Source organism: Eleutherodactylus coqui, chromosome 6, assembly GCF_035609145.1.
Source record: "Eleutherodactylus coqui strain aEleCoq1 chromosome 6, aEleCoq1.hap1, whole genome shotgun sequence".
In the NCBI taxonomy this organism is placed as follows: Eukaryota; Metazoa; Chordata; class Amphibia; order Anura; family Eleutherodactylidae; genus Eleutherodactylus; species Eleutherodactylus coqui.
Genome location: NC_089842.1, coordinates 20,952,023 through 21,096,201, shown reverse-complemented (window position 1 = coordinate 21,096,201; position 144,179 = coordinate 20,952,023). Strand labels below are relative to the sequence as shown.

The 144,179-nt window shown below is 43.4% G+C and overlaps 1 protein-coding gene across 1 annotated transcript; it reads right to left on the bottom strand.

The window, feature by feature from the left end:
- Positions 1–30,577: 30,577 nt before the first annotated feature.
- Positions 30,578–102,639, bottom strand: LOC136631929 (IgGFc-binding protein-like). The gene is made up of 20 exons (XM_066606422.1): positions 102,570–102,639; positions 75,014–75,067; positions 61,865–63,094; positions 61,436–61,776; positions 60,761–61,334; positions 58,735–59,333; positions 58,060–58,627; positions 57,351–57,946; positions 53,443–54,022; positions 52,060–52,259; positions 51,594–51,735; positions 51,012–51,340; positions 49,398–49,974; positions 47,741–48,342; positions 46,940–47,507; positions 46,237–46,835; positions 45,573–46,146; positions 45,268–45,467; positions 31,303–31,409; positions 30,578–30,920 (listed from the first exon to the last, which is right to left on the bottom strand). Exons 2-20 carry the CDS (start codon positions 75,063–75,065, stop codon positions 30,911–30,913), a joined length of 8,448 nt encoding a protein of 2,815 aa, XP_066462519.1. The 5' UTR covers positions 75,066–75,067; positions 102,570–102,639; the 3' UTR covers positions 30,578–30,910.
- Between the last annotated feature and the right edge of the window lie 41,540 nt (positions 102,640–144,179).

Here is a 144,179-nt window from a genome sequence, read left to right as displayed (position 1 = left end):
GTGCCTGCTGCTGACAGATTAATAGAGCGCCGCGTATCTCCCCTCCCTAGCTTCATTTCACATTTTGCAGGTCCGCGTGGTAGACCATTATTAAAGGCAAAAGAGTGGATGTGGATAGCAGATAATGACTCCTGTACTTTATCCAACAGCTAGTCTTCCACACAGTCCACTCACGCCAGCCAAGGCACTGCACCTCTGAATCTTCACGCTGCTCCTCCTTCCTCGCAGCCTGGTCATTCCAGGAAAAGGAGAGATTATGAACAGGCATACACCCAACAACTCTTCTCGGGTCCCTGCCCTGAGTCGGGAAAAACAGTTCCACAGCCACGTGAGGAGTTCGTCGTCACCGATGCCCAAAATTTGGAACTTTCACAGACTCAGGGTGATGAGGGTGTGGACTTCCAATTACTGTCTCAAGAGCTATTTGTGGATGATGAGGATGAGACACAGTTGTCTGTCAGTGAGGTTGTTGTTAGGGCTGTAAATCTGAGGGATGAGCAGACAGAGGATTCAGAGAAAGAGCTGGTGGACAATGAGGTGACTGACCCCACCTGGGTTGATAAGCCTACTGAAGACAAGGCTTTAAAGGAGGAGGCAAGACCAGCAGCAGAACAGGTTGGAAGATGCAGTGGGTTGGCCAGGGGGAGAAGCAGGGCCAGAGCAAATAATACACCAACTGTTCTCCACAGCACCCCCTCGCGGCAAGCCTCCGTGCAGAGGGCTAGGTGTTCGAAGGTCTGGAGAGCGTGGACAACCGAAGAACAGTGGTGTGCAACGTGTGCCGCACCAAGATCAGCAGGGGAGCCACCACTACCAGCCTCACCACCACCAGCATGCGCAGGCATATGATGGCTAAGCACCCCACGAGGTGGAAAGAAGGCCATTCATCGCCTGCTGGTCACACCACTGCCTCTTCACCAGTGTCACAACCTGGCACAGAGATGCAATCCCCCTCCCGGGACGCAGGCACAAGCGCCTCCCCGCCTGCACCCTTACCTCCATCAATGTGTTCCAGCACAGCGTTCAGCTGTCGCTAAACCAAGTGTTGGAATGAAAGCGGAAATACACGACCACGCACCTGCATGCACAATCTTTAAATGTGCACATTGCAAAACTACTCAACCTGGAGTTGCTGCCATACAGGATAGTAGAAATGGAGGCTTTCCACAACCTAATGGTGGCGGCGGTCCCTCGGTACTTGGTCCCCAGTCACCACTATTTTTCCTGGTGAGCCGTCCACGCCCTACACCACCACGTGTCACAGAACATAAACCGTGCCCTCACTAACACGGTTACTGGGAAGGTCCACCTAGCCACGGACACGTGGACAAGTGTGGGCGGGCAGGGACACAGCATCTCCCTGACGGCACATTGGTAGAATTTGGTGGAGGCTGGGACCGAGTCTGACCCTGGGTCAGCTCACATGCTACCCACATCACCCCTCCTCCACCATCTCCACCACTCAATTACCATATGTGAGCACGTCGCCTGCAGTCGGTAGCTCGAGGCACTACAGCACAGAGGTAGGGAAGAGTCAGAAGGCCATGCTGAAACTACTCAGCTTGGGAGACAAGAGGCACACAGCCGAGGAGTTGCTACAGGGTTTGACGGAGCAGACCGATCTGTGGCTTTTGCCGCTGAACCTCCAACCAGTCATGGTCGTGTGTGACAATGGGCGTAACCTGGTAGTGGCTCTGCAGCTTGGCAGACTAACACACACATGCCATGCCTGGCCCACGTGTTCAATCTGGTGGTTCAGCACTTTCTAAAAAACTACACCCATTTATCGGACCTGCTCAGCCAGGTGCGCCACTTGTGCGCACATTTCAGGAAGTCCACCACAGATGCTGCCACCCTCAGGACACTGCAACATTGCTTCCAGCTGCCAGTGCACTGACTGTTGTGCGATGTGCCCACACGCTGGAATTCAATGTTGCACATGTTGGCCAGGCTGTACGTGCAGCATAGAGCCATTGTAGAATACCAGCTGCAACATGGCCGGCGGAGTGGTAGTCAGCCTCCACAGTTGTTCACAGAGGAGTGGGCATGGATGGCAGACATCTGTCAGGTCCTAGGAAACTTCACAGAGTCTACGCAAATGGTGATCGGCGATGTGGCTATTATTAGCGTAACCATTCCACTGCTGTGCCTGCTGAGAAGTTCACTGCTAAGCATAAAGGCCGACGCTTTGCAGTTAGAACAGGAGATGGGGGATGACAATATGTTGTTTGATAGCCAGACCACCCTCTTTCCTGTTTCTCAGCACGTATTGGAGGAGGAGGAGGAAGACACTGCTGCCCACACTGCAGAGGGTACCCATGCTACTTCCCCCACATCTGTTCAGCATGTATGGGCTCAAGAGGAGGATCATAAAAGTGATCCTCCTAGTGAGGACAGCGATGTGTTGCGTACTGGGACTCTGGCACATATGGCTAACTTCATGTTAAGCTGCCTTTCCCGTGACCCTCACGTTAGATGCATTCTGGCCAACATGAATTACTGGGGTTTCACCCATCTTGACCCAAGATATAAGGAGAACCTTTCCACTCTCGCTCCCAAAGAGGAAAGGAGTATGAGAGTTATGCAATACCACCAGGCCCTGGTGGAAAAGCTGATGCTAAAGTTTCCATCTGACAACACTAGCGGTAGAGGATGTAGTTCAGTGGGCCAAGTAGCAGGGGAGGCGCAGGCATCAGGCAGCATGTCCAGCACAGGCAGAGGAACACTCTCCAAGGCCTTTGCCAGTTTTCTGGCTCCCCAGCCAGACTGTGTCACCACTCCCCAGTCTACACTGAGTCGGAGGGAACACTGTAAAAAGATGGTCAGGGAGTTCATTGCTGACCGTACCAACATCCTCTGTGATCCCTCTGCTCCATACAACTATTGGGTGTCAAAGCTGGACACGTGGCATGAACTTGCGCTGTACGCCTTGGAGGTGCTGGCCTGCCCTGCCGCTAGAGTCTTATCAGAGACTGTATTGTCGCCCTCATACCTCACGCCAGCAAATTCTTTTAAAGATCATACAATAATTCATTGCGACAATCGTTGAACAGGAACTGCCCGACGCTTAAGCTGGCTTACACAAAGGATGTGGCACCAGAGACCAAATCACGAACTTGCACTGGATCATGGAGAAGACCCAGGAGTGGCAAAAGGACATGTACATGTGTTTCATCGACTATAGCAAAGGTTTTGACTCCGTCGAACATGACAAGCTTTGGAAGTGTCTAAAGCAAATGGACATCCCAGAACATATTGAACAGCTTATAAGGTTGCTGTACAACAAGCAAGAAGAAACAGTCAGGCCAGCTTATGCAAACACGGATTAGTTTGGAATCGAGAAGGGCGTACGGCAAGCCTGTATTCTATCACCAGTCCTTTTCAATCTGTATGCAGAAACCACCATGAGGTGATGCAATTTGGTTAAATTAGAAATCAGAGTCAAAATCTGTGGCAGAAATGTCAACAACCTTCGATATGCAGATGACACCATCCTGCTTGTGGAAAGTGAAAGGGACCTGGAATACCTTTTCCAATGAATGCAAAAGGAAAGCGAATACATGGGACTGTACCTCAACAGCAAGAAAACGAAAGTCATGACCGCGGTAGGCAACAGTACAGTGAACATAAAAATTAACAACAGAGAAGTCGAGACGGTCCAAGATTTCATCCAAAATCGATTGCAACAGGTAATCTAGATCTGAGATCAAGAGATGGATTACACTTGGTAGAATTGCAGTGCAAGGAATGGAAAGGATCTGGAAAAGCAAGGACATTAGCATTGCAACAAAAACCAGACTGGTCAATGCAATCGTCTTTCACATAACGGCGTATGGTTGCGAAAGCTGGACGCTCAGAAAAACAAACAGAAGGAAAATGGATAGGTTTGAACTCTGGTGCTGGAGGAAATTGCTATGGATACCTTGGAATGCCATGACAATGAACAAGATAGTGTTAGATCGTGTCAAGCTAAAAATATCACTAGAGGACAAATTTAGCAAACAGTGGCTCTCTTATTTTGGACACATGATGCACGCTAACTCAGTGGAAACAGTATTGATGCTTGGTAAGGTCAGTGGAAAGAGATGATCAGGACGACAAAGAACAATATGACTAGATACAATCAAGGCCACCATAAGCGAGCCAATGCTGGAATTGAAAGAAGCCGTGAAAGACAGGAATGCATGGAGAACATTTATTCATGGAGTGACCGAAGGTCGGATGCGACTGAATGGATAATCATCATCTATACTATACATCCACAGGCGGAATGTGTATTTTGAAGACGGACATCTCTGATGAGGATCCTGTAACAGGAATTGAGTTGAATGGTGATTCATGTACCCCCAAGTTTTCTGATATTCTACACAAATTGCGCTCACCAGTTAAAACTGATGCACTGTGTTATACAGAGTACAGAACCCAAGGGGGCAGAGAGGGATGCAAAGAGCAACAAATATAGTACCTCTGTGTCGTGATCCGCACCTCACACCCTGTGCAAGACATTATATTGTTTTTTTATGAATTTGTGTAAGGCCTCAAAACTATTGCATAATCCAGCTGTGTATGTTGGACCTGTAGGCACTCTAAGTTGTATGGTGCCTCCGTCATACGGAATATGGCACGGATATTTTTCAGAGACATAAGGAGGTTCAGTGTGGGTCCATATATTTCTTTTGGTTCTATATAATACAGCAATAAATATGTAGTACGTATAAATAAGCTGTCGGGGTGTTACTCTATTAATGTAGCGCATCGGGCTAATACTAAATGTAAGAACGCTGTACAACAATAATATATACATTTATACACTGGCTGAATTCTTGGTCTAATGTATTGAGTGGCAGTCGACAACCATGTCATCGAGCAGTCATTTACTTTAATTACTTCAAGACAAAGCCTTACTGACCAGGCCAAACATTGGAAAACTGGTGTGTCACTTGTACAGAGAATAAATCTGTAAAGGCTTTACATATCCAAGTAATCTTGATTTTTTTTTCGTACATATTGTACTTTATTTAGGTGGTAAAAGCAGACTGGTATGATTTGTGTATATTTATTAAAAATGCCAAAATTGAGGACATTTTTTAAAGTATAATTTTTTAGTTTTTTTGAACCAGCATCACCGGCCTCCACTTTGTTTCAACTGGTTTTCAATTGCATATATGTCCTGGTGAAATCTTTCACCATACTCATCTGATAAGTCACTGTATCTTTCCGGGAAGTACTGTTAGACCGTTCAGATAAATGAGGCCCTTGGTTATAATGGTCAATATGCTATAACAAATGGTACAATATTGAATATCCTACTTTCTAATGGTGTCTGTAACTTTGTTATCTTGCCTGACAGAGAAATCTGCTTGTGATTCTGCACCCTGACTGCAGGTAAGAATACTGATTTTTCAACAGGAAAATATATCCCTGTAACAATGTGTTATTTATCAGATATAGATCTCCACCTATTTATTGTGGAAGCACATTTTAAAAATGTTGCATGTTTCTGATCAATTTAGGATAATGACTAGAGATGAGCGAGCACCAAAATGCTCGGGTGCTCGTTACTCGAGACAAATTTTTTGCGATGCTCGAGGGTTCGTTTTGAGTAACGAACCCCATTGAAGTCAATGGGCGACCCGAGCATTTTTGTATTTCGCCGATGCTCGCTAAGGTTTTCATGTGTGAAAATCTGGGCAATTCAAGAAAGTGATGGGAACGACACAGCAACGGATAGGGCAGGCGAGGGGCTACATGTTGGGCTGCATCTCAAGTTCACAGGTCCCACTATTAAGCCACAATACCGGCAAGAGTGGGCCCCCCCCCCTCCCAACAACTTTTACTTCTTAAAAGCCCTCATTAGCATGGCATACCTTAGCTAAGCACCAAACTACCTCCAACAAAGCACAATCACTGCATGCATGACACTCCGCTGCCACTTCTCCTGGGTTACATGCTGCCCAACTCCCCCCCCCCCCCCCCGCACGACAGTGTCCACAGCGTACACCAAATTGTCCCTGCCCAGCCTTCAGCTGCACTCATGCCACGCCACCCTCATGTCTATTTATAAGTGCGTCTGCCAGAGGAAAAGCAGGCACACACTGCAGAGGGTTGGCATGGCTAGGCAGCGACCCCCCCATAAAAGGGGCGGGCCGATAGTCCACAATGCTGTACAGAAGCAATGAGAAATCCAATCCTGTGCCACCTCTATCTGGAGCTGCACACGTGGGCATAGCAATGGGGAACCTATGTGCCACACACTATTCATTCTGTCAAGGTGTCTGCATGGCCCAGTCAGACCGCGGTTTTTTGTAAATAGTCACAGGCAGGTAGAACTCCGCAATGGCAATTCCGTGTGCACCCACAGCATGGGTGGCTCCCTGGAACCCACCGGTGGTACATAAAAAAATCCCATTGCATTGCCCATCACAGATGAGGTAATGTCGTGGTTAACGCAGGTGGGCTTCGGCTCACACTGCATGCCCCAGTCAGACTGGGGTTCTTTACAAGTGGACAGATGTAGTAACAACTCCCTGTGGACCCACAGCATGGGTGGGTGCCAGGAAGCCACCGGCGGTACATAAATAAATCCCATTGCATTGCCCATCACAGATGAGGTAATGTCGTGGTTAATGCAGGTGGGCTTCGGCCCACACTGCATGCCCCAGTCAGACTGGGGTTCTTTAGAAGTGGAAACAGATGCATTTACAACTCCCTGTGGACCGACAGCATGGGTGGGTGCCAGGAAGCCACCGGCGGTACATAAATAAATCCCATTGCATTGCCCATCACAGCTGAGGTAATGTCGTGGTTAATGCAGGTGGGCTTCGGGCCACGCTGCATGCCCCAGTCTGACTGGGGTTCTTTACAAGTGGACAGATGTAGGTTAAACTCCGTGTGCACCTACAGCATGGGTGGCTCCCTGGAACCCACCGGTGGTACATAAAAAAATCCCATTGCATTGCCCATCACAGCTGAGGTAATGTCGTGGTTAATGCAGGTGGGCTTCGGCCCACACTGCATGCCCCAGTCTGACTGGGGTTCTTTACAAGTGGACAGATGTAGGTTAAACTCCGTGTGCACCCACAGCATGGGTGGCTCCCTGGAACCCACCGGTGGTACATAAATAAATCCCATTGCATTGCCCATCACAGCTGAGGTAATGTCGTGGTTAATGCAGGTGGGCTTCGGCCCACACTGCATGCCCCAGTCAGACTGGGGTTCTTTACAAGTGGAAACAGATGCATTTACAACTCCCTGTGGACCGACAGCATGGGTGGGTGCCAGGAAGCCACCGGCGGTACATAAATAAATCCCATTGCATTTCCCATCACAGCTGAGGTAATGTCGTGGTTAATGCAGGTGGGCTTCGGCCCACACTGCATGCCCCTGTCAGACTGGGGTTCTTTACAAGTGGACAGATGTAGGTTAAACTCCGTGTGCACCTACAGCATGGGTGGCTCCCTGGAACCCACCGGCGGTACATAAATATATCCCATTGCAGTGCCCTACTCAGCAGAGCTAACGTCAGATACAATACAGGTGGGCTTCGGCCCACACTGCATGCCCCAGTCAGACTGGTAATATGTACCTTAACAGTAACCTCGTTGGTGGTAATGTGGTGACTGCGGACCTAGTAGCGCGGTTTTATGTAGTTGGTTTTCGGAATGTGGCCTGGATTAAGTGGGCCGTGGCGGGGGGATGGTGGTGGTGCTCTCTTGTTGTGTCGTTAAAGGTGAAATTCTTGGACTGCCACCAGACGGACCAATGCAAAGGTATTTGCCAAGAATGTTTTCATTGTTGGAGGAGGAGGGGGATGTTTTGGAGGCACTACGTGTCCTCTACACGTGTCCGTGGTTATATGCACCTTAACAGTAACAGCGTTGGTGGGAAATGGCCTCGCCGCCATCATGTCTTTGTGAAGCCTCTATTTCCACACCCCAGTGACATACCATTAGCAGCGGTATAGGCAGAGCCCAGAATTATTAACATTTCAGCGGTAGCATTGGGGACAGGCCCCACTAACATATCACTAGCAGCAGTATAGGGGGAGCGCAGTCTTAGTTCCATTTCAGTAATAGTAGCACTCAAGACAGGCCCCAGTAACATTCCCATTGCAGCAGTTTAGGGAGATAACAGTCTCTTTCACATTTCAGTAGCTGCAGTATAGACAAGGCCCCAGTTACATTTATGTAGCTAAAGTGTAGGCCAACCCCACACACCTTTCTGTACCATGAGTGCAGGCGAAGAACATAGAAATTACTATGATTACACTGTAGGTGAGGGCCCAAAAAAATTGGTGTACCAACAGTACTAATGTACCTCAGAAAAAATTGGCCATGCCCAACCAAGATGGAAGGTGAAACCCATTAATCGCTTTGGTTAATGTGGCTTAAGTGGTAACTAGGCCTGGAGGCAGCCCAGTTTAACGAAAAATTGGTTCAATTTAAAGTTTCAACGCTTTTAAGAGTATTGAAACATATAAAAATTGTTTAGAAAAATTATATGAGTGAGCCGTGTGGCCCTAAGAAAAATTGCCAGTTCAGCGTGATTACGTGAGGTTTCAGGAGGAGGAGCAGGAGGAGGAGGAGGAGGAATATTAGACACAGATTGATGAAGCAGAAATGTCCCCGTTTTGGATGGTGAGAGAGAACGTAGCTTCCATCCGCGGGTGCAGCCTACGTATTGCTTACGTATCGCTGCTGTCCGCTGGTGGAGAAGAGAAGTCTGGGGAAATCCAGGCTTTGTTCATCTTGATGAGTGTAAGCCTGTCGGCACTGACGGTTGACAGGTGGGTACGCTTATCCGTGATGATTCCCCCAGCCACACTAAACACACACTCTGACAAGACGCTAGCCGCAGGACAAGCAAGCACCTCCAGGGCATACAGCGCGAGTTCAGGCCACGTGTCCAGCTTCGACACCCAGTAGTTGTAGGGGGCAGAGGCGTCACGGAGGACGGTCGTGCGATCGGCTACGTACTCCCTCACCATCCTTTTACAGTGCTCCCGCCGACTCAGCCTTGACTTGGGAGCGGTGACACAGTCTTGCTGGGGAGCCATAAAGCTGGCAAAGGCCTTGGAGAATGTTCCCCTGCCTGCGCTGTACATGCTGCCTGATCTCTGCGCCTCCCCTGCTACCTGGCCCTCGGAACTGCGCCTTCTGCCACTAGCGCTGTCGGATGGGAAGTTTACCATCAGTTTGTCCACCAGCGCCCTGTGGTATAGCATCATTCTCGAACCCCTTTCCTCTTCGGGAATGAGAGTGCAAAGGCTCTCCTTATACCGTGGGTCGAGCAGTGTGTACACCCAGTAATCCGTAGTGGCCAGAATAGGTGCAACGCGAGGGTCACGAGAAAGGCATCCTAACATGAAGTCAGCCATGTGTGCCAGGGTACCTGTACGCAACACATGGCTGTCTTCACTAGGAAGATCACTTTCAGGATCCTCCTCCTCCTCCTCAGGCCATACACGCTGAAAGGATGACAGGCAAGCAGCATGGGTACCGTCAGCAGTGGGCTAAGCTGTCTCTTCCCCATCCTCCTCATCCTCCTCCCCCTCCTCCTCCTCCTCCTCAACGCGCTGAGATATAGACAGGAGGGTGCTCTGACTATCCAGCGACATACTGTCTTCCCCCGCCTCCGTTTCCGAGCGCAAAGCATCTGCCTTTATGCTTTGCAGGGAGCTTCTCAAGAGGCATAGCAGAGGAATGGTGACGCTAATGACTGCAGCATCGCCGCTCACCACCTGGGTAGACTCCTCAAACTTTCCAAGGACCTGGCAGATGTCTGCCAACCAGGCCCACTCTTCTGAAAATAATTGAGGAGGCTGACTCCCACTGTGCCGCCCATGTTGGAGTTGGTATTCCACTATAGCTCTACGCTGCTCATAGAGCCTGGCCAACATGTGGAGCGTAGAGTTCCACCGTGTGGGCACGTCGCACAGCAGTCGGTGCACTGGCAGATTAAACCGATGTTGCAGGGTGCGCAGGGTGGCAGCGTCCGTGTGGGACTTGCGGAAATGTGCGCAGAGGCGGCGCACCTTTACGAGCAGGTCTGACAAGCGTGGGTAGCTTTTCAGAAAGCGCTGAACCACCAAATTAAAGACGTGGGCCAGGCATGGCACGTGCGTGAGGCTGCCGAGCTGCAGAGCCGCCACCAGGTTACGCCCGTTGTCACACACGACCATGCCCGGTTGGAGGCTCAGCGGCGCAAGCCAACGGTCGGTCTGCTCTGTTAGACCCCGCAGCAGTTCGTGGGCCGTGTGCCTCGAATCTCCTAAGCTGAGTAGTTTCAGCACGGCCTGCTGACGCTTGCCCACCGCTGTGCTGCCACGCCGCGCGACACCGACTGCTGGCGATGTCCTGCTGCTGCTGACACATCTAGATTGCGAGACAGAGGTTGCGGAGGAGGAGGAGGGTGCTTTAGTGGAGGAAGCATACACCGCCGAAGATACCACCACCGAGCTGGGGCCCGCAATTCTGGGGGTGGGTAGGACGTGAGTGGTCCCAGGCTCTGACTCTGTCCCAGCCTCCACTAAATTCACCCAATGTGCCGTCAGGGAGATGTAGTGGCCCTGCCCGCCTGTGCATGTCCACGTGTCCGTTGTTAAGTGGACCTTGGCAGTAACCGCGTTGGTGAGGGCGCGTACAATGTTGCCGGAGACGTGGTCGTGCAGGGCTGGGATGGCACATCGGGAAAAGTAGTGGCGACTGGGAACTGAGTAGCGCAGGGCCGCCGCCGCAATCATACTTTTGAAGGACTCCGTTTCCACAACCCTATACGGCAGCATCTCAAGGCTGATAAATTTCGCTATGTGGACGGTTAACGCTTGAGCGTGCGGGTGCGTGGCGGCGTACTTGCGCTTGCGCTCAAAGACTTGCGCTAGCGACGGCTGGACGGTGCGGTGCGAGACATTGCTGGATGGGGCCGAGGACAGCGGAGGTGAGGGTGTGGGTGCAGGCCAGGAGACGTAAGTGCCTGTGTCCTCAGAGGGGGGTTGGATCTCAGTGGCAGGTTGGGGCAAAGGGGGAGAGGCAGCGGTGCAAACCGGAGGCGGTGAACGGCCTTCGTCCCACCTTGTGGGGTGCTTGGCCATCATATGTCTGCGCATGCTGGTGGTGGTGAGGCTGTTGGTGGTGGCTCCCCGGCTGATCTTGGCGCGACAAAGGTTGCACACCACTATTCGTCGGTCGTCAGGCGTCTCTGTGAAAAACTGCCAGACCTTAGAGCACCTCGGCCTCTGCAGGGTGGCATGGCGCGAGGGTGCGCTTTGGGAAACAGTTGGTGGATTATTTGGTCTGGCCCTGCCTCTACTCCTGGACACCACACTGCCTCTTGGAACCTGCCCTGCTGCTGCCCTTGCCTCCCCCTCTGAAGACCTGTCCTGAGTAGGCGTTGCAAACTAGGTGGGGTCAGTCACCTCATCGTCCTGCTGCTCTTCCTCCGAATCCTCTGTGCGCTCCTCCCTCGGACTTACTGCCCTTACTACTACCTCACTCCAAGACAACTGTGTCTCATCATCATCGTCCTCCTCACCCACTGAAAGGTCTTGAGACAGTTGTCGGAAGTCCCCAGCCTCATCCCCCGGACCCCGGGAACTTTCCAATGGTTGGGCATCAGTGACGATAAACTCCTCTGGTGGGAGAGGAACCACTGCTGCCCAATCTGAGCAGGGACCCGAGAATAGTTCCTGGGAGTCTTCCCGCTCCTGAGCATGTGTCATTGTAGTGGAGTGAGGAGGCTGGGAGGAAGGAGGAGCAGCAGCCAGAGGATTCGGATTTGCAGCACTGGACGGCGCAGAACTGTGGATGGACGATAGGTTGCTCGAAGCACTTTCTGCCATCCACGACAGGACCTGCTCACACTGCTCATTTTCTAATAAAGGTCTCCCACGTGGACCCATTAATTGTGCGATGAATGTGGGGACGCCAGAAACGTGCCTCTCTCCTAATCGCGCAGCAGTCGGCTGCGATACACCTGGATCAGGAGCTCGGCCTGTGCCCACACCCTCACTTGGGCCTACGCGTCCTCGGCCGCGTCCACGTCCTCTAGGCCTTCCCCACCCCTCAGTATGCTGTATTACAAGTGATTTGATTTCCCAGCCAGGAAAGAAATTGGCGCAAGCCTGCAGGCCAAATAGAATTTTTGCCCTTTTTTTTAAAAGGAAAGGCCCACTGACTATATTCAATCAATAATGTGTTGTGGCCCTGCTGTGTGTCACAGAACTGCAGTGTTATTAACTGCAGCAGAGCGGTGATTTCCCAGCCAGGAAATAAATTGGCGCAAGCCTGCTGTTAAACTTAGCTGGCTGCGTATGATTTATTTTACCTTCTCCAACCAGCACACACGTACCCAGAACGCTGAGGACTGTCAGAGGCAGGCCAAATAGAATTTTTTTGCCCTTTTTTTTTAATAGGAAAGGCCCACTGACTATATTCAATCAATTAATAAATGTGTTGTGGCCCTGCTGTGTGTCACAGAACTTCAGTGCTATTAACTGCAGCAGAGCGGTGATTTCCCAGCCAGGAAATAAATTGGCGCAAGCCTGCAGGCCAAATAGAATTTTTGCCCTTTTTTTTTAAAGGAAAGGCCCACAGCGTATATTCAATCAATAAAATATGTCTTCTGGCCCTGCCTACACAATTCTGTCCCTGGAGTATTACTGCAGGGCGCAATGCTCTGCACGGCCGATTTGGAAAAAAAAAAAATGTGCAACACTGCTAACAGCAGCCTCCACACTACTGAACACTGTTAGATGTGGCCCTAAGAAGGACCGTTGGGGTTCTTGAAGCCTACACTAACTCCTAACGCTCTCCCTACAGCAGCTGCAACACTATAGCACTGTCCCTCAGCTATCTCACAACGCATCTGAGGCGAGCCGCGGGATGGGCCGACTTTTATACTCGGGTGACATCTGATCTCCCCAGCCACTCACAGCAGGGGGGTGGTATAGGGCTGGAACATCACAGGGGGAAGTTGTAATGCCTTCCCTGTCTTTCAATTGGCCAGAAAAGCGCGCTAACGTCTTAGAGATGAAAGTGAAAGTAACCCGAACATCACGTGGTACTCGTTACGAGTAACGAGCATCTCGAACACGCTAATACTCGAACGAGTATCAAGCTCGGACGAGTACGTTCGCTCATCTCTATTTAGGATTTCTCTTCAGAGAGGAATCATCTAGTAATTCTTCTCTCATACGATCTTTTACTTTATTGCAAGCTCTTTTCAATTGGCCAGAAAAGCGCGCTAACGTCTTAGAGAGGAAAGTGAAAGTAACCCGAACATCGCGTGGTGCTCGTTACGAGTAACGAGCATCCAGAACACCCTAATATTCGCCCGAGCATCAAGCTCGGACGAGTACGTTCGCTCATCTCTAATAATGACTAATTTAACATTAATTTTTAAAATTCTGATGTAGTTTTTAATTTTCATTTATGTTTAATGTACAATTTGTAATGTGTATACATTGTATGGTTGATGTCGATGAGATCAAATTAATTGATGTAATGATTAATTGATGTGATAAAATAATGCAAGAGAACATTCACGCTTGGAAGAATTGATGCAGATTTTCCATTGGAGTAAACCAACATCAAAATCCGTTGTGCAGACTTTGACGTGGATCCACAACAGACTTCATTCCTATATTTAAAAGAGTGATATCTGCTGCTCCTCCCCACCTGTGTTTGACCCAATACATTTCCACCTCATTTTTAAACTTCCTACTGTGCTCATCCCAGCCTTCACTCAGCTCTTTATCCTATCACTAACCTCAGTTGTCTTCCTATCTTCATTTAAACATTTAACCATCACATTTATCCTAAAGAATCCGTCCCTCGATCCGTCCTCTGTGTCCAGCTATCGCCCCATCTTACTGTGTGGGATTAACTCAAAACGCTGAGCAACTTATTATTCAGCCATCTACAATTTGGCCTCCAACCCCACAACTCCACTAAATGGCTTTAACCAAAGTCACTAATGGTCTTTTAGCTGTAAAAGCCACATGACATTATACTATACACTGCTCCTTCTATATCTGTCCTCTTCCGTCTACATTATCCTATACTCATTTCTCCTAGAACTGTCCTCTGATTTCTACATTACTCTATATTTCTCCTTGTAGACCTCTCCTTCTCCTACTACATTTCTCTGTGCTTCTCCTTTTAGACCTCCCCTTTGCCTTCTCCAACCCTCTGTGCTGCACCTTCTAGGCCTCTTCTTCTCCTTCTACATTACCCTATGCTTCTCCTTTTAGACCTGTATTCCACCTTCCACTTCACTGTGTGCTCCACTTTCTACACCTCTATTCCTCCTTCTATATTACTCTATGCTTCTACTTGTAGACCTTTCTTCTGCTTTCGAAAAACAGTTGTCCACTCTCTCTCTCTTATAAAACAACTGCCTTGTCCCTTGGCATTACATGCTTGGCTTCTTCTAGATCACTAGATCATTACTTAATGAATAAACATTTAGTGTTTCCTAATCGCACACCAACTCAATGCCTTTCCCAGTCTCTGTTAGAGCCCTCTGGCCTTTGTCCTAGGACTCTATCTACACTTATGACCTAGACCAGCATACAAAACACCATGGCTTTTAGTATCACATTTATGCTGATGACACTCAGATCTACATTTATGTCCCAGATGTCACTGCTCAGCTGTCTGTCCCAGATTGTCCATCAGTTATTTCCTCCTTCTCCTTCCGCTTTTTAAAACTCAGCATTGAGAAAACACAATTTTTCATCTTTCTCCCAATTCACTCCACAGTCCCACTAGATTTATCAATCACAGTTAATGGCGCCACACTTTTCCCAGTCTCACTAGACTGCTGCCTCAGGATAACTTTGATTCTGCCCTGTCTTTCAAACTAGCTGATCGTTGGGGATCCAACTTCCGATCCCCACCAATCCTGAGAAGAGGGGTCCAATCAGTCCCTGGATAAACGGAGCACAGGTTGAGCAGGCATACTGCTGATCCATTGATTTCAATGAGAACTCAGGAGATTGCCGAACGCTTGAGCTATTTTGTCAATAGGAAATAATTTGTAATTCATCTATCTGTAGTCACAGAGTCCTTCAGCTTGGTTGTTTTAATATTGAGATCCCGTCTTTCGTCACCTACATAAATATAACATAGATCGCTATCTCTGTACTGCAGGTTCTGTGTTGCGGCTTCCAAACTACAAGAACTACAACGACTCTGAGAAGTGTTCCTGGTCTAATCCGAGAGATCGGAGGAACATTAGCATCGGAAATCAACAGCACAATCACAAATTGGGTGGAGGGTACATATATATTCACTATAATAATGTAATAAATGAGCTACACTTTCCTGATTATGACAGATTTAGTGAGAAGAATAAACACAATGATATAATCAGATCTGTATTGAGAGTTTATTCTTCAGGGTAAAAATACAGTTAGTCCCCTACTTGCAAACAGATTCTGTTCCAGGAACCTGTTCGCAAGTCGATTTGTTCGCAAGTCCGAACAAATGCTTGTATGGAGCGGGATCGTGGGTGGATCCCGCTCCATACAACATTGGGTGCAGGCTGTTTCTTACAGTGGGCACCTGGCCGCAGAAGTTCCGACGAGCCGCGCCGCTTGTCGGAACTGTTAACACTTTAAATACCACTCTGACTGCTGCCACCGGGTGTCCGCTGTAAGAAACAGCCTGCACCTGGCATTCAGGGGGCCCGTACAGCGTCCCACGATGAGATCGCGGGACGCTGTGTGGTTGCTAGGCAGCCGGGAACCTCCTGAATGGCCCCAGGGCTGCCTATGCAGAGTGCCCATCAAGCCATTTTCAGCCCTAGGGCCTTTCAGAAGGCCCCCAGCTGCCTAGCAACCGCGATCTGACCGGACAGGCTTCTATCAGGCTTGATAGAAGCCTGCCCGGTCCCTGCACCGTATGATGTAATGCCATAGCATTACATCATACTGTGCAGTACAGATAGTTCGTATCTTGCGAAATTCGTAAGTCGAATGTTCGCAAGTAGGGGACTATCTGTTAGTATAATGTGCTGGATCTGATGTGGTAACAATATACATGGCCACGCAATAAATACTTCTTCCACTGTGTACTTACAAGGAACCAATGTACATGTAGTGGCCCAGCAGGTACTACAGAACACTAGCAGTGCACTTGTTCTGTCTCACCTGTCTGTATGCCATTCCTGGATAAGTGGGAGAGACCCTGTGTCTCCCCTTCTGCTCTACGTTAGAGCTCATCACAGACGTCAGGTGGCCTCTCATTGGCTGACAGTCAGGTTTAATCTCACTGGTGCAAAGTCCCAAGAGCAGGAAACAAACATACAGGTTCCTATACAAGTGGGTGGGTAGAGAGAGAATTGATGAAAGGAAGTGACGCAGAGCAGTTAGCAGACCCAGCCAGGAGAGTGTAAGGAGAAGGTTGCAGTTTCTGTAGTTGGCGAGGAGGAGTATTCAGCGAGTTATTCCTAGTCAAGGTAGAGCGTGGTGTTCAACCCGCTCCCTTGCTATTCCACAGCAGAGTTCCAGAAGACCCTTTCCGAGGTGCTTCTTTATCAAACATTGAATTACAGCTACCCGGTGAAAACAAAGCCAGGATTGCTTCACAAATATACCTTCAGTTAAAGCAAACTTAAATCTGTTCATCTAATTTCACTAGGTGGGAAAATTGTTTAGTAAATCAGTCTTCAGCTAAATAATAGAGAGAGCATTGAAAACCCAACAAATCATCAAATCAATCTTACTCTAGATTGTCTGTCTTATATTGCATCCTTGTTTACCTTAGATAAAGCCCTCTACGGAAAGTTGTAAAGTTAACCTGTTGTTTACCATTACCAAAGTTAGTAAAACTGCTCACTCTTAGTTTAGTCAACTATACTGGACTCGTCTCTGTTATTTTTGCGACTTACCATCCGGAGTGTTCACATAGAGTGTGGCATCACCGTGACAACAGAAGGCCTCCTTACAATCTGTTTTTTGCTCTCTAAATTCCACAAAAACCGCTCTTACTAACTTGTCAGTCTCATGATGGCTAAATCAAACAGCAACTATTCTCTAATGATTCTTCTAGATCTCTCTGCTGTGTTCAACACTGTAGATCACCAACGTCTCTTAAGTATGCTCTACTCTGTTGGCCTTCAGTATACTGCTCTCGCCTGGCTTTCCTCCTACCTGACTGCTTGGTTGGTGTATAATCTGCGGGCTCTACTTTTTCACCTCTTCCTCTTGCTGTTAGGCTTTCTCAAATGGCTAAATTGAAGCCTCCGCTCTGTGATAGTCACTGCACTGATTTTTCTTCACTGAGCCAGTCACTGCACTGATGTCGCCACCCTGTGCCAGTTTCTGCACCGATGCCTCCACCCTATGCCAGTTTCTGCACCGATGCCTCCACCCTGTGCCAGTTTCTGCACCGATACCTCCACCCTGTGCCAGTTTCTGCACCGATACCTCCACCCTGTGCCAGTTTCTCCACCGATGCCTCCACCTTGTGCCAGTTTCTACATAACATAAATAACAACTTACAGCTAACAAGGACACAATGGTCTCCTGACAATAAGAGATGATTTATCATTATACCTCGATGTGAGAGTGTTAGTACGCTTCAATATATATGCTAAAAGTGATAGATGTTTGACACTTCCAGCTGGATATGGGCTTGGGCAGACGAAATTAATCTCGGCTATATTTAGTAGTTTTTAATTAATTTGAAGACTGAAATATATTCCTAGTAAGCCTATTAATGGGGCCACAGTTCAGTGGGTGAAGCATAGTAGTGTGGTATACCTGGAACACCAGTAGTACTGTGACATAGTGTTATTACATTTGGCAGTTAGGCCTGAATGGTCAGCCCAGGAGATATTGTGAAGAACTAGACCCTGATAGTGATCTGACACAACAAAAATGCGGAGGGTCATTTATTTACATTGGTGGGGGATTATCAAGTGGATGATTTCAGTCCTGTAGATTTGGCGCAGGGTGTTGTGGTGCCATATTGAGTTCTATTACCATTACAACTTGTATGAGAGTCATATGCTCCTCTTTTGTTCAGCTTCATTTAAGGCCTGGCTCACATGAACATTTTGTGGTTTTTTTGTGCAGAATACGCTGTACGAATCTCCCACAGCTGGCCATGTTACTGCTAACATGAATTGCGTGCTATACGCATGCAAGAAAAATCGTGGCATGTTCTATCTGGCACGTATTATGCACGCATAGACCCTCAGATAGTACATGGGGATTTGCGGCACACAGCCAATATGCAATGTCATTGCATACTGACTGCGTGCAACGAGCATATTTTTCAGGGCCTGCACATTGCGAGATACGGTCGTTTGAGCCCGGCTTATTTACTTTTGTTTAGTATTTTATCTATTTATTATTAATAAAAGTTGAGCTTTAGTTTTGCATTTTTTCAGTGATTTGCTAAAAGTGAATAGGTAACATTTGCATGTATCTGTAAGGTGGCTCCCCAATCAGTCCTACCGGTGGCTGTAGCTACCCAATCTGACATTGTATCAAGCAGAGGGATAACCCAATTGTTGCAGCGAAAGTGCTTTCATTTGGGGTGGCTTTACTTCCTTACCAGAACCTGTTGAAAACATCTAAGAAAAGGCATTAATTATAAATATATACTTACAAGGAACAAATTTGCATACAATAACTGGCTTCACAGATGTACAAAAACCTTTGGAATGCTCCAGCATATGTAAGCACACAACAAAGAACAGGTCGCACTCAGAGGCAGAGCAGTATTATGTCCAAAAATAAAAATAAAATATAAAAATGAAATGTAAAAAATTTACATACAATAACTGGCTTCTCAGTTGTACAAATACCTTAAGAGTGCTTCAGGATATGTAAGTACACAACAAAGAACAGGTCACACTACAAGGTAGAGCTGTATTATTTATATCTTGAACAAACTTATTTAAAGGGTATCACATTTCTAATGTAGGTAGATTTATAATGTCAGATATTTGCCCAGTAAACCTATTAGAGCAGGCATACTTCCAGTGATGCTAGCAGAAATTGAATATACCTCAACCAGTATTATGGGAATTAGGCCTTTTATGAACCAGCAGTTAACCACCATTTGTGCAGTATGGTTACAGATGGTAAATTATTCCCCTATCTGCAACAAGTTTTTGCGCAGGTCCCAGAAGTGTTATAGGTGCCTCACAGTGATGGTCGCTTCTGCAGGCATGGAAATTCTGCATTAAGCACATATTAAAAATCCTTCAGCTACAAAATCTATGAAGTATGATACCACCCTAATAGCACCCTCACATCACAATCATAATAGTTCTAAATTCAGAGGTCCACCATAGTGTGGGGACTACACTCCTGATATGTGTTTCTGATACACCTTCTTCAGGTATTTGTGCATCAGGTGTCTAGTCCCCCTACTATGATGCACCTCTGGGGAGCCTTATAGCATTAACACCTTGAGTGGCGGGTTTCCTACCACCCTGTCGTGCCCACCAGGGCAGGTTTTTTAAAATGGTCTAATCATTGAATTTCAACTAATTTTGCAGTTGCGTCTCAAGAGCCATAACTTTTTCATTTTTCCATTGACATGGCCATATAAGGGCTTGTTTTTTGCGGGACAAGTTGTGATTTTTCAAACAGGGGGGAGGAAAAAAAGAAAAAAAGGGGCCATGTTATTAAGGGGTTAAATAATGCATTAACTTCCTTCTCTGGGTCATTACGACGCATGGATACCACATGTGTGATTGTATTTTTGATTTTTTTACAAAGTAAAGGGAGACAAGTGTTTTTATAATTTTTTTTATAATTTTTTAACTTTTTTTTTTTTTAATTTTTTTTTGTCCCTTTAGGGGACTTCCACAGGGACCCATCAGGACCCCTGATCACATTCCGGGGGTCCGATGGTGACAGCCCTTTACATGCTGCAGTGACAGCCCTTTACATGCTGCAGTCACATAGACTGCAGCATGTAAAGGGTTAACACAGCAGAGATCAGAGATTTTCTCTGATCTCTGCTGTAAGAGCAGGTACCTAGCTGTCCTCTGACAGCTAACAACCAGCTCTCCCTGCCACAGAGACCATCCCTTGCTTCTGACAAGCCGATGGTCTCTATGGCAACCTGTAAACAAAGCAGGAGATTGCCGGCAGATCGGCAATATCTTCTGCTGGTTTTTCAAAGCCCTTGCTTTGTTCTCTCTGGGTCTGTGCAGGCAGAGTACACTGACACAGCTTGTGGCATTGTGCTCTGCAGCTCCCATAGTGATACATAGCCAGGAAATCTTCCGGGCTATGTTGCTATGAGCAGTGGAGCTCGTCCCGGAAAATTTCCGTGCGTGCCACTCAAGGGGTTAATAGGTATTTAAATAGCTTTGCATTATCTGTGATATGCACTTTACTCTTTCCTCCTGAATGGGGGCTATACTGGATATGCATTGATTGCTACTACCCTGGACATATTAAGTGCAATACATCCATTTGAATTTGAATTTGTATTACGCTCTCAAGGATTCATATCATTATGTGGGGATTTTTTTGATTTAATGTTTTTTTATACTTATGTGTGTTCTTCTGTGTTTTTCTTTTTTGTATGACTTTTCTGTTTCATAAATATATATATATATATATATATATATATATATATATATATATATATATTTATAAGTTCTGTACTACAGTTTGCTTTTCTTCTGTTTCATACCTATAAATTTGGGCAGATGTGCTATAGGCCTTGCAAGCCACAATCCACTTCTTCCCCGACGGTACTGTTACTCTTGGCTCTGAGGCTGATGAACAGTTAAGTTGCTTGTTAAAAGTTTTTGTCTTCTTGGAAGAAACTAACAAGTTCATGCCACCTGCAGATATAGCCTAGCTATGGGTGACTAGCAAGACAGAAATTGGGCAGCTTCTGGTCCGACCTGTCATAGTCAAGCTGAAAGAAGTGGCTGTACTTCCTTGCATGAATCAGTACCTTCTGAGCCCCGAACAATTCATGCCTCACTGTAGGCCGGGGTGATAAAAGAAACTACGTTGAATCCTGCTATGTTACTTTTGCTTGTATTCAAAGGGGTAGAAATGGACAAAGTAACTGCTGAGCAGCCTGAAGATACTCTGCATTGTAAATCACTAGAGCCTACAGAACAACAAGATGTCCTATGTCAACATGATTGCATTTGAGCATGTTAAAGATGAACCAATTGCTAATGCAGATTTTGAGGTTTTTGTAGATTGCTCCAGATATCATGAAGCTGGACGAACAGAATAAGTTATGTATTGATAACCAATATTAGTAATTGTAGGGAAAAAAAACACTGCTTTCCTGGAATTATGCTCAGGAAGCCGAAGATGATGGGGCTTGCTACAATGTTGAGACTGGCTTGAAGGTAAGACTTAAGGCCCATTTACACCAGCCGATGGTCGCTAAAAAAAAAATCGCTAATCGGCGATCATTTTAGCAATAATCGGTGCGTGTAAATGTGCGCCCATCATCCGCTTTTCGGGCACTGCTGGCTGATCGTTAAATTCAGTCCAACCTAAAAATCGTCCTTCAGTTTTATCAGTAGTTCTCCACGGGGGAGTGCTGATAACATTGTTTCCCCATAGAGAACAAAGGATCTGAGCACAGATCATAGCCTCGGACTATTAACTGCGTTCAGGGAAGGCTTCATTTGCACACCTAATAGGTATTTAAGTAGCTGAGTAGCTACTTAAATACCAATGATCACATACCAATGATTTATGCAAAATGATCACTGTCACTCAAACTATCTTTTGAGCGATCTTTGAGCGATCATCTTCCCATGTAAACCAGTCTTTAGTTTCGACACTAAAAAATGCAAGTGATGACTTAGTGTCAGTACTGACCTGAGGTACGCTTTTGGAATTGCATTCGATTTTGCACCCTTGTGGCACAGTGGAAATTTTGTTGAATCATCGGGTAAACCAATCCAGAACGCAGAAGCAGCGCCTTTGTTGTACAAGGCTTTAGCTCTTCCCAAACAGGTAGTTCCAGGCTCACACCAAGGAAGTAACTACTGAGGCTCTAAAGAACCATAAAGTAGACGCAGCAGCCTGACACTCCTTAACTGAGGTAGCAGCTGTTAACTTGGTTGCACCCAATCTGTTGCTTAAATTGCAGGAACAGGCCTCAAAGGGAGACAAGGAAGATTGGAAAATAGAAGAAACGAACAGAACACTGATGGAGTTTGAAGAAAGGCTCATCTCCTTTGTTTACCCCTCACACTCTATTCCATGGTGTCACACGTGAGCCATAAGCTAACCCATCAATACAAGGAGGTAATGTATGGTATAGTGTCTTCTGTTTGACTTGCCTCATGGTTCAACACTGCTGCACCTCTGTCTGTACAGGGCTGCATGGAATGTGCCCATCACAACCCAGGTCAATTGGTAAAAGTACCTCCTTGCTGTTACTTCAAGGCCAGACTATCTGTTTCAAGTACTGCAGATTGACTGCATAAAGCTACAAAAGGTGGGTATTTTGGAGTTTGCTGGTTTGGATAGACCTCTTCTCATGTTAGCTAGAGCCGTGCCTTGTAAAATAAAATAAATAATAATGCCAATGGCAAAACTACGGCTAAGAGATTGTCAAATTAAGTAATATGTATATGCTGTACCAGACATCACAGAAAATAATAGAGGTATACATTTTATTAGCCCTCTACTCATTCACAACTGTACCTAATCGTAAAACTGAGTTTTGATACTTTTTCTAGTCCCAGCATGAGGATCTCACTGCCTACATGAGTGCTCTATATCAGGAGTTTAATCCCTTAGTGATGAAGCCTATGTGCGCCTTAGTGACAAAGCCAACTTTTAGAAACCTGACGTGTCACTTTAAGATGGAAGAACTCCATAAAGGTTTTGCGTATCCAAGTGACTCTGACATTATTTTTTCGTGATATATTTTACTCCATTTAGGTGGTAAAAATCAACCAATAGGATTTGTGTATATTTATTAAAAGTGCCAAAATTGGAAAAGAAATTGTCATTTTTTCACATTTTTAACTGTATTATCTCAAATATGTGCAAACATACTGCACAAAGTTTTGATAAGATATATATTTCCAATAGCATAATACTGTGCAGCACTCTGGAACTCATTGCAAAGTCCAAGTAGATTAATAAGGTGTAGACTTTTATTTCACTCCATTATATAAAACATGCAACATTTTGACCATATGCTGATCTTATGTACATGACTTCATGCTTGACAAAGGCCAGCATATGGTCAAAACATAAAAAATCCTGAGAAGAGAGGCATGGAGGCTGCATAGGTGGAGAGGAATACTTACCAGACTGATTCTTGAAGGCTCTGGTGGCTGACTGGGACCAGTGAAGCGCCAGTATAGGCTCCTAGAGGTACCCAGGCTGATAACACTGACACCTGAGGTGTGCCGCTGGTGGACAGACTTGCGCTGTATTTGCTTTTTCAACTGGCAGGCAGAACTCCGTGACAGGACCGGGAGGCACAGCGGGACCAGAGTGATGGAGCGGAGAAGATTCCCGGTGAGAAAGCGGTGAGGGAGAGAGGTGGAGAGTGGAGGGGGAGGTGCCCGCTGTAGCTCGCACTCTTGCTGTGCTGCTGCCTGATATAACCCAGGTGGTGGAGGATTGCAGGCTGACTGTGTGATCCTGGGACCCCCTGCCCTGATGGTGTTGCGCTAAAATACACTGTGGGGTGGAAAGAGAAGCAGCAGCCATTACCGCATGTGTGCCAACACCACGTAGAACCGCCGAGCACATACTGTACTGAGCAGCCCTGATTCCAGCTGCAGGGGACTGTACAAAGCGGTGTGTAGGGTCACTGGCAGCGAACAGAAGGCAATAGCCCTCAAAGCTAAATTAAGTGAGAGACTTACAGGAGACTGTGATAATCCCTACATGTATAGTAGCACGCTGCCTGCCACTACCAAATCTTCTTGGGTGTGGTGACACTATTTGGCCTGCCGACCTTCTTATTAACATTTTAAAGCTAGGACCAGAAGTGCATTATTCTCACTGATATAGACATTGCTAATATAGTGCTTGCAAAATGAGCAATCATACAAAAAATCCTGCTGCAGCTGACAAGCTAAAAGATTTTGCTCGGGTAGATAATTCTGAATTAACACCACGATCGGCAAGACTTATGCCTAACAGATCTAAAGATGCTGATGCAGAGTCAGAACAAGAACCCGAACCAGCATTATGTATAAGAGCACGTTTAACAGTTTAACTGCTAATCTTTTACTAAGAGAGCAGATGTAACAGTATATAAGCTGATATAAGAAACACAAGACAAGATAATAAATGATAAAAAGCATACTAAATATCTCCCAATATGTGTATCCCTAGGGCGACCCAATATCGGACATCCTGTAATATTTGTAATGAGGGTAAAGTGGGCTTATTCCACAGGGGAGTATCAGTCATTGTATCCATAAATTGTTGGACATTTGTGGCTGCACACCATGTGAATAGGGCCATTTTAAGTATAGGAATAAGTTTAACTGAATTAGTATATTCCGGGTGCTCCAGAAAGCCAATTAAATTTCTCCCTTTCACCTCGCTAGCTAGGTAATGTTCAGTTGTTGGCATCTCCTCTCTCAAAAACCAACACCGCAGGTTACGCAAGTTATATCGGGACAGGCCCCATGTAAATCTGATAAGAGAGTTCAACGTTTGAAAGAAACTCTCTGGGATCTTAACTGGCGTATGCTGTAGGAAATACAAACATTTCGGCTGAATCACCATCTTGACCAAATTTATACGACCTGCCACAGAGAGAGGTAATCTTGACCAAATCTTTAATTTATCTCTTATTAGGATTGGCAATGGGTCTATATTTTCAGCTATAGTATATACATGATCTTTCACTATGTTAATTCCCAGGTATTTGAATTTGGATACCTCTAGCATCGTAAGGGGGATTGTGATGGGGTTTGGGGCTATGTACATTATCACAGATTTGGACCAGTTTATATATAATCCGGAGTGCTGTGAAAATAGTCTATTTCCTTAAGGGCTTGTGGAAATTAGTGTTCCGGATTACGACAGAAAAGGACCATATCATCCGCATACAAGCCCACCGTACTCTCTCTACCCTCCCATCGCACACCCGTTATAGTGGGGGTATTACGCAGGCAAATGGCTAGTGCCTCAATTGCTATTGCAAACAAAGCCGGAGACATTATTATTTGTTTCTTTTTTTTCCCCTTTGCTGCTAGGTTTGCCCATTTCTTCGATTGCCTTTTGTATTTTTAATTTTAGGGTACCGTTCATCCTTTTTACTTTCCCACTTCTCTGTGGATGGTAGGGTGTGTGAAAGGCCTGGGATATACCCAGAGCAGACATGATGTGTTGCATTATTCCACCTGCTTATTGCGTACCTCAGTCTGACTCTATCACTTTCTGTACCCCGTATCTGCAGATTACCTCATTTATGAGCTTCTTTGCGGTTACCTGCTCATTTACCTTGGTAACAGGGAAGGCCTCCAACCTGCAAAGACATCAACAAGCACATATTCATACTTCCCAACATGTGGGAGCTGAATGTAGTCAATTTGCAATCTCCGAAATTGGTAGAGTGGTCTAGGCAAGTGTTTTTGTGGCACGTTTACCTTCTGTCCTGAGTTGCCTATGGCAGACATCATGCAAGACTGGACAATTGATGCAGCAGCTACAGAAAACCCAGGAGCCACCTGTCCTCGTTCAAGCATCGACATCATTGCTGCTTTTGATAAGTGTGTCTTTCCGTGCATCAGCTGGGCCATCATGGGGTACAGGGACTGTAATAGGCAAGTTCTGTTGATTGTTCGCAATACGCTGTCCTATCCTGCTGCTCCCATTTTCAGTCCATTTTACCTTTTCTTCCTTGCTGGCTTGTAACGGTAAGGTCCTTAGCATGTCAGTGTCCAAGTTTTTGTCCATGTCCAAGTTTGTGTCAATGTTCAAGCTTTTGTCAGTATCTTCTTTTCTTCTTTCTTGCACGGCTTGAGGGCTACTGCCTTTGCTGTGCTTTCTGCGAGGGCATTGCCGCTTGCTTCTCCAGTGTAGGAATCGGCGTGAGCTTTCTCCTTGAGGACTGCCACTTTGTCAGGTAGAAGTAGGGCCTCCATGAGACTCTGCATCACTGCACCATTCTTAATTGGCCGTCCTGCTGAGGTGAGCCACTATCTGGCCAGGACATAATGCAGTAGGTTGCACAGCAGGACATACAGATATGCCTGAACACAGGCACAACACAGGGAAGGCTGAGTGTGATGAACAAACATCAATTGAAAGGCAATAGAGTGCATCAGTTCAGCTTAAATATGGGTGTAATGACTAATGAACCCTCTCAGATGAGCTCAGAAGGAGAGAGCTGGGTAACCTTCTCAGTGCTGGACAAAAGCAAACAGGGACAGCAGAGGGACGCTAGCAAATGGCCGGGTGTGATAAACAAAGAAAAAGTTACAGAAGTTATACAACTCTCCTGATCTTGCATGCAAATGCATTCAATCGCAACCACCTTTCTCTGGAATTCATGTTTTCAGGGAGAGCAGCAAAGACAAGAAGAACATTCAAACTTTAACTGTTTGTAATACTTGAGATGTACAACAGATTCCACAGCAACCACTTTGTCACTAATATTTTCCCATAATAGGAACACCTATTTAGCAATTATACACACCTCCAAGCAATCACAGAAGTAACATTTACACAAAGCACAGGAAGAATATACCTTAAAATTCCTATCTTTCCTATTTTTAAGACAGTATAATTCACTAGATACATTACAGGTTTCTATTCAAATCACGCAAAGTAATAAGATTTACAGAGTCAGTCTCTCACACTATGCCTTTCTGTTTCTTATCTTATGAGAAGCTGGGAGGCAAGGAGAAGGGGGCTGTGCCCAAAGCTGCTCACTAGCGCACACTCTCACTGAAAGTCAAAGCTTCAATCTCACTAAACTTTGAAGAGGGGGCTTGATGAGGGGGAACAGAGACAGAGGGGGAACAGAGACAGGGGGGGGGGGCTGGAAACTGTGGCTTTTCACAGATCAAGCATTAACCCCTTATCTATTCATATATATATATATATATATATATATATATATATATATATATATATATATATATATATATAATCATACATCTTTTCCTATATATCTATACGTGACACAATAAAACTCTTGCACTGTACATATATCTATTATCATGTATTGATCCTTTCTCTCTCTCTGAAAGCTTTTCTACTGCTATCTATGATACTGGCACCTATAGTGACCTATTCTCGCAGTGCTATCTGACACTTACGGGAAGGACACCGTGTTATGACATTAAAAGATACAGGACAAATGGTACGATGGTTAATTGTCACATACTTGTCCACATGCTTGCTTCATGTCCTAAGGGGGACACAGACTATGAAAGGATTCATTTTCTCCCTCATTTTCCCCCTTGCAAAGTGGAAAAGATTTTTCCAGCAACATCTACATTTGTGGGCAATTTTAAGCACAAACCTACTTGAGGGGGATGCTAAACACAAACTGCAGGGCAGATAATTAGGGAAAAGCTGTTTGGAGGCAGGATGGAGGGGATTTGAATATTCCTATGCAAAATTCAGAAAAGGCACTCATCATTGCAGTGCAAAAAATTGGGATGCCAGGTAGTATTGATGGGACATGAGAAGCTAGCTCATTTCTGCTGCAGAGGTGGGATGGTGCCTTGGTGGCGGCCGAAGGTATTGTTACAGCAGATGCTAAAATGGCCACTGGGCCATGGCTGGCATTGAGATGACCACCGAATGCATGGCCTGACTGGGCAATGGTAAAGGGCGGGTCCAGGAATACTACATACTAGACACATATTAAGGTATGCAGACTGTTATTGGCCACAATAACAACAGAGCCATCTAGGGGCAGTGCAAAAGGAAAAAAAACATCATTCGCGACATGGCCAGGATGGTGCCCTCAGATGCTGAAAAAGGGCTGGCCTTACTTTTTCTTCAACTCAAAGCATATGAACAATTGCCACCTTGTAACTGAAACTATCTTCCTTCAACTTTACGTCACTTACTGAAACATTCTTCTCAGCAAACTTGCGCAATCGTCTATCAACCAAAATTCCTTCATATCACCTAACACACTTTCCCAAAAGTTCTCATCTAAATGTCCACTTTTGCCATCAAGCATTTTCTTTGCAACAGATTGTACTATTTTTTCAGCTGTGAACATTCTAGCATCATCATCTTATCTATATCATCATCAATCTTACCATTAGCGTTAGCCATTATGTACGACAAACAAATTTGCCCTCTATGGCCCGGCTTTTGACTAGACATACACTATCTAACAATCTAGTGCCCGAAGTAGTTAAAATAACACTGAAAATGGATGTCTGTATGGCAGAAAAGCAATAAACCATCTCTTATCTCAAGTGTTCCCCTTTAAATCCTCATCAGGATTTAGAACCAATGAATAACTCTAGATGATGAGAATTATCTGATGTCTAACGCCAACTTTTATCTAGCAATGCCACACCGCAAATGGTTTCTTTTAGATTCTACTGCCCCCATTAGGTTTTGAAATTTTCATAGGTTAGTTAAAGTATAAGGGTCATGATATACGATCCCCCACTATTACTCCCCAATATAATAGGGAGAGAAGAAAAAGGATTTATTCTAGGATTCACAGCTCTTTAAACCGTAGTTCATCTTTCTTGTACTTGATTTTACCTATCGTTTTTAGTTCATATTATTCATCATTCAATGCATCATTCAATTCATCATTCCTTGTACTTGATTTTAACTATTCTTAATAATTCATAGTATTCCAATTTATCATTCAGTTCATCATTCGACCAGTTTCTTCACCCATTTGGTGGTTCATCAGGAATGTGAAAAAAATGAGTCAAGGAAGAGAAAATATTGCCTCTCTTTGTCCTATTAGACACCAACTGTGTGTGTGTGTGTGTGTGTGTGTGTGGTGTGTGTGTGTGTGCGGTGTCGGGATATGGTACTCCCCAGAAGTCTGCAATATAGATAGGGGAAATTGTTCCAACTGATATAGATTTTTAGTGAGCTCTAGTTCTAATGGTTTCCATTGAAGGAGTCTCATGTCATTTGGGAGCATTTAGCTGCATTACTGACCTCTTAGAGCCTAAATTAGTGAACCTGAGTTGCACTTATTTTGACTTTAAAAGAAATCAGATCAAGTCATCCCGATTCACAATTATTTGTGAAAAGTTGGGTCCATCTTTCCCAACCCAATTATTCCAACAATCGCTCATCACTAATGTTGAGCACAGATCTTCATATCATGAAGATTCCTGCTTACCCTGCACAAATGGAGAGTGAAAATGTGTATTTTTAAAACAGGCAACACAGAATGTCTGGTTGGACCACTTCTAACATCCATCTGTAGCTGCCTGGAGTCACTGGGAGGTATGGCTTCTTAAAGCAAGCAGAACCTCTTCAACTTAGTTCTTTATAGTTACAAGCTGTATATTTGAGAATACTAGTAATTATTAGGAAATTATAGTACCAGTGTTTCTGGTGGTGCAATGCACCGCACAGCTCTGCTTCATGCTACATTATACATCCCTCCTGATTCCCAGACATCACACACATAGCTCTACTACATCCATCCTGATTTCCAGATATCACACACACAGCTCTACTACATCTATCCTGATTTCCACACATTACATACACAGCTCTACTACATCCATCCTGATGCCCAGACATTGCACACACAGCTTTACTACATCCATACTGATTCCTACACATCCCACACATAGCTTTACTACAACATGTTGATTCCCAAACATAACACACAGCTCTGCTACATCCATCCTGATTCCCACATATCACATAGCTGTGCTACATCCTGATTCCTTCAGCCCATCCAGCTGAGATGACAACCAGCCCTGTAGAATCCTGGATACAGTGATCAGCCACTGGTCATGTGATCCCTAACTTCACCCACACAGGTGATCACATGACGGTGACATCACAGGTCCTGGTAGGGAATGTCTGGCTCTGTAGGTGGCTCTTTGGGTTGGTGTTTATCCCGTCTACAGTACTTTCTACCAAACTCTAGAATGGCTGCTCCCACAGCAGCGCTGGTCATGTAGAAGTGACGTCACCGCAGGTCCTTCAGCCCGCCGGTTCTCTGTGGGGTCAGTAGCTTGGTGTCTCCTGTCAGGATCGCTAAGCTGTGTCTGAGATATTTTTGTCCTCCCCTTCCAAGAGCCCTAACTTTGCTCTTCTTCTGTTGGTCAGGCTCTGTGTTTTATATATGCTGTAGGACCTGCAATGACGTCACCGTTATGTAATCATGGGCGGAGCATGTGAAGCACCCACACAAATACTCATGGACAAGTGGTCATTAGTAGTTTGATAGTTGTAACATTGGCAGAATCTCCTACCAACACTTCAAATGTGGAGCAGAAGTTGCAGAGAAACTAAAATGGATGTGACCTTTATATCCTTAACTATGCCTAAAATACATCACTTCTAGAATGAGATTGATTGCTAAAACAGGAACTGGTCCACTTTTTGTTTCCCTTGGTTCTATAACAGACTCCTTTCCATACAACTGCAATGAGAAACGTGGAATCAGTACAACAGTAGAGTATCCAATAGAACTTTATTGACCTTCATTAGCTATTGCAAATGGGGTTAGAGCAGACAATACTTAAAAAGCAGGATATCCCACCTACGTAAAGCTCTCCAGTATATACATATGTATCTTATGGTCCCAATGTATGGATGACGTTCTGCATTTTTCTGTTTTCTTCATTGTCCAGTAATTCTGGTTTAACCCTTCTAAGCAGCAATGTATATACTGTAGCCTGCAGCTCTGTATTCCATGCATTAAAGATTGTGAAGGTCATTATGTGCATTATTATCCTTTATAAAATTTGCATCTGTTTCGGGGACTTTCTAGGTTTCTCCATTAGGTTATGTATTACTAAAATAGAAAAGATAATTAAAGTGAATATAAGATCAATAGGTAGTACAGATGTACAAACTAGCCTATTAAAGAACAGGGACTGCAGCAGCTGAATGACAACCCCCCTGGGACATCAAAAAGCAGCCATATTAGTTGTCATCTGTCCTTCTCAGAAAGATGTAACAGGAGGAAATGAACAAATAGATTTTCTTAAAATGTGACAGCATTGGACAACTAAAAGTGTTACTTAGTGTTTTGTCTTTTTTCCTATTCTAGGTTACAATTTTACCTCTAAGGGTTCAGATATAATACAGGGGGTAGGAAAGACTAAAAGGCTGCATTAGTGGTGTTGCTTACAGGGCCAATGGCCTGAAGTCCTGTTTCCAGTGTCTTAGGTTACCTGGCATCCCGCTCCTTGTCACTGCAGCTTACTTGGGTACAGGTTACACCTGCGGCCTGGCATGAACACTTTCTGGTACAATCCACTGTAGTGAAGGAATCACCTACCTAAATTGCAAAAAGAATTTTAAAATGTGACTAACATGTTGCATGACAAATTGTACTAATTTTAGCACTGAAAGTGATACTGTTAGTAGTCACATGTCCAAGTCTGGTACTTAAAGCAACCCTCCAATTTTTAGGCATGTTTTTGGAAGTTTTATATGGCTGCAGCTATTCCCTAATGCACACCACACTGCTTTGATTAACCAGTGCTGATCAAATGAGAAGCTTTGACCAATGAAAGAGTAGGTGTGGTGCACTGGTAGTCCTAAAACTACCAATGTATTGGGGGAGCAGGTAATCTGAAGATTGCACCAGCCATCTTCTATGGCCAAAATAGGACTCAGAACTGCTAAATTGGAGACATGTTAGAGAATAACTATAGTTAATATATCCCCCTCCTTCTCTAGCCCCAGGACAGAATTTCTGAAATGGGAGTGTTTTTTTAAGGTAAAAAGCTTATTAGAGTAGAAATTAGAAATTAAAAATTTGTGTAAAAGTTTGCAAAATTCTTTGTTTTTGAAATATGCCTGGTGTCATGGAGACAGTACATTTTAGAAAGAAATCATCCTGGGTTGAACTTCTCTAACTCCTAGTGGGCAATTTTCTGGGTAAGTCAAATCACATAAAAGTCACATTACATTAAATGAACGGCCATCCATGCAGTACATGGACACACCTGCTTGGCCAAGCTGCGTGCAGCTCTCAAGACCCTTTCAAACTGACGCAAATGTTCCTTTGAAGGTAGGTTTGCCCGATTATCAGCCCAGGTGAAGCTGCACATGATCAGCCAAAGAACAAGCCAATCCTTATTTGTTTGCCAATTGGGTCATTCATGTTACCAAAAAATTATTTGTTGTCAGTAGCCGATCTTCCTTTGTAAATCAGGGATGTGCTGCTGAGAATGATTAAAAGGCACTCAAGCAGGAGGTAAGCTTCCATTCACTGTCATTCTATTGAAGAAATGCTCCAATGCCGTCCACTGTTTCATCATGTGGACACCAGGCTGAACACTAATGCTAATGCTAGAAATTTTGGACAGCACAACTTTGTGTTCAGTGTAGTAGTCATATGATTGACTATCAGATGGGACTGGAGCTTTTCTTCAAAGTACTGGATAAGTTCCTGGCACTACTCAAAAGATCCACTGCCAAAAGAGTCCAAGTATGAAAGATAAAATAATTAATCTCTTATGTTGGCCTATGTTATAGGCCAGTTAAATGACCACCAATGTCTGTTCATTTAATGACGGCAATTGCTAGTGCAAAAGTGTGCTTAACTGCTTCGTAACCACCTATATGTGTTTTCACATCCTGGGTGTCTGGGCTGTAATCTACAGGGCCGTAAAAACACTCTGGCCCTGTAGACTGAAGCCTCGGGGTCTCTGTATGTGACAGCTCCCTGCTATCAGCTTCCGGAGGTAGCCCATAGCAGGAGCTGTCACTGGTGGCCATGATTGCATAAATGTAAAAAAAAAAGTTGTTCCCATATCAGACCAGCCAGCTTCTGAAGAATTTATAAAAAAAACGTGATTTTAGCACTGAGGGGATCATTACAATGTAATATCAGTAACACGTCCACAACATTTCATTCCTTCTTGCAATCTCTGAGTGAACGTACTGACCATATAGAGAATAAGATGGAGGAAATAAATACTTCTCACAATAGCGTAATAGACGCACACTCCGCCTTAGAGGTAGAAGTTGTGTCTATCAAACCCATAATAGCAGACCAAGAAGATAGAAGCAGACGTAATAACGTAAAATTAAGAGGAGTCTCAGAGAGCATAAGCCAAACTTAATTAAAGGAATTCTTATCAAAATTCATGTCTATACTATTACCAAGTACCCCACCCCAAGAGCTTCCTGTAAATAGACTTTCTCCCTGCACCATACTCCACTATCCACCATTATGCAGATCTATCCCCTTCCACCATGCAAGCCAGAAGGGCCTTTTCCCCAATTACGTTGGCACTGACATCCGCCAAAATGCCCTATAAATGGGGATTTCCTACTAAGCTTTTCATTCACAGGGACCATACCATGCATGTAGAAACGCCCCCGAGGAAGGAGAGAAGCTCCTATCATCATGGGAAATACCAATTGAAAAAGCTCAAGGGGCCGCACACATACCAAGATCTAAGAAGATCCCAAATGACTGGACCCCTGCCTCTTCCACATGAAGAGAAACGTCTGGTCATTCCATTTCACCCTGAATTCTAGTATGCTACATACCGCTGGGCATACTAATAAGAGCGCTTAACAATTAAGGCTGATGTCATCAAGTTGACTATTGTTGCTGCCCCCCAAGATATGCACGCAACAACTCCTGCTCTAATACTTGTTTTGTTTACTGGTTTCCCTTTTCGGGACTTCGTCATCTTTGATCAAGAATCCCTAAATACAGGTCTTAGCTCGGACATTCTCATTAATGCTTTTGTTACGAAGTTAACCAGTTTATTTACATGCACAGTAAGGTACCAGATTCCCACAGTACTATGCTATTACTCTAGGTGTTATGTCGCTTAACATTTTGTCACAAAATGTTGGAGAGTTAAACTCTGTCTTTAAAAGGTTGCAAATCACAAAAGATGCTAATCAGTATAAAGCTGATGTGCTATGCATACAGGAGATACATTTTCTACATAATGCATGCCCCAAATTCTCCAACAAACAATACCCCCAGATATGCATGGCAAATGCTCCAGAAAAAAACATGCTGGGGGTTTTGATTGCTTTTAGAGCAAACATCAGCTTAAAACCCTAGCAAATACTTATGCCCCCCCCCCCCCCCCAACAAAGGTCAGATCTTCTTCAATAAAATCATTAAAAAAGTAAAAAGAGTACAAAAGGGCAATCAGGTCATTTGTGGACACTTTAACTTAATTTCAGATAGAACAATTGATTCTACAACCAAGCATAGAACAGCTCCCATCTTATTTCTGTTGGTATATAAGGGGTCATTATATGCCTCCTTTACATGTCTTAACTCCTCTTCTAGAGAATACACCTTTTTCTCCCCTCATCTAGAGAATACACCTTTTTGTCCCCTCATCTAGAGAATACACCTTTTTCTCCCCTCATCATAATTCATTTTTGCGAATAGATATGTTCCTGGTTGACAGATGGACACCCCGCTAAGATTATTACCTCAAAGATAGGACGGACCACCTGGTCAGATCACTCCCCGATCTACCTAAAAATTAAATTGGGTAAAAGTCGGGGGGAATGCAAGGATTTCGCGAAATAATGTAGCTCTGCTGAAATCTCCAACATATAAGTCTTTAATTACCAATTCTTTGAGGGAATACTTTAAACTAAATCTAAATCCAGAAACCAATATCTTCTCAACATGGAAGCCCACAAGGCCTACATAAGAGGAATCTTGATTAAAATGAGCGCCCAACATAAGAAAATCAAACAAGCACAAGTAAACGATCTCTTAACCCAAATGCAATTACAAGAGAAAACCTTACAAAGTCACCCCACAGTTGATGGCCGAACAACACTAATGTCATTAAGAAGAGAACTAAAAACAATTTTATTAGAAGAATACAATAAAAGCACAAGTTTTATGCAGGCAAATTATTACTCTTCTTTCAACGAGCCCTAAAAATTGATGGCTAGTATAGCAAAGAAAAGACACAGTCAAACTAAAATACCGTATATTCTAACATCGGCTAGCCGCAAAATAAAACTTTCCCACTCACAAGATATAGCAGAGGAATTTGGAAAATTCTATGCCAAGCTCTATAATTTAAAAAATGATCCATCTGTATACCAACCAAATTTGGCCATACTTAGTGAATTTCTGCTAAAAATGAAGCTCCACACAGTAGAAGACAAAATGCAAGAATTTAATAGACCTATCTCTGAGGCAGAAGTAATCAACACAACAACATATTTTCAAATATACTATCCCCATGACCTTCAATGAAGCTATGTCCATAGGCAATCCTCTGCAGGAAATATTACAAGCTATCATAGTAGCTATTCCTAAACCTGGTAAAATAACAGATTCCCCAGCAAATTTCAGACCAATTTCGCTCCTTAACACAGGCACCAAAATATACTCAAAAATTCTTGCCACTAGACTATTGGAGATCTTACCTACTATTATACACAGTGACTAGGTAGGGTTCGTCAGGGAAAGACTGGCTGCAGATGTTACTAGACAAGCATTAAATTTGATTGCTGCCTTAGGAGACTGCCTATCAAGCCATCCCCGTGGGGTGGCTTGATAGGCTGCCTGTCAAATTGCAGTATGACGTTATGCTGTAGCATTACATCATACTGCAGGAGCGATCAAAGCATTGAATGTTGTAGTCCCCCAAAGGGACTTAAAAGTTAAGTAAAAAAACGATCAATAAAGGTTTTTTTAATTGTAAAAAAAAAATAATAAAAGTTTAAACCCCCCCCCCTTTTGCCATATCTATAATTAAAAAATCTAAATAATAAAATATGGTACCGCCACATCCGTAAAAGTCTGATCTATTAAAGTAGCCCATTATTTACCCCACAAGGTGAACGTCGTTCGAAAAAAAAAAAAATAAAGAACGCCAGAAATGCACTTTTTCAGTCACCCTGTCTCCCAGAAAAAACGCAATAAAAAGCGAGCAAAAAGTCGTATGCATTCGAAATTGGAAACTAGAGGACATCCTGCAAAAAATGAGCCCTCGCTCAACCACATCGATGGAAAAATAAAAAAGTTATTGCACGCACTTGATGACCGCAGAAAAAAATTGAATAATTGAACAAAGGAGTTACGATTTTTTTTTAAAGTGGGGAGGAAAAAACGAAAAAGGAAAAAAAGGGCCGCGTCATTAAGGGGTTAAAGTAATCTTTTATTAGTTTACTATTTCTATTACTATTTGTTGCAAAGAGTGCGATACACAAGTGTATGGCTCAACAGTTTATGCATAGAAAATGCAACAACTGTTTGTTGTATATGCACTCAACAGCGAAACAATTGCCAAAATAACAAGATCATGCTTTGTGTATGTTTCTCAAAACTCTATGTGCAGACTGTACTATATATGTAATGAAAAAAATTTCCAATAAAAAATATTTAAAAAGAGGGGGGCGTGGCCTGGAGCAGCCGATGGCAGACATGTACTGAACGGCTCTCCCAGCAACTACAGCCTACAAGCTACATTAAGCAAGCGAGGATCGTGCAAAACACATTTAAAGACGTGGGATACCTTCCTCCACCCGATGTCGGCCCGCAGAAGAACAGGGAAGCCCACTCCAAAGAGGCTGACTGACTTTTACACAGCGCGCGGCCGGGAGGAGAAAAACAAGATGGAGCCGACCATGCACAGTTCGGGAAGGAGAGGAGTGTCAGCTGCTGCAGCTACGGGGACCGCAGGAGGAAAGAGAAGCGGTAAGGAAACAGAACCCCACACACTGCAGTTAACTCCTGAACAGCCTCTCACTCAGTCTCCCTCACGTTCCCAACCCCCCACAAGTGAGCAGGGAAGGGAGAACTCACCCTCAGAGAGCCGACAAGGAGAGGGGGGGGGGAGAGGGGGAAGCTGGAGGAGATCTGACAGTCTCTCCTCACATGCACTTTACAATGGGAGCAGAAAAAAGGATTATAACTTCCCTTAGAGAAAGCCCTGAAAAGAGGCGCCCAAGAAAAGATCCCCATTCACAAAATGCTGACATAGCAGGGATAACAGGCTCAGAGGAGGAGGAATTAGACGATCCCATCCTCAGCATAGAATGTTCTAACCAAGCAGCATCAGAGTGCTTCATCCGTGACATGGTGCTTGCATTAAAAGGATCTATCAAAAAAGACCTGTCTAAGCTAAATACCAAGCTTAATAAGAATATAGATGAGCTGGGAGACAGGGTGAACCACCTTGAAAATAAATCCGGCGAAATAACTAATTCACACAATGAGCTGATAGACGCTCACTATAGATTAGAAGAGGAGGTCCAATATCTAAAAAACAAAATGGCGGACATAGAAGACCGCAACCGCCGCAATAACATTAAGTTCAGAGGCATTGCGGAAACAGTCAAACCAGAGGAACTAAATACATATATCCAGGACCTGATCAAAATTCTCCTACCAGACTCCAAAAAAGAGGAAAGGCTTTTGGATAGAACACACAGACTCCCAAAGCCTAAAGGGGTCCCAGACAATGCGCCTCGAGACGTCATCACGAGAGTGCATTTCTTTCATATAAAAGAAAAAATAATGTACGCTGCCAGAAACATTTGAGATCTCCCTCCTCCCTACGGGAACATCAAATTATTTGCCGACTTTTCTCAAGCCACTATGTCCGCAAGGAAAAAATTCGTACAAATAACATCGGCTTTAAGAAGCAATAAAATCGCATACAGATGGGGCTTCCCTACCAAATTGTATGTAAACAGAGATGGCGTCACAACCACTATCCTTAATCAAGAAGAAGGATTAAACCTTCTAAAAAGGTGGAACATCCCTGCTCCCGACCCACAAAGACCAAACCCGATCCTTAAAGATTGGTCCCACAAACAATCTAGCAAACACGGAAGCAGCAGAACACCGGACCACTGAACCAGTTCGGTGACTTATAACTACAAGGCGTTCCTCGCAATTCAGAGCAAGGAGTCAAATGTAGGCTGTATACCAACCCCCAGTTAAGACCTTATCGCAGACCCAAATTTGAAGTTTGAAAAGGTCCTACTTTAGTTAACAAAGTTGATTGCACATAGTGCACCAAGTTGAAACATCATTAAATCACAAGAAAGAAACTATGACACCAACCCCCTTTCCCACCCACATTTTACCAACAATCCTGAGAGGACGTTCACACAAAAATGACAACCAACAAAACAAAAGTGTCAGACAAAGAGAAAAAAAACAGAGCAAACAGTTCCCGCCACCTACGAGGAATAAAACAAACCACAACCCAACTACCTGCGTAAAATTCACTTATATCCATGGACATTAACATAATATCCTTAAACGTCAAAGGACTCAACTCCCCCTATAAAAGATCGGCATTATGGAAAGAGGCGATATCATCTAAAGCGGACATTTTCTGCGCGCAGGAAACTCACCTGGACCGTCTTAACCCTCCCAGACTAACACATCCGAGGTACTCTAAAATATACACAGCAAATGCTCCCAAAAAAAAATCTGGAGTATTGATAGCGATACACGACGCAGTAGATTTCCACCTGATGGAAGAAATCGGGGATGAAGAGGGTAGATACCTGATCCTAATCTGTAAAATAAACGGACTGCTAACAACATTAGTCAACTTATACACACCAAATTCGAGACAAATAAGATTCTTGAAAAAAGTAACAAAGAAAATAAAGAGAGTCCAGAGGGGCGCTCTAGTGATATGCGGTGACTTTAACGCGATAGTAGATGAAGACCTAGACTCAACCAACACTAATAGAAGCAGAGGTTTCACATTATTCCCCTGGATACAAGATTCCCAACTCTTTGACCCCTTCAGAGCCTTTAATGCCAACTCCAAGGAATACACCTTTTATTCATTTAGGCACAAATCGTTTTCAAGAATAGATCTGTTTCTAGTGGACTTCCACACCCTCAACAGAATTTCAGAAGCGAAAATAGGTGTGACTTCCTGGTCAGATCACGCCCCGATCTCACTAAAAATAAAATCAGGAACACAAATCCCCTCGTACAATGGATGGAGAAATAATACTTTCTTAATGAAGTTGCCAAAATACCAGAAAGAAATAAAAGAAGCAATTACGGAATACTTCCAACTGAATGACACACCAGAGACCTGCCGCTTTACACTATGGAACGCCCACAAATCTGTAATCAGAGGCGCAATGATTAAGCAAGGAGCCATCTATAAAAGAGAGAAATTCCAACTACTCCAAGACAACTTGAAAGTACTATCGGCCCTAGAGCAATCCCTTCAAACAAATCCCTCCCCAAGCCTTTCAAACAAACTCAGAATAGCCAGACTAAATGTCCGCAACATCTTAATAGACGAGCATGAAAAACAACTAAAAGCCCTAAAAACTTCATACTATACAGACCATAACAAAAACACCAAATGGATGGCTAATAAAGTAAAACAAAAAAGAGTTAAAACAAATATCCCATTCGTACTTGACCCAACTAACAAAACTAAGATCTCAAACCCCACGGACATTGCGGAGGAATTTAGAAAATTCTATCGCAAGTTGTATAATCTTAGAGAAAACCCAGAAACCCACCAACCTTCGAAAGAAGACATAAACAAGTTCCTCTCCTCAATTGACCTCCCACAGCTTTCAAACTCTAACTTAGAAAAACTAAACTCACCCATAACAATTCAGGAAATAAATAAAGTAATAGAGAAAGCGAAAAACGATAAAGCACCCGGCCCCGATGGGTTTTCTTACGAATATTTTAAGTTATACAAAGACCTCCTGAATACTCACATGCAAAACTTCTTCAACAAAGCAATTACCAACGGATCACTACCACCTGAAATGCTTCGTGCCAATATAGTGACCATACCGAAACCAGGAAAGGACACAACAAACCCAGCAAACTTTAGGCCAATCTCTTTGCTCAATAATGACACAAAGATATATGCTAAAATTATCTCCCTTAGACTAATAGAAATTGTCCCAGACCTGGTACATAGTGACCAGGTCGGTTTTGTGAAAGGTAGACAGGCTTCGGATGCTACTAGACGCCTCCTCGACATTTTGCATGAGGCGGAGAGATCCGGAATGCCTTCTCTGCTCCTAACTCTGGACGCAGAGAAGGCATTCGACAGGATACACTGGGGATTTGCCTTTTCCGTCCTTGAAAAGATGGGATTTAAAGACAACATTCTAAGAGCCATACAAGCCCTATACGGAGAACCCTCAGCACAAGTATTAATTAACGGCATAATGTCTAGACCCTTTGAAATAACAAACGGTACTAGACAGGGCTGCCCCCTGTCACCCACAATATTCATACTAACCATAGAACCTCTCGCAGAAGCGTTCCGGATGCAGCTGAACATCAAAGGTATTCCCATAGCAAAAAGGCAACACAAAATAGGCTTATTTGCGGACGATATAGTCCTAGCACTCACCGCCCCCCTAGAATCGCTTAGAGCATCCACAAACCTCCTAAACCTATTTGGTTCAGTGTCATACTATAAAGTTAACCCATCTAAATCCAATATCTTACCAATAAATCTCAAAAAAGATGTTCAAGACATCCTGAAAAAAGAATTTCCATACGAATGGGAGCCATCGGGCATCCAGTACTTGGGAACTAAAATATCCCTACCAATAGAGAGAATAATGGAACAAAACATATCCATACTTGTAGATAACATACAAAAAGACTTATCTAATTTCGAAAAAAATGAACTTTCCTGGCTCGGAAGGATCGTCGTTTATAAAATGATGGTCCTTCCAAAAATATTATATATATTCAGGACAATAGCCCTAAAATGCAACAACAACCTGATCAAAAAACTACAAAAACAATTAATGTCCTTCATTTGGAAGAACAAAAAACCAAGAGTGGCCGCTTCAATTCTCTACAGCCCCAGGAACAGAGGGGGCCTGGGAGTCCCTAACTTGACAGCCTATCACAAGGCAATAACTATATCACACTTAAAACCATGGGGGACCCCTCAGGGAAAAATCAGTTGGCCAACGATTGAACAAGAAACTCTGGGGAATAAAACTCTAGGGAACCTACTTATAGCTACAGCATCCAATCCGAAAACAATTCCTACGCTAAACCCGATTGTCAACAACACTGTGGAGACTTGGATAGACCTACTCAACAACACAATTTACTTTAAACTCAGATTGGAGATCCCCATCCCAGTAGACATTATCGAATTTTGGATAAAAGAAATCAACATTAAAAGATGGAAAATGAAAGGAATCAAGCTTATCTCGGACTTAGCGATGAACTCAAAAATAAAACCTTTCCTCCAGCTCCAAAAGGAGTTCAACCTACATGAAGGAGATTTCCTTCTTTATTCCCAAATCAAGAGCTATTGGCCAAACATCGGACCAAACTCTATCTCATTACCAACCTTCATATACAACTTCGTATTCAAACCAAACTCTAATAAACTCCCATTGAGGGAGATATATGAGATAATGTGTGGAGAGAAACCTACCAATGGGGATCAAAGGAAAAGAACTCACCTTCTAAACTGGGAGAAAGATTTGGGCAAATCCTTCACAAGCCACTCCTGGACAGCAGCACATAAATCAGCAAACAAAGCAACTCTTTGTGCTTCGCTCCTAGAAGTTCATATCAAAACACTTACACGATGGTACAGATCGCCGGTCAGGCTTGCAGATTTCTTTCCAGACGTCTCGGACAGATGTTGGAGAGGTTGTGGTCAGAAAGGATCTTTGATACATATTTTCTGGAGCTGCCCTATAATCAACCATGTATGGAAAGATTTCATCACACTCATAAACAACATGACAGGACTAAAAATATTCCCTTCACCGGAACTGGCCATACTGCTTGTAGGAATAGACAACATTCCACAAAAATACAGGAAACTAATCTCACATGGTCTTTTGACTATCAAGCTATTACTAGCTAGGCGTTGGAAAACAAACACGGATCTTACTCTAGACACCATCATTCAAACAATATCAGACCACATAGAAATGGAAAAAATTTTCGCCCTAAGACAAAATAGGACCAACAAATTCAAGACAGACTGGAATCCCTGGATGAGACACTTTGACCCAAACCAAAACCAAATCAGTTTAATCCTCTAAGCAATCAAGATATGGAACTCCCTCCACGAACTCCATAGAAGAAAAGACTTCACATCTCCACTTACCTCTTGCTTAAGTGAACACCATCGTTCTCCCAAAATCCTTTCCCCAAACCTCCCCCCCCCTCCGCTCCTTACCCCACTTCCCCACAACCCTCCTTTCCCCCTTCCCCAACCCTTCCTACTAACAAATTATATGTTCTACAATTAAGAAGTATAAAAGATAAGACTTTAGTTTTGGAAGACTGCGTCGTAACACGTGACTAACATAACTTGTTATTGAGCCAATTGCGTTCCTGTTTATAATTGCATTTTTGTCTTCCGCTGTTTCTGAAGTAAATAAAAAAATGATTGTACATTAAAAATATTTAAAAAGAGGAAGAAATTAGAGATGAGCGAACGTGCTCGACCACGCCCCTTTTTCACCCGAATACCGCGATTTTCGAGTACTTCAGTACTCGAGTGAAAAGTACTCGGGGTCGCCGGGGGGCGGGGGGTGCCGTGGGTGAGTGGGGGGTAGCAGCAGGGAACAGGGGGGAGCCCTCTCTCTCTCCCCCCCCCCACTCCCCGCTGCAACCCCCCACTCACCCACGGCGCCCCCCGAATTTTTTCACCCGAGTACGGAAGTACTCGAAAATCGCAGTATTCGGGTGAAAAAGGGGCGTGGCCGAGCACGTTTGCTCATCTCTAGAAGAAATACATTCCAACAGTGATGACTCTGCTTCAACAGCTAGCCTTATGGTTGTTAAAGCAGTTGTTGGCCATCAGGGCCAAGCACTTTGATGCCTCCCGCAATGTGGTATTCTGCAGATTCATTTTTACCTCAAATACACCAATTTGCAGCGACTTTGAGTGTAAATGTGGATGTTGCCAATTTTGCCCCCTTTAATTTTTAAAAATGTATTTATTAGCAATAACGTCATGGATTTAATTGTCCAGCAGACCAACATCTATGCTAGACAATTGATTACAGAGCAACCAACCTCTGTCTCTTCCAAACTTTGGAACCCCCCGTGTCCCAGAGATAAAAAAAAATTGAGAATCGTGCTATTAATGGGATTAGTAAAAAAAAAATCCTCCATCCGCTCATATTGATCTACCAGTGCTGTGCACACATCCCCTATATTTGCATCCGTTATGCTCAACACTGCTTTGAAAAGCTAATGAGTTTCCTCCATTTCTCTGATAATTCCAAAGTTCCCCATAAAGATGACTCTCCCTGATGACAGATTATATAAAGTGTGAATATATTAAGGAGTGTATTTTTAAAAATGGGGGTCATTTGTGGGGGTATCTATCATTCTGACACCTATGGGCCTTTGTAATCTTGGCTTGGTGCAGGAAAACAAAATGATCCTCAAAATGTAAACAATTAATGTTAAATTTGTATATCTCCTAAATGGTTAATAAAACTAAAGTTTATCAAATGTGCTTCTAAAATAAACAAATGGAAATATACATTTTATCAAAACATTTGTACAATATTTGCATGAATATAACATATTGCAGTTGAAAATGTGAAAAAAATGATAATTTTCTTCAAAACTTTCCTAATTATTGCGCTTTTAATAAATATACACAAATTCTAGCAGTTTGTTTTTACCATGTAAATAAAGCACAATATGTGGTGAAAAACAATGTCAAAATTAGTTGGATATGCAAAACCTTTACAGAGTTATTCTGTGTTAAAGTGACACATGCCAGTTTTCAAAACTTTGACCTGGTCATTAAAGGGGTTGTCCCACGGCAGCAAGTGGGGTTATACACTTCTGTATGGCCATATTAATGCACTTTGTAATATACATCGTGCATTAAATATCAGACATACAGAAGTTATTCACTTACCTTCCCTGCGCTGGCGTCCCCGTCGCCATGGTGCCGTCTAATTTCAGCGTCTAATCTTCCGATTAGACGCGCTTGCGCAGAAGGGTCTTCTCCCTTCTCTTGGGTCTCGGCACGAGCGGGTTTCTGGCTCCGCCCCCTTCTACGCGTCATCGAGTAGCTCCGCCCCGTCACGTGTGCCGATTCCAGCCAATTAGGAGGCTGGAATCGGCAATGGACCGCACAGAGCCCACGGTGCACCATGGGAAAGGACCCACGGTCCATCGTGGGTGAAGATCCCGGCGGCCATCTTGGCTGCAAAGAAGAAAGAAGCTGCAGAGACGGGATTCGGGTAAGTAAATTATAATTTTTTTTTTTATCACGTCCCTTGGGTTTGTCCAGCGCTGAACGAGGGGTCTATGAAAAAAAAAAAAAAAGCCGTTTCGGCGCGGGACAACCCCTTTAAAGTGCAAACAGACTTGGTCGCTTAGTGGTTAAAAAGGGTCCACAACAGGAATTCTCTACGATGTCTATATCCCCTGTAACAGGGTAAGAGGAATGGTCTGGAGTGGAAGGTATGTGTCACAGAGGTTATTAGCCTCTGTGAGGTACTCCGGTCCTCTTTCACTCCAGGCCAGATCTTACCACCTGTCCAGACTGCCATTTAAGGAGACACGTGGAAGGTAGAGGGGTGTGTGTGCGCCTGGGAGATACAGGCTGCAAGTACTCTGTGACTTCCACTGTGAACAGAGAGAGGTGCTGTGGACGAGGCGCTACCTGGTGGCAGCAGGACCCCTGGTGGCAGCAGGACCCCTGCCCTTGGACTAGAGCCTGAGAGACTGAAGGCAAAAGGACCAGCTGCGCTCTGGACATCCACAGGTCTGTGCACCTCTATGGACTTGTATGGTCTCCTCAGCTGAGGAGTTACCTGTGTTACCTCCGGACTAAGGAGGGTTAAACCTAAACAGAGACTTTTTGTTGCTATCATTTACCATTTATCTGGAGACCCAGTTATTTATGTTCCTGTTAAAGACTGTGTAAATAAACCTAAAGAAAAGAAGTGACGGCTTGGAGTGCTTTTTAACCCCTGCTGTGCTACACCCCGAATACGACATATGGACAGGCAATAGTATTGTAAGTCAATCCTTTGAGAGCTAAACTGTGGCTCAGAGATCAGTTGATCTGTTATAAAAAATAGCCTAAAAGTACTCTTTTTCTAAGTAAAATGTGTCAAACAATGTCTGATCTAGGAGTGTTGCTGGTTATCATGTGCAATTATATAAAAGGATTACCTCTCTCTATGATAATACTCACACTCATGTATTTTCCATTGTATACACATCCACATTTGTCCATTGTGACACATTTCTCTCCATCCAGCATGTATCCAGTGTCACATGCACAGCCTTCAAAGCATTGCTTTGTACATCTCAATGGTGCTGTGAGTCCTGCGCAAGTTTGTTCACAAGTTCTGGTACAAAGTTCATAGTGACTATTTGCTGGGCAGGACATGGCTAGGAGCAAAAATTATGGGATTTAGGCAAACAATAATAGAAAAATTAGCAAATGATAAAAATCAAGGCGCAACAAAATTCCAATATCTTTTATTTTATACTTACGACAGAATCTTGAAGTTCTCCAAGAGCCAATAGTAACCCCGAGAGTTTGACAAGCAGCTGCATAGGCCTGGAGGCTATTGCAGAGAGTATCAACTTGTCCATTAACAGCACAGGCATCATAGATGCAGAAGTTGAAATAACTAACTGGGTCGATCGTTGAATGACATGATCCAAATGGTCCAGATGGGTTTGTGATCATATCACAAGATGATCTGGCCTTAAACGGCTGAAGCTTTTCATCTGTACATACTGGGCATTCTCCCTCATTACAACCATCACTGCACTTAGCTCCAGGTACGTTAACCTTCCAGGACAAGCCAAAATCATTCACTTGCTGCACAACCTGTCTGTTGGGAAGCTGGAAGTCATCCTTTGTATCACTGTTGAAGTTGCCACAGAGGCCACCCATCTTGCCACTATAACTACTTGGAATTCTAAGTTCTACGTAGTAAATGGTGTCATAAAGAAGTTTTAGTCCAAAGCCTGTCTGCAAGACGACATTGTTTCCTTCTTGATTCACTACAATATTGTTATAGCCTAACACCAGTGGAAGCTTGAAAAGCTCTTCGTCAACCTAAGACACAGAGAAAAGCTGATGAAGAGGATGCTCAAAAATGAGGCCAAGAAGGCAACAGGCTACTTTGCCATGAATGAGGATACTGACCTTGACTGTAGCTCTCATGTTTCTTTCAAAGGCTATCTTGTAACCATATACATATATCAATACGAGTCGTGTCACAGCAACGTTACCATTTCCGTAGCTTTCATTCTCAACGACAACAGTGAACATCTCCAGATCAGGATCATCTACAACAACCTTGGCAAAAGTGTACCTACAAGTACCTTGGAAATCGAAGCGGAGGCCGTCAAAAGAAATGTAATGTGGATCTCCAGAAGCCACACACCAGCCACTTCCTTTTGCTTGACATCCCCAAACCCCATTGACTAATTTGCATTCTTCCTCAGGTCTACAGGCATACGATTTACAACTGACAATGCCATTAGCACCACACTGGCACTTCTCATTGCACTGACCCCCGTTGGGGTAGAAGGTTTCATTCTTCTGATAATATTTCTCTTGATATACGCAACCACAGTTGGCAATCGGAACACACGTGTCGCCGCTCATTACATATCCATCGTCACAGTAACAAGCTTCACTACACAGCATGCCACAACCAGTTGGTGAGGACAACCCATAACAGGTGATGGGACAAGAGTTTCCACACAATTCATAATGACTGTTGGGTGGGCAGGATGGACCTAGAAGGAAAATCAATGGAAGTCATTATCATTATCAAGAATGCTGTGTTAGAAACAGACAAGTCTATGGCAAGGAGAATTCATGACATGAGCAAAGAACTTACTGCAAAAAGAAGGTGATCTCCATTCTTGTACATTGACACCAGCTTCCTGGCAAGCAGCCACATAGATACCAATGATATCACAGACGGATGCTGAATATCCTTGGTATTGGCAGGCATCAAAAGTACAATCATTAAAGTATGGGGTTGGGTCCACAACTTTGTAACATTGACTAAATGGCCCATTGGGTTTTTTGATCAGCCCACAGTATTTTTCAGATGCATAAGCTTGTTTTTGAGCATCCGAACACACAGGACAGTTTCCAGTACACTCTGCAGCACAGCCAGGAACATCACCAACTTTCCAACTGTTACCAAACTGAACAGAATTGGGTGCCAGATTTCCATCCTTCATGGTAAAGTCATCATTGGCATTTTTGTTATAATTGCCACACAAACCACCAACAGCATTTTGATAGGTACTGGGTATTTTAACTGCCACATACGTTATCCAGTCAAAAGTGACAGTGACATCAAAATCAGTCTTTAGGATTCCACGCTTGCCACTGATGTAAGCTACAACTTTGTTAGTTTGGTAGTAGAAAGGAAGAAAAAAAAGCTCTCCGTTGACCTGAAAAATGAGACCAATGCAAAATTTAGTCCTAATCTGGAATATCACAAGTGTAACATCTTTAACGACCTAAAGCTTGTATGACTAGCCTCTTAGGAAGGAGGGTCCTACCCGCATTATACCTAATTCCAACTAATCTTGTCTATCTTAAATGCCAAATACTAAATCAGCAAATTCTATATTAAGAGGCAACCCAATAGTATTTATACGAGAAACTTTTCCCCCCTACTTACCAAAATACGATGAGGGTAGTCCATGCTAAGAGTCAAAATTAGATTGTAAACCTCCATGGTGACCACTTTGGTATATGATACAGCTTTATTGCCACCACGGTTGTAATTTTGGACTGTGACAATAAAAAAAGGAAGTAATGAGTTGATAGAGGTCACGCCAACAAGTTGATATATGCAGGTACCCATGAAGTCAAATTTTTTGCCATCAAAAGTTATGTAGTGAGGATCTCCAGAGCCTTCACATATGTCAAAGCTGATGGGTTGGCATCTTCTCACTCCATTAACTATCATGCACCTTTCACTGGATTTACAGCTGTTTGCTTTGCAGACCACCATGCCAACACTTGGGTCACATTTACAAAGCATCTGACAGTTGGCATCAGCCCAAAATTGTTGATTAGGTTGGTAGTAGGCACCATTGTAAGTGCAGCCACATTCTGATATAGTAACACATTTGTCACCACTAAGGACATAACCATCATTACACTGGCAGGTCTCCACACAGTCATCCATGCATCGTACTGCAGCAGAGCGATCGGTACAAGTATTTGGAGAGGGATTCCCATAGAACTCATAGTGACTGTTGGCTCGACATAACAGAACTGTAGAGACAATAACATTGGGAAATAAATATATGATTGTTACGTCTACATAATAGCAAAGTCAGATCTGCAAAATTGTGCCACTGCTGTATCTATAGAATTCAGTGGAGAGGTGGCAATGTGCCACTTATTTAACTCTTTCCTTAACTCATGAAGACATAATTGGGAGGCACCTCTTTATTGGATTCTATGGAAGTAGTTTCTGTATAGAATTGCCAATCAGAGGTCACAGAACCCACATACTCCTGATAGGCAAGGGTCCCAGAGGCATCCTTCCCAATGCCTCCTTACTCAAGTTGAGATTTGTACAATATATGGAACTGCATGACATGTCTGCAAACATCAGATTTTATGTATTTTTTCATCCCTCTGCAGACTCCTGTAAATCACTTTTCTTTGCATAATTTAGGTGGAGAGCTAGTATAGTTTAATGTTTGCCCAGTTAGACCCTAGACCATAGTGATATGTATACTTTTTAGAGTCAAACAGATGCCTTTCAACTTTTGCTTTTCCTCACAAAATGTAGTCTTCTTCCTTTTGTAGCATGTTGACTTGCAAGCAGACAGAAAAACTACCCCTGCATGCCTCTCTATCCTATCTCATTTCTGTCTGAGAGACTACAATCTCTGAGAAATAGAAATTGCAGTTAAAACCCTGCATTTATCCCCACTTCTTCTCTCCTCCTCCTTTCTTAAAGTGTGTAGTCTCACAAACTCAGAAACTGCAGCTGCATCCCCCTCCTCTATCCCCACTTCTCCTCCACTCACTCTCACAGCATGTAGTGAGAAAAAGAGACACAGAAACAGACAGAGATAGAAAGAAAGACAGACAAAGAGAGAGAGACAGATGAAAAGAAACAGAAAGAAAGAGCAAAGAGAGACAGACAAACAAAGACAGAGAGAGAGAGACAAGCAGACAGAAAGAGAGACTGCAGCTGCCTCTCTTCTACTACTTTCACTTTTGCTTTCCCTCCTCCTCTCTCACAGCATACACTCTTGCAGAACAGAGAAGTCCTAGCATCTATGTCATGTCTTTCTATTGTTTGCCTCACTTACCGCATCCTGATGGTGTTCTCCAATCATAAATGTTAGCTCCTTGTTTCCGGCAGATGTTGGCATAGGCATTAAGAGCTTGGCACAGGAACTGCTTAGCACCGCCATTCATGCAAACATCATACAAGCAATTATCGAAGAAAGCGTCTGGGCTAACTATTGAGTGACACTCCCTGAAGGGTCCATCTGCTGCATTGCTAATAAGCCCACATAGCTTGTCTCCTCCATACAGGATCTTCTTAGCATCACTACAGGTTGGACAATTAAGTCCAGGACAGCTGTCGAAGCAGAAGGGATCTCTATCATAGATTTTCCAGCTCTTCGCCCACTCTAGAATGGAGGTGACCACGTTGTTGTCTGGAGTTATCAGCTCATCTTTGATATTTTGGTTGAAGTTTCCACAGAGGCCTTGTGTAAGGCCATAGTAGCTGCTGGAGAGTGTAACCACCACATATCCCGTATAATCATAGGTCACTTGGAGGCCAAAGTTTGTTTGGACCACCGCATTAAGACCACTAATACTTGCTGAGATCTTTCCATTTAACAGTGTCAAGGGCAGATTGGTGATGATATCATTTACCTGTTTTGGATGTGAATTGAGAATTTACATTTACAATGCAGGATAACATACAGTTAGTCTCTATTATTCTTCAGAGCTAAATTCATGCTTCTGCTGGCTTCAGTTTCCCAATCTCTTATCACTTCCTGCTTATACAGTGTGGTCTTTAACCCAACCTCAGTGCAATAAATGATGCAGGAAAAAGAACGTGCCCCATGCATTAGTGGAGAACAGCTAAGTTATTAGGGGTTTGTCAGTCTGCAAGGTTTTTGTCTGTTTCATGTGATAACCAGCAGAAGAGGGAGTGCAGCTCTGGAGTATAAGATGCAACTCCAGATCAGTACAGTGACTAAAGCAAGGGGGGGTGCAGTGAAGTATGGATAAGGAGAAGTGCATCAGATACAGTGGTCCAGATATCCTCCAAGTTACAACAGCTGGAGATTCTTAGCAGCTATTGTACATTGATCCTGATAGCAGCTCTGTCAGAAGGAACAGAAGAGGGAAGGAAAGTGAGTGCAGAGAGTAGTTCTTGCAGGAACCAGACTCTGCTCTGTGCCGTTCCACTCCATTGTTCACATGTGACAACCCTGGCAGAAATATTAATATATGTGATGTATCTGTGTGTAACAGTCTTCAATGTGTGTGCACATGACATGTGTTTATAGATGTAATGTATATATACTGTATATAATAGATATATACATGTGTGCTGTGTAGCAGCACTATGTACTGTATATGCTTGATATAGAGGTGATATTTGTTTGTGCTGGACCAATTCTATGAATGTATTGTCAAAATCAATTATAACTGTTTTCCTTCTTCATTGATGAGCGAGCATGCTCGGATGAGGCAGTTACTCGAGCGATCATCGATCTTCTCAAGTAACTACATTATCGTCCGAGCAGGCTCGGGGAGACGGCGGGGGTGAGTAGGACGACAATGCAGTTACTCGAGAAGATCGATGCTCGCTCGAGTAACTGCCTTATCTGAGCGTGCTCACTCATCTCTAGTGAGAACCCTTCAATTATCATACAATTCTAAACAATTTCCAAACTCACCCGAACTTTGCCGAATTCATCCTTCAAAATGCTAATCTTCTGCCCATACGTGTAGATATCCACAGATCTGACATATGAGAAAGCCTGGCTTCCTCGATTCTCATTCTTCTCATGAATTGTAAATGGAACCAGTCCGCTATCTCCGCCACCATACTGAGCCAATACATATGTGCAGGTTCCCTGGAAGTCATAGTTGTACCCATCAAAAGTGTGCCAATGGGGGTCACCCCATGCCCAGCAGGTGCCTGAGAAATTCGGAACACAGACTGGATTGCCACCTTGTATTTTGCAAGTTTCCTTGATCCTACAGTTTATGGTCTTGCACGGATCTGTAAGGAGATAAGGAAATGCAACAGTTGATGCTTTCCCGTAACAAAACTAAATCTAGTATCTACAACTGTAGAACAATTCTAGAAGGGACAATTTCCAAGAATTCCAAAATGCTTAGGGCACTTGACCTAAAGCACTATGAACATTTAGCATAGCAACTGTAAGGAGTCTTAGCTGAATGGAACACAGATTTGGGAGGATTTCCACTTTTACTGAAATATATTCCTATTCAACCTATCCAGTAAATCTTACCTTTAGGAACACAAGCTATAACACCATTTGTATTTTGGCAAGTCTCATCCGCTGCACACGTGTTGTCCTCACAAATAAGTCCACCTACTGGGCTACAGATGCAAGCTTGTTTACAGTCACTGGATAAAACCTTTACATTGGGCTGTTGAAACAGAAGAAAAGGACATCAAAGTGAGCATGGCCTCAATCAGTAACTACATTTTTAACATTTTAGAAATTAGACCAAATATGTGACTGGAGCCATTGGACACCATCCAATTGTTCCACTTTCCCTCTATTTATTCCTAAAGTCCTTATTTTCTTTTTAACTAGGACATTTTGATATTAGGTTGTCCATTTTGATAAAGCTTTTGCCATAACTGCACCACAAATCCACTATAGTTTTCCTACATCAATCTTAGGTTGCCAATTGGTTTGCCATCTATAGAAAGGTTTGAGAACTGATACCCAAATAGACCCAACACACCGGGTAGTATATTCCATCTTCAAAGCAACCACAGTTATCCATGGATACACAGCCTTGTCCATCAAAGAAAAATCCATCAATGCACTCGCAGCCCTCAGAACAAGTTTCAGGACACTCGTCAGGATCGGTGATACCGGCACACACCACAGAGCAGACATCGGCGCACACTTTGTATTCACTGTTTTCTGGACAATCCATGGCTAATTATAGGTAAGAGACAAAGTAGAGATCAATTATTGTACAGTCACACAACATTTATCATCTACTGGAGAAAGTGAAATGCAATTGGCATTATGAGCTTTTGATGTTTTGAAAAGCATTTTCAGTTGTTTTCTTGTAGAGCCTTGCTTCCAATTTTCTTTTTGAAACAGTTCATATTTTAATTTAAAGGCACAACACCTTTGAAACTGTAGGGCTCTTGTTGATCAGCAACTCGGGCTGACTCCCCTTTAAAAACCTCCAGCAAAGGGCTAGGGGTCTCGTGTGATGCAGAGTGTTAAGGTCTCGCTCGCAACCTGAAGGTTGGTTTAGGTAGCCGGCTCTAGATTGACTCAGCCTTCCAACCTTCTGAGGTCAGTAAAATGAGTCCCCAGCTTGCTGGGGGGGTAATAAATAAATTACCTGAAAGTGCTGCAGAATAAGTTGGCGCTATACAAATAACAAGTCCCTATCCCTGATGTTGCCGGTAGAAGCTGTGGCCATCCTGACATTGGAAATGTAGTATTATGGAATGACAAAAGGTCTGCCAGGATAGTAGCTACTCTTATTAAGTGGCCATCCCTTCTGACACATTGAAGGGGAGTGTCCTGAGAAGGATCTCACTTTATAATGTTCATATGCCTTAACAGAGTATATCAGAAGATACCATCCTGGCACAACCCATTTAAACGTATCTTATCGTACAGTAGCGCTTAGCTCTTTCCTTCAATGCTCTTTTTGTGGGCAGGTTTCAGTGGGCTTAGAGTAACCCATGGCAAAGAAAGCAAACTTATAATAAAAAGTGTAGGGTAGATAGATAGTCCATTATCCCACACCTGGAGCCAGTCTTGAACTAGGATGACAGGCATGGAGAGAAGGGAGGTTTTGGGTGACCAAAATATTAAGATGTCCGACTAGAATTGTAAGATATAGTGGGAACAGCAGTTGTGGAGCACAAATTGATATTGATGTATGAGCACTTCTACACTTTCTTGACACTTTTTGTATGAACTGTCAGCATATATGCATGTCTATTGTCAACATAAAAATGTTATGTGAATTTTTGGACAAGCCCTTTCCAATGCCTGGAATAGATTTCCCAATTTCCCTAAGTTTGCACATAAAAAAAAGTTTTCATATGTAGCATTGAAGGGTTTTACTAATTCTACAAGTAAGTAGACTTACGGCAGAAGGTGTCAGTCCTCCATGATTCCACAGTAACCCCAGATGCCTGGCAAGCGGCCACATAGCTCTGAATGTTTTGGCACAGAATGTCTCCATCACCACCTCCAGCACACAAGTCAAAGATACAGTTGTTGATGTATTGAGTAGGGTCAATCGTGGCATAACAAGCACTCAGTGGACCATTAGACTTGCCAAGGAATCCACAATAATCTTCAGACATGAAGATTGTTTTCCTCCTGTCATCGCATACTGGGCAAGGATTTCCTTTGCCACCGCAACCACCATCACAATATACACCAGGAATTTGGACCACCCAGGAGTTTCCGAATATGGTGGCATCTGTGGTCACTGTCCTGTCAGGTAGCAGGAAGTCATCTTTTTTATCACCATTATAGTTACCGCATAGGCCACCCAACTGGCCCTTGTAGTTTCCTGGAACGGTGACCAGGACGCTATAGACAAGATCGTAACTGACCCGAACACCAAAGTCAGTGTCTATAAGGACTCTTACTCCATGCTGATAAGCGCGGATCTTTCCGTTTTCCAAGTTTACTGGGAGGTTGAAGTAAACACCGTTAACCTGTGTGGAAAATCCAACAAGCATTTGAGAACCGACTTTAAGAGGCCTTTATTTTCACCACACAGAGCATGGAACAATCTATAATACCTTCTGAATACAATGATGCAGATCGTCCCATGGATAATTATTCCTGTGCTTTTACACAGGAACGAACATCGCTGACTGAATGACGGTGGAGCGGGCCGGGGATCATGTCGGCCCATCTGCCTCCAATCGCAGTAAGCAGGCAGTCACTCATAAGTGAATGACTGCCTGATTGCACTGAATGATCTATCATTGAGTTTTCTGCGTGCAGAAACTGAATAACGAATAAGAAGTGAAACAGTCAAAACTCAGGAATGCACGGGCCGTCAGAAATCATGGCTGCTCGCGCCTAACATATGCATCCTGATGACACGGCCGCAATAGGACTGAAGAAACGCGTTGATGCTGTTAGAAGAAACTAAGATTAGACAGTCAGGTATTCTCCCTCACTAGGCAGAGAGATGAGAAAGAGACGGCTGTCTGGTATCTTTAACAGACAGCTATAACGGGGCCAGGAGCACAGGCAGTGCTAATCACCATGGCTGCAGCTAGATGGAAGTACCTTTACAGGTGCCATCCAGATACTATCTAACTACTACTCAGCTAATCTCTCCACAGGTCTATCTAGTCTATCTGATATAATTGAGACATATTAGGCATATAAGCAGGAAATGTAGTAATTATGAATTCAGTTGTACCCCTTGCAGCATTTTTCCAGCTAACGTGACGGCACACTGACTGTCTCAGCATTTGGACTACTACTACCAGCATTGTAGCTGGAGTCCATACAGCCAAAACAGCTGACTTTCGAGTATCCAGTGGGGGAATCAAAAGCCATAGGTTAAAGTTGTGCTGTTCCTTATTGACTATCTGCGGTGTAAGACTGTGGGGGTAGGAAGTATTAAACAGGTCCGCAGCCATTGTCCAGAGGACGTTTGTGAGAACTGTTATTAATAAAATAAAAACTGACAGTTCTCACCCTCTGCTTGAATTAGTTCTACCTATTAGGGAGGCTTCACACTTGCGATTGTGATATTGCTGCTTTTTTTTCCCAATGCAACTGTCAATGGGACTTTTTAATGTTAAAAACGCATCGAACAAAAATTGCAAGTTTGTGCATTTTTAGCATTAGAATGTCCCATTGACAGTCGCGTTAAAAAAAGGCAGTGATATCACAATTGCAAGTGTGAAGGCCCCCCTTACCTTGACACTTGCAAAATCTGTGGTCACAGACTGAGCGTCTTTCAGGGCTTATTCACATGGGCGTATATCAGCTGGGTTTTCACGCCTTGCTGATATACGCTGCCCTTCTGATGCATTGGTTTACAATGCATCAGTGAACAGGGGCATATTTCCTTGGCGTAAAAGTGCCCAGCCTGGCGCTTTTACACCAGAGGCTGCATAGACTCTTACAGGAGCCTATGACAGCTACAGGAAAAGGGAGGGAGTTTAGCAGTGTGACTGCTAAACTCCCTCCCCCTTCTCTTCTCCTTTCTGCCCCTTGCCGCTGTTTTCAATGGGAGGGGGTAGGATGGGGCAGAGCTTAGCTCTGCCCCTTCCCACCCCCTCTCATTGCAAATAGTGGCAAAGGGCAGGGCTCAGCACAGTATCTTCCACCCTATCCCACCTGCTCCACTTGCAGATAGCTGACGAGGGGGAGGGAAGGGGGAGTCAGTTTAGCAGAGCTAACCTGTCTCCCCTCGCCTGAAGGCATGTGTCATATATATATGACAAGCACATCGGGGCATCATACTATTTGTGCTGTCTTCACCCCTATAGTATCCAATTTGGGTGTGCATCAGGTTTTGGGATACTATTTTCCACTGGTAACATCCATAAACCAGATGAAGGTCCCATTTACCTGCTCTTTTTTGGTTCTGTAGTCTGTCAAATATTTTACCAAATGCAAGTAAAAGTTAGTTTAATATTCTTTTTTTTTTGTGAATGACAGAAGTGATCAGTCGTTCATTCACTGTATGCATTTATACTAAATGATTATCGTTCAGATTCTCGCTGGATCGCGGGACCCTGAACATTATTCCTTTTAAAAGGACCTTATAGACTTGGAAGATGATGGAAAGGCTCAGTGCATTCTTCTGGCAGTGGTGCAGAACTAGCAGTCAAACCCTGGTCCTGGTGTCTGAGGCTGGATATACGGCGGTAAGTGCAATATTGGTCCGGGAAACTTACACCGATATCACACTCTAAAATCTGCGATGTCATAGTGAATATAAAGCATCCTTTGACTAAAGATATATCGCATCACTGTAACGAAAAGTCACAGGGGTTTTCTATAGTTAAAATACAAAAAACGCATCACAATCGCATGTAAATCGCATAACTTGAGAGCGTGATGTTTTTTTGTTTTTTTTTAAGTTTCCACAGAAAATAATGGGCAATTCTTTGCAAAAATAGAACATGGAGCATATACTATTCTATTTCCCAGCATTGCTGAGAGAGAAAAACAGCTCATGTGAATAAACACATTAAAATCAATGTGTTATTTTCCCGTGTGATCTCCACGCATATCGCAACTGGACAGAACTCACAAGATATAAGGAAGATATAAGGATTTAAGGAAGCCCAAAGGCCTCTCTACCCCATAAGATGACGCTTGCATTATAAATGACATACGGTAGGCTGGGTGGCTTTGTTTCAGATTTTGCATTGGGGCTCAGGAGCTTCTAATTATACCTTGGCATCTGGGTTGAAGGTAAATTTTGCCGAAGGCTTTGGCATGCTATGTCAGAGCAGCCAAATCCTCATAGTCAATCTGTTCTAGGTGGAGCAGGGGAAGACTTCAAGAAACTCATTATATAGGTATTCTCTTGATCTTTATTCCTAGGAGGGGGGTGTCCACCTTGAAATGATTGATGGCTTGTCAGCAGGTTAGCAGATTACTGAAGAAAGCAGATGCCTCAATTTCCACCGCAATGGCCTGGCTTGGTAGTGCAGGCCAAGTCCCATTGAAGTGAATGTAATACTAAGCTGGGTCACTGCAGTAGGGAAAAGTATTGTCTATTACTGGCTCTATGCAGCAAAACTGATCATCATGGGTCCCAAGTCGCAGACTCCTACTGGTCTACTGTTGTTGGCCTATCAATAGTTTAAAGCAGACAACCCCTGTAAAAATATATTTCAAGTACCTAAGGGCTTTCTGGAAATTAAGGAGGACATTCTAATAATCTGGCAGAGTTTTTGTAATCCTCCAATTTAGTAACCTTCTGAAATATTCATAGAATGCATTTTTGCCCTGCAAACTTGTCCTCTGTTTTCTCAGGGAACCTGAAAGAGGATTACTTACCAAGATTTTACCTTCAACTCCATATTGTAGAATCAAGTTGTTTCCATAAGCTTCAAAAGAGACCATTTTAGTGACCGTAACCTTTCCACTCCCCCACTTCTCATTTTTGACGTTGACAACAAAAGGTACCAAATTGTCCATCTGTGTAATGGTCTTGGTCAGGGTGTAGGTGCAGTTACCTTGGAAATCAAAGTACACAACATCGAATGATATATAGTGCGGATCACCTGAAGCAGAACAATTAGCAGAACCGACTGGTTGGCATTTCTGGACGCCATTTACGACTTTGCACTCTTCGTTGGGTCCACATCTGAAAGCTACACAGTGGACTACTCCACCGGCTGTGCATACACATTTCTGGTTGCAGAAACTGTTGGGAAAAAATATTTCTCCTGCCTTGTAATATTTATTATTAAAGCTGCAGCCACATTGGGAGAAGGGAACACAGTCTCCACCACTCAGGATGAAGCCGCCATCGCATACGCATCCCTCTGAATATCCAGGTGCGCATCCCAATGGAGAAGACAGTGAAAGGCAGGTTGGAGCACAGCCAGGGGCAGATATTTCATAGTGGCTGTTCCTTGGGCAAACTGGACCTGTAGTTGAAGATATCAGGAAGGTTATATTTCTATTGGAAATATACAACCATATGATAAACAGACTGTATCAAGTTAGTGCAGTATATGTGAATAGTCTCAAGCAAACTTACTGCAGAATGTTTTGGTTCTCCATGGATATATGGTAACTCCAGCCTCTTGACATAAGGCGACATAGCCAGCTATTAGCTCACAAATTACAACTTGTCTACCTTCATAAAAGCAAGCATCATATACACAGTTCTGAAATTGCCCCTCTGGGTTGATCTTGGCAAAGCACTCACGGAACGGTCCATTGTTATCTCTAAGGATTCCACAACCATCTTTGGTCTTGCTGTAAAGCTGCTGCATCTGTGCTAATTTTGGACAACTTGGTGTGTCTTTTTCATGACAACCAGGAACATTTCGTACCCTCCAGCTCTTTCCAAAAATGGTTGCTTGCGTGGTCAACTGGTTGTTGCTCATGAGGAAATCATTAATCTTGTCATTATCAAAATTACCACAAAGACCACAGACAGCTCCAGCATAGCTGCTTGGAAGGCTGACGGCTACCCGACTTTCCCAGTCATAAGTGACAGTTAGTCCAAAGCTTGTATGGACAACGGCAAAGTTGCCTTGTTTGTAGATCGAGAGTTTGCCATTGTCAAAAACAAAAGGGAGGTTGGTTAGGAGTCCATTAAGCTAGAAAAGAGGACCATTAATTACTATTTGAAAAGACTCCTCAATAAACATACACGAAATAGACGGTAGAGTGTCTATTATAGAAATCTATGATAATGCAAACTTACCAAAATTCTGTTCCTGTACTTCCTGTCGATGACAATATCAAAGTCACTGACCTTGACTTGGACTGCTGAGACATATGCCACAACTTTGCTGCCTCTATTTTCGTTTTGTACATTGACCTGGAAGTCCACTAAGTTATCTGACTTCTTGCAAAGTCCTACAAATTGGTAGATGCATGTACCCTGGAAATCGTAGCTGACGCCATCAAAGGTGATGAAATGGGGATCTCCTGATGCTGAGCAATTGCCATAAGATATGGGGTAACAATTCTGGATTCCATTTACAATGGAGCATTGCTCTGAGGACTTACAATTGGTGGCTTTGCATTCAACTTGCCTGGTGGAAGGGTTGCAAATGCACTGTGTCTGACACTTGTTATCACCCCAGAACTTTTCATTGGGAGCAAATAATTGGCCTTTGTAGACACATCCACAACCGGACTTGGGTATGCAATTTCCTCCATCAAGGACATAGCCAGCCTTACATTGACATGACTCCACGCATGATTCAGAGCATATGGAAGGAATGGCGTTATCATTGCAGGTGGCTGGGCATGCTTTAGCACATAGTATGTACTCGCTGTTGTCAGGACACTGCATTGCTGAGGAGACATAGCGAATAAAATGTGTAAAATATACATGATAGCAACATAAGACTTGAAAAAAGTCCTGTATTGTTTTTCTAGATATTACCAGGCACATACAACAGATAAGAGTGGTGCTAAGATTAACCCCTTCCCGCAACAGGATGTAGTTACATCCTGAGAATAGCGCAAGATCAGAAGAGATCCCATGCTATCTGGCAGCGGGAGATGGCTATCACTGATAGTTCGTGTTCCACTGCAGCAGCAGAGGCACACCGGGGTAGCGACTCCCGCTGTTAACTTCTTACACGCTTCAATCTATGTAGATCGCAGCATGTAAAGGGTTCACAGTGGGAGCGCGCTCCCTCTGTGATGTCATCGGACGTTAGCGACGAGTTGCCATGGCAACAGGACACCAGATACCGGCATCCTGGTTTACCATTGCCTATAATCGCTAATACAAGCTATACAGTATTGCAGGATAGAAGTCTTGCAATGCTTTATTATAGCGATCATAGGTGCCATTGTGCAAGTTCACCAAAGGGACACAAATAGTATAAAAATAGTGTAAAAAAAATCAAAACCATGTCAAAATTAAAAAATGTGCTTTTTCCCCTATTAGTATAAAAAATGAAAAATTTAAATCCCACATATTTGGTATCATTATATCCGTAATGACCTGCACGACAAATTGAACACACTTTTTAATGTTCATGGCAAAAAGCATAAAACAAAACCCATAAGCGCTGCGGAATATGATGGCGCTATACAAATAAAGTTTATTATTATTATTATTATTATTATTAAAAACGGAGGCAAAATGCTTATTTTTTTCATTTTGCCTTAAAAAAAAAAGCAATAAAAGCTATCAAAAAAGTCATATGTATTCCAAAAAGGTACCCATAAAAACTACATCTGGTTACGCAAAAAACAAGCCCTCATAGAGTTCCAGCTATGGTAAAAAGATATAGGACTTTGAATGCAGCGATTTAGAAAAAAAAAATATTTTCAAAAAAAGGGTTTTTATTATGGAAAAGTGGAAAAACCTAAAAAAAAAATAAAAAAATAAGATGCTTGATATCACTGTAAAAATAACCCACAAAAAGCAATGTCAGAATTAATGTGTTTTCTCTGTGTAACCATAAAAAAAATAGTAGTTTTACAATACAGTCTATGAACCCAAAAATGGTACCAATAAAAACTACAGTCGCCATGCAAAACAAGCCCTCATATAGCCATGTTGACCTCAAAAAATTAAAAAAAAGTTATGGCTTTTGAAATGTGGAGATGAAAATCCCCCAAAAATCGTTTGGTCCTCAATGGCAAAATAGGCCGTGTCCTTAAGGGGTTAATGAGCAGACCTATTTTTCAAGTCTCATGCTACCTCTTTAGTTTCACTTAATCATATACATTAAAGACAAAGAAACACTGAGTTATCAACTTACGACATCCAGAAAGTTGCCTCCAGTCTCCAATCGCGATGTTGTTTCTTTGACAAACATCAACATAGGTTTTTATGCTCTGGCACAGGATCTGCTTGAAGCCTCCATACATGCACAGATCATATACACAGTCATCTAGGTACGGTTTGGGATTTATCACAGAGTTACAACGACTGAATGGTCCATTAAGAGCCTTAGAGATCAAGCCACAACTTTGTTCACTTGAGTAGATTTGTTGAGTTGCAAGAGGACACGTCGGGCATACTCCATTACAGTCATTCCAGCAGAATCTATCTCCATCATCAACCTTCCAACTCTCACCAAAATCTAATACATTAGATGCTTGGGTACCAGCTGGTGTCATCAGATCATCCGAAGGGTTTCCATTATAGTTGCCACACAATCCACAAACACTTCCATAGAAGCTACTGGAGATGTATATTTTTAGGAATGAGATCCAGTCGTAGTATACCTTTAAGGAAAATTCAGTTTCAATGACGACAGAGCCACCGGATTGATACAAGCGGACCTGACCACCGTTCAGACTAATAGGAAGACGTTGGCGTTGGTTGTTTACCTGAAGAAAATGAAGGTAAGTTATTGCATATCACATCTTTTCATTCTAAGAGGCAATTTTAAAGGAAACAGCATTCATAATAACACTCAAAAGAGTCTTACCCTCACAAATCCATACTCAAATCTCATTAAGGAGATAGACTGATCATACACTTGGATGGTCACATAGCTGACATAGGCCACATGAGTATTTCCCCTGTTTTCATTCTTTGCTTGGATGTTAAAAACTGGGAGGCTGCTATCACTACCACAAGTTTTGGCGATGGTGTATGTGCAGGTTCCTTGGAAGTCATACAAGCGACCATCAAAGGTGCAGAAGTGGGGGTCACCAGATGCATAGCAGTAGACTGCAGAGTTTGGCACACATTTTGGGCTCCCATTGATCATCTGGCATGTCTCTTTAGCTCTGCATTTTACTGTGGCACAAGATGGACCTGTATTGACTGAAGAGCAAAACATATTAATTAATTTTGAAAAAATGATAAAGCAAATAGCTACCCCCTTCCCCATCCAAACAACTGAGAAACTCACCAGTGATGCATGTGGCTGGGGATCCGTAATTGTCCAGTTTTGCAAGTCCATAGGACAACAACATGAAGGGTGAATATGAGTTCTCCAGGGATTGCATATTAAATCCTTTCTCAAGTGTCTGAGTTGCCCAGGAATACTCTGTGCTTGGAATCTGACTCCAAGTCAGGGCTGTATCTGGACTTTTATTGAAGGTGACTTTTGAGATATCTGTGGTTCTGGCTACTATGGTGCCATAGTTGTCAAAATTTGCTTGGCTGTAGATGTAGTAAGAGGAACAGTAGCTGCTGATTGGAGGAATTGTGATGAGAGTAGTGTCATATTGTATAGAAGAGTCTTGCCAACCAGTACAAAAGTATATAACTTGGATACTAGCACTGGCGGTGAGAAAAATGGGAGTTTTCACAGGAATCACTAATTGAGTTACTTGACCAGACTTTAATGTCTGACTTGACTTCTGAGCTCCAAATTGATAATCAATTTTCGTATTTTCAGTAGCAGCTATCACAAACGCAGTATCAGGTTTAAGTTGGAAGTATATTGGAGGTATGATAAAACTGGTGCCCCAGCTGGGGACAGGCAGGAGCTGCTCATAGACATGGTTGCACTTGGTATTCTTCCATGCACATGTGTGACCACTGAACACTGCCACAGGAGTCCGAGATAATATATGAGTTCCAGACAAGTCATCTTTACTGAGGAGCTGAAGAGCACTGTACGGTTGTAGGAGGACAGAGAGCTTACTACCAGCTGCATAGGTTTTTTCTTGGTAGGAAACTGCTCCCGTCAAATAGACATCAACATTAACATTAATGTCATTACTGACCACAGCAAACTCTTTATATGCATCGGTAGGACCACCTAAAGGTGTCACCACATAGTAGTCCGTACCAAGGTCTTTAACGGGATACACAATGCTGGTATCACTACTTTGCAACTTGGAATTTAGAGCTAGGACTGAGACAGGCTTATCGGCTTTGATGACAATCACATTGGACGACATGGCAGTACCAGGTAACTCTGCAGATGCAGGAACCTGGACAGTGATGGTTGACCGATCATCTACTGTCAAGACTAGTTTAAAGTTGGACTTGTTCATCCATACTGTTACAGTAGTAGAAGGACTGTACCCAGTGATGAAGAGCTTGAAGTCTGCTTTGCTGAAAGTTAATAGATAGTTCTGCATAAAGACAGTCATTAATTCTGTGCCTTGTGTATCAGCTAGAGAGGTTCCTATAAAGAGAGCACAAAACATGGCGGAATATTATAAGCTGATGTAACACCTTACAACATTTATTGAACAAAGGATCTGAGAAGACCCATTGCTCTAGACAAGCTTCTCATAGAAATTTCAGAGGTCCATAATCTTTTGTAGTTTGCGGGCTCTATGCAAATACAATGGAAAAGCCTACCACAATTATGCCCACCATGAGGCTCCAACTCTGGTTTTTATTGTCGGTGATTTGGCTTTATACCTGGTATCAAGTTCTCATAATGCTAAAATCTCCCTGGTGCTAGCACAGCACAAGAATTTCAGGGGCTTCCAACAGCAGCCCCATTGTACATACTCTGATTGGGTCACTGTTGCTACTTGTGTACCATGGGTCAGGATTGGAGGGATCATCTTTACTAGTGGTGCACGACAAAGTGAGTATTTAAAGTATCACAGCTAGTAGTGGGGTCCCACAGAGGGCCATATTGGAGAGAATCAGCATTATTAATGTTGCCTAGCATTCTGGGTCACGTTCGTGTCGGCCCCGTTCTCATTTGCCCATACGAAGGTAACATTAGCATTACTAATGCGGTGCTACAAGAGTCAGTATTGGAGGAGCCACACAGTTACTAGTGGGGTAAGGTCAGGGTAGTACTTCAAGAGTCATCACTGCTAGTGAGCTACTACAGGGGGGAGTACCAGGCCCTATTACTTTTAATATATTTAATAATGAGCTCAAAGAAAGATTGTACAGCAAAATCAATTCTTGCAGAAGATCAACAGTAAAGTGATGATACGAAAGAGGATAGTACACTGTTATATATGGATCTGTACACTTATACACGCATTTGGATAATTTGGACGCTTGGGAAGAAAAGTGGTAGATGAGATTCAACACTGATAAATATGCATATAGGCAGGGAAAATACATGCCAAGGTTAAATTCTATATGGGAGACTGCTAGGGAAAAAAAAAAAGAACATGGAAAATTGTTTGTGCATTTTAGCTGATAATAAACTTAACTGGATCAACCAGTGTCAGGCAGCTGCTGCCAAGGTGAATAGGATCATGGGGGGCATCAAAAGAGGTCTTTGTGCACATGATAAGATTGTTCTTCTATTTTAAAAAGTGGATACACTGAGTGCCGTCAAAGTTCCAATGTTAAAGTATAGCAGCGCTTCACGATTCAAGCGTTGCCAAGCAACCTTCATAGTCTTGCGATGTACAGTGGCAGTTCAGGCAAATTACACTCACCGGAGGAAGATTAAGGTGATGCCCAAAAGGAGGGAGATTCAGGCAACATCCACAGGAAGGAGACTCAAGCGATGCACACAAAAGGGAGGTTCAGGCAACGCTCTCATACACAGATACCTACATATACACACACACATATAATCACACACATACACATATGCATGCATGTACATACACACACATGCATACATACCCACATATACATACCCACAAACATACACACACATACTTGCATATACTCACACACAGACACATGCACAAACATACACATGTTTGAAGGCTGAGAGGAAACTTAATAGCTGTCTACAAATATCTGAAGGGCTGTCACAGTGCAGAGGGATCATCCCTATTCTCATCTGCACAAGGAAAGACTAGAAGTAATGGGATGAAACTGAAAGGGAGGAGACACCTTAGATATTAGAAAAAACTTTCTGACAGTGAGGGTGATTAATGAGAGAGGACAGGTTACCACGGGAGGTGGTGAATTCTACTTCAATGGAAGTGTTCAAACAAAGGCTGGACAGACATCTATCTGGGATGATTTAGTGAATCCTGCACTGAACAGGGGGTCGGACCCGATGACCCCGGAGGTCCCTTCCAACTCTACCATTCTATGATTCTATATACAAACAAAAACATACACCCATAAACGCACACATAAACATACACACTCACACACATATGCACACATACATACACACATACTCACACATATGCACACACATACATATACATATATAGACATTCACACACATATATAAAACATACACACATATACAAAAATACATTCACACAAACAAACACACACATATGCAAATGCACACACATAAACATACTCATACACATACTTGACAAAGATCACTGTGTTGATCGAAACGTCGTATGTGTATGGAGTAATAAAGGAAGAAGTTTTTACTGCATCGCTGCTTGCTGCCACAAATTCTTCTCTTCTGCATACACATACGTATTCATACGCACACATACACAAACATACACACAAATACACTCACACACAAATAACATATACACACATACATACATACACATACACACACATAAACGTACACACATACACACATTCACACACATACACTTTAAGGCGTATGCTCAGATGGAAACGAGTACGCTAAAGTGTAGTTTATCCTGAAGTCTTGGCCAATTAAAATAATCAGTTCTTAAAACATTTACAACCATTTTTCCAAACATTTTTTGTTCGCGTAGTGAACATTGGGTCAATATTGTTAATTTAAAGAGTTACCTAACTTTAATTCGTTTTCAATAAATATTTATATAAATAAATCACTAACATATAAAGCATGTCCAGGGATACAGACTTACCTCTATTTATAAAATGTGTGGGAAAGCGCCAGATGGATCTTCACAAACAGATATGTCAATAAGACAAGTATGTTGACCCACCTGGCACCGAGCGGGCGCTGCTATGACAAGAGTTTAACCCGCTCAGCACCTGTGATCCAGGTGCACTTATAATGTAACTGAAGTCACTCCCGGTCCCCTGATGGTCCAATGGCTCAAGTGGAAGCAGAAGGTAACCCCAATACAGATGAGTGGATGGGTATTAATTAGAGATGAGCGAACGTACTCGGTAAGGCCGATTTTGCAATTGAGCACCGCGATTCTCGAGTACTTCACTACTCGGGTGAAAAGATTCGGGGGGCGCCAGGGGGCGGGGCGTGGCGTTGTGGAGCGGGGGGTAGCAGCGCGGAAAAGGTGGGAGCTCTCTCTCTCTCTCCCTCTCCCCCCCACTCTCCTCTGCAACCCCCCGCTCACCCACGGCGCCCCCCGAATCTTTTCACCAGAGTAGTGAAGTACTCGAAAATCGCGGTGCTCGATTGCGAAATCAGCCTTACCGAGTACGTTCGCTCATCTCTAGTATTAATTCAACAGGCAAAAAGAAATCCAAACTGCTTTTGCAGTAAAAAAAAACATCAGCGCTCTCGACTTCTTGTTACTTTTACTACTTTTAATATCCCATCAGGGAAAACAATGAACAAACAAAAAAGAAATAACAGAATGTGGACAGAAAAATTGTCACCCACTAACCGTCGGGAGCAGGGGCAACGCGTTTCTGTGCTCTAATGGCGCCTTTCTCAAGCAAGACATAATTTCCAACACATAGATGTATTTTTAAAAAAGCAAATTGAAATTCCCTGGAAAACTTTTTTTCCATTTGGAAGAAGCTGTATGGCCACCGTCAGGACGCCAAGAGTGGGATGATGACATCACAAGCTGGTTACCACGCTGACGGCTGTCACAGGGATCAGGTGGAACGCAACGTGCACTCCACAGTGCGCATTTTGCATCTCACAGACGTACCCTTGTATCTGATGGAACACATATTGTGCTCCAAAGCCTTCCATACATATATACTTTGTGCATGCACAAGGCTTTGGCGCGCAATATGCGTTCCATTAGATACAAGGAGCCAAATTTTGGAAATCTGACATGTGTCACTTAACATAGCATAACTCTGTAAAGGTTTTGCATATCCAAGTGATTCTGACCATGTTTTTTCATCACATGTTGTACTTCATTTCGGTGGTAAAAATAGACCGATTTAACTTGTGTATATTTATCAAAAGTGCCAATATTGCGAACATTTTGAAAAAATTATCTTTTTACATTTTCAACTGTAATATCTCAAATACATGCAAACATACCGTACAAATCTTTGCTAAGATATATATGTCCATCTGTTTACTTTATTCTGAATGCACATTTGAAAAACTTTTAGGTTTTTTTAACCATTTAGGAGATGTACAAATTTAACATTACTTTTCAGCATTCTGTGCATGCGCATGATGTAATATGTCTGGTGTGCATGCGCAGAAGAACGGTGATAGGTCCCGGAGGACCAGTTCACCGCAGGACACCACGGACAAGGGGGGTGAGTATACTCAGCAGCCCTGATTTTTATGCATTTTATTGCAATTGGCGCTAGCCATTGGCTAATTAACACGCTTAATAAATTCAATGACTTTGCCGAAGGCCTAATAGTAATTGGTGGAGATTTCAACACAATTCTTGACCCACTTCTTGACACTACTTTAAAAGCTCCCTCGACTTCATTAAAGTGCCTAACAAAGCTCAGGAACATAATTTCGGACCTAAACCATAGAGACTTATGGAGGACCCTCCATCCCAACACAAAAGATTTTACTTTCCACTCCCAAGTCCACACCACGCTACACTGAATTGACTATTTCCTGGTCTTGGAAAAATACATTCAGGCCCTTGTAGATGCAAAGATAGGCGCAATTACAGTGTCAGATCATGCACCAATTACCCTGACAATATCTATTTCTAGCCTGCCGGTCAGAGAGTGGACATTGCGCTTGAGCAATAGACTTCTAGAAGACAACAGACATACTCCCCTTCTGTCTTACCAATTGAAATAATTTAATGAACTTAATGAATCTCCAGATTCCCCTTCCACACTCTGCGAAACCCATAAGGCATTTATAAGAGGAGAATTAATTGCACTTGGGCGACGATTAATAAATTGAGAGAGAAGGAACCAGACTCGCTACCAGCCCAAATATCCAGCCTTGAAAAACTGTATAAATTATCGATGCAAGAGGAAACGCTAGCAGACTTAAAAACCTCAGAAATAAATTAAAAGACTTACTAAACACAAAATCAGCAAAAACGCTCTTTTCTTCTAAGTTTAAAATTAATGCACATGGCACAAATGGACCAAAGCAATGTCTAGACTAATTAAAAAACAAAGAGAAAATGCATTTATCCTTAAAATCAAAACAGCAATGGGACATACACTGACTTCAATATCTGATATTGCCACTGAATTTAAAGACTATTATGAAAACCTATATAACTTAGGCAAAGCAGACAAAACCAATCTTACCACATCAGACTCCTCCCCCACCACCTAATTTCTTAATGCCCTACACCTCCCCACACTCTGACCAGAGGAAAGCACAAGCACAGCTATTAAAATCACAATTCAGGAAGTGACTCAAATACTCACATCTATACCTAATGGCAAGAGCCCGGGGCCAGATGGATTCCCTGTGAATTACTACAAAAAGTTCCCAGAAATCCTACTTCCACACTTTGTTAATCTCTGCAATTTACTAATGGAAGGAGGCCAATTGCCCAAGCAAGCTCTAGAAGCATATATAACGCTGATACCGAAAGAAGGGAAGAATCACGGCCAGTACCACCCCATATCCTTACTAAATACAGATCTCAAGTTTTGGGCAAAACTCATTTCTCACCATATCCCCCCCCCCCCCCCCCCCTCCTGCTCAAACTGATACACTCTGACCAAGTTGGATTTGTCCCTGGCAACTCCTCCCGCTTGATCCATGCAACTCACTACGCAAAGACTAAAAAAAACTACCACTCATTCGGGGCACTAATGCCGAAAAGGCTTTTGATAGGGTCAACTGGGATTTTATGGTAGCGGTACTATGCAAATTTGACTTCCCACCACAGATCATAGTAGCCATCCTCACGCTTTACTCCACTCCCACAGCACTCCCTCCATCTATCTATCTATCTATCTATCTATCTATCTATCTATCTATCTATCTATCTATCTATCTATCTATCAATCTATCTATCCATTTATCCATCTATCTCATATCTATCTACCTCCTATCTATCTATCTATCTATCTATCTATCTATCTATCTATCTATCTATCTATCTATCTAATATCTAAGATGGATGAACACAGAACCTGCACACATGTTAAAAACAAAACAAAATATGTTTATCAAATGGAAAGAGGGGGGGGGGCATCTAAAGAAGAATATAATGTGGTCTGTAGAAACTGTATGGCAAGTGTCAGAAAACCTAAAGCTAATAATGAATTGAGGCTTGCAACAGAGGTTAAAAGCAATAAAAAAGGATTTGAGGGGTATGTCAATAGCAAAAGAAAAGTCAAAGATGCTGGTGGATGCTTACAAGATGAAAGTGGTGAATTGGTTAAGAATGATATTGAGAAGGCCGAACTTTTAAATTCCTATTTTGCATCTGTTTTCTCTCAGAAAGTAGATGGAGCATCATCTGATCTTCCCTGTGCTATTGGGGGAATAAAAGAATGCAGGCTATCTAGAGCAGAGAAATGGTAAGGGAACACTTAGCTAACTTAAATGAATTCAAGTCTCAAGGTCCAGATGAATTACATCTTAGGATACTAAAGGAAGCAGTAGAGGTAACTGCTGAACCACTTGCCATAATCTTTGAAAATTCCTGGAGAACAGGAGAAGTCCCAGAAGACTGAAAAATGGCAAATGTTGTCCCTATCTTCAAAAAAGGGAAGAAGTTGAATCCAGGAAATTACAGGCCTGTGAGCCTAACTTCTATACCTGGAAAGATCTTTGAACAAATTATTAAACAGCATGTATGCAGGTACTTGGATGAGAATTGAGTAATTTACCAGAGCCAGCATGGGTAGGTAGCAACCTAGTCATGCCAGACAAATCTAATTTCCTTCTACGACAGTATCACCGACTAGGCTGATCAGGAAAATGTGGTGGATATAGTTTATTTTTACCTTAATAAAGCATTTGACAAAGTTCTGAGTGATTGTACTCAAAGAGTGGTCATAAATGGCTGCACATCCAAGTGGAAGAATGTATCAAGTGAGGTACCACAAGGCTCTGTCCTAGGCCCAGTGTTGTTCAACATTTTTATTAATGATCTGGAGGAGGGAATTGATGGGAAACTGAAGAAATTTGCCGATGACACAAAGCTATCACATAGCTAACACTACAGAAGAGAGCGAGAGTATTCAAAAAGATCTAGAAAAGCTTGTACAGTGGGCAGGGACTAACAGAATGGTATTTTCACAAGGAGAAATGCAAAGTCCTACATCTGGGCAAGAAAAATTAAGAAAGCACATACAGGATGGGAGGAATTGGGCTCAGCAGCAGCACATGTGAAAAAGATTTGGGTTTAGTAATAGATCATAGACTGAACATGAGTCAACAATGTGATGTAACAGCACACAATTCTGGGATGTATTAAGAGAGGCATAGAGTCTAGATCACATGAGGTAATTATTCCCCTCTACTCTTCCTTAGTCAGACCTCATCTGGAATACTGTGTTTAAAAAAGGCAAAGACAAACTGGAGCAAGTTCAGAGAAGAGTTACCAAGATGGTGAGCAGTCTGCAAATCATGTCCTATGAGGAACGGTTAAAGGATCTGGGAATGTTTAGCTTGCAGAAGAGAAGGCTGAGAGGAGACTTAATAGTGGTCTACAAATATCTGAAGGGCTGTCACACTGCAGAGGGAGCAAACCTATTCTCATCTGCACAAGGAAAGACTAGAAGCAATGGGATAAAACTGAAAGGGAGGAGACACAAATTAGATATTAGAAAAAACTTTCTGATAGTGAGAGTGATCAAAGAGTGGAACGGGTTACCACGGGAGGTGGTGAGTTCTACTTCAATGGAAGTGTTCAAACAAAGCTATGACAAATACCTGTCTGGGATGATTTAGTAAATCCTGCCCTGAGCAGGGGGTTGGACCCGATGACCCTGGAGGTTCCTTTCAACTTTACCATTCTATGATATGTCATCTATCTCATAGCTATATATCTTCTATCTATCTATCTATCTATCTATCTATCTATCTATCTATCTATCTATCTATCTATCTATCTATCTATCTCATATATATCTATCTCATATCTATCTATCTCATATATATCTATCTCATATCCATCTATCTCATATCCATCTCATATCTATCAAATATCTATCTATTTCATATCTATTATCTAATATTAATCTATATCTATCTATCTATCTATCTATCTCTCTCTCTCTCTAACTATCTTTCTTTCTCATATCACATTTGTGTTTAGTGACTTCTTTTCAAAAGGGAGATCATTTAAAAGGGCTATTAAGACCCTTCACATTTAGTGAGGAAAATTTTTGATCACCATAATCTACAACAAAGTATTTTTTTTATGCTGAAAGTCTTTTGAACACCCACAAAATCTTACCATCCAAACTTGAATCCCCAGTATATAATATGATTCTGAAGGGGAAAACAACCCCTACAAACATCTATTAGTACCAATTTATGAGAAATGTAGCAAGACCCTAATAGAAAGCCATATACCATGAAAAAGCAACCATAAAGTACATAACAAGAAAAAAAAGTTCAACATTAGTCCAGACTGATCGCCAAAGAGAGCAAAAATATATAAAATATGATATATAAAATGAGGCAGCTCTGACTGGGCGAAAACGTGTGTATCTGGGTAAAGAAATGGCTCAGAGATAGAAAGCAGAGGGTGGTAACAAATGGTTCATACTCTGATTGGGCCACTTTTGCTAGTGGGGTGCCACAGGGTTCAGTATTAGGCCCCATTCTGTTTAATATATTTATCAGTGACCTGATAGAGGGGCTGCACAGTAAAATATCAATATTTGCAGATTGTATTAATTATCTTGCATAATTTTGTATAACAGAGTACAATGTACGACTACAAAAGGACCTAGAAAAGATGGGCGCTTGGGTAGAAAAATGGCAAATGAAGTTCAATATTGATATATGTAAGGTTATGTACGAGTAAGGATGTCACCAATATACACTAAATGGTGTACTGCTAGGAAAAGTGATATGGAAAAAAAAGACCTGGGGGTACTAGTGGATTGTAGATTTAACTGGAGCACTCAATACCAGTCAGCTGCTGCAAAAGCAAATAAAATCTTGGCGTGCATTAAAAAAGGTATAGGGACGAGGGACAAGAATATCATTCTGCCACTATATAAGGCCCCACATGGAACACTATGTACAATTCCGGACACCGGTGGTCAGGAGAGATGTTGCAGTGCTTGAGGGGGTTCAAAGAAGGGCAACTAAATTAATAAACGGAATGAGAGGACTAGAATACCCAGAGGCTAACAAAATTAGGATTATTTACCCTGGAAAAAATGTATAAATACATTAAGGGACAATACAAGGATCTCTCCCATGATCTGTTTATACCCAGGACTGCGACAGTAACAAGAGGGCATCCTCTACATCTGAAAGACAGCAGTTTTTAGCACCAACATAGGAGGGTGTTGTTCACCGTAAGAGCAATGAGACTGAGGAACTCTCTGCCTGAGGACATGGTGATGGCAAAATCCACAGAGGGGTTTAAAAGGGGACTAGATGTCTTTCTAGAGTTCTATGATATTACAGTATATCGACATTAGGTGACCAGCGGGTTGTTGATCTGGGTCTTACAGTCAGGTAGGAACTATCAAAAGGTTGATCCAGGGATTATTCTGACTGCCATTATGGAGTCGGGAAGGGATGTTTTCCCTGAATGGGCTAATTGGCTTCTGCCTTATTGGGGTTTTTTGCCTTCCTCTGGATCAACAAGGAGAGGGGAGGGTTGAAACAGACTGAACTAGATGGACATTGTCTTCAATCAGCCTAACATACTATGCTATTATGTTCTTGTAAGAGAAGATTTAGATAACATATCTGCCGCTTCTTTGGGAGAGGAGAAGATGTGATGTTGTTTTTGAAAACCATGAGTTTCACTGGGAAGACCCATTTATAGGGAATTTTTAGATCCCTTAAGATCTTTGTATATTTTGCAGTTTCTCTTCTCCTAGCTAGGGTTGTGTGTGAAAGATCTGTAAAAGGAGAAATATGTTGGAAACGGTCTGGGAGATCTTTAATTTTTGAGGAAGCTTTGAGGAGAGCATCTTTAAAGTGGAAGAACTGTAATCTTGTTAGCATGTCTCTAGGCACTCCAGGTGGTAGATTTTTGGGTTTAGGAACCCTGTGTGCTCTGCCAATCAATAGGTCAGGTTGTCGTGCATTAGGGATGAGAGCGACAAAAAGGTCAGTGAGGAATTCTACAAGTTGTGAGTCACTGATGTTTTCTGCTATATTTCTTAATCTTATATTATTCCTCCTTGATCCTCCAGATCTGCCAGCTTTAGTTTTGTTGCCAGGATATTGTTCTCTGCCTCATTCTGAGCATCCACTAATATGTTGTATTACGAAGTCCTCCATTTTTTCCTCAAGGTGCGAGGTACATTCCCCTATAGCTTTGATGTCATTGTGAGTAGATGAGACAGCGTCTTTAATGTCCTTCTGGATTGTTTCTTTAAGGTCCTGAAACATAGCTTTTAGCGCTACAGGTGAAATATGTTCTGGACCTATATTGGAAGTTAGAGGCGGTTTAGCCTCATAAGAACCTTGCGGGTCTTCGTTACGAGAGGGTGGAGGCTGGGTCACTTGGATTGTGGATAATGGTGCAGGGGAAGTGGCATTTCTTGTTTTTTAGTGCCCTTCTTCTTGGCTTTTGTTGTTATCACAATTTCTGTGATTAATGCTACAGTGCCGATATTAGCAGAAGATTAGGTTGGCAGACTCAGAGGAAAGCGTAACTCTGCTTGAGATGATTAAATCATGATTTCTAATTCACGTGCTTTAGGCCATTGAACGTTTATCTTCAATTATGCATTACCTCATGAGTTGGTGGGGATTTAAACCCCAAACTAGTAGATTTTTATATGCACCACTAGGCAGCGATGTCCAACCATTGGAACAGAAGTAAGAGAAGAATACTGGTTATACGGAAGAGTTTCAGATTTTGCAATGGGGCCCAAAAGCTTTAAGCTGCACCTCTGCTAGACCATAAGAAGTAATTCTGTAATGCATTGCGAGTGCTGGACTATTCAATCCTATTTTTGCTGTAGGGTTTGGGTCTAGACCAGAGGGAAACAATTGACAGCAGGACAGAATGCACATCATTAGTGATAAGTGACGTGTCTCGTAAACATCCTTGGATATAGATTACAAGACTCCATAATTGACAACCTCATACATAAACCTCATTAACCCAACAGAATTGGCCTTTCTTACTTGTGTGTTTAGTGGAGATTCTCTCAACACGTAACTCTTCTACTCTACCAGGGAAGCTCTGCAGTGCCAGAAAAGTAAAAAATGGTCGAAATAGGGGCTTAGGCAAGAAATTTGAACTTATTGTTTTGGAAGGCATGGTTCAAGATAAGGGTAAATCTGCTAGGCAGTAGAACAATATAGTGGCCTATTCTTTTTTACTATATGGAGCGTCCAAGGAGCGGGCCCACAGCTGAAGAGATAGCGGGGTAGCTAAAGGCCTTTTCATGGGGCTCCACCATTTCCTCCTCTGGGGATAGCTCTGGACCCATCCCAGTTACTGCTGGGGGAGATCACAGGGAAAGGCAACTGAAAATTACCTTGAGTCTCTTTTGTCACTAGTGATGCTTGCCCTGTGTGCTAAGGCAGGGACAGACCAATTCCATAGGAGTAAAGGCAGGCTGAACTGAGCATGTACTAAATAACTACTGGAGGACGTGTCCAGGAGCAACCAAAAGTAAACAGAGTCAGGATGGAATGTATAAGGCAGGTGAGAAGAAAGAACTGGTACATTAAAAAAAAAGGTGTATTTGCAGAGCCGCTGAGCAACCAATGTGATCTTGTGAATACCCCTTTAATGGTTTATTGATCACCTAGGATCAGCTTTCATCTGTAAATACAGTTATACAACAGGTATTTTTTCTTTAATGTGGGTTGGGGGGGTGGGGTGGACAGAAAGAGGTCTATGGCACAGACTAATATCTAAAACGGAGAGGTGAGACTGATTTTTTTTATCTGCGGACGGAAATCATATAATCAGTGGTCTGTACTCACCACATAGGAAAGCCAGGAGAGTCCAAAACTGCAGGATGGTCACCCTACCCATAGCTGTAGAGAGGAAGACAAGGTGCTTGTTAATACCTCTGCTGTCAGAGAAACATGGCAGCACATTGCTGAGGAGAAAGTAAGGTAAAACCCATTTACATGGGACAATAATTACCAAAAAGGTCATTTGTTCAAACATTTACTCCTGATTATTTCCCGGTGTACAACAGCCCAGCGATCGAACAACTGATGCAAAGATACTTGCATTTGTTGTTGATTGCATTTTTTATGTGCTCTATGCTCTCTGCTCTATGTGGTGGACATTTGCGCACCAAAGAGGTCTGTGGGAGCTACGCAAATGCGCTCATATGTACGTGCAGGTATATGAAAAATGCCAACCGGCACCTTGTTTGACTTTATAGCCATTTAAATTAGGGTGGGGTGGTTCATGCTAGCAACGTACACTTATTCTCTGCACAAAAAAGTTTGTGCTGGAGCGATTGTATTACGAAAGGCCGGTTTGAGCCGAGCATATTCGCAAATACTTTCGCCGCAACGGATTTGCACATGAATGAGGTTGAGAAATGGCAAGAAACAGGCTTAGACAAAGGTGCCAGCATCTAGTACTGTTATTTCTGCGCTTGGAATGCCACTTCACACGCTTGCGTGTTACACCCTTCTTGTGGAATAAAATGGAAAATTAAGCTGTCTTATTTTCCTTGCGTTGTACACAAGGTAATTCCCTGCCCCGCCTTTTTTTAACTGCCTCAGACGTCTATGGCAACTTTTCTCCGTAGTATGGACAAAGAAAGACAAGTCCAATCGTTGCCCGTATGTAGGATCTATATGCCAATTATTCGTTTGTGTAAATGAAACCATTGAAATCAATGTTTCTCTTCATCGCGTTAGATGAACACGTATGGAAATGCCTCTGCAAAATTGTTCATCTGTTTAAGCCGAAAGGCTAACTTCACAAGGGCGAGTGTGATATCGGGCCATGAAACACAGCCCAATATCGCATTTGGCAAGATGCGATTACCTCGCGGATGCGAGGTGTTTTTATATCATAATCGCCTCACATTACACCAGGGAAATAACGATCTTCTGCCACGGCTGTGTCGTGTATTGCAGCTCAGTTGCACTTACCACAGTAGAGCAGATCATCCCATTTGTCCCATATTTAATGCCCTCCCAGAAATTCATAAAGAGTATTTTCCTCCCAAATTCAGACCTATTAGTGCCAGGAGGGGGTCCCTCTTTGAAAAATTATCTCAGTGCTTAGATGCCCTGCTTCAGCCATTGGTTACTCGGGTCCCGGGTTTCCTCAAGGATACCAAATTTGTTCTGCAGGTTTTGGATAAATTACAATGGAAATAACATTACAGGTCAATCTCTTGTGACGTTCAGTCTCTATATTCTTCCATGCCACACAATAAGGCCCTTCTTGTAATCAAGTGTCACTTGGACACTTTCAGTAATTATTCTTGGGATCTGAAGGAACATTATTTCGATGACTTCTTTTTTGCTAACACACAATTTATTTTGGTTTGACAATAGATTTTATTCACAAGTATGCGGATGCCCCATGGGCTCGGCTTTTTCCCCTTCTTTGGCGAATTTATACATGACACGTGTGAAGGATCATTTTTGTACAATTCTCGTAATACTTTTTTGGACAACGTTGTGTGGTATGGAAGATATGTAGATGATATTATCATAATTTGGGATTCTCTGTAATCCTCTCCACAGAATTTCTTCCATTATTTGAATCAGTGTTTCCCAACTCTAGCAAGGGAGAGCCGTGATTCCAGCACTGGAGTCACCCCTGGGCGAGAAGGAGTAGAAGGAGGGGCTGCAGAGCCAGATCAGCCGCCATTGAAATTTGAGGCCTAGTCTGCCTGGTAAAGCCACAGGCTAAAGTAGCGGGTGACCCACAAGACTGACTCCCGACCTCACAGCAGGACTCTAAAGCCCCATGACCACCAGAAGAGGTGAGCAGCACCAGCAGAAATAAAAGCCCCAAAGGGCAGTGAGACCCAGACAACAGCCCCCAGTGCAGGGGAGCCCCCTGTTGGACACTCTGAGCCCCCATAGCACCAGGGGACAACCATTAGGAAAACCCCATAAGCCCTGCAGACTGACGTACAGCCACAGAAAAAGAAAAAGCCCATAGGACTAAACTTACAGCAGTGTCCGGCAGGGCTGTAGACGCAGAGCACTGGAGGCCATCACTCCACATATTGTCAGATCCCTGCATTAGGCTCTAGAAGTCTGCACCTGCCTAAAAACAAAGCTTTTTCTTGCATAGTGGTGAAAAATGGAATTACATACAAATACAAAGCAAAGCTAAAAAAAAGGGAGCCTTTTGAAAGAATTGCTCCCAGACCACCAATTTCTTGAATTAGAGAGCTACATTTATAGGAGGCACAGCAGTCTCAACACTCCTTAAATAGCAACTTCAGCTGACGCAAAAAAGGTCCCTGAAACAGACTGGCTGCTGACCCCCACAGGGGTGCACTTACATAGCTCAGTTACATGGAAATGTAGTCACCGAGCTGCATAACTCCTCATCACCCCACACAGTAAGCGGATATTTTCCTCCTTTTCTTTTGCAACACCGACCATCTTTAAGCAACCTCTGAAGATCCTGTTGTAGCGCTAACAGATAGAGCTAAATGACCAAGGTAGGTCGCAACAAATCTAAAGTGCCCCTGGGTGGGAAGGGATCATTCCCTTAAGGACTTGTTTGACATGCCACTCACTCGCTCAGAGACAGCTGACCAACAGCTTACAGCGACGGATACAGCAAATGCATCTCCGCAAAACCGTACACCTCCCTTGAAAAAATTGTCCCTGGACATGTCTCCTATACCTTTGGACTGCCCGGGTGCTGAATCTCCCTTTCAAAGCTCACGATCCCCAGGGAGCTCACAAACCCTAACAGAGGGATAGCCTAGTCAAGATCTTTTTCTGTTCACTCCGGCACCAGTGGGATCGAACCGAACCGGTTATTCACCGGATGCTGTACTTCTCGATAGATTCAAATAATTGCTTGCAAGTGAACTTTCTAAAACAACCAGTACTATAACCAGGACCATTCAGAAACATCTCTTGGACATAGGCAGATGCCTGGACTCCCTTGAGTCAAAGGTGGACAATGCTGCATCCAGAGTTAATCAAAACACTAAGATGATATCGGATCTACAAGAGAGACTCGAGCTAACATGAAGATTTGAAAACAGGGCCAGGAGAGAGAACTTCAGAATCCAGGAATTACCCGAAAACATTCTATAATAGTATTAGAGCTCCTGCGGACATTTATCCCAGATATTGACCCCGTTCACATGGAGATCGGCAGAGCACATAGAGCCTTAACAGCACCCCGCAGGGATGGCAACCCCCGCAACATAGTGGTGAAACTTCACTATTATTGTATCAAAGAAGGTGATGAATGCATCCAGAGCTCTCCAATCAATTTCCCTCGCAGGGCATGAGATCCAGATATTTTCATATATATCACCAGGAAAGATACAGAGACGCGGATCTCTGAAACCCTTATTGCAGTGTTTATCCTCCAGGGACATTCGTTACTGTTGGGCTTTCCCATTTAGGCCGTACTTCAAGTATAATAACAAGGTACAGAATTTTAGTACCTTTACAGAGGGGGTGAAGCCCTATTGAAACAATTAAGCCTCCCATCTAGAGATCCTCCCTCTGCATCATCATCAAGATGAGATCCTGCGCTGCTGTCCCCGCTGTGGAAAACTGTATCTAAGAGTAAAGCTGTCCCAACCACCTGATAGACACCTCGTTCCTATCGCCACTCGTCAAGGGAAAAGTCTCTCTGTGGCATTTTACTAATGGGTCGGTACTAGAGATGAGCGAGCACCCAAATGCTCGGGTCCACGTTATTCGAGTCGAGCTTTTTGTAAAATTCGAGAGCTTTACTCAAGTAACGAACCTCATTGAGTACAATGGGAGACTCAAGCATTTTTGTATGTGGGACGCTGGGTTCCGAGCTTTTTTTTTTATCTTGGTCTCTCTCCCCCTCTCCCCTCTCCACCCCCCCTCTCCCCCTCACCCTTTCTCCCTCTCTCCCTCTCTCTCTCCCCCTTCCTTCCAGACAAAAAAATTTCCAATGACGCGCGCTGCATCGCGGCAGGGAGGGGCCAAAACAGGCACGTCACAGCGGGGAGGAGACAAAAGCTGGGGCGGGGTCGAACACGATTCGATGCTAGTTCGAGTAACGAGCACCATCGAGTATGCTAATACTCGAACGAGCATCAAGCTCGACAGAGTACGTTCGCTCAACTTTAGTCGATACCCAGTGGACCACCTACTGTGTGGAGGTCATGGTCCTGTTTCATTAGTTTGCCATACTCACCTATTTCTTTTTTTTTTTTTGAAACATTAGTTTTTTATTGTATTTTTATCAGACTTAATGACAATGACAATAGAAAAAAAAATACTCACCTTTTTTTAACGGAGCTCTAAATGAGTATCAATCTATGTTATAGGGTTTAGTTAATTCACCGTTTTTTTTTTTACAAATAAGTATGGTTAGTGTTTAAGATTCTGTGTGGGGTGGATAATTGAGGAGCTACTGCTCCCCACCCCAATGGATTGGCAGTTGGGCAATTTCTCTTCCGTTACTCTATCATTGGTCACTTTTGTGACATATTTGGAACATAGGGTCCCAGTCTTACTAGTTTATTAGTTATTTATGTTTCCCTATGTTTGTGGTCCTGCCTCTGCCCTCATATTTCTCCCTTTCCCCCTTCTGGGTTTGGACTTCCAGATATCCTTCCTCATGGAAAGAACACAAGAGTAACCCCTGTCGGGATTAGGTCAAGATAGTACATTACCTCGATCCCGAGACACGCAAATATGCTTGTTCATGTATGATGGATTTTAAACCAAACTCTCTTATCTCACATAATGCACAGGGTCTTAACTCACCTGTTAAAAGATGGAAATCATTTGTTTATTATCATAAATTACTTGCCGATGTGGTTTTCCTCCAGGAGACGCACTTCTCAGTTACTTCTGTACCGGCCTTCTTCCATCGCAGTTACCCAAAATATTTTTTGGCTTCAGCACTTTAGAGGAAAAGGCGCGTTGGCATATGAATTTCTAGGTGAGTATCCTTCTCCATGCAGGAGATCAACCGGGACCCTGAGGGGAGGTTTATAGTTGTTTCGAGCATACTTAATGGGTCTCCAATTACATTTGTTAATTTTTACGCCCCCGACGCCAGACAAATTCCCTTTTTGAAAAATCTATTATCTACCTGGCTCTCGCGATTTAGGGGTGTGGTAATTATGGGAGGAGATTCCAACTTGACACGTGATACTTCAATTGATAATTCAGACCAGGGTAAAGCAAGACTTATTCCCCCATCAGAGACGGGACTCAGATTCGCAAAATTGATACACTTATTTGACCTAGTAGATATATAGCAAAATTGTTACCCTACGGTGAGAGATTACACATATTATTCTGCTGCACATAACACTTACACTAGGATAGATCACGTCTTTACCCACACGGGTATGATCCTGAATGTGAGCCAGGTTAAGATATGATCTTGCTCATGGTTCAATCATTCTCCAACCCCTTATCATTTATAGACCTTGTTAACCTTCCTACATGAAGACACTGGAGGTTGCACAAATCCCTCCTTAACAATGAACCAATGCAAATAGAAATCCTCCATACTATAGAAGAATTCTTCTTATGTCATCATCCGGAGGATACCTTGTATGCAATTAATTGGGAGGAACACAAGGCGGTTGTGAGGAGAAAGATTATTCAATTAGCTTCAAAGGCAAAAGCCAAGCAGACGAGGGAATTACAGGAAAAGGAAGCAGCCTACTCCTCTTTAATGCAGCATCATAAGTCTAACCCCTCCTTGGACCATTCATCTGAAATCGCAAAAGCACACACAGATCTAAATTTATATTTAACAACCTAGGCTGAAAAATAATTGCGATGGTCTAGATATTGTTTTTTCTCACAGGGGGACAGGCAGGGCAGATTGTGAGCACGTAGGCTTACTCTCAGAGCCTTTCTCTGTGCCCTTCCCAAACTGTACCTTCCTAATGGATTCTTGAGCCAAGACCCACAAAAGGTTGGGGAAACATTTGGACAATTTTATAGTAAATTATATGCCAAGGGGGCGGAGCCTGACCGCAGAGCCTGATGGAAGCCTGAGTACAGAGCTCTGTCAGCGTGGCACCTTTAGAGGACCTTTCAGCAGCAAGTAGCAGCTAGAAATGAGGAAGAGTGGAAGGGAGAAAGGACCAGAGCACCTGGGGACCCCTCGGGCAAACAAGAGACAGTCAGATATGCAGCACTACCTGAAGGAATGGAGTTTCAAATCGCCGAGGCAGGAGTCTGCCGCTGCTTAAACAAGGAGAGGGAGGAGGGGGCCTCTACAGAGGGAGAGGACAGAGGTTATATTTCAAAGGGATTCATGAAAGATCTCATCATGATAACCCTCCACCCTGTTATGACTGATCTTGCTGAGATAAAAGAGGACATTAAACACATGGGGCGCCGGATGGAGGACCTGGAGTCCACCTCAGCCACCATTACCTCTCACTCCTTGGAGATGATGCAGGTCCAGAGAGAATAGCATAACCACTTGAACAGAGGCCTGTTAATGCAAGAGGACTTAGAAAATAGAAACAACACTGCAACGTTTACTTCAAGGGGCTACCAGAGTCCTGGGCTGTGAACTGCCTTTCTAAAGTGGCTAACAAAATTTTTGCTAACCTTTTAGGTATGGACAGAGCGGTGACCATTACAATTGAGTGCATTCATAGGGCGCTCAGGCCTCTTCCTGCGGCCTCGGAGCCCCCAAGGGACGTTATCTGTAATTCCTCTCCTTTCAAGATACATTTGCCATCCTAAGGGCTGCCAGAAACCAAAGGGACTTGAAATACGCTGACGCGCCTCTCCAAATTTTTCAGGACTTGGCTCCCTCTACCCTGGCTAAACGGCGGCTGCTGTGCCCTCTCTTGGACGCGCTGAGGGGGAAAAAAATTAAATACGCCTGGCTATTTCCCTTCAGCTTGGGAATCACACATAGGGGCCAGAGAATAAATATCCGTGCTCCAGAAGATTTGCAGTCATGTTGGCAGCTCCTTGACCTGGAGCCGATTGATCTTCCCTGTTGGTCACAAATTCCAAAGCTTCCCAATTTCCCCAGCCTTGCTACCCCGGAAGCTTGGCACCTGGCGAACAGCTCAAAGTCACCCAAAGGCAAAAAGAAAAACAGAGAGGCGGCCCTCGGTGGTTACACTTGATTTACGGGACTGCTCCTGCTGATCGCCCACCTCATTGCTCACTGGGGTCTACCCCTTTTTGTTTTGCCAGCTCTATTTCTCTAATTTCTTTGTAGTCCACTTACTCGGGGCGGTGGTTCTCCTCCTGGGAAGGGCTGTCATGTTTAGTACCCAGCTGGAGTCCACCCCACCTCTGAAAGATTGTTTCTTGGACTTTTCTTCTTCTTTTAGGTTTAACTGTGGTTTGCTATCTTTTAGCAATGACCTTTCCCCCCCCTAGTAAGAATTTTAATGATAATAATTTCTCATATTATTTTGGTCCTAAATCGGGCCTGTCTGATCAGGCTGTGTGTGTGTAGTTTCATCTGTCCTTCTTTCCTGCAGCACAATTACCTGTTTCACTCCCTTGGGAGGCTTAATTTACCAAAACGTCCCTCACGTTTATCTTAAGACACTTTTCTTATCTTACATTTGTCCTAATTTCGCTTTTTTATTGTGAGTCATTCTTCCCATTCCTTGCTCTCTTTGGGTTTTTCCCCTACGGTGTCCTCTCCCCTTCCCGTTCCTTCCTTAAGGAGTGGTCTATGGTATTCCGATGGTGTACTGTAAATCTCTTGCTCTATAACACTTAGGGTGCCTACCCACTTGCGATTTTTTTTTCCTGTGATGTTTTGCGTTTTTTCTCAAGAGCAATTAGTGTAGAATGTGTTCTTGTCCATCTGGGGTATTTTTTCCGTTTCGTGGGGTTTTTTTCTCATAGGAACTGTCAGTTGCATATGTCTCCTTATTTTTCTCTTAATGCACCCATGATTGTCAATGGAGGGCTGCAAAAAACGTGCGAAAACGCCGCGTTTTTCATGCGCGAAAATCGGCAACGCAAGTGGATAGGCGCCCTTATTCTTTCATTCCCACGCCTGATAGCGGTCTGACCATCTCGTTATGGTTCCTGTCATGGATGGCCATCTCTGTCTTACTTCATTCAACGTTAGAGGTCTGAACTACCCTTTCAAGAGGCATAATGTTTCCCTTCTCTTAAAAAAGTATGGAACCAAAATCGTTTTTCTACAAGAGACGCATTTCAAGAGTGGTAAGTGCTTGTCCCTACTGGGGAAACAATTCTCGCAGGGGTTCCACAATTCACATCCCACGTCAGCATCAAAGGGGGTCTCAATCCTATTTCACAACTTCATTACATTTCTCTGCGATGCACAATATTCAGATGAGGAGGGTAGAGCGCTTTTCTTGAGGGGGGTTGATCAACAACGTCAAATTCACTTTACCTAATATTTACTCCCCTAATTCCAACCAGGTCAATTGGTTAGTTGGACAATTGGGGGCCAGTTGCCGAGGGTCATATTCTACTGGGCGGCGACCTGAATGTCACTCTTAACCCTCTGCTTGATTCTTCTACGGGCTGCTCTGAGATCTTCCAGCTGAAGCTGAGGAAACTCAACCGCTATTTAATGGTGCTAAAGGTAGTGGATGCTTGGCGCCACCTCTCCCACTCTGTTAGGGACTATACTTTTTCCTCACAAGTCCACTCCTCATTTCAGAGGCTGGACTATATGTTTATCTCTGATGACTTAACATCTCTATTCAAATCCAATACAGATCCCAGGACGATTTCTGACCATGCCCATCTACACGTAGACTTACCGTCCCCCCAGGCTACCTCACGGGAGTGGAGATGGTGACTGAACTTCTCCCTTTTTGATTCCATGGAGGATAGAGCTTGCATAAAAAAAATAATAAATAGAGGAATTCTTTCTTCTAAACATGTCCAAAGAGCAGTCGGTACCGGTAGTGTGGGAAACCCACAAGGCTTTCGTAAAGGGGTCTTCTGATTGCCTTGGGCTCCAGAATTTTAAAAAAGCAACAAAAAGACATTGACGAGAAATTTAATCAAATAGCCAAGCTAGAACATGTTGCTAAACTTTCTCAGAGTAAAGACAACCTAGACAAGCTTATTAAGTTGAGGAAAGAACTAAAGCTTTGCCTGGAATCCAAATTTAATTAAAAAAACACCTCTACTTTAAGCAAGTTGTCTATGCCCAAGGCAACAGGGGAAGTAAATTTACGTCAGCACTTATTAAGAAAGCTCAAACTAAAAATGTGATTAAATCAATCAAAACACACGCAGGACTGTCGGTAACCTCTACTTCCGTTTGTCTTCACTCGCAGCACCCCTCTGGATTTTTAAACCAAACGACCCAAGACCGTCAGGTCCATGGAATGCACGCTGCAAAAAGGGGGTCAGAGCCAACAGAAACCCCAAATAATGGATCCAATTTACCGCAAGAAGAGAAGCAGCATCCCAGGCGTCTTTTAGTAGAAAAGTGACAATTTATTCCTCCATATGAACGCTACGTTAAGACCCTCTTGGGGTCTTTTTCTACTAAAAGACGCCTGGGATGCTGCTTCTCTTCTTGCGGTAAATTGGTAACCTACTTCAGACATTGCTGCTGAATTCCAAAAATTCTACTCCCAGCTCTATAACCTCCATGATCAACTGTCTCCCGAAGGGGTAATGGAGGCTAGAATGTGGGTTGTCACCTTTCTGAAAGATTTGACTCTCCCCAAATTAGACGAGAGTGAGGCCTCCTCTCTCACTGCTCCTGTTTCAGAGTCAGAGTTGGAGAAGCTTCTGGATTCTTCTCCCTGCGTAAAAATCGCGGGCCCTGATGGCCTCTTATTAATCTATTACAAATCTTTCCGCTCCACATTAGTGCACCGCTTAACTGAGCTTTTTAATTCCCTACTCCAGGGCAAGGCACTTCCGAAACAAGCCCAGGAAGCCCACATTACGCTGATACCTAAAGAAAATAAAGACCCCGAGCTGTGTAGCAGCTATAGACCCATTTCTTTTAATCAACTTTGATGTTAAGTTGTGGGCCAAACTTCTTGCCAAAAGGCTGGAAGGCTTTGTCCCCGACCTGATAAATAGTGAGTAGGCGGGCTTCGTAAGAGGTAGGGAAGGTAGAGATAACTGCCTTCATATTTTACATGCAATTTATTATGCCCAATCACATGGAGTACCCCTGGCCTTAGTAAGCACAGATGCTGAAAAGGCATTTTAGGGGGTGGACTAGCTCTATATTCAAACAGTTCTACTTCATTTTAACCTCCCCCGCCTTTCGTTTCTGCAATCTTTTCACTATACGTTGAGCTTATGCCAGACTTAAAATCAATGACACCCTGTCCCCGCCCTTTGACATCAGAAAGGCACGAGTCAGGGTTGCCCGCTCTCACCCACCCTTTTCATCCTGGCGCTGGAACCCCCTCCTTCAGAAGGTAAGATTAGATCCCATCATCCAGGGCCTGTCCTTGGGTAAACAGGAGCTTACCACTGCTGCATTCGCAGACGATATCGTCTTTATGTTAAAAGCCCCCGAGGTAGGCCTGCCTAGACTCATATCCCTTTTGGACCAATTTGGAAATCTTTCCAATTTCAAAATAAATTATTTCAAATCAACGGTGCTTAATATATCCATTCCCCTAAATAGATGCAATGCTCTGCGAACCAACTCACCATTTTTTTGGTCCGAAACAGCAATTGACTACTTGGCATCAAACTGACCACGAAAGTGGAGGACAGTTAATTTTACTCCGCTCATCACAAAAGTGAAGAACCTCTTACGCGCATATGACCTCCCCTTTATCTCATCGTTCGGCAGAAAAAACATCCTGAAATCCTACGTTCTCCCCTTAATCATTTATAAAATGTGTATGCTCCCCATCCATCTCCCTGCTAGCTTTTTAAAAATGTTTTGCTCAGTATTTGCTGGATACGTATGGAGACAGAAGAGGCCGAGACTGGCATATAATTTAATGATAAAGAGAGGCTCGGAGGTTGGCATTGGTTTACCTTGCGTCCATGATTTCTACACAGCCTTCCAGCTCAGCTATTGGAAGGAGTTGGCCAAGCCCTTAGGGATCGCCTTCTCTCCGGTTTGGTAGAGATTTCAAACGGTAGCTCTCTCCTTGACGATGTTTGGTTCCCCAGGAAGAGTATTTACAGATCCTCAAGCTTTAACCCCCTCTTGCGGGGCCCATGCGAGATCTGGGACGGCCTGAGGGAAGTATTGGCCCCTAAACAATCTCCGGTTCCCCCCCTCCGTATTTTGCATAGTTTCATGGGCTCCCCTCAGATACATGCCTAGCGAGTCTATGGGCCAAATTCACAGACAAAACCTTCCGGGACCTACAAACATTAACCCACCTGCAGCCTCGGGATGCACTTCAGTTTCTTCTACCCAATCAAACCCTTTCCTTTTTGCAATCAGCACATGTGATGGCGGTGTTTGGGGACTTCCTTAGGTCGCATACTTCCACTCGACCCCTCTCCACTTTTGAGGGAGTCCTAAGTGATAGCAAATCCTCAACCAGGAAGATTGCCTCCCTCTGTAGGATTTTCATTTCCCCGACTCCAACCTCCAAACCCGCGTTTCTCTTTTCGTGAGAGAGGGATCTGCGTATCACTCTTTCATCAGGAGACATTAGGCTAATTCTGAAAACAGCCTACGACTTATTCCCCTGTATTCTGTCGCAAGAGGCCCACTATAAGCTCTTGGTTAGATGGTACAGGATTCCACAGTGGCTCTTTGGCTATAAATTGGCAGCACATAACAGATGCTGGAGATACGACTTGGGAATATGATCATATTTACATATTAGTTGGGAATGCCCAATACTGACCCCCTTTTGGCATGGGGTGGAGGTGGCTTTGCGGAAACCCTCCCCGGATCTTACACTCACCCCTGACATTCTCTTCCTGTGGAGGCCCTCATCTGCCTTTTATCCTCTGAAACACAGGTTGGTCGCACTCTTAATTGATGCTGAAAGACGCTTATCCCTCTGGTGGGGTTATACACATTACCATTCCACCACCATGCTATGTGTGTTGCCTGGCAACCTGGGGTAAAACCGGATGTGACATCACATGGGTGGGGTTATACACATTACTATTCCACCACCATGCTATGTGTGTTGCCTGGCAACCTGGGATAAAACCGGAAGTGACATCAAATGGGTGGGGTCATACACATTACCATTCCAACACCATGCTATCTGTGTTGCCTGGCAACCTGGGGTAAAACCGGAAGTTACATCACATGGGTGGGGTTATACACATTACTACTCCACCACCATGCTATGTGTGTTGCCTGGCAACCTGGGGTAAAACCGGATGTGACATTACATGGGTGGGGTTATACACATTACCATTCCACCACCATGCCATGTGTGTTGCTTGGCAACCTGGGGTAAAACCGGAAGTGACATCACATGGGTGGGGTTATACACATTACCATTCCACCACCATGCTATTTAAGAGCAGACTGCTGCACCAAGTGGGCATACGGAACATGGAGTCTGAACTGTGTTTTCACTAGTTTGTTGGTACGTATCATCACAGTTTTTAACCTTTATATTGTGATTTCCATGATTTTACATTTGTTTGTACATACATTTGTATGTGTATATATTTATACCCAGTGGCTATACATGTTTGTTATTGTTTTTGTAGGCTTGAAAAAGACCTTGTTTGTAGGTCGAAACGTCGCCTCTTTTAAAACTGTGAAACAATAAAATATGCTCCTTTAATCAAGAAGCCTTTTTTTTGCATCATTATATGCTGCCACAGCTTTGCTATAGTATTGGGATCGTGGAAGGGGCTTAGGTCCATAGCCCCGTTGCTGGCTTTGCATGAACATTTTTTTGCTACAGAGAAGGAAACTTTTTTTGAATTTCTCTCTGTCCCTTCCTCCCCCCCCCAAGTTTTTTTTCTGGCGGGGTCGAGTGAGTGCCGTGGTTCTTTTTTTGCTAATTACTGCAGACGCTTATCCCTCCACTTTGGCTTCAAAAGGTGCCCCCTTCTCTTGCTCAATGGAAGGAGAGGGCAGACCTAACGTACAATTTGGAGGAGCTTACCAGTTGGTCAAAGGGTATCCATGATAAATTTCTACTGATATGGAGCCCCTGGCGTAGTTTGAGAACTGAGTTCTAGGGAAACTGGGCGTATTATTGTCGTCCTGGCTGGCGAGCCAGATAATCCTCCTCCGCCATGGTCATTCTGCTTCAGGTACCACAAGAATCTGGTGTTGAGTGATTGTGTCAAGACTGCTTCGGCTGACCCTCGGACGCTACTCGCTATTTTTCCCATGTAGTCGACATGTAATTGTATCTAGGAGCACTCCCATCCTACCCCCTCCCACCCTTCCTCCCCTACCCTCTCTTTTCCAGATGGTCTATTTCTGCTTCCCCTTCCCCTGTTTAGTTATTCTATGGTGTGACTAACGCGTTCACTGCTCGTATTTTCAATAGGCTACAACCCATCTTTAAGGTGACATATTTACCCTAACTTCCCCATCTGGGGTGTTTTTCATGACGTCTTATTTTTTATGCAGTGACTCCGTCACTTTTTCTTATGCCAAGCACTTGTTGAATATGTCATGCTGGAAAATTTCAATAAAGCTTGATTAAAAAAAAAAAATAAAATTACCGTATGTACTCAAGTATAAGCAGAGTTTTCCAGCACAAAAAAATGTGCTGAAAAAGCCCCCTCGGCTTATACTCGAGTGAGGTAAAAAAAAAAAAAAAACCTCAATACTCACCTAGCAGACTGTGTCCTCGGCGCGATGCTCCCCGGCAATGCGGCCAGTTGCTGTATTCTTCTGCCGCACTGCCGGGGAGAGCATCACGCTGGGAACATAGACGCCAGCTGATAAGTGAGTATTGCTTTTTTTTCTTTGCCTGTCAGCCGGCGTCTGTGTCCCTGGCACGATGCTCTCCCCGGTGGTGCGGCCAGCTGCTACATTCTTCTCCCCGCTGTCTTTTCCCTGACTTACTTTTAAAATCCCTGCCGTCAGCGCTGTGATTGGATCGAGTGCCAGCCTATCACAGGCGGTGCTCAAAAAACCAATCACAGCCAGTGATATCATTCTGAATGACTGTGATTGGTTTATCGAGCGCCGGCTGTGATTGGCCAACGCTCGATCCAATCACAGGGCTGACAGCGGTGATTTTAAAAGCAAGCCAGGGAGAAGACAGCGGGGAGAAGAATGCAGCAGCTGGCTGCACGGCCGGGGGGAGCATTGCACCGGGGACACAGACGCCGGCTGATAGGTGAGTATTGCTTTTTTTTTTTTAACCTACTATATACTCGAGTATAGCTCGGCTTATTTATTCATGAATAGCTAAGCACTAGCTGTTATCGGTTGAGCGTTCAGCCAATCAGCACAGCCCTTTCGAGAGGCAGAGATTTTTAAATCTCCGCCTGCTGAATGTGCAGGACAGCAGTGTCGGGGAGCCATCCAGAGGATGCGTGTGAGTGGCGGAGAGGTGAGTACTTTACCCACTTAATGATGATTTCATCTGAAAATCATACTGCAGCCCTTCACAGATATAGATAAAAATTAATAACGTTTATTAAATTATTTAAAAGACATTGGTTTACACTGACAAAAAACAACACACAAATCAAGACGGAACAGGGAAAAAAAAACAAAAGAGAGTACCCTGGTTCGGAGTTAGATGGGGAATTCGACACCTCAATAGTACATAGAGGTAAGTATATTCATCCCTTATAGTCTATATAGGAATAGTCCATAGGTATTAGCACAGACAAGTTTTGTCCAAGGGTAGATGGTGTAGAGCACGTCAAGTCTAGATATATGAATCGTGCTGGGATGTATTCAGACAGAGTGTGTATAAACCCTTAGATAATTGCTGCCAGGACACCTATATAATCATATAATGAATCCCCAATGATACCACAATAATTGTTCGTAAATAGAGTTATTGTTTTCTGGGTCTGGTTATAGTGTTTTTAGATGTTAACCAAAACCCGCGGAAACAAGCTCTTTGTACCTTGGTAGTATTAAATCTACCAGTATGAGGCCAAAATTGGCCCGGCATGCGGCAAGTAGGAGTCTACAAGCTCACAGCTTGCTGTCATGCCATGTAATACTGTTAAGAGAATATGTTCATGCTCAAAAGTAGGCTCGACGCGTTTCCCTATCCGATTTTTTGGATAGTTCCTCAGGAGCGAAAGGTACGTATACCGTCAATTCATATATAGTCCTTTCTGCTGTGGACCAGTCAGCACCAAGGTAGGTGAAGAACTGTAGACCAATCAACACCAGGGTAGGTGAAGAAACCAGTATCTAAGTAGAAAGTTTTTTTGGTGGATTTATAGTTTAACCACCCGTTCCTTAATTGAAAAATACCATGAAATACGGTTGTAGATTGTTTCTCGTGCTCTTACTAGGCGCTAAATCGCGTATGCACATTGACTGTCAGACCGACTGGTGTTAGAATATAGCTGTCGGTACTATTGAAAGATCAGTCATTAGTGAGATAGGTTGGAGCCAAGTAGCCCTTAATATGTGGCAGTTACTACACAAGAGATTGTGTCCGTGTAAACAATCTCTATTGTGAGTCTGCTTTAAGAGGGTATATTTTGGCTAAGTGCTCAAATCTGCCATTAAGCCTGTACGAGGTTGCGTAAGCAAATCCCCTACAGGTTAATTCTTAGCGCCTAAGATATCAGTGATAAGGCTGTATGTCAATCCTTGGACAGCCGGAGCAGATGCTCCATTTATCACTCTATAGTAGCTCTGTAATGTTTAGAAAAAAGGGGGGGTAATACCCCAATTACACTGATCTAGTAGTGATATGGCTGTATGTCAGTCTCTAAACAGCCGGAGTAAGTACTCCATATATCACTCAGTGGTTGCTCTGTAAGGCTTAAAAGGATGGAAAGGATATACCCAAATGGCAACTTCCAGGGTTAAATCCCGACAGAGCATATACAGAGAAAACCTGAATAAGGAGACAACAACACCCCTAGAGGTAGTCCCATCCACAGTCAGATGGGGCTCGGGTGTGTGGTCAGAGTGAGGAGAGCAAGAGATAGTGCCTGCGGCTCTGATGGTGAGCGGCCGGCTATGAAGTGTTGAGGCTAATGACAGGGGTTTTAAAGGAGTAACTCCTCCTCTAGGTGGGAGGGGTAAAGATTAAATGGCCTATCCGGGTCATCGGGAGGCGGTCCCTTACACATTGATATACCTTGCCCAGTTTGCTACCAGTATCGCCCCCCCTATACAGCATCCCTATACCCAAGGCTGGCTTCCAGTGTGCGGAGCTACAAAATCGCCACAGCTGATCGCTACCAGCGCTCGTCGATCGATAACGGCGCCGTTGGTACTGTTACTTCCGCGTTCCACGCTGGAACGCTCGGCGCGATGTATCACTGCGTCATCACGTTAGTGAAGCGCCCCAAGGCACAGTGTGGTGACGTGTATAGTGTGCCGCGTCATCGTGGGCGTGGTCAGACGTGGTTGATGTGGTTTCAGCGTTCCAAAATGGAACGCATCGCACGCTACGTGACTACGTTATGTCAGCTGGAGTCCTGTATGCGGATGGTGCTGTGGTGTAAACACTTCCGCGCTCCAAGCTGAAACGCATCACGTGCTGTGTGACCACGTCATTGCCGCTGACCCTAGCAATTGGGTAGCGCTGTATGACTGTGACGTGCCTCATAGCCATGGGAGGAGCGATAGATGTAAGTGAACGATTGATAGACAATCGCTAGTTCCATCACCGCTCAGAGTAAGTTTATACATATAGTAGATGTGTAAAAATAATTAACATAGGATATTGATACGAGGAGACGTGTATGCAGGGGCGAAGTTAGTAGTGTTATTGATAAGGTAACTAAAACGTGTGGAAGTAAGGGACAGTGATGCTTCATAGTTATATAAGTGTTAACCCTGTCTTAGTCCTCACTACAGTCACTCAACAGATAGTTCAGTCAGGTGTAAATCCAATTGAATTACATGGATACAGAATTTTTAAAAAAAAAAAATTTGTCAGAAGTCGCAGATATAGGTGCCTGGTAAATAAATAACTATGGATAATACCATTGGACAATGCCAAAATGTCAATTTATAAGTCCTCGGTGGACCGTCATATTTTTGGAGAATAAGGTAATCAGAGCTTATAGAAAACAGTTGAAATTCAGAACTGCATTTAGACCATCTGGTCTAACCGTATTTAATCTGAAGATCCAGCTGGCCTCTTTTTGAAGGAGTTTTTTATCAATATTCCCCCGTCTAGCATTGGTTCGCAACAGCTCAATGCCTTGAAATTTTAGATCTTTTACTTCGCCATTATGAACGTCACGAAAGTGATCTGCAAGCGGGGTCGATTCGCCACGGCAAATGTTGCCCACGTGCCCCAGGATACGACGCCGGAATTCTTGGATAGTTTTTCCGACGTAGTACCTGGGGCACGGGCAGGAAGCCATATAGATGATGTTCCGTGTTCTACAGTTTATAAAACCTCGATTTTGATAGGTCTTGCCAGTGCTTGCACTCGTGAAAGTGTTACTTTTAAGGATAAATGTGCAAGCTACACAGTTATGACAGGGGAACGTCCCAGCCGGTTTTTGGCTGCTCAGCCAATTCTCATTCGATTCCGCTGTCAGATGGCTCTTCACTAAGTGATCCCTGATATTATGTCCTCTCCGGAATGTGATCAGAGGATCAGATGGCAGGGTTTCTGTGAGATCTGGATTGTTTTTAATTATACTCCAATAATGTTGGAGTATTTGTCTCACTTCATACGTACCAGTATCAAAGGTTCCAATTATCCTTGATACTGGGATATCTTCTCTTTTTTTATGAACAAGGAGATCCCTTCTCGTTTGTTGTTTAGCATGTTCATATGCACTTTCAACGATATTACATGGGTAGTCTCTATCATAGAATCGTTTTCTTAGACCCAGACTTTTCTGTTCGAACTCGTGGTCATCAGAACAGTTACGTCTGACCCTCAGGAACTGTCCTTTTGGGATACCGCGTTTCAGGGCAAATGGATGATGGCTATCCCATTTTAAGAGGCTATTTGTCGCTGTTTGCTTCCGGTGGAGGGTAGAGGAGATAGTTCCATCCTCTTTTTTAGATAGCCATAAGTCTAAAAAGGCTACCGATTTCGTGTTGATCTCAGCTGTCAGTTTCAAGTTTAAGTCGTTGGTATTCAGTGTGTTTATGAAACTTTGGAGAGATGTTTCGGTGCCCCCCCCACAGGATCAAGATATCATCTATAAAGCGTAGCCATAATATGATCTTATCCGACCACTCGCTGTTGGTATAAACAAACTTTTCCTCCCACCAGCCCAGGTAGAGATTGGCGTATGATGGGGCACACGAAGTCCCCATCGCCGTCCCCCTGAGCTGGTGGAAGTACTTCGTATCGAACAGAAAATAATTGTGGGTCAAAACAAATGATAGAAATTCCAGGACATGGTGACTGTGTTGCGAGAATTGGAAACCCCGTTGTTCAAGGAAAAATTGAGTCGCTTGAATACCTCCTGTGTGGGGGATGGAACTATAGAGGGATTCCACGTCAAGAGTAACGAGAAGAGTCTCTGGGTCAACGGTAATTCCCTCCAGCATTTTTAGAACATCAGTGGTATCTTGTACATGGGATCTTAGTGAAGTGACAAATGGCCTCAGGATTTTGTCTATATAGACACTTAAATTTTGTGTAAGATTATTGACCCCAGATACTATCGGTCTTCCACGCAGGGGGTCAAGCCCCTTGTGTATCTTAGGAAGGGCGTAAAATGTAGCAACCGTCGGATGTACTGGGTATATAAATTCCCATTCTTTTTGGTTGATGCATTTCGCTTCAAGGGCCTTTTGTAGAAGGTTTCTGAGTTCCATCTGATACCGTAAGGTGGGGTCAGAGGGTAGTATCTTGTATGTCGATGTATCTTTTAATATTTGATGACACATTGATACATAATTTTCCCTGTTCATAATTACCACATTGCCTCCCTTATCCGCTGATTTTATGACTAGGCGGGTATTAGTTTTTAGTTTTTGTAGTGCCACACTCTCCTTTTGTGATAAGTTCGATTGTACTTTACGAGCTTTAATTGATTTTAGATCTTCTGTCACTAATCTTTCAAAAATGTCCAGTTCTGGACAGGAAAAAGATGGAGGATTCTTAGTACTGGATGGCTTCAGATCAGTAAATGGTCCATCTCCCATCGGTCTCATGTTTTCATCCTCAAGTTGCTGCAATAGGTCTAGTCCTGGAAGATCGGATACTTCCAGTCCAAGTTCCCTTGCACGTTCGCGGTTTTTAGTCTTAAAGAATTTGCGCCATCTTAGTTTACGTGTGAAGAGGGAGATGTCCTTCGCCCACACGAACGCATCAAATTTGGTCGTGGGGACGAAGGACAGCCCCCTCTCCAACACTTGTTTCTCCTCGCCTGATAGGTTATAATCAGACAAATTTATTACTTGTAGTTTATCTGTAGATGTGTGTACAGTTGGTTTCGGATGTGCAGAGGCCCTGTCTGCGTTTGAATTAGAATAGCCCCTTACATATGCACACATGTTTGAATTTAGTATTCCCTTCTTCCCCGTAGGAAGTATTGTGTGATGGGCTGCTCTAAAAAACCTTCAGCTTGTGTTCTTCTACCGCGACCCCTTTGTTGCGGAGGATTACGTGGCCGTCTGGGAGGTTTAGGGGCTCTCCTCGGTCTATTTCTCTCACTATCAGAATGTTCAATTTCAGAGGAGCTGACGTCTGTCTCAGAACGTGTATCTCTCTCCAAGTAGACTTTATTGGTCTTAAAGTCTTGGAGATCCCTGTTAAATTGTATATGTTTACATTCCTTTATTTGTGATGTCAATTTTTCAATATTGTTCTGTAAAGCCTTTTCCTTTGCTGCAAAATCTGCATCAGAGGCAAAGGTTTTGGCTTTTTCTAACAGATCATTGAGTTTCCAATTCTCGCAACACAGTCACCATGTCCTGGAATTTCTATCATTTGTTTTGACCCACAATTATTTTCTGTTCGATACGAAGTACTTCCACCAGCTCAGGGGGACGGCGATGGGGACTTCGTGTGCCCCATCATACGCCAATCTCTACCTGGGCTGGTGGGAGGAAAAGTTTGTTTATACCAACAGCGAGTGGTCGGATAAGATCATATTATGGCTACGCTTTATAGATGATATCTTGATCCTGTGGGGGGGCACCGAAACATCTCTCCAAAGTTTCATAAACACACTGAATACCAACGACTTAAACTTGAAACTGACAGCTGAGATCAACACGAAATCGGTAGCCTTTTTAGACTTATGGCTATCTAAAAAAGAGGATGGAACTATCTCCTCTACCCTCCACCGGAAGCAAACAGCGACAAATAGCCTCTTAAAATGGGATAGCCATCATCCATTTGCCCTGAAACGCGGTATCCCAAAAGGACAGTTCCTGAGGGTCAGACGTAACTGTTCTGATGACCACGAGTTCGAACAGAAAAGTCTGGGTCTAAGAAAACGATTCTATGATAGAGACTACCCATGTAATATCGTTGAAAGTGCATATGAACATGCTAAACAACAAACGAGAAGGGATCTCCTTGTTCATAAAAAAAGAGAAGATATCCCAGTATCAAGGATAATTGGAACCTTTGATACTGGTACGTATGAAGTGAGACAAATACTCCAACATTATTGGAGTATAATTAAAAACGATCCAGATCTCACAGAAACCCTGCCATCTGATCCTCTGATCACATTCCGGAGAGGACATAATATCAGGGATCACTTAGTGAAGAGCCATCTGACAGCGGAATCGAATGAGAATTGGCTGAGCAGCCAAAAACCGACTGGGACGTTCCCCTGTCATAACTGTGTAGCTTGCACATTTATCCTTAAAAGTAACACTTTCACGAGTGCAAGCACTGGCAAGACCTATCAAAATCGAGGTTTTATAAACTGTAGAACACGGAACATCATCTATATGGCTTCCTGCCCGTGCCCCAGGAACTACGTCGGAAAAACTATCCAAGAATTCCGGCGTCGTATCCTGGGGCACGTGGGCAACATTTGCCGTGGCGAATCGACCCCGCTTGCAGATCACTTTCGTGACGTTCATAATGGCGAAGTAAAAGATCTAAAATTTCAAGGCATTGAGCTGTTGCGAACCAATGCTAGACGGGGGAATATTGATAAAAAACTCCTTCAAAAAGAGGCCAGCTGGATCTTCAGATTAAATACGGTTAGACCAGATGGTCTAAATGCAGTTCTAAATTTCAACTGTTTTCTATAAGCTCTGATTACCTTATTCTCCAAAAATATGACGGTCCACCGAGGACTTATAAATTGACATTTTGGCATTGTCCAATGGTATTATCCATAGTTATTTATTTACCAGGCACCTATATCTGCGACTTCTGACACATTTTTTTTTTTAAAAATTCTGTATCCATGTAATTCAATTGGATTTACACCTGACTGAACTATCTGTTGAGTGACTGTAGTGAGGACTAAGACAGGGTTAACACTTATATAACTATGAAGCATCACTGTCCCTTACTTCCACACGTTTTAGTTACCTTATCAATAACACTACTAACTTCGCCCCTGCATACACGTCTCCTCGTATCAATATCCTATGTTAATTATTTTTACACATCTACTATATGTATAAACTTACTCTGAGCGGTGATGGAACTAGCGATTGTCTATCAATCGTTCACTTACATCTATCGCTCCTCCCATGGCTATGAGGCACGTCACAGTCATACAGCGCTACCCAATTGCTAGGGTCAGCGGCAATGACGTGGTCACACAGCACGTGATGCGTTTCAGCTTGGAGCGCGGAAGTGTTTACACCACAGCACCATCCGCATACAGGACTCCAGCTGACATAACGTAGTCACGTAGCGTGCGATGCGTTCCATTTTGGAACGCTGAAACCACATCAACCACGTCTGACCACGCCCACGATGACGCGGCACACTATACACGTCACCACGCTGTGCCTTGGGGCGCTTCACTAACGTGATGACGCAGTGATACATCGCGCCGAGCGTTCCAGCGTGGAACGCGGAAGTAACAGTACCAACGGCGCCGTTATCGATCGACGAGCGCTGGTAGCGATCAGCTGTGGCGATTTTGTAGCTCCGCACAATGGAAGCCAGCCTTGGGTATAGGGATGCTGTATAGGGGGGGCGATACTGGTAGCAAACTGGGCAAGGTATATCAATGTGTAAGGGACCGCCTCCCGATGACCCGGATAGGCCATTTAATCTTTACCCCTCCCACCTAGAGGAGGAGTTACTCCTTTAAAACCCCTGTCATTAGCCTCAACACTTCATAGCCGGCCGCTCACCATCAGAGCCGCAGGCACTATCTCTTGCTCTCCTCACTCTGACCACACACCCGAGCCCCATCTGACTGTGGATGGGACTACCTCTAGGGGTGTTGTTGTCTCCTTATTCAGGTTTTCTCTGTATATGCTCTGTCGGGATTTAACCCTGGAAGTTGCCATTTGGGTATATCCTTTCCATCCTTTTAAGCCTTACAGAGCAACCACTGAGTGATATATGGAGTACTTACTCCGGCTGTTTAGAGACTGACATACAGCCATATCACTACTAGATCAGTGTAATTGGGGTATTACCCCCCCTTTTTTCTAAACATTACAGAGCTACTATAGAGTGATAAATGGAGCATCTGCTCCGGCTGTCCAAGGATTGACATACAGCCTTATCACTGATATCTTAGGCGCTAAGAATTAACCTGTAGGGGATTTGCTTACGCAACCTCGTACAGGCTTAATGGCAGATTTGAGCACTTAGCCAAAATATACCCTCTTAAAGCAGACTCACAATAGAGATTGTTTACACGGACACAATCTCTTGTGTAGTAACTGCCACATATTAAGGGCTACTTGGCTCCAACCTATCTCACTAATGACTGATCTTTCAATAGTACCGACAGCTATATTCTAACACCAGTCGGTCTGACAGTCAATGTGGATACGCGATTTAGCGCCTAGTGAGAGCACGAGAAACAATCTACAACCGTATTTCACGGTATTTTTCAATTAAGGAACGGGTGGTTAAACTATAAATCCACCAAAAAAACTTTCTACTTAGATACTGGTTTCTTCACCTACCCTGGTGTTGATTGGTCTACAGTTCTTCACCTACCTTGGCGCTGACTGGTCCACAGCAAAAAGGACTATATATGAATTGACGGTATACGTACCTTTCGCTCCTGAGGAACTATCCAAAAAATCGGATAGGGAAACACGTCGAGCCTACTTTTGAGCATGAACATATTCTCTTAACAGTATTACATGGCATGACAGCAAGCTGTGAGCTTGTAGACTCCTACTTGCCGCATGCCGGGCCAATTTTGGCCTCATACTGGTAGATTTAATACTACCAAGGTACAAAGAGCTTGTTTCCGCGGGTTTTGGTTAACATCTAAAAACACTATAACCAGACCCAGAAAACAATAACTCTATTTACGAACAATTATTGTGGTATCATTGGGGATTCATTATATGATTATATAGGTGTCCTGGCAGCAATTATCTAAGGGTTTATACACACTCTGTCTGAATACATCCCAGCACGATTCATATATCTAGACTTGACGTGCTCTACACCATCTACCCTTGGACAAAACTTGTCTGTGCTAATACCTATGGACTATTCCTATATAGACTATAAGGGATGAATATACTTACCTCTATGTACTATTGAGGTGTCGAATTCCCCATCTAACTCCGAACCAGGGTACTCTCTTTTGTTTTTTTTTCCCTGTTCCGTCTTGATTTGTGTGTTGTTTTTTGTCAGTGTAAACCAATGTCTTTTAAATAATTTAATAAACGTTATTAATTTTTATCTATATCTGTGAAGGGTTTCAAAAATTACATATAGATTCTCATACCACTGTGACTTCTTGGAAAATCATACTGCAGTGTTTGCCAAAAACTACTGCTTTCAATGGAACTGGCAGCAGCGCCCATCCCATTGAAAGCAATGGGATAGCATGCTGTGGCAGAGGATTCCTTCTTCCTCGCGGTCCCCGAGGTATTCTCCATATCGTTTCTATGGGGCTAGCACTGCTGCCGCTGGCCCCATTGAGAAGACTGGTGATATCCCGGCGTCATCCCGTTTTTTTTCTCACACTGCGAGGCGAGTGTTTCACATGTTCTCGCAGCGCAATGGAGAAAAAAACGCCAGTGGGTGTTCGCCCTTAGTCTGTCCTGCTAGTGGTGGGGGCAGTTCTCCTAGCACTCTGTGATTATCCTGCTGCTGTTAGGTGCTCCGCCCCAATCAGCTGCTGGGGCGGGAGCTCTGACAGCATTTAACTTCCTCAGTTGCTTCCTGACACTGCCAGTGTTTGACTAGGCTTCCTGTCACTCACCAGCATTACTCTGCATTCCTGTTTGACAGTGTATTTGACCTTGGCTTTTCCCCTGACCTGACTCCGTCTCCCCCTGCCTGTTCTGCGTGTTTCGGACTGACTTTTAGTGCTTGACCTTTGGCTTGCTCCTGGACTGCTTTGCTGTTTTCCCTTTCTGCTGCGCTCTGGTTGTTTTGTTTGTCTGTCTATTCTTTCTCTGTTTCCAGGGATTGTGGTTTTCCCCATCATTTTCCCTAGCCAGTGTAGGGACCATCGTCCAGTTGCCGTACTGAGGCTTAGCCCAGGGGGACAAGTAGGCAGGGAAAGGGGTTTTGGGCTACGTTGCAGGGACCCCCAACTTCTGCTTTCCCTGGTATCCTGACAATTTGCTGATGATATGTTACCATTTATATCCTGCCCCTTGGTCTCCCTTCCAAACATCTATAGCATATTAGATAAGTTCAGTGCAGTCTCTGGTCTCAGAGTCAACGATGCTAAATCCCTGGCTCTAAATTAAAAAAATTCCCCCTCAAACTCTTAAAACTAAATTATGATTTCAGCTGGGTAGACAAACACCTTTCGTATTTAGGGATTTACCTTACCGATTTCTTTGAGACACTTTTTCAAGCTGATTATCCCCCATTGATAAAGCAGTTAGAACAAGACCTCATGTAATCGTTCACACAAAATTTCTCATGGCTACGTAGAATCCATTCAATTAAAATGACTTGGTTACCTAAGATATTATACTTATTCTGAGCCCTACCAGTCCCGATTCCCTCTGTAACTTTGAAACACCTTCAAACCAAGATGCTTTTTTTATCTGGATGAACAAAACTAGACGCATCCAACAAGCCTTCCTATATGCGCCCCGAAATGAGAGTGGCTTGGGAGTTCCCAATCTCCAAAAATATTTTCACATGGCCCACTTGGCACAGTTATCGTTTCTATTTTCCAGAGTCCATAAACCCTCCTGGGTTGATATTGAATCCCTGGCAGTGTCCCCCATTCCCCCATGCCGATTGAATAAACCCTTTGGTGTGACGCAAAGAAAAGGCCTGCAGTAATGTGCCCGGCTCTCTCCGTCTCACTCGAAATGTGGGATAGAATGGCCAAAAGATTTGAATTAATATCAAAACACCTCCCGATGACAAACCTATTCAGTAACCCCACATTCCCCCCAAGCCAGGATATTACTAACTTTAAGTGGTGGATTGCAAAAGGTATTACACGGATCGCAGACGTAGTTCAAAAAATTTTGGAACAATTTAGTAAAGTCTCCAATCTCAAAGACACCGAAAATGCAAATTTTCCTGCACTGCTTAAATCGAACCATGGGGAAATCGACCATTTATCTAAACTTAGTCTGTCATGCTACGGTAGAATTATGTCATATAAGATGAAAATTCTTCCAAGATACTGTATTATTTCAGAGCTCTACCAATTCAAATCTCTAACTGTTCTTTACATAGCTTCCAGAAACAATTTTACATGGAATGGGAAAAGACCACGTTTGGCCCTGCCAATTTGAGCATTGCACCGCAGATGTGGGGGGAGCTGATGTCCCTAATTTAAAAATGTACTATAGGGCGACCATTTTGAATCAAACCAAGAGTTTGACAAATAATGAGAATATCCTGGACTGGATAGGTATAGAAGGGCTCCCTATCTCATATATTCTGGTTCTGTCCCAAATTAAAACTATTCTGGGGAGAAATCCTTAAAGTTCTTCAGGGTGTTCTAGGATGTGGTGTCCCAAAAAGATGCCAAGTCAATATTACTTTTATTAGGCTCGGAGAGTTTCCCTCTGTGTACTAGGTACTTGCTTTGCCACTCCTTAATGACAGCAAAGACGATAATTGCTAAGCAATGGAGGGAAATTCTCCCACCTGATATAGGGGAGTTTCTGTATCGTATGGCAGAATAATGTATGTCTGAAAGGCGGTTGGCAATTCGCAATAATTCTGTGAAACAATATGGTGAAGTATGGGACAAATGGAAAAAGAGTACATTAATACCTACTAGATGGAAGTACAATGCCTCGTTGGTTTTAGTTTATGTTTTATTAAAATGCAAATAATATGAGAAAGTGTCTAAATAATAGAATGTTTTTTTTATGTATGGATATAATAAGGGAAAGAATTGTTTTGTGGGTGACATTTTCTATGGATATGTTATGGTAAAACTGATGAATATCTGTGTTTATATGCGATGTCATTCCCTCTTCACAAATCTGTCTGAATACTTTGATATTGTAATGTATATTCATGTCTACAAAAAACTTTAATAAAAATCTAATGTGGAAAAAAATGGCCTAAAACCGGCCTGAAATTCAGCATCAAAATCCACAGTTGGACCTGCAGATTTTGATATGGAATTCCTCAGCCGTGGATCTGGCTGCATCCTGCGGTGTAATTCTGTCCCCTATGAAAGGTCCCTTAAGGAACACAAAAAAAAAGTAAAAACATCACATATATCAGTAATAAATTAGGTTCTCTGCATGTGCAGAACACAGTAATCTTCAAACTACATTATAGTTAAACTGATAACAGAAAGCAAAAACATTAATTTAGTGCAGTCCCATGTAAAAAACGCCTATTATATCACTGTGAACTAGTCAGCTCTTTCTGCTACTTTTTCTGACCATAGCAAGAAAGCAATCACCTGATCGCAGGCTCCGAATGGTGGGTCCCCAATGGTCACCTATCAGTCAGTCATCAATAGCTATAATAGGTCTACTGCTAACAGAAAGCAAAGACATTAAGCCTTCCAAATTCAGACTTAGCAGAGAGAAATATGTCACTGAACAGTTCCTCTTATGCATGACATATGCAGTCCCATGTAAAGCTGTGGATTATATCATCATAAATTGGGCTATATAACAATCAGGGTTCAGCTCTGCTGCATCAGTCAATCTCATCTCTGCTTCATCTGTACAATGAAGCCCAGCAATGTACGTCCAGCACACACATACACACAGCACATGTGATAACATACCTGCAGGCTGCTCTGGATATGGTGGCTGCACACGGCCAGCCCCTTATATACTGACCTGGGAGGGCAGAACCCAATAGTTGAGAAGCTGCATTTTTGAAGAACAGGTGTAGCCGGGCACTTCGACCTTACAGTACCTCACTGAGAATGGTACACAAGGGCGGGGTGGGGTGTCAAAGAGATTTATGTAGAAGAAATAGATGAAAAAAAAAGCAAAATATTAGGAAAGAACATACTAAAGAAATATTTAAAAATAAGATTTGATTGGCGGATGACGCCAGTGCTGAAAACAACTTTTAGGAGGAAACAAAGTTCTCTCATTATAGGTGAGTAAGGCGGAGGCACGAGGCACAGGGGCATAAATAGCTCCTAAAAATAAAAAAAGGAGGTGGAAATAAGAGCCACTGGCAACCTGTGGGGCTGACGACCACTGATAGTCTCCATTTAAGTGCCTACTATAGAGTGGCATCTCATTTCAATCATTCTGTGTCTCTAAATTGTATATACATCGGATCAACCCATTGAAACACTGTGTAGAGATAAAAGGTGTATACCATACTTGCCAACTCTCCCGGAACGTGTAGAAGGACCTCAGAAAAAAGGGAGACCTCCAACACTCCTGGGAGAGTAGTAGTGAATGGAAGTGGAGGGGCCGGGGATCATTCCAGCCCGCCTGCCTCCATTTACAATAAACAGGCAGTTGTCCATAAGTGATGCTGCCTGTTTACTTGGGCCGTTCAGTTTTATGCACGCAGAAACTGAACGATGAAGGAGAAGCCAACAAATTCTCATTCATTGCTTAGTCGGGGCGTGCATTTACACTGAAAGCGATAGTCCAGATTTCCACTGGATGCAGGATTGGAAATGATTTACCAGCCTGTGTGAAAAGCCCTAAGTCTCCCAGGCAGATGGTAAGTAGAGGGATGCAAAGAGGACAGTCATCATCCAGCAGATTTAAATATTTTACAAAGTGCCTGAATGCTGTAAAATAATAAAACCTAAACTTTTACTGATCTCTTTCACTCCCCCTGTCACTCTACTCACCTTCCCCCAGTCTCCGCTCACTTCTGGGAAAGGTAGTCACATGGCCTCTAAGCACATGACGGCTGTGGCCAATCTCTGGTCTTAGTTTACAAATTTTAAAATTTTGATCGCAGGGGTCCCGCTGCTAAGACCCCAAGCAATTGCTAGAACAAAGCATAGGAAGTGCTCAGTTGAGTGCTAGCTCTACTCTGCAAGGCTCCAAAATGACAGTAAGGGCTTAAACAGACAAACAAAGATGCACTGATTGAAATGGCTAATTAGTTTCAGATGTGTTCTTTTCCCAGCGCAATTATGCAGTTTTCTACGCATCTCCTTGCATATTGCGCTTGCATTTGCGCACCCTCCATTGACTTCTAGGGGAGCATTTGGTGCGCAAATAGGCAGAAAAATAAAGAATGTTCTATATTTTTGGGGGGTGGGGGGCAGCCGAAATGCATGTGCAAAATACGAAAATGTTAACGAACTCATCCCAAGATTGATTAACAAGGAGCAATCGGGATGGTTAGAGGTAGAGAGGGCAACGATAACTCAACACGCATCTTTCATGCAATAAGATTTTCTAAAAACCAAAATATTCCATTAATTTTGCTAGGAATTGTAGTGGAAACAACATTTGATGGAGTGGATATGACTTTCCTCCATGCAGTACTTAACAAATTTAATTTGCCTACTAATTCAAGCAATATTCTCCTTATATTCTAACCCACATGCGAAAATCAAAGTCAATGACACACTCTCGCCTCCATTCTCTATCACAATCGGCACACGCCAAGGGTGCCCGCTATCTCCCACACTTTTTATTCTCTCCCTGGAAATATTACTCCAATTAGTGAAACAGGACAGTGACATTCAGTGGGCTTATACTCAATGACTATATGGATCTCTGTCTAACTTCAAGGTGAGTTCACACAAATCAACCATGCCTAATATATCACTGCCCCTAGAGGCCACTAAAAATATTCAACCATGGACTAGTTATCAATGGGCTGACTCTCACATTGAATACTTAGGGGTGAAGATAACAAAAAATGTAGACAATCTATATGACAAAAATGTTGCACCCCTACTAAAAGAAATAACTTCTGCTGATACACATATGACTTGCCAGTACTTTCCTGGTTTGGGCGAAAAAATCTACTACAAATATATATTGTACCAAAGATTTTCCACAAGTTACAAATGTTCCTAATATATCTACCAAACTCGTTCTTCAACTATATAAATTTAACTTTTTCTAGATTCATTTGGAAGCGACCCCACATAGCTTATGGTCAGCAAAGGGAACTTGGTGGGATAAATCTACCAGATGTGTTTCAATATTATAAGACAATCCAACTTGGTAGATGGCTGGAACTAGCAAAACCCTCTAAAAATCACATTATGAGAAGTCTAGCTGAAGCCTGCTATGGAATAAACCTCGAGAGACTTGTGGTGTTCAACACAAAAAAAATCTATAAAAACGCATCCTTTAACCCCCTGTTAAGAGGGACATGCGAGATCTGGGACTTTCTCCGAGGTGAGAAAGCTCCCCACCCATCACCTACAACCCCCTTAAATTTAATACCTGATATACTGGAAATATCTCCCTATGTGGTTCAGAGTGTTAAGGCAGCCGTAATGCAGTTTTAAGCTCTCGATCATGAGCTGAAGCAACCTGAAGCATGGTTCAGGTAGCCAGCTTAAGGTTGACTCAGCCTTCCATCCTTCTGAGGTCGGTAAAATGACTACTCAGTTTGCTGGGGGGTAAAGATTACTAGGAAAAAGCAATGGCAAACCACCCCGCAAAAAACAGTCTGCCAAGAAAACATTGCGATGTGACGTCACACTAAGAGTCAGTCATGACTCAGTGCTTGCACCAGGGGACTTTAGCTTTTACCTATACTGGGAATAAATCTGGATATTCCCAAAACAAACGTGGCAACTATTTAAAGCAGATCTATGGAGCCACCGCACATCTAAGCCTACTCAATTAATAGAAGGTCTGCTGACTCAAGCAGCATGCCCTCCCCTACATTCTTTACAGTTGACCAACTTATCTAAAACCTTAAATAAGTTATACAAAACCTTTCCCTCAACTTGCCTATTAACTGAACTGAAACATATTACTCTAGCTCATTACCATACCAACAGGAAAATCTAATTTCTTAAATGGAAACTTTTTACCTCTCAGTACATCTCAAAACCAGCTTATATACTACCGTATCTTGGGAAAGAGAACTGAAATCTACCCTTGCCAACTCACAAGATCATTCAAGATGCGTTAGACTACCAGAAAACCACTACAAATGAATGACCAGATCGTACAGATTACCCGAATTACTCTTTGCATACAAGCTTTCTAACTCCAACCAATGCTGGCATTGTTACAATCATGTAAGCTCCTTAGCACATATCTGGTGGTCCTGTCCAGTTATTCAGCCTTTCTGGGAGATTCCATCTGGCAGCATTCCAACAAGATGGAAAAAAATTATACACAACATAACTAACAGTTCCTTTAGACTCTCTTCAGGATGTGTGATCTTGCCCAAATTCTCTACAGATTATAAACCTTCTGAGTACAACCTCATCAAACATATGAACTCTGCAGCTAAATCCCTGATTCCTTTCATGTGACTACAACCCTCAGCACCAACACTTACTCTATGGGAGGCAAAAGTAAATGAGATGCACAGACTTGAGGAACTCACAAGTTGGGCTGATAGATCCCATAATAGATTTAGGGATATTTGGAATCCCTGGATTGGAATGTCTTGAAGCTGCTAGCAAACACTGCATTTACAGCTAGTTGCATGTAAGTGACCTAATTTGAGTCATACTGAAAAATATTACCAAGCTCTTAAGGTGATACACCTTTGAAGACCTACACCCAATGTGCCTTATTGATTAGAGAGACAATCATTTTACCCCTTCTACATACTCTTTCCCTTCTAAACTTCTTCGACCACCACCCCCACCCCTATCTCCCCCCATTATTAATTAAAACCCAAGATCTACAACTAAAAGATGACATTGCTTAATTTTCACATAATGGGACTACAACTACTGGTACCACAAACTGGGTCAATATTAGTACTGCGGCCACTAACAGGGTTACCATTACTACTGGGGCCACTAATGGGGTCACTTTATTCACTGGGACCAATAACAGGATCAATATTACTACTGCAGTCACTATTGGGATCACTATTACTACTTGAGCCACTAACTGGAGCCACTAACACAGAAGGAAGTGTAAAGCGGTCAATATAACTACTGGGACCACTAACATTGTCAATATTACTACTGCAGCCACCATTGGGATCACTATTACTACTGGGGCCACAACAGGGTCACAATTACTACTAGGTCCATAAACAGGAGTCACTAATATTACTGGAATCATTAAGGGGGTCACTATTACTATTGGGCCACTAACGGGGTCACTGCGACTACTTGTACCACTAACAGGGTCAATAGTAGTTCTGCGGCCACTTACAGGGTCACTATAACTACTAGGTGCCACTAATGGGGTCACTTTATCTACTGGGACCAGTAACAGGGTCAATATTATTACTGCAGCTACTAATGGGATCACTATTACTACTAGGGCCACTAATGGGGTCACAATTACTCCTAGGCTATTAGCAGAAGTGACTGATAATACTGAAGTCATTAAAGGGGTCACAATTACTACTGGGCCACTAACAGGGTCACTAAACCTACTGTGACCACTAACAGAGTCAATATTACTACTGCAGGCACTAACAGGGTCACTATTACTGCTGGGGCCACTAATGGGGTTATTATTATTACTGGGGCCATTAACAAAAGTTACTAATACTACTGGAGTCATTAAGGGGGTCACTATTACTGCTGGGCCACTAACAGGGTCACTATAACTACTGTGACCACTAACAGGGTCAATATTACTACTGCGACCACTAACAGGGTCACTATTACTGCTGGGGCCACTAATGGGGTCACTTTTATTACTGGGGCCATTAACAGGGTCACTAATACTACTGGAGTCATTAAGGGGATCACAATTACTATTTGGACCACTAAAGGGGAAACTTACCATTGGCACCACCAAGGGCACTTATACTTTGCAACTTCTGACAAGTTTCAATATTTCAAATATGTGTTGGGTATCTTGTGTATTGGCGCTTTTAATGCCTGTAAAGTGAGGGGTTTTTTTACATTACACCTGAGGCAGCATATAGGCTTAGGGCACTTCTGCTTCCAAGCACGTTTTATATAATATTCTAGAAATGTCTGATAAATCAGTAGGATTGAAAGTTCAGCAAGTGACAGATCCTGGTAATCCTGGAAAACAGAGAAATAGCACAGTTCAGATTGTATCCATGAGGGGAGATGAACTTATGTACCTTTGGCTCCAGATTTATTCATTGACCTTACCCCGACTTCTGCGCGTGCACAAGTTGACATAATGGCGAAAGCATGCACAAAAGCTAAGGATTACCAGGGAGTTTTAAAATTTCCCTGCTCCTGGCTGCTTAAGGTGGCCGAGAGCCTGGAGATTTCATGGGGGGCCGCGGTATGCGGTCCCTGGTCACATGATCACCATTGTCCAATTCATAACAGTGAACATAAAAAAGTTAAAGTTTCACCTCCCGTCATGAGTCCGATCCATGAGGGTGGTGAAATTACTTACCTAAGCCCTACGGTGACGTCCCCCAACGGGATCTTTATCCGTAGACCTTTGCTTCTGCACATGTGCCTGTCAGCAAAATGGCCAACGCAAGCGCAGAGGCTGGGGAGTACCCAGGAAATTTAAAATCTCCTTGCTCCTGACTACTAAAGGTAGCCGAGAGCCTGGAGCAGTGACCGAAGGCTATGGTGAGTGGTCCCTGATCATGTGATTAAAAGGTAGGGATCTACCTTTGGCCGGTCTCACTCTATCCGGTAGGAATTGCGGACTACACATGCGTTTGATCCATGATACTACGCGGATTAATCAAATGCATGGGGTTAAGCAATTCCACTTACATTAGTGGGTCAGAATTACGCAATCTACTTGCAGAAAACAGAAGGCAGCTCCATGGTTGCAGATATACCTGCAGTCCATATGCAACTACATGGTGTACGGACTGCGGGTACCCGTGTCATCGCTAAGTGACAGCATGGGAAATATAAACTAACAAAAAAGGTGTACGGCGCATGACTGCCTGTGTGAGTATGCAGTTATGTGCAGTACATTACGTGGTCATACACAGGGCCACGTCCGGGCTCACAGCTGGGATCTGCTGCAGGCCTCTGCAAACGGATTCCACATACGGCCGCGTGAGCCTGGCGTTCTTCAGATCGCTACATGTAATGCCTACGTAATTTACAATAAGTCCCAGGGAACGCTTTCCTTCCTGCAGTTCCAAGAGCAGCTTGTAGACCGCCTTCTGTGTGAGACCACTGCACTTCAGCAAGGTTACGAAGCCTCACAGAGCACCACTTTTTACACCCCAAGCCTGCCACTTTGGTTAAGAAATACTCTCCAAAATGTGTTGGGTTTTCAGCAAGTATGGGAGGAAGAGGGATACCCAGTTTTATTGCCCCATGTGCCCATCCAACCAGGCCTCTGTAATGACCTCTCTTTTGAGACATACCACACAGTTTTACAATATTACTTTTATCTACGATTTAGGGAATGCCAAAAAGGGCGGAGGTATGCGGGGTGATCATTTTTAGGGATTCAATTTTTTTTTCTGCACAAGTGAGCAATGGGGCCTGGTATTTATTCAGTTGTGCCCTGAAATCCAACGGGTGTTCCCTCCATTATAGGCCTAGCCATGTGACCTATAAGTAGCTTGGGGCTACAATGCTGAACTCAGAAGAACAAGTGCTATAAAGGTTTGGGGTGCATCTCCCCAGTTTTCCTTGCTTGAAACAAAGAAAACTGTCATAAAAGGGACATTTATGAACAAAACTAAAATTGTATTTATTTTTCCCCTGCTTTATAATAATTTTTGCAAAAAACTGTGGGGTCAGAATGCTCAGTACACACCTAGGTAAAGGAACCAAGGGATCTAGATTTCAAAATGGTGTCACTTGTGGGGGTGTTTTATCATTTTGGCACCTTAATGACTCTACAAGTGGGCAATGGGGCCTGGAATTTATTCAGTTGTGCCCTGAAAGCCAAAGGGTGTTGCCTGCATTATAGGCCTACACTTCCAACAATATATAGATACCTGCAGCACTACAGCAAACCCTTATCCAAGGGGAGGCTCTCCCTGCACAGCCGTTAATTAGGAGACGGATCCAGATCATCCAAAATCTCAGAATATATCCAAAAGAAAGCAGCAGGAGCATCCAGGTGCAGTAAAATAGGTATTATTCCTTTATTCCATCCTCAGTAACCACGCAACGTTTCGGCCATTACAAACAGCCTTTGTCAAGCATGTTATACAAAATCTCCACCCCCATTAAATAGTTTAAAACAAGGAGAGTGCAAACATCATATTGGATAATAAATTGTTCCTCCTACCGCTTAATCAGCTGTCAGCTGCACCATGAACGTTCCTGTGTCCAATCAAGGACACCCAGGGCTTCAGAGTCCTCCTCTCTGTCTGGGCACACCACCATCAGAGCTTCTGTCGCCATTACCAGCGTCTCCATGGAAGCAGCGTGCCCGCACCGACTTCCTGATGACGTCATCACGTTCCTTACGTCTCATCACGAGTTCCACATCCAATCACAACACTAGCATATGGTTACCTAGTGACCGCTGCACCTATCACGGTGCAGCCCTATGTATCCAGGGCATTTTACCAGCTCGGACCCTAGGATCATGTTCCAGCGTCCATAGCAGCAATCTTAGCGTTAAGAGGCATAGCATGAACTCCTTCTTACTGCCACAATGCTACGTTATTCTCTCCATTATCGCAACCTCTGCATTATGTCCTATATGTTATAATGGGCACTCAATATATCTATATGTATATATTGTGAATCACAAGTTGATTTTAAAGCTATTTTGATGTTAACACTGCACAACATAACAAGAACAGCAGCAACCTCAGCGTTAAGCGGCATAACTATAACTCCTTCTCATTGCCACAACGCTATGTCATTCTTTTCATTATCCTAACCTCTGCATTAGGTCCTGCAAAATATGACGTACACTCAGTATATTTATGTGTGCATTGCGAATCACAGGTTTATTTTAAAGCTACTCTGATGTAAACAATGCACACCATAACAGGGGTCATTATTAGAGATGAGCGAGCACCAAAATGCTCGGGTGCTCGTTACTCGGAACAAACTTTTCGCGATGCTCGAGGGTTCGTTTCGAGTAACGAACCCCATTGAAGTCAATGGGCGACCCGAGCATTTTTGTATATCGCCGATGCTCGCTAAGGTTTCCTTGTGTGAAAATCTGGGCAATTCAAAAAAAAGAGATGGGAACGACACAGCAACGGATAGGGCAGGTGAGGGGCTACATGTTGGGCTGCATCTCAAGTTCACAGGTCCCACTATTAAGCCACAATAGGGGCAAGAGTGCCCCCCCCCCCTCCCAAAAACTTTTACTTCTGAAAAGCCCTCATTAGCAATGCATACCTTAGCTAAGCACCACACTACCTCCAACAAAGCACAATCACTGCCTGCATGACACTCCGCTGCCACTTCTCCTGGGTTACATGCTGCCCAACCGCCCCCCCTCCCCCCCACAGCGCACACCAAAGTGTCCCTGCGCAGCCTTCAGCTGCCCTCATGCCACACCACCCTCATGTCTATTTAGAAGTGCGTTTGCCATGAGGAGGAACCGCAGGCACACACTGCAGAGGGTTGGCACGGCTAGGCAGCGACCCTCTTTAAAAGGGTCGGGGCGATAGCCCACAATGCTGTACAGAAGCAATGAGAAATATAATCCTGTGCCACCGCCATCAGGAGCTGCACACGTGGGCATAGCAATGGGGAACCTATGTGCCACACACTATTCATTCTGTCAAGGTGTCTGCATGCCCCAGTCAGACCGGGCTTTTTAATTCATAGACACAGGCAGGTACAACTCCCTATTGTGAAGTCCCTGTCGACCGACAGCATGGGTGGCTCCCTGGAACCCACCGGCGGTACACAGAAATATCCCATTGCATTGCCCAACACAGCTGAGGTAGTAATGTCGTGCTTAATGCAGGTGGGCTTCGGCCCACACTGCATGGCCCAGTCAGACTGGGGTTCTTTACAAGTGGAAACAGATGCATTTATAATTCCCTGTGGACCCACAGCATGGGTGGGTGCCAGGAAGCCACCGGCGGTACATAGAAATATCCCATTGCATTGCCCAACACAGCTGAGGTAGTAATGTCATGCTTAATGCAGGTGGGCTCCGGCCAACACTGCATGCCCCAGTCAGACTGGTAATATGTACCTTAACAGTAACCGCGTTGGTGGTAATGTGGTGGTGACTGCGGACCTAGTAGCACGGTTTTATTTTGTTGGTTTTCGGAATGTGGCCAGGATTAAGTGGGCCGTAGCGGGGGATGTTTTGGAGGCACTACGTGTCCTCTCCTCGTGTCCGTGGTTATATGCACCTTAACAGTAACAGCGTTGGTGGGAAATGGCCTCGCCGCCATCATGTCTTTGGGAAGCCTCTGTTTCCACACCCCAGAGACATACCATTAGCAGCGGTATAGGCAGAGCCCAGAATTAGTAACATTTCAGCCGTAGCATTAGCGACAGGCCCCACTAACATATCACTAGCAGCATTATAGGGGGAGCACAGTCTTAGTTCCATTTCAGTAATAGTAGCAGCCTACACAGGCCCCAGTAACAATTCCGAAGCAGCAGTATAGTGGGAGCGCAGTCTTCGTTCCATTTCAGTAATAGTAGCAGCCTACACAGGCCCCAGGAACAATTCTGAAGCAGCAGTATAGGAGGAGCATAGTCTTAGTTCCATTTAAGTCATTGTAGCAGCCTACACAGGCCCCAGGAACAATTCCGAAGCAGCAGTATAGTGGGAGCGCAGTCCTAGTTCCATTTCAGTAGCTGCAGTATAGCCAAGGCCCAAGTTACATTTATGTAGCTAAAGTGTAGGCCAACCCCACACACACTTCTGTACCATGAGTGCAGGCGAAGAACATACAAATTGCTATGATTACACTGTAGGTGAGGGCCCCAAAACATTGGTGTACCAACAGTACTAATGTACCTCAGTAAAAATTGGCCATGCCCAACCAAGAGGGCAGGTGAAACCCATTAATCGCTTTGGTTAATGTGGCTTAAGTGGTAACTAGGCCTGGAGGCAGCCCAGTTTAACGAAAAATTGGTTCAAGTTAAAGTTTCAACGCTTTTAAGAGCATTGTAATATGAAATATGAACATAAAAATTGTTTAGAAAAATTAGATGAGTGAGCCTTGTGGCCCTAAGAAAAATTGCCCGATCAGCGTGATTACGTGAGGTTTCAGGAGGAGGAGCAGGAGGAGGAGGAGGAATATTAGACACAGATTGATGAAGCAGAAATGTCCCCGTTTTGGATGGTGAGAGAGAACGTGCTTTTGAAAGCCTCCGTTTCCACAAGCCTATACGGCAGCATCTCTAGGCTGATCAATTTTGCAATGTGCACGTTTAACGCTTGAGCGTGCGGGTGCGTGGCGTCGTACTTGCGCTTGCGCTCAAACTGTGGCGCTGGCGACGTCTGGACGCTACGCTGAGAGACATTGCTGGATGGGGCCGAGGACAGCGGAGGTGAGGGTGTGGGTGCAGGCCAGGAGACAGTAGTGCCTGTGTCCTCAGAGGGGGGTTGGATCTCAGTGGCAGGTTGGGGCACAGGGGGAGAGGCAGTGGTGCAAACCGGAGGCGGTGAACGGGCATCGTCCCACCTTGTGGGGTGCTTGGCCATCATATGTCTGCGCATGCTGTTGGTGGTGCCTCCCCAGCTGATCTTGGCGCGACAAAGGTTGCACACCACTGTTCGTCGGTCGTCAGGCGTCTCTGTGAAAAACTGCCACACCGTAGAGCACCTTGACCTGTGCAGGGTGGCATGGCGCGAGGGGGCGCTTTGGGAAACAGTTGGTGGATTATTCGGTCTGGCCCTGCCTCTACCCCTGGCCACCGCACTGGCTCGGCCTGTGCCCACACCCTTACTTGGGCCTCCGCGTCCTCGCCCGCGTCCACGTCCTATAGGCCTACCCCTCAGCATGGTGTATTACCAGTGATTTGATTTCCCAGGCAGGAAAGAAAGTGGCGCAAGCCTGCAGCCAAAATAGAATTTTTTCCCTTGTTTTTCAAAGGACAAGCCACACTGCGTGTATTCAATGAATACTACTAAGTTTAATAACTGTGTTGTGGTCCTGCAAATGTGTCAGAGAACTGCAGTGATGCAAAGTTATTCGCTCCAGCAGATCAGGGATTTCCCATGCAGGAAAGAAATTGGCGCAAGCCTGCAGCCAAAATAGAATTTTTTCCCTTGTTTTTCAAAGGACAAGCCACACTGCGTGTATTCAATGAATACTACTAAGTTTAATAACTGTGTTGTGGCCCTGCAAATGTGTCAGAGAACTGCAGTGATGCAAAGTTATTCGCTACAGCAGATCAGGGATTTCCCATGCAGGAAAAAAATTGGCGCAAGCCTGCAGTAAAACGTAGCTGGCTGCGTCTGATTTTTTTTAACGTTCTGCACGCAGCACACACGTACCCAGAGCCCTGACGACTGTCAGAGGCAGGCGAAATAGAATTTTTTCCCTTGTTTTTCAAAGGACAAGCCACACTGCGTCTATTCAATGAATAATGTATGTCTTCTGGCCCTGCCTACACAATTCTATCCCTGTAGTATTAATGCCGGGTGCAATGGTCTGCACAGCCGGTTTTGAGAAAAAAAAAAATATGCAACACTGCTAACAGCTGCCTGGACAGTACTGCACACGGATAGATGTGGCCCTAGAAAGGACCGTTGGGGTTCTTGAAGCCTACACTCACTGCTAACACTCTCCCTGCCTAACCACCACTTCTGTCCCTATTGCAGGGCGCAATGCTCTGCAGATCCAATTTTGAAAAAAAAAAAAAAAATACAGTGCTAACACAGTACTGCACACTATTAGATGTGGCCCTGAGAAGGACCGTTGGGGTTCTTGAAGCCTACACTAACTCCTAACGCTCTCCCTACAGCAGCTCCAGCACGATAGTACTTTCCCTCAGCTAAGTCACAAGGCATCTGAGCCGAGCCGCGGGAGGGGCCGACTTTTATACTCGGGTGACATCAGATCTCCCCAGCCACTCACAGCAGGGGGGTGGTATAGGGCTTGAACGTCACAGGGGGAAGTTGTAATGCCTTCCCTGTCTTTCAATTGGCCAGAAAAGCACGCTAACGTCTCAGAGAGGAAACTGAAAGTTACCGGAACACCGCGTGGTACTCGTTACGAGTAACGAGCATCCCGAACACCCTAATATTCGCACGAATATCAAGCTCGGACGAGTACGTTCGCTCATCTCTAGTCATTATGCAACATCCCAACATCATTTATACCATGTTACACAAATCTAACCCCTTTATTCAGCGAATCCTAAAGTATGTTGCACCCAATCTATTTATCAATAGTTCACATGACGCATTACCATAAACCTAGTTATATCCCTCACTAGATCACTTATTACAATATTAATTACGCAATTCACAATGAATCTCTTTGCATTGATTTATTAGATACAAAAGTTGAGAAAATAGCACAAGAATGTCCCGAGACACAGTAATATCTTTTCGTTACTATTGTGTGTCGCCCCTTCTGCCATCAAGGAACGCATCAGCGCTTCGGTGATGTAGCCGAAACCTGAGAAGGAGGAACTCTGATCCTGAAAAGTATATAGAGGAATATATTAATATCCACCCATGTTATACAAACTCTCCATTGAATAAAAAGAAGCACATTTCAGAATCACATTCTAGATATGCGGCAAATAACAATATTCATTATTAAGCCCCTTCGGTACCATAGTGTCAAGCGTGTGGATCCATCGCAATTCTTTGCATTTCAAGAGATTTTCTCTATCCCCCCCTCTAGTAAGTGTAGGGACATGGTCTATAACCCTAAACCGTAGTTGATCCACGGTATGACCATGCTCTAGAAAATGTTTGGGGATAGGCAGTTCTTTCTTTTCGGTACGAATTGTACTTTTGTGTTGGAAAATCCTCTGCTTCACCTCTTGCGTGGTCTCCCCCACGTAACCCAGCCCACACGGGCAGGTTATTAAGTACACTACAAATCTAGAGTTACAGGTGAATCTCCCCTTAATGCTGAACTCTTTTCCTGTGTACGGATGCCTAAATGTGTTACCTTTTACTAAATTGCCGCAACAGGCACATCCCAAGCAGGGAAAATTGCCAGGCCTAAAGGGCTGCAATACTCTCTGCTCAGGACTCCTCTTGTCCCTACACTTACTAGAGGGGGGGATAGAGAAAATCTCTTGAAACGCAAAGAATTGCGATGGATCCACACGCTTGACACTATGGTGCCGAAGGGGCTTAATAATGAATATTGTTATTTGCCGCATATCTAGAATGTGATTCTGAAATGTGCTTCTTTTTATTCAATGGACAGTTTGTATAACATGGGTGGATATTAATATATTCCTCTATATACTTTTCAGGATCAGAGTTCCTCCTTCTCAGGTTTCGGCTACATCACCAAAGCTCTGATGCGTTCCTTGATGGCAGAAGGGGCGACACACAATAGTAACGAAAAGATATTACTGTGTCACGAGACATTCTTGTGCTATTTTCTCAACTTTTGTATCTAATAAATCAATGCAAAGAGATTCATTGTGAATTGCGTAATTAATATTGTAATAAGTGATCTAGTGAGGGATATAACTAGGTTTATGGTAATGCGTCATGTGAACTATTGATAAATAGATTGGGTGCAACATACTTTAGGATTCGCTGAATAAAGGGGTTAGATTTGTGTAACATGGTATAAATGATGTTGGGATGTTGCATAATGACCCCTGTTATGGTGTGCATTGTTTACATCAGAGTAGCTTTAAAATAAACCTGTGATTCGCAATGCACACATAAATATACTGAGTGTACGTCATATTTTGCAGGACCTAATGCAGAGGTTAGGATAATGAAAAGAATGAGAAGGAGTTATAGTTATGCCGCTTAACGCTGAGGTTGCTGCTGTTCTTGTTATGTTGTGCAGTGTTAACATCAAAATAGCTTTAAAATCAACTTGTGATTCACAATATATACATATAGATATATTGAGTGCCCATTAAAACATATAGGACATAATGCAGAGGTTGCGATAATGGAGAGAATAACGTAGCATTGTGGCAGTAAGAAGGAGTTCATGCTATGCCGCTTAACGCTAAGATTGCTGCTATGGACGCTGGAACATGATCCTAGGGTCCGAGCTGGTAAAATGCCCTGGATACATAGGGCTGCACCGTGATAGGTGCAGCGGTCACTAGGTTACCATATGCTAGTGTTGTGATTGGATGTGGAACTCGTGATGAGACGTAAGGAACGTGATGACGTCATCAGGAAGTCGGTGCGGGCACGCTGCTTCCATGGAGACGCTGGTAATGGCGACAGAAGCTCTGATGGTGGTGTGCCCAGACAGAGAGGAGGACTCTGAAGCCCTGGGTGTCCTTGATTGGACACAGGAACGTTCATGGTGCAGCTGACAGCTGATTAAGCGGTAGGAGGAACAATTTACTATCCAATATGATGTTTGCACTCTCCTTGTTTTAAACTATTTAAGGGGGGTGGAGATTTTGTATAACATGCTTGACAAAGGCTGTTTGTAATGGCCGAAACGTTGCGTGGTTACTGAGGATGGAATAAAGGAATAATACCTATTTTACTGCACCTGGATGCTCCTGCTGCATTATAGGCCTAGCCATGTGTCCAGTAAGCGGATTGGGGCTATAATGGATATGGGTATGTTTTTGAACACAGGATAAACAGAGGTATCCATTTTGGGGTGAAATTCTTCATTTTTATGTATGCTGTACAATAAAAATGTTCTGAAAATGACACAATTGCCCATGAAAATCGTACTTTTTCCCTCCTGCTTTCTTTAGATTCATTCAAAAACTGGGGATCAAAATATGTATTGCACCCCTAGATTAAAAAAAGGAAAAAAAAGAGCTCTCCTTTGCTGGGATCGTGCATCTGTCCGCACTCGCAGGATCACTTCTCCTTGTCAAACCACACCGCCCAGTCACAGCGGTTTCATTTCAAATAGATCCAAGAAAATAGGGTGCTTGGTTTGACTTGAAAAAAGTGCCTTGCTTTATTATGTTGTATGTGCCATAAAATACAGGAATTACAGAGAGCGTGGTTCAAACCCTTAAACGGGTTCATGTTCACCTCAATGTTCACCCCATATAGTTCTGTTTTAATAGTCTATACAAATCAATTAAAAACAACACCCGAATGTTAACCATATAAGCGCTTTCTCCATGTTCTATTACGAAATACCTTGTCCCTATATACAAGGAAAGATTCCATATAGATCTTACAAAATCAGGAATATGGTATATTTTTATATATAGTTTAAACACCAATATGTATTCCAATTTTTAAACATATAAATTTTTAGTTTTTTATGCATATTACAGAACATATTCCCTTTCTCACTTGTTACATTTACCATGTTGTCTCCGCATCTATGAATGGCATACCTGGAATTGCACATCCTGGAATAAAATGATATTTGTTGTATATTTTCTACCATCAATAATTTTGCATATTTATGCCATTAGTTTTGAAAGATGTATTACGATTTATTAATTATTATAGATTTTACTAATAACTTAATTAACGCATATATGAGGACTAGAGATGAGCGAGCATTGCCCTTAGCGAGTACCTGACTGTTCGAGACGAAAGGTTCGGGTGTCGACGCGGGGGAGCGGTGAGTTGCGGCAGTCAGCAAGAGGGAGCGGGGGGGGGGGGGGGGGAGAGAGGGAGAGAGAGATCTCCCCTCCGTTCCGCCCTGCTCTCCCCCGCAGCTCCCTGCCCGCCGCCGGCAGCCGAACCTTTTCTCTCGAGCGGGCAGGTGCTCGCTAAGGGCAATGCTCGTTCATCTCTAATGAGGACATATATCTAATGTTCTCAATATATGTATAGTAAATCAGTTCTAGCATTCATACCAAATGGTATTCTAGTGTTTAATTTCAGAATCCAAAATTCTTCCCATTTACAAAGCATTTTTTAACTGTTCTTTTGTCTTCTAGGATCTACCACTATTTCAATTCCATACCATCTAAAACTGTCTATATTTCCTTTGTGTACTTCTGTAAAATGCTTCACAGCTCCCGAATGGGTAGAAAGAGATTTTTTAGTTCCTCTAACATGTTCAGCTATTCGTATCTGGATGTTACAGTGGCTACATTCTATTATATATATTACGCTGGTTGAATTGCAATTAATGAACCTATTTATCTTATACTCTTATTTTTTTGTTGTCTGTAAATACTTGTTTTTTATGGTCAGATGGCATGCACTACACCGTGCGTTACCGCACTTGAAGAAACCTTTTTGTGTGAGCCAATGTGACCTTTTATTTTGCATAAAAATCCTTGGAGATAGAATGTTGCCTAAACTTCTATTTCTTTTAGCAACCACGGAAACATCCTCAACCAATATTTTACATACATCGCTATCCTGTTTACGGATTGGCAGGTATCTAAGAAACTAATTTTTGATTTCATGGAACTTGTCATTGAATGGAGTTGAAAATAGCTAATTATTTTTTTGTTTTTATGTTTAGGATTTATCTTCAGAGAGGAATCATCTAGTATTTCTTCTCTCATACGATCTTTTACTTTATTGCAAGCTATTTTCAATACTGTCCCATAATAACCTCGTTCTAACAGCCTGTCACAGATAGATTTTTCTGTATCATTATAAATGTCATTTTTAGAGCAAGCTCTTTTGGCTCTTACCAGCTCTCGAACGAGAATAGCATCCGTTGTATGTCCGGGATGACTACTTTTTGCATGTAGAGTAGTATTGCCATTTGATGGATTTCTGTACAATCCTGTAGTTATTTCCCCCGTTTCGCCGTCACCATGCAAGATGAGGTCCAAAAATGCAATCTTGGCTTGGTGTAGGAAAACAAAATGTTCCTCAAAATAATTAATTAATGTTAAATTTGTACATCTCCTTAATGGTCTTAAAAAACCTAACATTTTTCAAATGTGCTTCCAGAATAAAGTAAAACAGATGGAAATATATATCTTATTAAAAATTTGTACAGTATAACACAGGCCGCTCTACATTTTCTTAAAGCGACTATGTCATGAAGCTCAGTCCAATATACTTACATAAGAATGGGCTACACTACCAAGCACAACTGCCTCTATGGACAAGTTATTGAGTCTCTGTATCCACTGAAGGTTATGTGGAAATCTCCACTGGTTATTTTCCCCCAAAACTATTTATGGGAAAAATTCTCAGTGATACATTGTATCCCAATGTAGGACACTATACAGTCTGGACATAATGGGTGTATCTATTCATGAGACCTGGAAATAAATAGGTAACATTTGCATGTGTCTGTATGGTGGCCCCAGAATCAGTTCTACTGGTGCATCGAGTTACCCTAATCTGACACTATATCAGCCAAGGGAATCTCACAATCCTTGCAGTGAAAGTGCTTGTATTTGAAGTTTGCTTTCTTCCTCACCAGACCCTGCTGAAAACCTCTAAGAAAAGACATTAGTTATATATTATGTATACTTACAAGGAACAAATTTACATACAATAACTGGCTTCTCAGTGAACAAATACCTTCAGAGCGCTCCAAGACTAGTAAGTACACAACAAAGAACAGGTCACACTCAGAGACTGAGCTATATTATTTATGTCTTGTCTAAATAGTACAAGACTGGAGCCAAAGAGAGGTGAAGCTTCATCCACAGTGCAGTTACCTAAAGGAAGCTAATTCTCTGACTGAGAGGCATATTTAAGAATAAGGATATAAATATAAAACAGAAGAGGCCTCGGCTTCTTATTATATAAATCTTCCCAGGAAACTCTCCATTCCTTTTTCTGAATCTCAGGCGGATAGACCTTAAGATGGACTGTGTAGAGGGAAGAGTAAGAAAATGTGTATTTATAAGCAGAATGAAAAAGTCAAACATATAACAGTAAAGGTAAAAGCCAACTCAAACATCGCTGACAGGGGTCATATTTGTGAATAAACGAATATAAAAATACACAAGGGCAGGTAAAAACAGCACTTGCATATGTGCAAGATACTAATGAACAACCCACTCACACACCTATCAAATATTGGGGAGACTGGCTGCTTAGTATTATACACTGCACTTGGAAAGTCTTCCGACTTTTTCACTTTTTTGACATTTTGTTCTGTTATAGCCTTGTGCAAATTAAAATTTTAAAAAAATCAAGTTTCTCCCATCATTTTGCACTCAATACCCCATAATAACAACGTAAAAACAAAATGCTAGAAAGTCTTTAATTTTTACAAAAATTAAAAACTAACATTTTGCCTCGACATTAGTATTCACACCCTTTAGTATGATACTTCAAATTTAGCTACGAGGGCCTCCAATTTCCTCTGATCATCTTTCAGATTTTTCTACACCTTCATTGGAGTCACCTGTGTTAAATTCAGTTGATTGGACATAACTATAAAAGGCTTCCCCCCCTATTTATATAAAGTCTCATAGCTCACAATACACGTCAGAGCCAAGGCCAAGCCATGAGGAGGAAGAACTGTCCGTAGAGCTCAGAGACAGGATTGGAGGCACAGATCTGGAGAAGGGTACACAAAATTTCTGTTGCACTCAAATTCCAATAGCACAGTGGCCTCCATAATTGGTAAAAGAGGTGACCAATAACAAAATGGTCGTGTTGGATCAGCCTCAAAGATTCTGTGTGCAGATGGTAGAAATTCCAGAAGGTCAACCATCCCTGCAGCACTTCACCAATTTGGGCTTTATGACAGAGTGGCCAAAGAGAAGTCTCTCCTCAATAAAAGGTACATAAAAGCCTGCCTGGAGTTTGCCAAATGCACCTAAAGGCCTCTCAGACGGTGCGAAACAAGATTCTCTGGTCTGATGAAACCGAGAATGAACTTTTTGTCTTCAATTTTAAGAGTTATTTCTGGAGGGAACCAGGCACCGCTCATCACCTCCCAATACCATCCATACAGTGAAGCCTGGTGGTAGCAGCATCATGCTAGTGTACAAACCTTGTGGCATCATACCCAAGACTGGAGACTGAAATTGCTGCCAAAGGGGCCTCAGCTAATTTCTGAGAACTGGGTGTGAATACTTATGTTAGCACAACTGAGATGTTGGATATAGTACGGGTGCCAAATTGGTTGGCATGAGCTAGGTCATAGAATCATAGAATGGTAGAGGTGGAAGGGATCTCCAGGGTCATCTGATCCAACCCCCTGCTCAGTACAGGATTCACTAAATCATCCCAAACAGATGCCTGCCAAGTCTCTGTAGACCTTCATTGAAAGAGAACTCTCCACCTCCTGTGGCACCCTGTTGTACTCATTAATCACCCTCACTGTCGCAAAGCTTGGAGAATCAATACACACAAAATCCCATTTACACTTAAAGGTAATCGCTCAAAGCTCATTCAAACGATAGTAGCTAAGTATCTAGTATAGAATATGCAGCCGGAGCGCAACACAGCTGCGGCCACTAAAAGAACAATACAGCTGTTTTACATAAGCAAACCACTGTATTCTTCTCTGCAATGACGGCCAGTGTCCCCCCTGTGAATTCACAGAGAGAAACTAGCAGAGAGAATCTTATCAGCACAGCAAGCTATGATAACAACCTGCTCGACTGATAACAGCTGATCACTCAATTCTAGCAAACTAGAATTCAGCGACCAACGACTCGTGCACAAAAACTGCACGATGTTCCTGCATTTAGACAGAACGAGAATTGCTCAAAAAATGGCTTTGAGCGATTTTTGAGCACTACTCGTTGTGTCTAAATGGGCCATTACACATCAGCAATTGTAGAATGTAAGCAGCACTTGTAATCAGATCTTCATTCAAGAAAAAGAGAAACTTTTATTCATCCATTTTTTGCTAAAAACGCCTGCAACGTTTCGCCTGTTTAGCCCAGTCTTTCTCAAGCCTATACATACCACTGCACTAGCAGCGGTAGATATAGTAGACATACAGATAAAAGCACCAATCACCATCACCAACTCATATCAACATAAAAGTACACATGCCCTGATAGGACCTCTGTCTTACCCATCAGCCGTGGAGCCCAATTATCTCATTACGTTTACTTAATTAGAAAACTCCATATCCGGATCAGGAAGACTTCCATTCCTGTACTGCACATGCGTGGGACTTGTAGAGCCTCGCGCAAGATGTGTGCGTCATACACTAAGTTCCTGTCAATCTCACACACATTTCACTCAATCACACGTGCGCGGGACTGGCGTCAAACATCGCGAGAGGTACGTCACTCGACCTGGCTCTAGTTAACCCGTCCCACTGCGCAGGTGCCAGTTTAACACATCATCACAGGGAGTTGATCGCGACATGTCCCGTATTAGCTAATGCAATCAACACTCATGTAGCGTCGGTCAAGTCAATGTGCCATGCCAAGATCATGGACACTCAGTATGCCCATCCATTAGTAAGGTCTCATTAGTAATATTAGAACTGATATTAAGCTATCCCTTATATCAATCTGCAGATTCCGAGTGAGATGTTATTCACCCAGCAGCTCCATTCAGCAGCTCTATTCAATCCATAAGTCGCTAGCTTACATAAAGCTAATGTACCCCCATAGAGGATCGCTGTTGATAGCCATCTCTAGCAGGTCGAGTGACGTACCTCTCGAGATGTTTGACGCCAGTCCCGCGCATGCGCGGTTGAGTGAAATGTGTGTGAGATTGACAGGAACTTAGTGTATGACGCACACATCTTGCGCGAGGCTCTACAAGTCCCACGCATGTGCAGTACAGGAATGGAAGTCTTCCTGATCCGGATATGGAGTTTTCTAATTAAGTAAACGTAATGAGATAATTGGGCTCCACGGCTGATGGGTAAGACAGAGGTCCTATCAGGGCATGTGTACTTTTATGTTGCTATGTGTTGGTGATTGTGATTGGTGCTTTTATCTGTATGTCTACTATATCTACCGCTGCTAGTTCAGTGGTATCTATAGGCTTGAGAAAGACTGGGCTAAACAGGCGAAACGTTGCAGGCGTTTTTTAGCAAAAAATGGATGAATAAAAGTTTCTCTTTTTCTTGAATGAAGATCTGATTTGTCTTAAAGAAATACCCCAAGTGCTGCTTACATTCTACAAGTACTGATGATGCTATGTATTGGATTTCTGTCCGGGACGGGTAAGCTGGCAATTAGAGATCTACATTTCTCCCATCCTATATTGGAGGATTAGTGTGTGCGGCATCCGTATTTTCTATGATAGACTGTTGAACTGGGACTGCTGGATTTGCTCGCACCTTCCTGGGAGTTGCTTATTGTAAGTGAAATATGGAGGGGGGGACTCCATCCACACCAAGATTTTTGGCATACACAGATGAGGACGCCACCCGTATCTTGTCTAATTTTACTAAGGACTCTGCATTTTTGGGCATGCCTGATATTAGGACGCTCACAAAGAAACATGAAATACTGAATAAACAACTTATCTCACTCAGGCTGCTGAGCGAGTACTACGCTGTAAAAAGAATACCTAGGGGCTTACGTCCCCATATAAGGCCAACATTAATGGCCAATAATCCTGATTTTTGTGAGGTTTACAAGCATTAGTAACAAGTATTCTTTTGATCTTATTCTATTGAACTTAAAATTTCTACAGGCTGAAATCTTAACATGCACTGCTGCTCTGCATTCAGCAGAACAGAAAATACGGAAGACACTCACAAGTGATGACCTGAAGAAACCTATGGACTGGTTGGATGACATTCTTAAAAAGCATAAGGAGACGATCGAGGGCGTGAAAAGAAGTAAGTGGCTACGTGACACTGATGATTATAAATCAGGACAGATTTTTTCTTGGCAGAAACCAAAGAGATCCACGCAGCCCTCGACCGTGAGAAGAGAATATAAAACAAGGAATCCTATCGGTCGACGACGACATGGTCGCTTTGGATGGTCCCAAACAGGCTTTGATTCTTCATTGGACTCCTATAATGAATCTACCACAAGGGGTGTTGATTTTTTAGAAAGACCACCTTCGGGGAGACAGAATCCCAAATCTTCACCCGCAAAAGGCATCATAGGACATGGAAGAGGATCTCGCAGAATGACAACATGTGCGGGGACTCACCAATAAACCTCGGAGACAACTTAGTTGTGAATATCTCCTCACAGGTACTGTCCGCGGTGCAGATACAAGTCCTCTCCAAGGGCTTGTCATTTTGCCCGACACGAAAAACTGATTGGTTTGAGATGGATTCGGACATTAGATCCTTTATCAGGAGACTTAAACTGTGCGCGCATTTTGCAACTGCTGAAGCCTTGATTCCGCCTGTTCCACAGCCCATCCCACGAGGTGGATTTACATCAAGTGGACTTGGGTTGCAGAACAAGAGTACGTTTCAACCTACAGATACTGATCATGCAGTGGCCACATTTTCCAAACTTGTTTTACAGGATATTGCACGATTGAGAAAGCATTGTATATATCATTCATCCAATAACAACTTGAGCACTGCAGAGCGGAGGGCTATTAGTGAGCTAAATGAAGATAGGTCTTTAACAATAAGAAGAGCTGATAAAGGAGGAGCAGTAGTGATCATGGACACCAGTAGTTATCATACAGAAATAATGACCCAATTGTCAGATACAGACGTCTATGAGCCACTCACTCATAATCCGACAGAAGAATTCTTTTCACTACTGAGAGATATGATATATGAAGCGAGGGATTGATTGATAAACAACTATGTGATTTACTACTACCTTTGCATCCAATAGTACCCATCCTCTACACTCTACCCAAAATTCACAAGGACCTTCACTCTCCACCTGGCAGGTTCATCATTTCTGGGCAAGGATCCCTGTTTAGTAATACCTCACGTTTCCTCGATAGGGTATTAAGGTGTCATGTAACTGAAGCCGAGTCATATATACAGGACACTTCGGATTTTTTGCAAAAATTAAGTATGGTGGGGCAATCGGAGGGTTCCCTGATAGGGTTCTTCGATGTTTCATCACTCTACTCAAATATTACTCATGAGCTAGGTATACAGGCAACCAGGGAATATTTATTACAATCAGACATGTCAAGTAGGTGTATTGAGTTTGTGGTTACACTTCTATCTACCATCTTGGAATGTAATTACTTCCTGTACAATGAAGTGCTTTACCGCCAAAGAGCAAGGTACGGCTATGGGGTCCAACGTGGCCCCAACATATGCCATCACCTTCATGCGGTATGTGGAGGAATATCGTCTGTTTGCCTCCCCCTCCTGGACCAAGGTTCAGGTATGGTGGAGGTACATAGACAATATTTTTTCATCTGGAAAGGATCTGAGGAAGAATGACTGGCTTTCCATGAGGAAATTAATGGATTAGTTCCAAAAATTGAAATTCACAATAACATACTCAACTCATGAGACACAATTCCTAGATGTGTTGATACATAAAGAATCAACATGTTTTAAGACCGATCTTTATACCAAAACTACTGATCGTAGTAATCTTCTGCACTTTGAGAGTAACCACCCACCAGGCACAGTATGGTCCCTACCCTGGAGTCAGTTACTCAGTTAAGAGTGGGTGGAGCCCCGTCTTGATGCAATGTGCAATAAATTTATGCATAGGGGTTTTCCTGAGGAATTGGTTAAAAACCTATAAAGCTAAAGTGTTGATGAAAGATAGGACTGATATGCTGACATCAACTCGGAAGAAATCAGAAATAGATAGAATCCCGTTTGTCTCTACATTTGGTACAAACAGCAACCAAGTGAAGAAAATAATTAATAGACACTGGCACCTACTGAAACAATGTCATCCGAACATCAGTGAGTTCCAGAAACAACCCATGATGGCCTATCGTAGAGGCCGAAACCTGAAAGATACTTTGGTTCATAATCTCGTAACTAGAGCAGACGTGGATGAACAACGAAGGTTCGCTCCCCTAAGGAATGGCAATTTTGCCTGCTTAGGCTGTGTCCATTGCAATAACTTACTTAGAGGTGACAGCTTCATGCACCCACATACGGGGCGCAGATATACCATTAAACGACACTTCACGTGTAATTCAACATTTGTTATTTATCTGATTATTTGCCCATGTAGCCTTTATTGTGTAGGCGAAACTACTAAAGCGATCAAAGTACGAATTTCCGGGCACAAAAGTACTATCAGAACAGAAAAAATTGATTTACTGATACCTAAACATTTCAAGGAGGCAGGACATACAGTAAGCCAGATGCGATTTAAAGTTATAGATTCAGTGCCGGATAATGGGAGAGGAGGAGATCATGAGAGGAAGCTAAAAATGTTAGAAGCAAGATGGATCCATGAACTGGATACCATCTATCCAAAAGGTCTTAACTTGGATTATAATCCGCTTCTATATGTCTAATTTTGGAGTATCTAGTAAGAACCTGTGAAGATCTAGGATTGTTACATGCAGAGTCTCTGATATATGTGTTTTTATTTTACAGATGCCCATGTAGTGAGGACAACTGCACCGGATGCTGTGGACACCAATTACGTATTGGATTGATCTTTACGAATTTCTCCTGACACTATACAGTGGACTGATCTACTGGGTGTACATACAATAAATGAGCCTTTGTTCAAGCATAACTCCAGTGGAGTCTAAGATTTTTGGTTTTTGCTATTATATCATACACAAAATAATGATCTCTTTGTGAGATTTATAACACTCATGTGTGCCAGTTCAATGACAATTATCCTTTGGCATCTTATACATTTGAGATAGCGGTTTAGAGATGGCTATCAACAGCGATCCTCTATGGGAGTACATTAGCTTTATGTAAACTAGCGACTTATGGATTGCAATATTTGTAGAATAGGTAGCGCTCACTGTTCAGATGACCATAGGTGGTATTGCATCAAAGGAATGATGCAATAATGGAAAGGGATGTAGAAGCTGGAGTGAAGATGATGTGTACCCAAATTCATGCAGGTAGTGATGGTGCTGCAGAGCGGCTTGAGAGAACTCCAAACATATAAATGGTGGAGAAAATATATAGGAGAAACAGGAAAATGTCTCAGCGCTCAGGAATGAGGGTACCAGTTAATGAGAATATGACAATTGGTATAATGTGTAAAGTGGTGTCCCGTTCTGTAGGGCGTCAGAGCGCCGTGGGATGACGCGGTAATTCCTCCTCATGCCCCATTTGTAAATGGCCGAGAACGGGACATCACTTTACACATCACATGAGGAGGTAATTTCCTACTTATTTTATTGCTATAAATACTGTATGTCTTTCATATTTTACCATGGTACTTGATGAAGGCCAGATGATTTTATTGGCCGAAACGCGTCTACTATCGTTGTAAATAAAACACGTGGAACTGATTGCCTTGCCGCAGGATTTTGTTTTACACACCGACCGGGATTGGAGGCGTCTGAGCACGGACGCCTCCGTGAAGTAAGTTTGTTATTATACCAATTGTCATATTCTCATTAACTGGTACCCTCATTCCTGAGCGCTGAGACATTTTCCTGTTTCTCTGACTTATGGATTGAATAGAGCTGCTGAATGGAGCTGCTGGGTGAATAACATCTCACTCGGAATCTGCAGATTGGTATAAGGGATAGATTAATAATAAATCTAATATTACTAATGAGACCTTACTAATGGATGGGCATACTGAGTGTCCATGATCTTGGCATGGCACATTGACTTGACCGACGCTACATGAGTGTTGATTGCATTAGCTGATACGGGACATGTTGCTTGACACTGTCTATATAATCGCAATGTGTTTTGCGCTGTATTATTTTGTATGGTTGCCCGGGAGACGTTGCCATGGAGATACACTACACTTAACGAAGGCAAACACTGGCGCGATATGGAGGAGTCCCGGTGTGAGACTGGTGCTGCTATTCTCGCGATGATATGTCAGGTTGGCGCCTGCGCGCCGCGATCAACTCCCTGTGATGATGTGTTAAACTGGCACCTGCGCAGTGGGAAGGGTTAACTAGAGCCAGGTCGAGTGACGTACCTCTCGCGATGTTTGACGGCAGTCCCGCGCATGCGCGGTTGACTGAAATGTGTGTGAGATTGACAGGAACCTAGTGTATGACGCACACATCTCGCGCGAGGCTCTACAAGTCCCGCGCATGTGCAGTACAGGAATGGAAGTCTTCCTGATCCGGATATGGAGTTTTCTAATTAAGTAAACGTAATGAGATAATTGGGTTCCACAGCTGATGGGTAAGACAGAGGTCCTATCAGGGCATGTGTACTTTTATGTTGATATGTGTTGGTGATGGTGATTGGTGCTTTTATCTGTATGTCTACTATATCTACCGCTGCTAGTGCAGTGGTATGTATAGGCTTGAGAAAGACTGGGCTAAACAGGCGAAACGTTGCAGGCGTTTTTTAGCAAAAAAATGGACGAATAAAAGTTTCCCTTTTTCTTGAATGAAGATCTGATTTGTCTTAAAGAAATACCCCAAGTGCTGCTTACATTCTACAAGTACTGATGATGCTATGTATTGGATTTCTGTCCGGATCCGGGTAAGCTGGCAATTAGAGATCTACATTTCTCCCATCCTATATTGGAGGATTAGTGTGTGCGGCATCCGTAGTTTCTATGATGGGCCATTACACATGAGATATATTCACAAGTTGAATTCCACACCTGTTTATTGTTCAGCAGTTAATATATTATTTGGGGGAGAAACTACTCACAAGAGTGAGCCAAACACAAGAATAATAGGCTTTGTGACAACATGCAACCAATTGTAACTTGCATTCATATCAATCTATTAGCCTATAATTTTAATTTATTAGCCTATAAACATATCATAGCAGATGTTCACATGGATGATAAGCTGATCGCTAATTGCTCAGTGTAAACAGCAGCCGTTCATTATTGAACAGTCGCTATGTTAAGTGAATAGAGAGTGGCGGGGGAGACTGAGGAGAGAAATCTGCTGCAGCCTCCCAGCTGCAAGCCAGCGGAACTACCTCCCGTGCAGCAGCACAGGAGCTAGTATGTGCAGGGACGAGTGTCGGGCATCGTTTGCCTGATATTCATTCCATCTCAATGAGCCTTTACATAAGCCTAGAGATGAGCAAGCGTACTCGCTAAGGCAAACAACTGAGCGAGTAGTGCCTTATGCGAGTACCTGCCCACTCGTCTCAAAAGATTCGGGTGCTGGCGGGGGAGAGCGGTGAGTTGCGGGAGTGAGCCAGGGGTTGCGGGGGGGGGGGGGGGGGGGGGGAGAGCGCTCCTCCCTGTTCCTCCCCACTCTCCCCCGCCACTCCCCGCCCCCCGCCGGCACCCGAATCTTTTGAGACGAGCGGGCAGGTACTCGCATAAGGCAATAGTCGCTCAAGTAGTTTGCCTTAGCGAGTACGCTCGCTCATCTCTAATAAGCACGCTTCTACTGAAATATAAAACAAAGCACATTAATAGTTTCCTTAACACTTATGTCAATGCAAAGTGCAAAATGATGGCAAAAACTTTTAAATATTCTTAGCAGCAGTGACGGGTAAGAGTTTTTCAGATAGGTGTGATTAAATGAATAGACTCCAAAGTACATCATAGCAACACATAACAAAATTTACTTGGACCTATAAACAATGTAGAGAACATAACTGACCAGAACCAGGTGGCTATTAAAACACTTAAAGGAGATGTCCCGAGGCAGCAAGTGGGTCTATACACTTCTGTATGGCCATAATAATGCACTTTGTAATGTACATTGTGCATTAATTATGAGCCATACAGAAGTTATAAAAAGTTTTTTACTTACCTGCTCCGTTGCTGGCGTCCTCGTCTCCATGGTGCCGACTAATTTTTGGCCTCCGATGGCCAAATTAGCCGCGCTTGCGCAGTCCGGGTCTTCAGCAGTCTTCTATGGAGCCGCTCGTGCCAGAGAGCGGCTCCGTGTAGCTCCGCCCCGTCACGTGCCGATTCCAGCCAATCAGGAGGCTGGAATCGGCAGTGGACCGCACAGAAGAGCTGCGGTCCACGAAGACGGAGGATCCCGGCGGCCATCTTCAGCAGGTGAGTATGAAGACGCCGGACCGCCGGGATTCAGGTAAGCGCTGTGCGGGTGTTTTTTTTAACCCCTGCATCGGGGTTGTCTCGCGCCGAACGGGGGGGGGGGGGTTAAAAAAAAAAAAAAACGTTTCGGCGCGGGACATCTCCTTTAAGACCCAAGTCTTATGGTATGTGTTTTATTTTCAGATTTCATGCTTCAAGCTAAAACAACCTCTTGTTACCTGCTGCAGATGTTTTTTTACAATTAAACAAAATGAAAAGAGTTTTTGAGAATTATATGCTAAAAGTCATCGTTTGCCACAACAGGCTTTCAAATTTGAAAAAATTTGAAAAAAGTGATAACCCTAATGTTCCGGTTTGCTGCATGTTTCGGGACTGTGTGGCACACTGCAGCACTACAGATGTCCTGTGGAAACCCAGCCTCATAGGCATAGGTAGCTCTAGTTATCTATTAAAGATGACATCTAACCTTGAGGAACTTTATAATCAGCAGTGCATTACCCTCTGACACACAAAAAGGAACCTATCCCTGTAATGTAAGGAGCTGTAAGACCTGCTCACATATACTGACTGCGGACAGGATACGGATCCCCAACACACAGCAGGACTATAAGATCCCGGGGACATTCACATGTTCCTCATCCAATGTTGTGTACCTGATCAAGTGGAGTAAATGTCCTGTTGGGGGTCTTTATGTTGGAGAAACAGGACAGAAACCGAAAGCCAGGATGAGATCTCATCGCCACACGATTGAACACAGAAAAAGAGAATTACCTGTGGCCGAGCACTTCTCTAACCATGGACATAACATAGGAGATATGAGAGTTTTGATATTGAAGGGTGGTTTCAAGTCACAAAACCACAAAATTTGGGAATATAAATTGATAACAACCTTTGACACGCTGAATACTGGGTTAAATTATTCCCCAGGATTTATGCGTGAATGGGAAGTGTGAGACTTGATTGCACAGATAAGACCCCCATCAACAGTAATTCAGGGACCATTAACTTTCACTCCCTTATCAGTGTTTGGCTAAAAATGTTTGTGTATCTCTTGTAGCAATTCAAGCCTGAGGACCTCCCCCCCTCCAACAGTAATTTAGGGACCATAAAACTTTCACTCCGCTATCAGTGCCCAGACAAAAAAAGTTTGCTTGCTGTTGCAGAATTCCTTTTAAGTGCGAACCAATCACATCCATATCTGTGCCTTGTCATAAGTATGTATGTTATAAGTGTGTATAAATATCCATGCCTCTTCAGATCCAATCCATAAGCCTGAAGAAGAACCCTGCGTTGGTTCGCAAGCTCGCTATTATTACATCATGTATTTTTGTTAGCCATTAAAAGGTATCATATCTACAAGATTACGTCGTTTCTCTTGCTGGGAACAATCACATCTAACCTACTAATACGCAGGGGCAGAAATACCCTATTATTGTGTGCTGTATAGGACATAAAGGAAGTATGCATTCACATACCTTTACAAGTGGTGTGAAGACTTTTGAAATCAAGTAATATAGTAATACACAACCGTAGGCCTCTTTCTGATAGATACAAGATGGGGAGATTGCGCAGAGACTAGAGATGAGCGAACCTACTCGGTTCAGGTGTTTTTGAACTCGAGCACCGCTTTTTCTGAGTAACTCACTACTCGGACAAAAGTGGGGAACAGGGGGGAGCTCTCTCTCTCTCTACCCCCCGCCCCCCCCCTCCCCTATGCAACCCCCCGCTCACCCCCGGCTCCCCCCAAATCTTTTCGTCAGAGTAGTGAGTTACTCGGAAAAAGCGGTGCTCGAGTTCAAAAACACCCGAACCGAGTAGATTCACTTATCTCTAGCAGAGACGATTTGCAAGTGGGAAAAATCTTCATGACAGTCTAGGCCCAGAGACAAGAAAGATGAAGACGGATAACTGCAAGCAGAGATGACGTCAGCAGTGACCAATGGCGGTAACTGCACTGTAATCATCATGGCTGTTTATGGTTGGTATATAACTACGATATTGTGACTGCATTATTTACTGCTGAGCTGCTATATCTTAGTCCGCAATGATATACAAGTGCCTTATAGAATATATATATATATATATATATATATATATATATATATATACATTTTTATTTGGGGTAAGAGATAGCCCAATTCTGAGTTTTGCTATGGGGGGACCCCATGAGTTTTATGTATGCCCCTGTTGTGACCTGGACAGTGAGTATGTGCTCACTGGGATATCAGCAGACAAATCCACATAGTCCCAGGGTTGCCCGAATAGGATGGGGAGGAGAATCCTGGCCCACCACACACCTTGCTTCAAGCTCAATGCCACAAGTACGATCAGAGCAAGCATGTTGCAGAGATGAGGGGTGAAGACATAATCAGCCTCAGTTGTGCCCTCGCCCGCTCAGGCTGGCCAGGAATGTAGGTGAACGTTCTGTGGAGGCAGAGGCATCAAACATGGATGGTATCAGAGACCTGTGTATGGTTAGGGGCTCACTAAGGCGAACAATTACTGTGAGGGGTCATTAATAGGCAATGTTACCGTGAGGGAACACATACAACCTGGACTAACATGTAACAAAAATTGCCATGGGGAGCGTGGCACACCGCATGACATATCCTTTTTGTTGCTCAAGAGTTGGTAGCTTTGTGCAGATATAAATAATTGGTCATTAAAGAGATATTAATTTACACTAGAAATTATGAGTGTTAGTTCAATATGGAATTTTCCATTTAGCTTAATTGGGGCAGAAACATTCATATTCTTCTATAATTGTTCTATAATTTGCATTGGATGGCTGGCCCAAAACAAAGCGAATGAGCGGCCCCGCTACATAAACTAGATAGGCACATCAGAGTAGAGCGGCAAAACAACCATGTGATGACAGCCTCATCTGTATTCTTTTGGTTCTTAGTACAGTATGTGCAGCATTTAGGCTCGTTCACATCAGCGTTAGGGAGTTCCATTTTCCTACTCCATTAAGGACACACTAAGCAATCCTGATTGAAAATCAGCGGGTTCAAGGCCCTCTGGATTACTGGGACAAACACTATTAAACATACAAAGACTCAAACAAACAATCCATAAATGTCAATGCCCTGTGGGAAAATTGCTCTAGGCAATATCTCATCAGGGTCTGGTTTATAAATGCCGGTCTTCAAAATTAAAGGCTTTGTCAGAGACGTTTTTGGTCAAATGGATGAAAGTGTGTATATAACTTTGACGTATCTTTATTCAAAGTTCTCATGGTAGGAACTTCTTAGTTCACACACAGAGTGTAAATAACCTGGATACAGTTAGATCTCTAATGTTAAATATTTGAGCTCTGATATCTAATTCTTTTTCCATGCGTTTCTCCGAGAATATGGTGGATCATCAGGAAGTCACTGAGCTCATCAAACAGCTTGCAAAGATGTTAGATGATCATCTTAGACTTAGGTTGGACACCCACTTGCGTTTTTCTTGAGCGTTTTTTTCACGTGATATTGCTGCATTTTTTTTTAACGCGATGGTCAATGGGACATTCTAATGTTAAAAAACACATTGCCAGTTTGTGCTCTGCGTTTTTTGTGCGATGCGTTTTTAACGTTGGGAAGTCCCATTGACAATCGCGTTTAAAAAACGCAACGATATCACGTGAAACAAATGAACACAAGTGGGTGTTCACCCAGAGGCTGAGATCAATGTAGTTGTCAACCAACGTACAGTGCATTTATACTCATGCCTTTAAACTCATATTACAATAAACGGCATGTTGTCCTGACAAAAAATACGTATGTGTTGTTCTCTTCTTTGTAGTAGTTTTTGGGAGGAGTACACAAGTAGGCAGACCCCAATATGGCGGGAATTTTTTTGGTTATCAGCACGGATAACCTATCAAATATGGAGAGGTTCTATGTTGAACTTTAGGACTGAACATAACTCAATCTACTACTATTTCTCCGTCTCCTTGATGATCAGGTTAATCCAAGGTAGAGCAAGAGAATTACAATCTAGATCAAATATCAAGATGCAGTTAATTCCTTTTGGCTGATATCTGCCCTGCATCAAAAGTGACCAGATAGCCCTTGGTGTCTCATGCTATCTATCGTCCATTCAGACTAGGCGAAGGCACCCGACTTGAGCAATTCAGTCACTGGCTAAGATTTTTGCTTGTCAGTCTAACCTAGCCTATGGTAGAGCATAGATTGTGATATCTTTCAAAGCCCCCCCCCCCCCCCCCCAAAAAAAAGGGAAAATACGAGCGAAAAGAAATAAATTTAAAAAATCACCCATAGTCTGGATGGTAGACCAGGATGTGTGGGGGCTCTCATCTGAGACCAGACTATATAGTCTGCCAAAGCCCACCTTCTGGAAGTACCTTGTACAAAGTTGTCGAATTGCCGGCCAGGGAGGAGGGGGTTGTTATCGGACCACACCGGTACCGATCTGATGACCTCGTTGCCAGGTGCCAAATTGGTAGATATGGAAGCCCGTGATGAGGAGATTTTGCTAGCATTATCTATCAATAGCATGAAATCACTCCATGTTATGTCAAGACACTTCTCCAGTGAGAATCTCAATGAATTCTACTTTATTATCAACATTGCCAACTCTTATACAGAAAGAAGAGGGCGTATCCAAATGTTGCTTGGTACAAAGATTAGTGTTACGTAGTTTACTGTTACAAAGGTAAAAATACTTATTGATCATAAGACTTATTGACATCTATATTGACTTTATATTCTCAAAGCTCTTAAGGCCCGTCTCAGACATAGATATTACCTAAGTCAGGATATTGCTGTTGCATTAGACAACATTTCTGCAATAGTTGTGTGTCTTCTCTGTTAACATAGCTTAGCCTTATTTAATTTGTCTGTTGACTTCTTATCTTAAAATCCTAGTTCCCGGCACTACAAAGCATAGGTTTTAGTCTTCTATTTAAGGGTCAATAGTCCAATACAATGTAAGAAACATACACTTATTGCATTCTGAAACTTAACACTTTATATTCCATGACATTTCCCCCTTTTGTTTCTTATCTTGTCCCAGAACAACAGTAAACATTTGAAGTACTTCAGTCCATCCTAGCGATGTCTGCCAGCCTTTATATTACATTTCACTATTGTTCTGACCAGTATAAGAATGATCATAGCCGGGTGCTCTTAAGAGCTGGGCATACATACCATTTTGTGCTATCATAGTGGGTATCACCTTTTTAGCAGATTTTGCCAATATGCGGCGTATACAAGATTCTACACAACAACCTACTACTACAAAAGCAATTACTATAATAGTCAAAGTGGTAAGAAGAGACGTGATCCAAGCACTCCATTGTCCAAAAATGTCCTCCAACCATGATGTAAATGGATCAGAAACACCAGAATTTTTTTCCCCCCAAAGTTCAATAGAGAGACTTAGTAGTCCGTGCAAAGCTTTAGTCACTGATCCGTCCAGAGCCGTGTTGCTGGGGATGTGGGTGCAGCATGAATCCCCATTCATCTTGCAGACTCCTCCTTTCTCTGCTAGGAACATGTCCAAAGCAAGACGGTTCTGGAAGGCCATAGAGGATGTTGGTCCTTGTTGTTCCACTAATCCTTGTATGGCATCTCTGGTGTAGTTTACAATCTCTGTTGATTATAATTTATATAATTAATCCAATCAATATTTTTATTAATTGTGCACCAAGGACAAAAGACAGATTAGATTCCTCCTGTAATCTGGTTTCTGGCTTTAAACTCATTATGCACTCCCCTGGGTACCCCTAGTTCATCAATATAAATACCTTTATCAAAAGATCCGCCAGGGAGATTACATGGCAGTCCACGCAGAGATTATTTATGCCCTGATGGGGGTGTGATTGTGTGTCCTGTCCACCCAGCTGCGAACAGCTGAAAGGGGAGGAGTACCTTTGTAGGTGCGCACTTACCTTTCCACAATCTGGGCAGGGTTGCACGTATCCTACCATCACCACAAATCCACCAGACATCCTGCAATGGAGGTAACATATGTTCAAATTGAACCTGTAATAGCTGAGGAAAGTATAGGCCTTGACAAGGGGCCAGACCTCCCACTGCTTTGAGGATGGTAGGTAGAGATGAGCGAGCATACTCATCCGAGCTTGATGCTCGTTCGAGTATTAGGGTGCTCGAGATGCTCGTTACTCGAGACGAGCACCACGCGGTACTCGTCTCGATTAAACGAGCACTGACCATTGAATTCAATGGAGCCGGCAATACAGCCGGCTCTATTGAAAGCAATGGGCTGCTGGCGTACGCGGGATGAATTGTCGGGAAGAGCTTAAATATATAAGCCCTTCCCTGCAATTCATCTAGAAATGTGTAAAAATAAAATATATATATATACTCACCTGGTCCCGGCAGAACTATGTTAGCCCATTGAATTCAATGGAGCCGGCAATACAGCCGACTCCATTGAAAGCAATGGGCTGCCGGCGATCGCGGGATGAATTGTCGGGAAGGGGTTAGATATACAAGCCCTTCCCTGCAATTCATCCAGAAATGTGTAAAAATAAAAAATATATATATACTTACCGGGTCCCGGCAGACGGAGTTCAGCGCGGCAGGCTGCAGTTCTCCTGAACTGCTCTGAACAGCTGTGAGTAGTATTCAGCAGTCGGGGATTTAAAATCCCCGCCTACTGAATGAGATGCCTCTGATTGGTCACAGCCTGACCAATCAGAGGCATCCCTCACTCACACCCATTCATGAATTCATGAATGGGTGAGTGAGCGCTGCCTCTGATTGGCTGCTGAATACTACTCACAGCTGTTCAGAGCAGTTCAGGAGAACTGCAGCCTGCCGCGCTGAACTCCGTCTGCCGGGACCAGGTAAGTATATATATATTTTTTATTTTTACACATTTCTGGATGAATTGCAGGGAAGGGCTTATATATTTAACCCCTTCCCGACAATTCATCCCGCGATCGCCGGCAGCCCATTGCTTTCAATGGAGTCGGCTGTATTGCCGGCTCCATTGAATTCAATGGGCTAACATCGTTCTGCCGGGACCAGGTAAGTATATATATATATTTTTTATTTTTACACATTTCTGGATGAATTGTAGGAAAGGGCTTATATATTTAAGCCCTTCCCGACAATTCATCCCACGTACGCCGGCAGCCCATTGCTTTCAATGGAGCCAGCTGTATTGCCGGCTCCATTGAATTCAATGGGTTAACATCGTTCTTCTCTGCCACAGCTGTTACAGCTGTGGCAGAGGAGAACGATCTTTACGCTGACAGTGGGGGGGGGGGGTCTCACTCTTGCCGCTATTGTGGCTTAATAGTGGGACCTGGGAACTTGAGATACAGCCCAAAATGTAGCTCCTCGCCTTCCCTATTCGTTTCTATGTCGTTTCCATCACTTTCTTGTGTTTTGCAGATTTTCACAAATGAAAACCTTAGCGAGCATCGGCGATATACAAAAATGCTCGAGTCACCCATTGACTTCAATGGGGTTCGTTACTCGAAACGAACTCTCGAGCATCACTGAAAGTTCGACTCGAGTAACGAGCACCCGAGCATTTTGGTGCTCGCTCATCTCTAATGGTAGGGTGTGTGGAATTCCTGTTCTTTGCCTAAGATCCCTGCCATTTCAGTAAATTGAGTACCACAGTAACTCTCAATGGTTTCTGGGACACTAAACCTACAGACCACTTCAGAAAGAAGCATTTTGGCTGTATTTTTGGCATTAGCCGCAGAAACGGGGTAAGTCTCCAGCCAGAGAAGAGAGCAATACATACAAGGACGTATTGAAACGGTCCAGATTTAAGGAAGTTGTATGTAGTCAATCTGCAACCTCTGGAAGGGGTACAAGGGCCTAGGAGTGTTTTTAGAAGGGGTTTTCACAGTCCTACCTGAGTTGGACAATGCACAAGTCATACATCCCTGAGTATAAGAGACAGCAACTACCGAAAAACCGGGCGCATACCAATACCTGGAAACAAGATCACACATTGCAATTTTAGAGGCATGCATGAGGTCATGTGTTATGGAGGCTAGCACTGGAAACAAGGCTCTTGGAAGACAAGGCTTCCCGTGAAGTGTCTACATGCCACTGGAATCTGAAGTGGCTCCTTTTGCTTACCAACCTGACACTTCATGGGAAGATGGTTGTTTCTGAAAAGACAAAAGAAGATGTTGTGAGACATTTAGAAACGGTGACGTCATCTTCTTCTTGGTAGGTGGCCAGAACTGCCGGTGTGAAGGGCAGCAGGGCTGCTTCTTTGGTTGCTTGGTCTGCCAAGGCATATCTAGAGTCTGTGTAAATATTATCTGACTTATGCCAGCATACAGGCGTGTGTAGGGGCCTGCAGTTCAGCTTGTTGGGCTGAAACGTGTGCAAGTAATGACTGTTGATGAAGGACAGAGGTCTGTGTGGTGACCGCATATTCAGTGTGAAATTGCCCATCTACAGCATACCTGGAGCCATCAACGAACAAGGTTATATCGGGACTAAGTAGTGGAGTGTCCTTGATGGAATCAAACCCAGAAGTTTCCATCTGCATGAGCTGGGCGCAGTCGTGAGGTTCTTCTTGAGTCGCTTGGTCAGTGTCATCCTGTTCCGGTAAAAGAGTAGCAGGATTATAAGTCTGACAGTGGGTGATGGTAACGTTGGCTGGCATCAGGAGGGCACATTGGAGTCTCAGGCAACAGGCTGCAGACAAGTACTTAGGCTGAACCTGCTGGAATAGTAGGCTACGGGTCGTTGGTGCCCTCCGTGCTGCTGTGTAAGGACTGCTGCTGCGTGTCCATTGTTCTCATTGCAGTAGAGCCTGAAGGGTTTGTCGTAGTTGGGCAGGCCCAGGGCTGGGGCTGCGAAGATGGCTACTTCTGTAAGTTGGAAGGGTTCTTTCTTGAGACAGTCATACAGCGGCTACATCAGCTGCAAATCATTCACAGTCCATGGTCTACAATAAGAAACAAGTCCTAGAAAGATATGTAGTTTAGAGACAGAAGCGGGTACCTTAATGTCCATAACGGCAGGTTTACCGTCCTGGGTGAGATGACGAGCTCCTGCCGTGAGACAATGTCCAAGAGAAGTCACAGATGAACAACAAAACTGAAGCTTCCTCTTTGACGCCTTACATCCGTTCTTTATAAGGAATTGAAGAGAAATTGAAGCTTCTACACATGTCGCTTTGTCTGGAGCACAGAGCAAAAAGTCATCAATGTATTGTAACAAAACGACAGCCTGTGATTCAGGTTGCCAGCCTTCCAACACTTGACCCATGAGCTGTGAGAACAGGGAGGGTGATATCTGAGCTCCCTGCAGCGTCACAATCCAGGTATATTGTTTGCCTATGTGTGAGAAAGCAAACAAATACCTACTGTCTTTTATACAGAGGGATAGAGAAATACATGGCCATGGGACTCTTGGTTTCAACCTAATCTGAACTGGTGGTACTGCTAGTCTGCCTATATCCGCTGTTCCCTCACTCCAAAGGCGAGGCTGGAACTTGTTGTAAGCATTGTTCCAGCTCCTCCTCTGACAACAAAGGTGTGCATACGGCTATAGGGGTTTCTGAAGACTGACAAAATGCAGCTAGTATACAGATTTATTTCTCTGCTAACTGACCTGTGATTTTAACCAACCCATCCCTGAACTCTAAGAGGTGTGGATTTTCTGCAGCAAATCCGCTCCTAATAGGTTGAGAGGAGGAGTTTCACTAACCAACAATCGAGTAGTCAGAGAATAATTGGTTGTGAACTTCACTTCCATTGGCTTAGACAAAGGAGTATCTTTTGGTATCCCATCTACTCCTACACATAAAAGACTTTGTTTACTGACGTCACTCTCTTTGACACGTCTGCTGTGTATTACACTAGTGGCTGCTCCAGTGTCTACCAGAAAGGGGAGAGGACCTTCTAAACCTACAGTCAGAGACAATAGGTACTGGGCCCCTTCTGGATTTGCTAACTTGCAAAGGGCAGACGTCATCAATGAGTACAGACATTGGATTACCTGTTTCCTAATGGTCAGAGGAGGACGGTCTGGATTTGGACTGTCCATTCTGAGCCTTAGGAGGTGCCCTACATTGTCTACGCATGTGGCCCTGTTTGCCACAGTTGTAGCAAGTGATAGGTTTTTGGGGTTCATTATTGTCCAGGTTTTCAAGTACAGTAGTACAGGAGCCTAGCTCAAAACCGCAGACAACTTGAAGAAGAGCCTGAGCCTCTAGAGTACGCCATTCAGGAAAGGCAGCTTCTAGTTTGTCCTTCAAGGTCTTTATAAGACCTTCCACAAAGGCTTGCGTAAGAAGTTGGGCATGTGTAGGGACATTAGGACTGTATCCCAAGTCCCTCCATGCTACCAGAATCCTAGACAATAAAATTTCTGCTGATTCTGTCTTCTCCTGCCTAACATCATGCAAGGTAATTCCTAACTCTGTCATAGGCTTTGAAGCCCAGTCTTTCAGATGATGTAGGAAAATAGCCCCTGAACCTGAGACTTTAGGGTCAGGTGGTGCATTAAATTCCTCCATCATCAAGGGGAAGAAGAAGGGATCAGCCTTATGTCTGGGCACTTCTTCTAGGTCTTTTTAACAGCAGTCATAAACTCCTGCTAACTGTAGACAAGCTCTATAGAACCCCATGGGTTGTTTCTCAGGATCTGGCATTTTTAGTAATATTGTCTTTCTTATTCTGTACTTACTGACACCATTATTTTCAATTCTTTCTTCTATCCTCCCTTTAGCAACCAGGTGGGCACATCTGTCCCAACCTTCAGCTGCCTCCAGGAGTTTAGCATCTTTAAAACTACCTTTATATTCTATCATTGCATTTGACCACAGACTGGGACTAAGGGTCCCATGTCTGGTGTCTTGTTTCATGATAGACATCAAAGCCTTACATTCTTTAGCTATCTCTTTACCTTCCATATTCCTTACTATGTTTTGGCCATTATCCATTCTGACTCATCCAAGGTGGCTTTCTTAGACAATCTGTTACCCATATTTCACTGGTAATCTATATGGGTTTTTAATAACCCTTTTCTGCCTTATTTGAGGAGAGGGTAACCCCGTCTGAGGATATCATGTCGACTATGGCAAGAGATTCTTGTCACAAATCAGACACTTTTCCTACAGACAACATACAGTACAAGTGTTCCCGCTGTGTGACTCTAAAAACTCAGACTTCACAGTGCATGACCCACCTAAACCATCGGTCCCTCGTCAGAGACCGGAACACGTTACCAGTAGATTAGGGAACTTAGATCATAGAATAGCCACACTAGGACAATTATTAAACCTATTGATCGTATTATGGCCTTTAAGCACACTGAGTTACACATTCATTCAAAGCTAGACAACGAGACAGCTTATTTGACAGGGTTCTTTGTCATAAAATAGACTGAGTTTAGACCTTAAATGAACCACTCAGTATAAATGAACACACTTACCCAACTTTGATTAGACAGAATCACAGAGACACAATGAGGGATAAGAATAACAGTTTCTTACCAGCCAGCTTTGCCCTGATTATGGGTCTGTGCATTCTGCTCGTTCGAGAGTAAGTCAGGTCAGAGGTTCCAGTCACTCGGTCCCTGTTCGGGCGCCAGCTAATATCGGACCACACCGGTATCGATCTGATGACCTCGTTGCCAGGTGCCAAATTGGTAGATATGGAAGCCCGTGATGAGGAGATTTTGCTAGCATTATCTATCAATAGCATGAAATCACTCCATGTTATGTCAAGACACTTCTCCAGTGAGAATCTCAATGAATTCTACTTTATTATCAACATTGACAACTCTTATACAGAAAGAAGAGGGTGTATCCAAATGTTGCCTGGTACAAAGATTAGTGTTACGTAGCTTACTGTTACAAAGGTAAAAAAAAAACTTATTGATCATAAGGGCGAGCACCCACTGGCGTTTGCGTTTTCCGCGGGAAAAAAACGCAGCGTTTTTCGCGGCGTTTTCGCGGCTTTCCCATTAATTTCCATGGAGAAAAATAAGGACACATATGCAACTGACAGCTCCTATGTTAAAAACGCAAACGCAACGCAAAAAAAACGCCAGTGGACAGGAACACATGTTATCTCTATGCCTGTGCAGGAAAAACGCAAAACGCAAAACGCAGGTAAAAAAACGCCAGTGGGTGCTCGCCCTAAGACTTATTGACATCTATATTGACATTATATTCTCAAAGCTCTTAAGGCCCGTCTTAGACATTAGAAATTACCTAAGTCAGGATATTACTGTTGCATTAGACAACATTTCTGCAATAGTTGTGTGTCTTCTCTGTTAACATAGCTTAAACACATAAATTCCATATACAGGAGTCCGGCTTTTGTGAGATAGTTCCTGCTTTATTCAAATAAACTTGAGCACAAGTTTATTTGAATAAAGCAGGAACTATCTCACAAAAGCCGGACTCCTGTATATGGAATTTATGTGTTTAACTAAAGCCAAAGCAGCCGGATGGCAATGTGAAGGCGTGTGAGTATAAATGCCGACAGGAACAGAGCTGCAGCACATAAAGCAAGGTGGGACAATTTACTGTTTGTTTTATAACATAGCTTAGCCTTATTTAATTTGTCTGTTGACTTCTTATCTTAAAATCCTAGTTCCCGGCACTACAAAGCATGGGTTTTAGTCTTCTATTTAAGGGTCAATAGTCCAATACAATGTAAGAAACATACACTTATTGCATTCTGAAACTTAACACTTTATATTCCATGACAGGGTCAAGCATGTAAACTACAGCCTAACAACTATCAATTCCAACTCATCGGAGAAATCTAATTCTGTGATAGAGGTAGTCTTTGGCACGGGGGATAGGATGCACCTCGTCTCATATTCTTAACACTTATCCTGTGAATGTCATATGTACATAAAGCGCTATAAACATCATACACCACTACTTCAATAGCCATGGCAACCGAGCCCCACTGATACTTGGGGGACAGGATAATGACACACTGACACCTGGGGGGCAGGACAATGACACACTGATGCTTGGCGGACAGGATAATGACACACTGATACTTGGGGTACAGGATAATGACACGCTGACACTTGGGGGACAGGATAATGACACGCTGACACTTGGGGGACAGGATAATGACACGCTGACACTTGGGGGACAGGATAATGACACGCTGACACTTGAGGGACGGGATAATGACACACTGATACTTGGGGGACAGGATAATGACATGCTGACACTTGAGGGACAGGATAATGACACACTGACACTTGGGGGACAGGATAATGATACAATAATACTTTGGGTACAGGATAATGACACACTGATACTTGGGGTACAGGGTAATGATACACTGACACTTGGGGGACAGGATAATGACACACTGATACTTGGGGTACAGGGTAATGATACACTGACACTTGGGGGACAGGATAATGACACACTGATACTTGGGGTACAGGGTAATGATACAGTGACACTTGGGGTACAGGATAATGACACACTGACACTTGGGGGACATGATAATGACATGCTGACACTTGGGGACAGGATA

Excerpts from the sequence above, each read along its gene's own strand:
- LOC136631929 (XM_066606422.1), bottom strand. The coding sequence starts at position 75,065 with ATGGGTAGGGTGACCATCCTGCAGTTTTGGACTCTCCTGGCTTTCCTA. Across the intron at positions 63,095-75,013 it reads TCTCCTGGCTTTCCTATGTG|GAACCTCTCTAGCTGATACA; the intron begins GTGAGTACAGAC and ends CTCTCTTTATAG. Across the intron at positions 46,836-46,939 it reads GAGATCACCTTCTTTTTGCA|GTCCATCCTGCCCACCCAAC; the intron begins GTAAGTTCTTTG and ends TTTTCCTTCTAG.